Source organism: Mastigoproctus giganteus, chromosome 8, assembly GCF_048544385.1.
Source record: "Mastigoproctus giganteus isolate SK-2022 chromosome 8, ASM4854438v1, whole genome shotgun sequence".
In the NCBI taxonomy this organism is placed as follows: domain Eukaryota; kingdom Metazoa; phylum Arthropoda; class Arachnida; order Uropygi; family Thelyphonidae; genus Mastigoproctus; species Mastigoproctus giganteus.
The window spans coordinates 205,694,636-205,838,814 of record NC_143582.1 but is presented as its reverse complement, the minus strand read 5'-3'; the positions used below and the strand labels follow the sequence as shown (position 1 = coordinate 205,838,814).

The window sequence follows — 144,179 nt, the reverse complement described above, 5'->3', positions numbered from 1 at the left end:
TAGACGACCTCAAGATATTTATCCCTTCACATCACACTGATTCACCTGGTGTCACCTGGGATGAGCAACTCACTTTCTCGAGGCACTTCTTAAACACCAAGAAAAAGACCTTTGTAACCCTCTGGAGAGCAAGAAAGAACTTACTTACTGGTATCCATCATGCGAGCTTCATAACGCAATATGTCCTGAAGTGTGTCTCCCCCGTGGCACTCTCACAGAGGCGGACTGGCCATTAGATTTACCGGAGAAACCACGGGGGACCGGAGGCCGGTGTGATTTTCAGTATTACACTCGACCTCCGATACATTCTATTTGTTTTCCTCGGTAAGAATTTTTGATCCTCCATTGGTTTTCTGCATCGTCTGCTCGACTCAAGAGCTTCCTTAGTATAGAATACTGGATCCTGTATTATGGATCCTTAGTATAGAAAATAATGGATACTGGATGCAACATCCTCCATACCACTTTAGCTGGTCCCCTTGGAAATTAATCATAATCAGGACTAATATCATTATCCTCCATACCACTTTAGCTGGTCCCCTTGGAAATTAATCATAATCAGGAGTAATATCATTATCCTCCATACCACTTTAGCTGGTCCCCTTGGAAATTAATCATAATCAGGACTAATATCATTATCCTGGAAAAATTACTCACATCAAGAACAGACGCTCCAGATCTTTCTAAAATTATTTCTCTTCCTCGCAGTCAAAGGATAGCACAGGGAACCGAAGCGAGGCCGCTACGCTCCAATTTTGACCAGCTCACATTCCTACAACAGATGTTCATGTCTAATACGATCAAATTTGTGAACCGGCTCGGCATACACGTGCCTTGAGTGACCGGGATTCAAGCCCGTGACTGCTGAATACGGTGCTGTTTCTTGTATTCTGTCTATCTTGTGAACTCCTCTGACTGTTTGGTCGTCCCGGAGTATAAACAGAAAATTTATTTATTTATATCGAACAACTTTGTGCCAATAGGGCCTATAGAGTTGCCATTTTTCAGCAAGCCTACCAGCTGATGAGCTCTTGCCTGCAGCTCTAGAGAGCCTAGTGATATCTCGGGTGCTGTTCGTTCCCGAAAATGTTAATTTATATTGTATATACACAATATAAATTAACATTTTCGGTTATAAATTAACTTTGTACGTATTTCACGCTTTCATTTACATTTAATTATCATGTTATTTCTTGTTTTAGTTACCCCACTAGCATATACTGCCGTACAGGGATGAAATTGTACACTTCAAATTGAATAAATAAATGAATAAAATAAATAGTTTGTCTTCTCAGTCTTTAACCAGTGCACGTTACTAAATACTCTAGGTTCTAATACTTTTCATGTTTCGGATTTTCATTTAAAAAATGGTAGCGTTAGTCTTTGGTTGCAATTTTTCACATCATATAATCGGCCTAAATATTTTTGAGCCAGCATTGCCTGGTTCCTTCTTTTAACCTCTAAATCTTCAGCAAACTTTGACATCTCTCTCTCTCTCTCTCTCTCTCTCTCTCTCTCTCTCTCTCTCTGATAAAGTTCTATCGTATATAAAGATTGTAACTAAAAGCAACAATAATATCGGATAGTTTAACACAGCGCATGATATAGCAGTTGTAGTTTTATTATGATATATATAGTTAGGGAAGGGCGTTATGTGGTTGTTTTCCATTACTGTTATTAATGTATTTAATACCACTCTTATACCACATGAAATTAATAATATAATTTATTAAGCTATTCGCCTAAACTACTGTACATTAAGGTAACGTTTCAAGTATCTTACCGATACCCAATCAGACCGTGCTGTTGGGGAACAAAAATATATGTTCCAAAAGTATATGATGTATCAAAAGTATCAAAAGTATATGATGTATACTTTTTACCACAGTGAAAACTATAGTGAACCACGGTGCTGTTGGTGCTTAACAGTAAACTGGTACTAATATATAATGTATGCCGTGTGTTAAGCTTCTAACACAAGTTTACTGAGGACACAAAATGCACCTGTCATTTATGTAGACTGTAGAGGATATACTGTATGTGACGCGTAATTACTTTTTTTAACGCAAGTAAGCGTAACGTTTAGCGTCAAGTTTTTACGTAAGTAACTTTTCATAATTCAACCATATTGGCATTTTAGACTAGTCGACTGAAAAGGAAGGTTTTTTTCCTCTTAATTAATTTCAGCATATAATCTAATTACTAATTCACTCAGCTATTGTTATTATATAATAAACTTTATTACTGTTCTTTATTTATTAAATTATTCATACAGAACAGGATGCATCCAGTTACATCTTACGGAATAAAGTATGTACAATTATATAGATTTTTATTTTATATATTATTATACAAATTGATCATTATGATTTTTGTTTAATAATTAAATATTTTAACAAGTGAAAGCTTAAAACATATATGCTATCCTATAAAAAATAACATTTACAGAAAGTAATAGTTGAACGGGCTAATAACTGAATAATAGTTTAAAAAAAAAAAACAATTAGTTACTAAAGGAGTATTTGTAATACTGCATTATACCCCTTGAATCGTTGGCATAGGCTCTAAAGAGGTTCTAAAGACTAATAAGGAATTCAAATTGGCATTTATAAGATTGTATCGAGATAAAGTGCATATATATGCAGTTTGTTTAAAAGTGAACAGACAACATGAAAACGGCTTGAAGAGGATTTATAGATTTTTATATAGATTATATGCTTAATTATCTTTATAATGGGTTAATTATCTTTGCGTTCTCTGTCACTCATTTGGAGAAGGCTGGGTTCGATTCCCGTCGATGATTAGAGGAATTTTTTTAGTCCTCTTCAATGGTGACTGTTATTAGCATAAGGCAGGGGGAGTAGGGTTTCACCGACAGTTACCCTGGTTTTTCAGCCCACACAACGTGAAAATTGACTCATCAACACATATTTGTACAAAGAAACATATACAGTTATAAGTTTAAAAACAACATGAAAACGGCTTGAAGAGGATTTATAGATTTTTATATAGATTATATGCTTAATTATCTTTATAATGCGTTAATTATCTTTGCGTTCTCTGTCACTCATTTGGAGAAGGCTGGGTTCGATTCCCGTCGATGATTAGAGGAATTTTTTTAGTCCTCTTCAATGGTGACTGTTATTAGCATAAGGCAGGGGGAGTAGGGTTTCACCGACAGTTACCCTGGTTTTTCAGCCCACACAACGTGAAAATTGACTCATCAACATATATTTGTACAAAGAAACATATACAGTTATAAGTTTACACTTTGAGGCCGTTAAACTAATCATTTATTATTATTTTTTTAATGCTAACACAAACGTGCTATGTTTGCAATTGATATTAGTATCACTTGCAAAATGGCCAAATGATGCAAGGAAGGACAAAAAAAAAAAAAAAAAAAAACTGTGCAGTTCCGCTTTGAACTTTACCATGATATACAGCTCTATATCATTACATTATTTTGCTCTAGCACAATAATAAAGCATAAAAATTTGCTTTCTGCCTTTTATTCACTAAGGCGGTTTAGATTTGCCCTGCGGTCTTCTAGGAGGCAGAATATTAGTCCTTACACTTCGATCGACTTTTACTTTCCCCGGTAATCTGATGGACATGACGAGCACACGAAAAGTACTATCGTTCCCGGAACTCATGCCTGCGGGCTTAAATAGCGCCAAACTTTATCCACCTGAAGACACGCACGCTATTTCTATATAGTTACTCGCATTGTATTTAAACTATTTACTTATACTTGACTTGACTTACTACACTGTTGCTATGCTGTCTGTTAACAGAGTTTACGTAGACACGCACATCATAACATAATAATGGAATGCATTAATATAGCTTTCACTTATACAAAGTGAAAATCGTCAACTTCACAAAGTAGGACAAATTATTTAACATTTTCTATTAAAGAGCAAAAAGCCATATTGCCAAATACTGATAAACATTTACTTATGCAAAGCAGAAAAACTTAATTAACATGCAGCAGTACCAATAGTGTGACGCAAAAGACAGAAATACAGTGACGTAGCAAATTTCGATAGGAATGGGAGTACAAAAATCATTCTATTATCTCTTATTGAAGTAGCAGATAAAGTGAATACTTACGACCACAATCCGCTGACCTGACACATGTGGATAACGTACAATGCAACAAGTAGAAGGCGTATATCCATAGTACGGAAACCCCCGTCAGGAACGTCGGCACTGTCGCTATCCCCTCCCCCCCACTACCAAGACAGCATGGCGACCTCGACGTTTGGCTTCTTGACCTCCTTGCTGTAGTGCGTACCGATCGTCCGCTGCCGAGGAGCGAACACCACTTACAGTCTGTACGTACGAACCGCGGTGCGTTCTATGTCTCGCGACTACGGAGTTCGCGAGTTTTCAGGTGCGGATGCTGTTCTGTAGTCCCGTCAATCCTGAAGTCCTTGGAGCAGAGGTGGGCTTTCCTTGCTAGCTTTCTGTCGACACAATTCTCGTGAGCACCAAATTCACGGTGGAGCGAAATTTCGTGTTAATATTTGTGTTTTCCTCTTGAGTGATGCCATTCCTAACTAATATTCATGGCGCTCTTGTTGTTCTAGTAGGTGGGCGTGATTAGGGTGTTCCTTGCCACATACTTGATTTTGTCATGCCCGGAAACAGTCCCAAAAACAGCCTTTGACCTTCTTACTGTCAGCCAATAAATTATAACAACTGCCTTCCAACTTTCTAGTTTTCTGCTTTATTCTTCTGTCAAAGCTATAAACACGTGACAAGGAGGTTGCACAAAACCTTCTAAAAGGAGGATCGTGTTGTTTCACTTCCTTTCCCATACCCCATCTATCTGTGGTCGTTTTCAAATGAGTAGGCATGACAACGAGCGGTCTCTGACATTGTCATGTCGCACAGCAGTCTGCCATCTCTCCATGTTACATCTGTTCCGATCCCTTTTTGCGCGAGGGTCACAACAAACCTCCTACATAGGTACCGCTGTGATGCACGCGGGTCTGCCGACAGGCACCCTGCAGGGGTCGCGGCAGGCACTGAGAACCGGCACTTGGAGTTATGTCGGCAAAAAGGAGGGCGGGAACTGGCTGCAACAGTGACGGTTGCGGATGACCCAGTAGTAAGCGGGAAAGAGTGCTTGATCGGTGACTAGCTTCGGGGCCAGTCATGCATGTGTGTTATCCTGAAAAACAGCGTGATTATGAAAATCCAACAACAAGGTACTCCTTGATGCTCCCAAACATACTGAAATTCTCCCGCAAACACAATTCAGAATTATGGCTACTCCGATGACATATCTCGAACTACGGTGAACACTTGAGTACCTTCGCTAGTTATCCATTCAAGAATGGGATGGGGGGGGAGGAGATAAGAGACGGTGATCTCAAGAATAATGAAAGGTCAAGAGGAAGTCTCTCCTCTACTGTATAGAGCAGATATGTAGGACAACGTCTTAATGACACTTGGAAGACTTTTCACTGTGCACATGACATCTTTATGCCTACCCCCAACCCACCCGCCTTCATCCCTCTTGGAATTGTATTGACAAACAGCAACAGTTGAACGACTTTGTTCAGAGCCACTGGAGTGAGTTAATGATTACAGAACGTAACAGAGTAGGAATTCTAAAAGTAATGAAATCTGGTTAAAGTAACCTAACATATAATTTTGCAATTAATAAATCACAACTGCAGTGTTTATACATGTTTCGTAATTGAATACATATTATTTATTTATTCATGTATTTTTATTTATTATTTTTTTTTCAGCTATAATTGCTGATACTAACAAGTTATAATAATGTTTATCCACTCCCGGAATGTACGAGAATTATATTCCGAATTCTTTTCTGCGATGCAACAGCGATACATCTCTAGTTTCGGATTGAATATCCAGTAAATTTCGTTAATTAAAATCGTTAGTAGTAGAGTTATTTAACGCTAAGTATGTATAATGTAAGCTACGCGGAATAGTCGTCACCGTGTAAGCACCTCTGATCCTATGCTGCCGTACCGGCATATAAACAAAAAATTATTTACTATTCTGTAGATTTTTATTGTGCAACCAAGCGGCAGACAAAAATCAGTTTGGAAACTTTTATGAAGTACAGCACTTCCGTTATATGTGAATGGTTGGAGGAAGATTATGAAGATTATGTTCATACAAGTTCCATCGTGGTAGCACGGTAGTTATAATACCGTCCTCTTCACACTCGGTGGAAACAACACACATGCGCATCCCGTCAATGACGCGAGGAACTGTTATAGGCTTTTTTCGCTTAATGGCCGAGTTAGTGGGTCTCAGGCGAGGACAGCAAGGTTTTTTCCTCCGGGAAACTTGGATTTTTCGTTCAGACAAACGAACCAGAGAACATACGTTTATGGAGATAATGCACATGGGTGACTGAGGTTGTTCTCAGGTAATTCTAATGTGACAATTAAAAAAAAATATACACTGCTCGACAGAACAAATGTTTTTCATGAATATTTTATTGCGAACGGTGTCGCCGAAGGCGAATATTTGATATTAGAGGCATCCTGGCATGCAAATTCCGAGTATCCAATAGAAATCGATCTGCCACCGTACAGAGCCGCACATTATGCAAATTATTCATACCTATAAAAACACGGGTCGCAACCACATTTCATTTTCGGTTTTTGGCTTGCTCAGTGGGACTTCCACATCTCCAACACTCAGGATGGTAGGTCATCGTCGTTTAGATGATTCTTTGAGCTGGTGGGCCGTTGGACGACTTGAAGCTTTGGAGTTTCAGGGCGGATGTGGCACGTTGGCTTAATGTGTCATGCTGCAGTCTCAGCATTATGGAAGCAGTTTCAGTAGACAGGAACCATTACAAGAAGAGCTGACCAAGGTCTCAACCAGAATAGACAGCTATCTCATTCCAAGAGCAAAGCCCTGTCATCAACTGTCTTTTGAGGTTGCTACGGCCACAGGTTAAAACATTTTAATTGGACTGTGTTTATAAGCAATTCAAGTGGACTCTATGCAAGTAAGCCAATGGTTCCTATCCTATTAACCCCAAACCACCGCAGAGCTCCTCGAAACTGAAATCATGAACATGTGACTTGGAGACATGACAAATGGGGTACAGTTCTGCGTTTTTTGATGAATCCCTTTTAGCCAACAAACAGATTCTAGATGTTATTTCATCTGGAGAGAACGGTGTGTGCGGTACCATCACTCCAACATCAGAGAAAGGGACTGTTACGGTGGATGTGGTATTCTCGTGTGGGGCGGAATAATGATCAACTGCCGCATCCTTCTTCATGTTTTTGATAGGAGTGTCGTAACTGCGCAGAGGTACCGAGAACAGTTCCTCGAACCCTTTGTGCGACTTTGTAGTGGTGCGGTTGGCCCAAATTTTTTTTTCATGCAACGTCATTGCACATAGTGATCACTTGGTGAGCTAAGGTCTATGGTGGTAGAAAAATGGGATTTGTTGCCACAGAATCTTATTGACACCCTTATATCGAACATGATTCACCGCTGCCAGGCCGGTTTAGCCGTTGGAAGGGATCATAAGCTGTATTGATGTCATGTGACCATGTTTTCGAGCGCCTTGTATCGACTTCGCTAATGTAACCTTTTTGATAATTCTTATACAACCCCTATAAATGTACCTTATACCTGTTCAAAGTTTCTTGCTGTCTCCCCATTTCGTTGTCATTCTATGGCACACCACCATACCAAATTTTGTCCTCATGTTCTATTAGTTTTGTCGAGAAATATATATATATTTATATACACACTAAAATGAAAATTATATGTATATACTATATACAAGTGGCATCGAAGTAGCTAGTACTCATGATATGATGGTTTTAAGATTTGATAGGCTGAAAAATCTCTAGATATACAGTAGGATATAGATATGTTGAAGATACAAAGTACAATATATCCATGCTGATCGCCTAAGGCAGCGGTCCTCAAAGTGTGGTCCGCGGACCACAATCGGAGTCCCCGACTGTGGGGGTTCCCTAGACCCTTTCAGGGTGTCCGCGAGGTCAAAACTATTTTCATAATAATACTAAGACTAAGACTTTGGGGTCCTCAATAATTTTTAGAGTATAATGGGGTCCCGAGACCAAAAGGTTTGAGAACCGCTGGTCTAAGGCATAGTCTGTGACAGCTTGTTACGCCTACCGCTGGTAATACTCCTAATTATACTAGATTTCACTTGAATTCCTAAGAATTAAAAATTGAAAATTAATTACAAATACATAAAAAGCTGACATAATTTCTGATATATTTCTGTGGTGATACAATAACTTTCCCAAAACGTTTTAGTGGTACATTAACCAGAAAAGATTGAGAACTCCTGGTTGAAGCGTTTATTTTCGTACACTTCGTGACCCTGTTATTTTCTTAGTCAAAAGAGCGCGATAAAAATCTCTTTCGAGTTTGCTTATTATATTCTTAGATAACCTTCACGTTTTCAGAGCTGTAAAGAAACACTAATTTTACATTACTATTAAATAGCTTAATTTTAATTTTGAACTTAATTGCCTTGAATCTCCATACTGTTTTCGGCATGCTAAAGGCCATCTGTGCGTTTGAATTACATAGTGATTATATCCACTATGTAACCTGTGAGGATTCATAATTGTTGAAACATTCCCAAGCACCACTTACCCACCACTAGCTTGTACGACATCTTGTACACTTTCTGAGTGAAATGCTTCATTGTTTCTTCTGTGAACTTGGTACCTGATATCATTAAAATATAGGTTAAATTTAGATTCGTCAGACTACATCATAGTTTTCCAATCATCTACGGTCCAGTTTTTATGTCTTAACCCTATTATCTTATCTATTATAAGATAATAGGTTAAGATAAACCTATTATCTTAACCCTAAAACCCGATTGTTTTATGCGCAACTGTTAAAATTGGTTTCTTTCGGGGGCCATACTCTAGATATCCATGTTATGCAATTCTCTTTGCAATATTTTCTCAGAAATCGGTTGATGAGATTCTTGGGTAACTGCATCAGTTCTTGTCCTTATTGAAAGCCCTTATTATTGTTCTCTCTGAAACACCGGCAAATTTAGTTGTTTCTTTTACACGATGTTTACACCTGCCAAATGCTATCGCCCCTTTTTGCTACTCACTGGCATCTTTTCTGAGCTCCATCTTTCATGGTGGAAACATTTGCTTCTTCAGTCACGGCTGGTATACGTGGGGATAGAGAGACCGGGTTAGCCTTGTATTCTAATTTCAGTTTCATTTAAATGCAAAGGTTGGACAAAATAATATCGGTAGAGAAACCATCGTAGGCACAGAAGGAGTAGGGCAGAGTAATGGTAATAGTGAACTATTCAAAGTCTTTTTATTAGCTTAGTTTATTCGATATCATAATGTTCCAGCATAAGACATCCGTTGGTGGAAGTACTAAACACCAAACAACATATTGAAAAAAAATTATTGAGATCATCTCTGATGGATGTAAGAGCATAGAGAGGTGCCGATACATATTCAGGTCGCACATTGGTCATTAGTCGTAAGAATAAAATTTACTAAAGTGTCAAAAAATAAATAGCAGCACAAGATATGTTAATAAATTAAAAGAAAAGTTAATTAATGAACAGTATGTCGAAATACTTCATAATGGATACGAGATCCTCTGATAAATGATATATGTAAACAAAGAAGGTAGTTGATGAATTGGAACATGGGCTAAGAAAGAAGATACTATACTAGGCTTGGTAATAAAGTTCCATACTGGTGCTGTCATGTTCAATGCGTTTGAAAATAAGCGGAAGTGTTATGCTGTAGTTCAAACTTCCTCCAACAGATGATGGTGCAGAGATTGTTCAGGCGCCTCCGTAGCCAGGTGGGCAGGAGCAGCAGTGCGTAGCACACGCTTCTTGATTAGACCGGGGTTCGAGCCCGTGACCACCAAATACGGAGGATGCGGAAAGGTCAGGAAATGACCACCGCATATCCCCGGAGTAATATGGCCTTAGTTGCTAATGCTCCTAAAAACCAAATAACAAAAAAACAAGAGATTGTTCAGAAGGCTAAAAGGTTGCAAATAACAACCAGTTTCATTAATAACGTAACATTCCGGGTAACATTGTGCCCCTCGTGGGTAGAACAGTTGGTAGGGTCATCGTCTTCCCCACACCGGGTGGAAACGTTCGAGTCCCGTCGATGACGAGAGGAATTTTTATGGTCCTTATTCGCAACGTGGCTAAGTTACTCGGTCTCAGGCAAGGGTAGCATGGTTTTTTTCCCCCTCGGAAAGTCTGCTTTTTCGTCCAGCAAACAGAAAATGGACCTCAGAACACGCGCAATTTACGGACTATACACGGAGCAATATGGCCTTAGTCGCTGATGAGCCTAAAACCCTACAACAACAACAACCGTGTAACGATTTTGCATTGAAGCAACGAACGAATATTAGATTGTGGTTTAAATTAGGAAAATTTGCAACAGAAGCATATGAAATGTTAAAAACTGTTTATGGCGATGAAATGTTCAATGGTATCAATGGGTATGAATGGATTAAGCGGTTCAAAATCGGACGTGCGTATGATCGCGATGACACAAGAAGTGGGCGTCCGTCAGCCTCTCGAAATTAGGAGAGAGTTGCAAAACTTCTCCAAACGAGTGGGAGACAATGACGGATCGTGCCGACGAGGCTGCAACGTAGGCTAGTAGATAAGATATAATCAAAATATAATAATATATGGGCCGACTTCTCCGCCCGTCAACTTCCCATCCAGGGCTTCCACTGATACGTATTGTGCTATCAGTCAGATCCACTCCACTCCACTGCTCACATTTGTCCGACTTTCGTCGATATTTGAAGTTTCGGTAGTAATGTGTGTTTTACGTATTATGGTCACTAACTATAAGTATAATCTTCCCCCTTTCTCATCCGTGCTTCTAAATATGGGGAAACGATAGAGTTTTTTCTTATAGAACTCAGGCATTGGCGAAGTTGCATAAGAAAACATTTAACGGTAATTCATGGTATAAAAATAACAATAAGGCAAAAATATGAAATTAACTGATAGTTTAAAGAGAAATTAAAAGAACTAAAGAAGGTACATGTATTTGTTTTAATTTTCGCTTATATCTTTGAGCGTCAGTAAAAACAAGATTTTCTAAACAAATGGAGAGGCAGGAAGAATTGAAATATGCACGTAACGGCAGAAACGTTACATGGACATAGGAAATTAGAGACAGTGAGAAGCAGTCCGCTTCCCGCATGTGGGAGCGGGGTGGGGGTGTTTTCTAGGACTTGGTAATATATGGATCTAGGTCAGTGATTATCAACGGGGGTGTCGTGGCACTTCAGAGTGACGCAAACATTAAAAGGATGTCAGGAAATTAAGAAAAATTGCATTCACGTTAATGGCAGCTACCCTTTGTAGCGGAGTCGGATACACATTTTTAACTTCAAGAATATTTCAAATGACAACAGTTTAAAACTAGTTTATGTAATTAGTTGTAGATCAAGTCAAGAGCACATAGATCAAGTGTAAAGAAAATTTGCCTAGGCTTTATCATAATAAAAGTTAATGTTGCAAAATCAAAGTTAAGTCAAACAGCAATTAATTGCAGTGACTTTTTTAATGAAAATCCCAAACACGAAAGTTATTAGAACCAATAGTATTTAGACTGTTTGTGTGTGTGTAGGGGGGGGGTAAGGTTGGGAAGATAGAAAGATAACTTGTTGACATTAAACTTAAATTTCTTGAGATTGTAATTTTCAGGAAATCCATATGAAGCAAGGTTTTCCAAAAAGCTGAAGTTGAAGAGATAAATGAGCAAGATGAAAAGTTGGTTCTGGAAGTTTGAAGTTGGACAGTAAATGAAGGTTTACTGGTTGTGGACGTGTTCGGACTGGTTTGGAAGAGAGGGAGAAGGGGAATTATATGAGCCAATTCAGAAGAACAGTGTCCGTGGAAATGTCTCTAGAAGAGACATGCGGAAAAAATAGAACGTCTATGAGAGTTGAGAGATTTTGTTAGAGACTAATCATTAATTAACCCGACAATCCTCTTTTGAATGTAGTCTAGAAGCCTGAGAGAGGTTTTAGGAGCACAACCCCAGATGTGGGAACAATATTACATGATAGAAGGAAGTTGAGATTTGTACAGAGTGAGTAGTTATTAACAAGACAGTAACGTCGAAAGCGAAAGAGAAAACCCAGTGTTTTAGATGCAGAGGAAGCAATATCTGTAATGTGCTTAATCCAACAGAGATTAGAAGTCAGGGTAATCCCTAATAGAGAAGTGTGATCTTGTCTAGAAACTGAGCATCATCGAAGATAAGCATGGGAGCCAGAGACTCCTTTAGGCACTGGCATAAGACAGGACTGTGTGTTATTAGAAGAGTTTAAATCAGCGTTACCCAACCTTTTTCGACCCAACACTACCCCCCTCCTTACGAAATCTTTTTCTGCCCAACGCCCCCCTCAGATTAAGTATATGCCAGTGCTTCCTATTCTTCCCTTAAAATATGAATAATGCATAAAAGGTATTTTCAATTATTATTATTACTGATTTTTTTTATCATGCCTTTTTATTGCACTTAGATTACACATTGAATTCTTAATATGGTTTTTTAATAAAGATACATAGTTATAGAAAAGAAATAAAATAAGATTTATTTTAAAATACTAGTGTGATCCTTGAGCTTGATGAGTTTTGGCTAACTTCACAATATCTGGAGTATACTTGGATAGTAATAGTCTTAAGTCACCACGACTAACAATATCCAAACTGTTTCGATTCTTCACTGGTTTGCGATTCACTGCACTAAATCGTCGTTCGACGAGATAAGAAGATGGAAAGGCAATACAGTAAAAAAAATTTTTGCTTTTCTCCATAGAGCAGGAAATTTCACATGATGTTTTAATCACATGACTTTATGTCCGCTGCTGTTGAAGTTTTGCTGCGATTCTTCATCATTTTGAAGCTCAACAATTTCTTCTTGCAAACTACGGTAAGTTCGTTCTTGGTTTTCTGCTTTGCAAATGAATGGATTTGTTACCCAGACAGGTACTGTATTTCCAAATCAATCAAATCTTTAAAGCGATTCTGAAAGTCACTTTTCAGTGAATGCAGATGTAAGCAATATTCTTCCAACTCACAGTCTAAATAGGATGTTTTTATGCTGTTCGTGGTAAGAAACTGCAAAAAACCGCTTCTGCCAATGTTATGTTTAAACAACTCAAACTTCATTATGAAAGCAGACATCGCAGTTTTTTGCCTTAACTAAATTGAAATTATCGCCCTGAAGCTGTATATTCAGCATGTTCAGATGCAATCAAGACAGCATCGGAACATTACTAGTGCCGGGCCGTGGCTAATATTCCCCATTCCTTGATATGATACTGGCTGCTATCAGAATTTCTTTACTAAAGAGCACACACTATTTATAGTGTTATTTCCATGAATTGAGACTATTAAATACATTCTAACTGGGGATAAAACAATTTAAAAATTAATGATTTGTGTATTAAATAAAATTAAACTTAAATGCTTCAACTTTCGCATCAGACCGCCAAATGTCAACGCCCCCCCCCCCCTAAAGTTTGCAGTCACTCCAACTGAAAGGCTGTAATGCCACCCGGGGGGAGCGCTACCGCCCACTTTGGGAATCCCTGATTTAAATGAATCTAAGTTATCTTTGTCCCATTGGAGAATTCCCTGAAAATTAGCATTTAAGGAAATAGCAATGGATATTCGAGAAGTTGAAGCTGATTGAGCAGGGCAAGGTTTCTCAAAATGGAAAGTAGAATGCAATGTGCTATCATCAGCAAAACTATGGATAGAATTTGCAGTAACTGGAGAGGGTCATTATTATAGCAGAGGAAGGAGTGGGAAAAAGAACTGAACCTTGGGGAACACCAGCATTACTGGAGAAGTTAGAAGAGAAAGAGCCATCTACCATCACTCTCAGTGAGCGTTCAAAGATAAAACTGTATATCCAATTACAAAAAACAGTCAGCAGTTCGTAAGATAGAAGCTTGTTAAGATCTTTATGCCAAACATGGTTGAAAGCCTTCGAGATATCAGTAGCCACTTGAAAGACTTAGAGATATCAATAGCAACTTGAAAGCCTTCGAGATATCAATAGCAACTTCTTGAATTTAACCAAAGTTTTCCATTGAATTTCTCTTCAGATGGGTACCATAAGCCAGTATATCACCAGTGGATCGACACTGATGGAATCCATACTGGCGGTTATTGATCAGATGGAAAGTTTCTAGATAGTTTGATTTGACGGTTAATAGATTTTTCCACTCCTTTAGAAAGAGTAAAAGAAAGTACAATGGGACGATAATTGGATGGGAGGGATTTGTCATCCTTTTTAGGAACTGGCTAGATATGAGCAAATTTCCAAGCAGAAAGAAAAACACAAGTGGAACAGAGTGTAAAAAGGCGACACAGAACAAGGAGCACCGTTTTTTTGAGAATAAGTGAAAAAATACCATCAGAATGTGGAGCTCTCTTGTCATCAAGATTGTTCAAAATTCTTCTGACATTCTGACATCCTTTTAATGGAAAACCACAGGAGACATTGAGTGGAGTATACTGGGAATGGTAGAAGGTGGCTTACCAAGATTTTCAATACAAGAGTTAGAAGGAAAATAGGATGCTAGTAAGTAAGCTTTATGTTTAGCTGAAGAGGCAATAAAATCATTAGGTTTTAACAGAGGTGGGCGTTTAGATGGGTAAAAGTTAGGACTAATATCTTTTCTACTCTTAGCTTATTCGAAACCTAATTCGGGCTGATTAATAATTGCAAGCTTTAGTGTATCCAGAATACAGCATTCAAATCTCCACCTGCAGGATGCAAGCCAATTGTGACATGTATGATTCTTACCTTGAACAGCCTTAACACCTTTACTGGAAACACAAGGTTTAAATAAAGGACGTGATTTGAAGGTGGAGATTGGAATAAAGGTTTTCTTCCCTAAAAGAATAATTGACATTGGCATCAGAAGATTAGTAATCCAACCAAGTAAAAAGAATCCAGTCAATAAAAAGAGAATAGAAACTTGCCATATCATCCCATTTTGCATTCTTATAATGTCATTCAACAGGAAGCTGGAAACAGTCACGAGAGAAAGCCGCCATTGGAGAAGAGACCACACCAAGTTGGTTTGGTGAAGACAAGTTGGCTTTCTCATAGTGCTGCAATATTCTTCCATGCAGCAGTCCTTTAACGAGCTTGCTTAGGACTGGCATGAAGACGACCGGTTGGTAGGAATCTGGTAGGTTCGATGGTTTTTTGGGATTTTTTAAGATGAGTTTAAGATTCGCAGCTTTCCTATCAGTGGGGAAGGTTCCTGCCTGAAGGCAGCTGTTTAATAAGTTTAGAATCAGATCAGGGGTGTACTCCACGGTTTTCTTAATTACTTCCGGCTCCAGCAGGTCCGGTCCTGGGCATGTGTTGTTTCTGATCTGGGTTGCCGCCGCAAGGAGTTGCTCTCTGCAGAACTGGAGCTCCCAAGTTTAGCATTTTATAGTTGTCGTTGTCTCAGCAGGTTTGGAACTGGTCAGTAGTGGTCGGAGTAACTGGGTTTTGGAATGCCACATCTAGCATATTGATGATGGATTGGTGCCAGGATATAGTCATTTTCACCTTATGGGTTATGTTCGAAACGGGAAGTTTATTAGTGATAATCTTGTATACCACTCCCCAGGGGTCCTCATTTCCAGCAGTAGACACAAGAGCCTCCCAAGTGCATGTCTTGCATTCCCTGATTTCGGCCGTGTATCTGTTTCTGGCCTCCCTATACAGTTGTCAAAGAGCTTCAACCTCAAGTGCCGGCCAGGACCTCCTCGCCCGCTGGAGCGATTTTCGTTTTGCGATTACCTCTCTGTGGAATAGTTGGAGCTGCCGGCACCACCAGGGAACCGCGCCAGGGGTGGGATTTTTTTCTCCTTATAGCCTGGTCGCATGCATTAGTGATGATCTTTGTAACTTTCCATTGGAAGTCGTTTGGTTCAGGCATTTGTTAAAAATTTGTTAAAAGTTTAAAGGTGTTATTGCTTACTGATGCAATACCTCTTTAAGTCTGGATATTTGAATCAATGAAGAACTATTTGAATAGATACTATGATGTGGAATTAAGAATTTGATTGGATACTATGATGTGGAGTGAAGAATTTGATTGGATACTATGATGTGGAATGAAGAATTTGATTGGATACTACGATGTGGAATGAAGAATTTGATTGGATACTATGATGTGGTCACAAAGGAACTGGATGCAGGGAATAACTTTGATATCATATATTTGGATCTTAGAAAGGCTTTCGATACTGTTGCACATGGAAGACTGCTGCACAAATTGGAGCAGTGTGGCATTGGAGGCAAATTGCTGCTATGGATAAAAGGATGGTTGAGTGGGAGAAGACAGAGAGTGGTAATCAATAGACACTGCTCATCGTGGACTAATGTTATTAGTGGAGTCCCTCAGGGTTCAGTGTTAGGTCCATTGTTGTTTTCTGTATTCATAAATGATATTGATGATGGTATATCAAGCTTAATGTCCAAGTTTGCAGACGATAAGAAGGTTGATAGGTTTGTTAAGGACACTAATGACAGTACGCTGCTGCAACAGGGTCTAGAAAAGTTGAGCAGATGGGCTGAGAGGTGGCAAATGAAGTTTAACATTGACAAATGTAAAGTACTACATATGGGAAGCAGCAACCCCAGAGTGACGTGTCAACTCTGTGGGTAACAACTCTGTGTGTCGAAAAGGACCTGGGGGTAATTGTGCAAGGAGATATGAAGTTTTCTGAGCAGTGCAGACGGTCTGCAAGAGTAGCTCATAGTGTCTTGTCAATGATATACAGGAATGTTTCTAGCAGGGATAAGGAGGTGATTATCCCCTTGTATAAGGCAATGGTCAGGCCACACCTTGAGTACTGTATACAGGTCTGGAGGCCTCATTTTAAGAACGATGTAGAGCTGTTGGAACGAGTACAGAGAGAAGGGCAACAAGATTAGTGAATGGAACAAAGGGTTGCTCTTACGAAGAAAGGCTTAAATTTTGCAAATTATAGTGTCTGGAGACTAGGCACCTGCGAGGTGATATAATTGAGGTGTATAAAGCCTTGAATGTTTTGAGCATGCTCAATGCTGATGGAATTCTTCTTCTTGCTCAGAATAATAATCTGAGAGGGCATAAATTCGAATTGAGGAAAGACAGATGTGCGGAAATTTGCCTTTAGCCAGCGTGTAGTTGGTTGGTGGAACAGACTTCCATCCTTTGTTGTCGAAGTTGATAGCCTAAATAAATTTAAGGCTGAGCTGGATAGGTATTTGGAACGAACGGAGGGGCGAAATGGGAGCGGTTTTTTTTGGCTGATGCTGCATAAGCTTGCTTTCTTGCATGATATGTCTCTACTAATGCTAACTATGTATTATTATGAATCTGTGTAGAATAATGAAATTGTTTCGCTCTCTTTTACTGTTGTAAGTTGTTTTCTTCAGAAAATCCGCTTAAGGCATTGCAGATCAACTGATCCCCTGGAATATACTGCCGTGAAGGGAATTTGTCTCTCACCAATGCAACACTTAAGTATCTTGGTAGAACAAAAAAGGATTTATTTATTTTATATTTTCAACCTATAATTAAGCTATTTTTTAAAATTTTTCAAGGAATGAAATTAATAAAATTTCAACAGACTGCAGAATTGTTACCATGAGAGATTCTAAGAACCTTCTGAGAAACATTTTTACGATAATACTAAACGGGCGATGAAACCTATAATGGGGACCATTTTATGACAGAAGCGACCTCATCCATGCACCAGTCTCAAGGACGGCAAATGAATATATCAATGGTACACTTTCATCGAGCGGGATTGGTACGTGTTTCTTTGCATCACGACACTACCGGCCTACCTCCAGTACTCTTCACGTGGGATGAATTGGGAATTGAAACGACAGAAAAAACTTGCTAACATTACATTTTAATTCCCTTAGGCTATAATCTCAGGGATAACATATATCGAGTGGTGTTATTCCAGAGGCAAGAAGAAGAGAGGGAATAAATTAATAAAAAGTCTCTTAGTGTAGAAGTGTTCTGAAGGTTGAATTCTACTCTCGTGGGTTGCTTGATTGGTATAACCTTCCTCCCCACACTTGGTAGAAAAGACCTTAGTTCGAATTCGTCAATGACGCGAGGAATTTTTATGGTCCTCTTTAACATGTATGAGTATTCCGTCTCAGGCGAGGGTTGCCTGGTCGTTCTCAAGGAAACTGGTTTTTCGTCAAGCAAACAGCAAACAGACCAGAACACATGAAATTTACAGACATATTATATACGGCACAATATGGCCTAAGTTGCTAATGCGCCTAAACATCCTAAAACAACCAACCAATTTTTTGTGCTTTCCACTAAATATGGACTCAGTTGTTCATGACTTTGGGATCTATGACGGCCTCCGTAGCCGAGTGGGCAGGAGCGGGAGTGCAGTAGCACACGCTCTTTGAGTAGACCGGGGTTCAAGCCCCTGACTGCTGAATACGGTCGATCTGCCAACCCGCACTGGACCAGCGTGGCAGATTATGGTCCATTTCCCTCAACATGAATTGTTGAGGAGGCTTCCATCCTGCAGTGGGTTGATAATGGCTGCACTTTACTTTTACTTTTACCCACTGCAGTTTATCATTCGTTGGTTGAAAGCCAACTAAGAAGAGTACAGTGTGCCAATAGCGACCGAGCAGCACTGACACGCTATTGATGCGAGTGGCAGTGACGTCGATGTGAAACTGTCGTGTGTTGGGATACAATTTAGAGGGTAATATGTATATATGTATGCCACTTTGTTGCTAATTTTAAGTAAATACTTTTCTCGTTTTACGGCGTATATTGTAAATAGCAATATTTGTAGACTGAAATAATTAAATATACAGTAACTTCTTGCTTGGTCCACAGTGGCGGACAAAAAATTGCATCACCTTAAAAAAATTAACATTTGTAGTGCAACGTAAAAGATATTGTTTGATTACAGTCATTTTGTTTGTCGAAGAGCAAAGGTATTGCATCAGATAACGCTTCTATTGCATCAGACAGTAATTTCAAGATATTGCATCAGCCGTTTCTATAAATACGGCGTTGGAAGGTTATACACGCTCGTTAGTATCCTGTTTTGCGGAGGTGTAAGCATGTTCAGTTGACACCAAGAAAAAAAAAGTCTAGCTGTTGTTCTGTCCCAGGAAGGGCTTTCTACGTGAGCTATTGCTGATAGAATAGGCTGCCACCAGTCAACAGTATCTCGGGTGCTGAAATTAAAGCGTGAAACCTGTGATGTGAAGAGAAGACCTGGATCAGGCCGTAAGAGAGTGACTACTCCTTCTCAAGATCGATATTTGATACGGCTATGCCTTCGTAATCGCCATGCTAGTGCTCCTGATCTAAAAGTGGACTTTGAGATGGCCTCTGGTGTTGAAACAAGTGCACGAACTGTTCAAAGACGGCTTTCGGAATGTGTGTCTGCATGCCTATCGGGCCCAAGGAGAAGCCTTTGTTGACCCAACAAATGAGAAAGAAGCGACTTGCTTGGCCTAAAACACGTTTCATGGACAAAAAAGCAATGGGACACCGTTATCTTTTCTGACGAATCAAAATTCAACCTACATGTGGGAACATGTGTTTTTTGTAAAGGGCGGCTCCTTAAACGTCAGTTCATCTCTGTCTCGTATCTCTGTGAAGAACAGTACCACTGTAAGAGGGCTAGAATTGTGGGTGGTGTAGGTTTGTGTGTGTGTTCTGTCTGGCCATTTGGCTACCTAGAAGCATCAGTCACCTGGAGAGATGATTCTGGGTAGTCGTCCACACCACGGGAAGGTGGGCCAGTCCCAATAGTGCTCGCGCTGTCTCAATTCGAGACTCTGACCCACCTAATATTGCTAAAAGGCGAGCCTGATTCCTCCAGGGGGCACACTCCAGAGGAAAATTCAACTTGCATGGCTCGGATGGGAAGTGATATGTCAGAAGACGAAAATCGGTGGCATACCATCCTGACTGCATAACACTGACTGTAAAGTCCCCCGCCGGTCATAAAATGTCTGGGGATGCATAACAAGCAAAGGGGTGGGGCGAATTAAGTTTAATAACGGAACGGTGAATGCAGAAACCTACACTGCTATCTTGGAGGAGTGCCTGAAACCCATTATTAGGGATCACCACACAGACGTCCAAAACTGCATTTTTCAACAGGATTCAGCATCTTGCCACGCATCAAAATTGGTAAGTTTTATGCTATTTAATTATGAATTTGTCTTCTTATCTCACAAGGCTTAAAACATACTCACACCAATGTTTTTCCTCGTTTTTCCTCCCTTAAAGTGCAGTCATTCCTGAGAAATGCTGGCATTACAGTGTTCGACTGGCCCGGCAACAGTTCACATTTGAACCCTATTGAAAATTTCTGGTACATAATGTCGTCTAAAATTGCTTAGAAGAAGCCTACAAATAAGATTCAGCTTCAGGAAAGCATTTTAAGAGTGTGGTACCAAGAAATTGGACAACAGTATATCCAGAAGTTGAATAACCCTATGCCAGATCGTTGCAAGGTTGTAACTGCAGCTCAAGGAGGAACAACAAAATACTGAGGACTTATTTTGCTTATTTCCAGTACACAATAATATTACATTAACTTGTTATTTCAGTTTATACACGTAAATACAATAAATGTATGTTTGGTTGTCATGATTTCTCGTATTTCCATTAATTACGCATATTACCTTTGGGAAGATATTTATGGCAATTAGGTATATCAGGTGGAGTCTTTTTTATTGGATTTCATTCACAGAGATATATAGTGTGTTTCAAAAGTGATGGTCATAATTTAAAGGTGAACTGTACAGACTACAATATGCAAAAAAGCCTAGTAAACATGGGTCCTTAAGTGAATCGTTTTCGAGATATTGCACATTTCTAGTTGGGATCCACCACTGACAAGGTGAACTGTACAGAGTTGGGATCCACCACTGATTTGTTTGTTTAAGTTAGGTTATGCTCATTTTCTCCCTTTCCCCTCTCTCAATGCTCTGAGATGTAGCAGGCATACTAGTACTACTTGTCAAAGGATAGTCAACATGGAAAGGTTACAGCAACGAAGAGTATGGGGACGTGCACTTCATTTTTGGTACAGCCAACGGCAGTGCACTCGAGCTGCACGTTTGTACTAAGAAGCATTTCCCCGCTGAAGGCAGCCCAACAGGCGCACATTCATCAGAGTATATCAACGCCTTAGAGAACATGGGCGCTTTGCTCAAGGAATGCGAGCAGGTAGGCCCAGAAGCATAACACCTGATGTTGAGGAAAAGGTGTTAGAAAGAATAGAACAAAATCCAGGAATTTCGACAAGGAGGGTTGCTCTGCAAGAACGTGTACTGAGCCATAGCGGTGTGTGGCGAATTAATTTTACAAGGTCTCAGCAATATAGACTACCCTCCCAGAGTGAACTTCTTCTGCCAGTGGATGCAACAACAGTGTGTCCTGAACCCCCAATTTTTAAAAAAACATTTTGTTCACTGACGAAGCTGGGTTTACTCATGATGGTATTTTTAATTTCCATGACTATCACGTTTGGTCCGACGAAAATTCTAATACAATTCACGAGTCACAACATCAGCAACGTTTCTCGTTGAATGTCTGTGCAGGACTACTAGGAGACCACCTATTTGGACTACACTTTCTGCCAAACAAGCTAACAGGAGAGCTGTACCTTCAGTTCGTGCAGAATGTTCTTCCAGACCTCCTTGATGATGATAATGTTTCACTTCAGCAACCCCAGAACATGTGGTTTATGCATGATGGTGCACCGGCACATTTTGCTCGAGTTGGAACTCGGTATCTAACTAGAAGGTATAGTCAACGATAGATAGGTAGGGGTGGGCCTGTAATGTGGCCTCCCAGATCACCAAACTTAAATCCTATGGATTTTTGTATCTGGGATCATGTAAAAAGCTTGATGTACACCTCTGACATTAACACAGTTTAGGAATTGCAGCGTCGGGTTGAAGGAGCCTTTCAGCAAATCATAAATGATCCAGGAATGTCTGAGAGGATTCGCAACTCAATGCAGAGAAGACTACAAAGCTGCGTACGGATGCAAGGACAGCATTTTGAACACTTTTTGTAACATCCTGTAACATGTAATATTTGTAAAATCCTGTGGTGTTGAAACTAAAAATTAAAAATGTATTATATTATGTTTAATAAAACCACTCTTAGCAAAGGATTCACAGCTTTTTGCTAAACTAGTGCTTCCATAGTCAGTGGCTGATCTTAACAGAAAATGTGCATCATCTCGAAAACGGTTCATTTGCGGCCCGGAGTTCACTGAGACTTTTTTGCTTATTTTAGTTTGTACTTTTCACCCTTAAATTATTGACCATCGTTTTTGAAACACCCTGTATATCCCATCTAACAAATGCATTTCGAACATTTCTGCAACCCACAATGCAGCGCAAAACACATTACAGTATTTGCAAAATTCAAGTAATGCAGTTTTTTTTATCCGCCACTGTATGTAAGGCGGTGGGCAATTCAATACAATTAGTTTAGTATTAACTGGATGTAGTTTACTTCTCCATGCTCATAGCACAGTAGTTATGATCATTGATCCCAACACGGGGTAGAAAAGGCCTGAATTCGAAGCCCATCAATAACACAACAAATTTTATGGGGGGGTTTTCCGCAACGCTGCTTAGTCACACGTGAGGGTTACGTGATGTGTGTGTGTGTGTGTGTGTGTCCTGGAAAATTGTGTTTTTCGTGCAGAAAACAATTCAAATTATTATATTAGGGCCACCGGTAATTACTTACATATACCCGTATATATATATATATATTGTTAAAGATGTTAGTAATAGTGGTATAGGCTAATGGTGTAATTTACACAAAACGTTTTGCAAGTTATATTTCTGTAAACCGATAAAAACCAGTACGGCGTAACGGCCCAAGAAACATAAAATCTTATATACGCGCCAATGGTATCCTGGAAAATTTATTTACTTTGGATATATATATATATATAATGTCTGTAAACTGTGTGTGTTCTCTGGTCGATTTGCCTGTTTTGCTGGACAAAAAAAAAAAGCCCAGTTTCTGGGGGTGGGAACCTTGCTATCTACTCCTGAGACCGACTAACTCAGCCACGGAGTGAAAAAAGCCCATTAAAGTTCCTCGCGTCATCGACGGTATTTGAACCCGAGCCTTTTCCACGCGGTGTTGGGAGGACGGTGGCGATACCACTGTGCTACCCTTCAGACTCGTGCAGCAAACAAGCTCAGACTCACATTATTATATTAGAGCCACCCATTATTTCTTCCATTCGTGCAAAAAACTGACCGAATAATACACGCAGTTATAGACTCAGTATACTGTACTGTCTCATAGCCTTAGTTGCTTTAGTGTTTAAAACACGCCTAACCTAAAGTTGTTTATTATTGTAGTAATTATACTGCTAGGCATGTAATTTTCTAACGTGACAGTGAGTAGAGTATTTATGTACACGTCCTAGCCAATGAGTTTTTCAAGAGTTAATCCAAATATGATAATAGCCTAGAGTAATTTTCAAATAATAATAATAATAATCATAGTCGTTTCTCTTCTTTCCAAAACTGTTGCTGAACCACTCACATTTGAACGTGTTGTTTAAAGGCCCTCTTTATGATTATTTTTAACCAATAGTTTCTTCTTAACTAACTATTTATGCTTAAATTAGGTTTCTAATTTTAAGCATAAATAGTTAGTATGTTTGTTCGCAACTGAAATTCTTAGATTCTGTGTGTTTCATATAGACCCATCAGGCCTGTGAGTCCTTCGAAGTCTTTTTCAGTTTTTCGTTTCCAAGTCTTTTTCGGTTTTTTAGTCTTTCTTTTCCAAGTCTTATCCATTCTTTCTTACTTTTGACTAATTCGTAAAGTATTATTTATTATTTTGATAAATAAACTAATTATTATTATACTTTAATTTATTATTATTATAAGTTAAAGAATAATAATTAGTAGAGTGATAAAAAAAATTAGGAGAACCAAACTTCTGTTTATTGCATATAACTGGAAAGATATACGAGTAGAGCCTTTTGCAAAATTAGAAACGTAGTGTAATATTTAAGTAATAGGTGGTACAGTGTGTCTAGTTTATAAATATTTATTTATTTATTTATTTATCTATTTTAATTTATTGGCTGTATTTACTCGCTTCCATCATTTTTCCGATACTAATGCTAATAACATTACCAACAGGATCATCGTCAGAACGACCACTTCTTGTTTTCAGCAGCATTATTTTCTTACTGAAAGTTGTATTTCAGTCAGATCAGTAAAAGTAATAACATCATATCGCTCACTGGCTGCAATAGCGGCATAACTCAAAAATCGTAATTCTGAGATAATCAATGAGTTTAATGATTAATGTAGTTTAATGATTTTCATTAAACTGCATAGAAGTGCATCAGGCGAAATCTTTCAGGTCGTAAAAATTGCAATGACTCATCTCTGTCACCTTGAAAGGGTTTCCTGTCTTTCTGGCAGTTCTAGCTAATGTAACATATTGTGATGGGACGAATACAGGACCCGACTTTTGCAATCTTTTCATATTTTTCTATAATAATGAGTTGCACAGTCACCCTCGTTTTGTGTATGACCTACAACAAGAAAGTTGCATTCCATTACACTCCAATACTGGCACAACTCAAAAAGTATCACTGTTGTATACAGACCGAGCTCCATTCAGTCCCAAGGTTGGGGCACACTGAAGAAGTGCCACTGTTGATACTTCTCGATGCAGTAAAAACTCAGATGGCATAACGACACTAGTGTCACCTAGCGTGATAATATTGATCTCACTTTGTATTGTTATTGCATAAATGCAGAATCCACTGTCCCAATCTCGTCAGTTGTATTAACTCAAAAATTAAGAATTTTGAGTTGTGCCACTATTTCAGCCAGTGAGCGATATGAACATAAATTTAAAATTTGACATCTCCAAAAGTTGTTGGAAAATTACGAAATGTTTAATGAAACAGGAACTATCTGTATTAAACTCGACTTCGAATGACGCAAGATTATTATTAGTATTAGAATGGCCTAATGATACAAGGAAGTGGATTTATTTTAAAAATGCCAAAGGAAGAAAATCAAACTTTCTTAATTACTCATGTTTTTTTTTTCATCACCATAAATCAACCACCTATCATCATCATCATCAGCCATTTTCAATCCACTGCAGAATGAAGGCCTCTGCAGCAACTTTCCAGTTCCTTCTGTTTCCAGGTTTTCTTTTAGTTCCTCTTGGGTACCATTCCATTATTTTCTTAGTCTATCTGTCATGTCTTTGAGCTATGTGTCCTGCCTAAGTCCATTTCAGTTCTTTATTTTTGATAAGAATGTCCTTTAATTGTGTTTGCTGCCTAATCCATGTGTTTCTCTTATCCAACAGTCTGATTCCTGATGTAATTCGTTCCATTCTTCGCTGTGCAGTTTTCACCTTCTCTTTCATTCTTTTGGTGAGTACCCAAGTTTCACTTCCATAAGTCGTGGTGGGGCGTATACATTATTATACTGCTTCTCAGTACGTGACTGTATTTCCTGAATGCTACCATCCGAAATTTGTTCTTCTCTTCACTTCCAGCTATTTATCATTGTTACAGCTAATGATTTGTCCAAGATAAGTATATGAATCCACCTTTTCAATTTCTACTCCTTCAACGATTATGTCCCTTTCTGTGGCATACTTGTCCGTCTTTACTTTTGTTTTAGCTGTATTCGTCTTTAGTCCGAAATCCTTAACTCTGCATAACTGATTAAGATTTTTCTCTAATTTTTCGGGATCGTGGCTTATGATCACAATGTTATCTGCAAATCGTAAATGGTTTGGGTACTCTCTATTCACATTGACTCCTTTCAGCGAACCCCCGGAACAGCCTGGTTCGTCTGGAGGAGTGTACATAATAAATATTCAAGGCGATTACAGGTTACATTGAGTTTAAAAAATAGGAAAACACATTGTATTTACAAGTAAGCTGACATAAAATAACACTGAAGTTTCAAAACGGTGAAAGTGGTACAATCTATAGTTCTACTTTGTACAGTTCTTTCTGGGTGTCCTGTCTGTAGCGCTCAGAGCTGCAGAAAACTGAGGCATCGATTCCGAGGAAGTTATATACTTCGACCGTATTTACGGAAACAATGATCCTAGGTATTGTAGGTTTTGTAGAGAAGATCGTGGACAAGGTGTTGCACTGCACCGGGTTCGTTGGATGGTCCAAGAGTTTGTCGTCACTTCCCAGATGTCGGGTGAATCCACAAAGATGTCGGGTGTCGGCCACAAAGGAGATGAGCCAATGTGTGCAGGTTCCACTCCTTAATGATGGTTTCAGGCCGAGGTTTGCATAGAGAACGCTACGAGAGATGGTAAAATGGTGGCCTATCACTCTGTTTAATCTTCTCAGGAGCCAGTACTCAGCCCCAAGGAATCTCTTGAGTTGAGCAGGGGAGGCCCCTGACCAGAGTATGGATGCATAAAGCGGTACGGGGATCAAATTTCTTTGGACGTAATCGTAATCCAAAAGGAACACTCGAGGCCTAAGACCGACCAGCTTCCATCGGATTGCCCAGAGAGCAGCAAGCGTTTTCTGCCTGACCATATTGAGGTGGTCTTTGAAGGTTATTCTGTCATCTCACTTAAACCCCAAATCGGTGTGAGAGTTAACTTTTTCGCTGACGGTCCCGTTGATTTTTAGTGTAAGTTCATTCTTTGTCTTCCTTTTTGTGAAGGTCATCTGGCTGCTTTCTGAGGATTTAACTTTAGCCTGAGACATTAGATAATCCTGAAGTTCAACCAGGACGTTCTGTTTTTCAAAGGCGACTGCATCTACTTTTGCTCGATCATCTAATGTGACGAGCATCTTGAGAACGTCAGCATATGTGAAGAAGTTTGGGTGCTTCGTAAGGAAGGGCTCTAAAGCAGTGGCAAAGAACCACGAAGAAAGAACTCTCCCTTGTGCGATGCCGACAAAGGTCGTGATGGTGCTCTCCAATCTATGGTTATATTTGATAATAATTTTCCTGTTGTTAAGAAGTTCGTTTAGAATAGCAAGTAGATTTCCTTCGATTCTGAAGTAATATTTCAAAATTTTCACCAGCTCCCTTGTTCGAAGTGTGTCAAAGCTGCTTGTATATCCGATTTCGAGTTGTTTCTTATCGTTTAGGGGTTGCCTTTTTGGATTGCCCAGCTGGTCATTAAGAGATTAGACAGTGTGGACCTTCTAGGAATAACAGTATGGAGTTGCTGTGGTCGTCCGTTGAAACTGTGAGTTGTCTATTTGAATTATGCCTTCTCTACTATTTATAAGTACACCATCACTATTCTTCAGATTCAGTATCATTTGTCTTTCTGTATTACTGCTCATGACTGCTGATTTAAGCCCTTTGTTTCCCTTAATGTTTATTCTACTTTTCTTGTGTTAACTCTTCTTATGTCCTCTCTGAGTCTGTTTCTAATGGCTTTGCATAACTCAGTATACGAGATTTTGTCCTTGTCAGTGTTTATCTTGCTCTTCATTTGTCACCTTCTGTTCATCATGACAAGTGTTTCTTGACTATTTTTTTTCTTCTTGTTATTTCTTTTTACCTATAATTTTCTCGGGCTTTATCACTTTCAGAAAGTTTTATTCCTCGTCACTATCTTGGCCCTGAAAGGTCTGCAGGAGCTCAAACTTGTTCTTAATTTCCAGTACGTACTGCTTTTCCTTTTCTTCTGTTATCTCAGAGACCTTCGTATTATTTACTCGAGTCAATTTTTTCCTTTCTTTTCTTACATCTATATCAAATGTGCATCTTACCATTCTGTGATCATTTCGAACATTTACCTTGTTCAGGACGGTAACATTGTTCACAATATAATACATCTTCTGTTAGTGAGGATTAATTATTAATCCATTTGGGCTTTTCTATGTCCACTTTCTGTTTGCCCTTTTCTTTAAAAAAGTGTTCATTACTGACATTCCTCGAGATTCTGCAAATTCCACAAGTCTTTCGCCTCTTTCATTTCTTCACCAATTCCAAAATTTCCTATAATTTCCCTTTCTGTGATAATTTGCTCTTTCCAAACTTGACATTGAAGTCACCCATAATGATGGTATAGTTAGTTTTCTGTTCATCTAAATGTCTCTCAATTTCGGTGTGCATTTCCTGAACCTCTTCATCATCATCATGGCTCGATGTTGGTGCATATATCATTATAACCTTTAGTGCGCCTCCGTAGCCAGGTGGGAAGGAGCAGTAGTGCGTAGCACACGCTTCTTGATTAGACCGGGGTTCGAGCCCGTCACCACCAAATACGGAGGATGCGGAAAGGTCAGGGAATGACCACCGCATATCCCGGAGCAATATGGCCTTAGTTGCTAATGCTCCTAAAAACCAAATAACAAAATAACAAAAACAAAATAACCTTTAGTTTGTACCTCTTAGAAATCCTTAGTAGTAATCTTGACACCCTTACCCTTCCCTTGGTGATGTACTTTTGAATTCCAAAATTTTGTTTTTTATATCTTTATAGACCAAGACAGCCAACTCCATTTGCATTGTTTTCCCTGTTTCCATTGGTGTACAGCTGATTTCCACTTGATAAACTTATAAGTGATTCATTCCTTCTTGTTTCAGCCAAACCGATGGTATTCCAATTTACATTTTATAATTACTCTTCCAGCTGTAATATACTCTCTTTCCCGATGAATGATCTTACATTGTAACAGGTCAAGTTCAGTTTCCGTACATGGCAGCTTGGTCGTACTCAGAGATTCTTAGCACTCTTTGCTTCCACTCTGATCCTATCGCTGCCGAAAGAGGGAGAGTGAAAGCCATTGTGGACTGAGGGCCACTTGATTCGTCGTGTTGTCGTAAAGTGCTGGAGAGTTTGGTCTTTTCCTCTTCACGCTGACCAGGTGTCTTTAAGAGATCCACTCTACACGTTCGTTGCCACCAAAGTGATGTAATACCAACGAAGTGTGCATGAGTGGATTTTAGGGAGGCAGGCCAACCAGAATTCTCCTAAATCTTCTAAAATAGAAAGATATTGGATCCGTCAGCGTTTTAGACTGAGTGTTTGCCTCAGTCTAAAACACTGATGGATCCAATATCTTTAAGCCCCAGCTAATTCAGCAACTACCTAACCAAGCAACCACCTAACTCACCAACCACCAAATTCAGCTTCAACTTTGCCAAACTTTCTGCTCGGTCATATTGAGAGATAATTTATTCCAGTGATTTTCAACAGGCTAACTGAAGGTAAACTTCATAAGGTGAAGTCTTTTGTTACTACGTAAGATTTTATATTTACGTCTCCTGGTCCTTGTTTCACCTACCAGCAAGAATATACATTCTTCATTCATTTTTACTCATTGCCCACAGCTCTTGTACACCTCAATCGGTTACCCCTTAAGGTAACTAGTTGCAAGCTTTTTCAATCGATATCCTCTAAGCCGTTTCTGATAGGGACAACTCTGGGCTTCATTTATCGTATATTAAGGAGAGTAGATATTCTGAATAGCTTTTTTTTTTTTTTAGGAATATTACATTTGAGCGATATTCATACCAATGAAATGATTCGCGCATCTCAGAGAAGTTCATTGTAATGGTATTTTAGTGGATACTGGGTTGAATGGGTTATCAATCAAACCCGTTTCTTTTTGCGGTCCGCTGATGAGGAGCAGCAAGATAGTAAGTAACTTGGTCATTTCAGTATAAAAGGTTGTGCATCACTGGTCTAGGGTTATTGTTTTTACAGTTTAGCTCATGATTAGCGGATAGTGTGCATTAAATAGTGAATAAATACAATTAGAGTAAAAGAAATAAAACCAACTTTTAACTATGCTTACATTATTCAAAATATTTTGAATAATGAAAAAGTAAAATTTTTGAGCAATATCATTACTTAGCGAACCTGAATTTCTTCTCCCTACAACCTAGAGACCAAAAGACAGGAAATAGTGGCAGGCTGAATTGCACTTCACAAAATATTTGGCTGAGTAAGTCAGAAGGAGAAGTGCGGTGCGTCTTTATTTGAGTTCACGAGGTGCACTCAGATAAAGTCAAATCCTAGTGCACGTGTTCCTAAAAGTGACACAATTGCTGAACAGTACGGTCGAAACCTCATTATTAACGAACTCCTTGCAGTTCAGAAGAGAGGATCAAGTCTTACACAATATTAGACATGCATCTTGCTTGATCCGACTGTAGGCTCTGTGAAATATTGAGAAGTTATTATTTATTTATTCAGTTGGAGATCATAATCTCACACCTGGACAGCAGAGTGCTAGTGGAGTTTACATTAGTGACAAGTCAGTAATTACAATAATGATCATAAAACTCAAGAGATAGATGATTGGTATATAACAATAATAAAATAGGAGATTTATGGGAATAAACAAAATAAAAATAAATGTATAACAACAAGATCAAATTAATACCATAGAAATTAACAGAAATTGATCAATGCGATTAGTAGGAGAAAGTCTGAAGTCCGAAATTTTTGAACTCCATCATAAAAAGTGACCATTGGCGCATTCCAGGAAGAAATCATCATTACGAATTGGCCCTTCAGCCGACGACGTGAGTTTTTCGGTTTGTAGTGCTAATCAACCATGGAATCGTCAGAATTGAACCACGGAGAAGGTTTTAGCCAGGATTTGTTTCTGTATTTCTTTTCAAAACATATTTTACTTAAGTCTGTTTTAAGGATGTTGCAGAAATTGGTGGTATTGGAGGGGAACATGTATTTCATACATGTTCCCCTCCAATGAAATGCGTTTCTGTAGATAGTAAAGTTGTAATTTTGTCTCTTCTTACTCTTCCTGCTGCATAGGATGTTGTCAATGTCGGGGGCGTCCAAAGTGTGTTTAGGGTCTAACGGCACCAGGGGTTTCCCCCATCTCCACCTGGTATACATTGTCGTGTATTACAGTACACTGTAAAGGCCAGAGATTTAAAAATGTATGGATATTGTGGAGTGTAGTGTTGTTCCTCTGGCCATTTAGCCGCTGGACTCCTGCCGAGGCCCAACGTTGCCCACACTCGGCCCCATGGAGGCAGACCAGGTACACCAGTATTTTAAATACGTACTCTAGCAGGTCCTGCCACCTAATTTCCTGAGATTTCAGTGGCTAGGACCTATGTGGGGGGGGAGAAAAATTGCAATTTTCGGGGGGTAGGACGTTAATGAGGTTAGGAGTCTGAAAGGGTGATGCACGGATAAGCAGTTAAATTTTAAATTAAATTTTGATTGTGTGGGGCGTACGCTATGGTCTTTAGAAGGAGTGGGGGGGTGAGACTGAAGACTGGGGGGAAAAGATAGAAATATGGGGTCAATAGAGAAGACGACTCCAGGTATGTCAATGGGACATGCCATATAGAATAGAATAGAATCTTTAATTGCAGCAATGATAGACATACAATTAGTCCCGTCACGGCATGGTGGTGCCAGGGGTTAACAAAACATATCCCACCAGAAGGAAAATATGGGAGGCAGCCGGGAGGGGAAGAGACGGGTAGGCCGTCCCCTACTCTCCCCAGGATAGGGAAAGAAAGTGGGCCAGGCAAGGTGCCCAATCCAGACCGCCTGTCGGCTATGTGGCAGCAGAGTGCAGTCATGATCAAAGAAATGTCCAGTCCAGGTAGGTCACAATATGATTTGTGGTTTCCTCTCAGTGGATTAGGTCCCGTCCGGTGTTGTCTAATGTGGTGGTTTTCGCTCCTAAGGCGATCAGTCATTTCAGGTGATTTTTCTGTCTTTTGTATCTGTCGTTCTTGGGATCAGGTCCCGTCCGGTGATTTGTTTCAGTTGAGCGGGGTCAGGTAGTTGTTGGCACATGGCGTTGTGGTCACAGTTTGAGCGATCCATTCCTGTTGGTTGTGCAAGGTTGAGTCTGTCATTTAGTCTGCATCTCGTCAGGGTTTTATTTCTTTTGTTCCTTCAGGTGCAGGTAGGTGGTATGTGCTCGGTGTGGCTTTGTCGTTTAGTTTTGTCACTGTCAAAAGCCTAGGTGTTATCTCAGAAGGTTCTAGTTAGTGTTCCCTATGGATTGCGTTTAGGGTTCTGCGTCTGGTGAACATTTCTTGCGCTTATTTGGTCAGGGCCTTATATTCCTCCAGTGAGTCCAATAGATGCATCTCTTGGTTCCTTGGGAGGTAAGTGATTTCCGTTATTAGCCTGCAACGGAGGTCTTCATAGTGTGTACAGTCATGCATGATGTGAGTCCATGTTTCAGCCTCTCCACAAACGCAGCGTGATCCTAAAAGAGTTCAGTTTCGCATTGAATGCTTCATGACCCGTTAGCAGGTAGGTCGTGTAGAGGTCGGTTTGAACCAGGTTGGGGACTCAGGGTACACCCTGTCAATGTTGGGTAGGAACGTTTTTGTGATTTCTCCCTTAGTCGTTGCCATGCCTGCTGCAGATGTCTTTGGCGTCTGGTTTTTTTCCACTTTGGGGTTAGCTGTTAAGTCCACTGTAAAGTTCATGAAGGTCTAGGATAGTCCTTTGGTAATGTGATAGGAAATGCCAGAGCTGGTGATTTCCAGATCCAGGGGGAGGGCTCCTGCCAGGACCTGGAGGGCGTTTGTACTGGTGGTATTGCAGGCACGGGTGATGGTGAGTAATATTGTCCTTTTGGTGGCGTCCAAGGTTCGCCGTTTGATGGCCATTGTAGTTTTACGAAACCAAATCGGAGAGGCATAGACTATTGCTGGTAGGAATGTCGTTTTGTAATATAGAGACAGGGTGCGCTTGCTAAGCCCCCAATTCCGTCTCATTATTCTAGGCACCAGTGCTGAGTACTTCCTAACTTTGGCTCTAATATAGTTCAAATGGTGTTTGAAGGAAAGGTTTGAATCCAGATTAACTCCCAGGTATTTCATTTGGCTCCTCAACCTGACAGTTTTGATTTCTATTTTTATTTGTGGGGGCCGCTTGAGGTCCAGGAATCCCCGAAGCAGGATTGAGGAAGTTTTGTCCGATGATATTTTCAGATGATGGGTTTGGGCCCAAGCTTTTAGGGTCGTTAGGGCCTGGTTTGCCTGGCCTTCTAACTGGGCTCTGCTGTCTATGGCAACCGTCAAAATAAGGTAGTCAGCAAAGGCCTGGGAGCAGACGTCCCCAAGATCAAGAGCGAGGAATTCGTCAAGGACCATATGCCACAGAAGCGGCCCCAGAACTGAACCCTGGGGGCAGCCCCTGAAGACAGGCCTGGTTAGTCTTCCAAAGGGTGCAGCAACACTGATCTTCCTTTGTGAGAGGTATGATTTTATTGTTTTGAAGAGGTTCACCGGAATGGAGACACTCCTGAGTCTGTCCAGGACGCTTGGCCACCAGATGGTGTCGAATGCCCCGGCAAAGTCAATAGAAATGACCAAAAAATACTTCCTCAGACAAATGGCCACAGCATCCATGACGTTTCTGAGAGCGTCAGCGGTTGATGACTGGGGTTTGAAGCCATATTGTGTGGGCATACCAAGGTTCGCTACTTCGTAGTGCCTGCAGATTCCTCCGTGCAGGAGTTTCTCGAACAGCTTACTGACTACAGGCAGCAGTGCAATTGGTCGATAAGACCCTGGCAGGTCAAAAGTTTTGGAAGGTTTTTTTTTTTTTTTTTTTGATCAATTTCACGTTTGCAGCCTTCCACTGTGTTGGGAAGGTACCAGCCCGGAGGCAGCAGTTGAAAAGAGAGAGAAGCAAGTCGGGTGTGAATTCTGTAACTTTCCTTACGATCTCAGGTTCCAGGTTATCTGGGCCAGGGCATTTCCTGTTTTTGATGACAGCTGTATCCAAAATATGTGTAAACAGTTGACTAAGAGTTGAAATATTCTGTTTAGCGATGAGATGTTTCCGCGGTGGGATGTTCAGGTTTGAGAACAGTACCGCCTTGGAGATTGTGAAGGGCTTCCTCGTGGTCCAGTTCAACGCAGAAATTCAGGTTCATTAAGTAATGATATTGCTCAAAAATTTTACTTTTTCATTATTCAAAATATTTTGAATAATGTAAGCATAGTTAAAAGTTGGTTTTATTCTTTTACTCTAATTGTATTTATTCACTATTTAATGCACACTATCCGCTAATCATGAGCTAAACTGTAAAAACAATAACCCTAGACCAGTGATGCACAACCTTTTATGCTGAAATGACCAAGTTACGTACTATCTTGCTGCTCCTCATCAGCGGACCGCAAAAAGAAATGGGTTTGATTGATAACCCATTTAACCCAGTATCCAGTAAAATTCCATTACAGTGAACTTCTCTGAGATGCGCAAATCATTTCATTGGTATGAATATCGCTCAAATACAAGTACAGTATTCTAATCCAAGATGGCGTTTCAGGTAGGAGGGCAGGGCAGATGACCAAATCACTGATGCGTACATAATGACTAGGACGATACATCTGTGGGCATACTGAACGGTTAGATTTGCATTAAAAAACCGGCGAGCTCTTGCCGAATGGCCCACATGGCAAAGAAGTACTTGCTCTGGAGTCCACGAAATGAGGGAGGAAAGTTAGGTTTTGGTCCTATGTTAACCACAGATCTTTGTGATGAGAAACCTTCCTGATTTCAGAACCATTTACGATGGCAGGAATGTGGTTGTTTATTTTATTTTCTGTGAAAATAAAATAAACAACCTTTCTTTTCTGTGAAAATAAAACAACCAACTTTTCTGTGAAAATAAAATAAACAACCACACAAAATTGTGAAAATGACTTTTTTTTTTTTTTAGATGATTTTTTTTTCATTTATTTGTAAACCAGTGGCATGTAGGTACTCTTCAAGGAGCGCGAGTTTCCGTGTTACTTCATCAGAGATTAAATGGGCCGAGTATGGGTCTCTTGAAGTCATGAATAGTTTCAAATCATCGCCATAGGACAGGAAGTCTTGGTTAACCGACAGAAAGGGTTCCGGTGCAGCCACAAATAGCGTTGAGGAGAGGACGCCTCTTGTGGGATACCCCTCGAGATGACGAAACTTCTGCTGAAGTACTGATGTGCGACTAGCAGATGTCTAGGATTGATATCAGGACTTTCAAGAGATTTCCGGTGATATTGAAATAGGATTCTAGAATGTGCAGGAGGGTGGGGATAGATATCTGATCATATGCTGCCTTTATACCAAGAAACAAAATATCAGGGTGTCTAGGAGGTTGTTGATCTTCCACTAATCACTGAATGTAGATAGGGAGGTCGATGGTTAAAGCAGTGATCAATTATTGTTGTATGAATGACTTTTTCAAATATTTTAAATATAAATTTTTTGTTTATACTCCGGCACGACAACCAAGTCAGTAGAGTTTACAATAAATCGTCAATACAAATATTTATCGTATTTAGTAGTCACGGACTTGAACCCCGGTCCACTCAAGGAACGCGTGCTATGCACTGTTGCTCCTGACCACTGGGCTACGTCAGGCCTGATTAAGTAGTGAGCATTCTATTGAGATGGGCCGAAAATCTTTTACTATATTTTCTTTGAGTATAGATTTCGCTTCTCATTTTTACACTACGATAATCATATAGGAGAAGCATTGTGACTATAAATAGGTAAATATATTTGATTTGATCTGGTTATAAAGTAAAAAAAAAAAAAAAACAAGAAAAAAAAACTGGAAACTAAAATTGCAGGTTTTTATTTTTTTTAATATACTGAGTAGCACGAAACATACAGTTGGTAAATATATATATGTATAATTTTTTAATTATGAGAATATTATAATTTTAACGACTTACTAGTTTATTTTTAATTAGTGCGCTAATATATGTTACGAATTTACGACTTTTCTATATAACAATATTTTTTAAAAAATGTATATATTTTTATTTAAGTTGGACGTAATATTCTGTTTCGTTTAAACACGATGCGAGTCTCTTCAAATGTAGCTATCATCGAATTACTATTTAAATGTAACTTGTGGTAATTAACTCTCAACCTACATACTCTGGAGTCAAAAATAACTGCGCAGGAAATTGCATTCATTGCCATTAAAACGTTATGGCGGTGTTCTTGTGTATGAATTAGAACCCTTGCATTCGGTGCTTTGTCAGATGATTTTTATCTGTCCCAGTATTTGTCTCGTCATTTTGTACTTGACCTACGACGTCAGAAATTTTCATAGACTGCTTCCTGTTTTGTCATCAGCCCTCTGAAGTGGTTGAGGGTCCTCAGGAGAGAAATGTAGTAAATAGTAGAAAAGATTAAAACAAATTTCTGACATACTAAAAGATATGAAGAAAATCATGGCTTTAAATGTCAAAAGAATTGAAATTAATATCAAGTTCTATGAGGAAATAATTTTCAGTAATTAATTGTTCCATACCATTTTCCTTTCCATAAATAAAATCCCCCAAAAGCTATGTTTTTTTTTTTTTTGTTGTTTTGTTTTTTTTTTAAGTAAATGAAATTCTGTTACTGGGAGTGAAAATCTTGGGTAAATTAAGTAAGAAAAAAATATTCGAAGCTTGATTAAGAAATTGGCAGTCAATGTTTACGATTTCCTCATTAAGAAATAGTATGCTTTTGTTCAAACGCATTTTGACTATGCAGGCTTCCTTACCCACATAATATAAAAGTTACCCACAAGCTAGAAATAAATCAGACAGCAAAAGGGGGAGTTGGCTGCTTTATCTTAATTTAGCCTTAGGCATTTGCAGATAGAGAACAAAGAGCTGGGGAGTGATGCGGGAAAATGTTCACTTTCTCCTAGGCTCATCACGTAAAGGATCAGATGGAGAAAACTAAACCCTACGCAGTCTTTTGTCATTAGGCTAAACCATATCCTTCACATGTGGCCTTAAGACAGTAATCCCACACAGTTTAGATCATTCCCCAACTCTAATAGCCTATTTAAAAATAAAGACCCTTTTGTTTTAAAGGGCGTCTCGAGAATTAATAATACGACATTTAAGTCCTCTGTAGGAAGCCGCTTTTTATCTGCTTGTTATAATAGTTTCTAGCCTGCATTGCAGGAAGCCTAAACCCTGACGGCTGTTTATTTTTTGATTTCGTAGGCTGTGTTAGTAGTTCATGCTTTATCACTTGTGTTTATTACGCTGATGAAAATTAAGCACTTCCTTTCTTCTGTTTAAAAAAAACAAATATATATATATATGTTTTACTTGCTGGCGTGTTATGAAAAACGAACATAAAACTGTGTGCCACATTCGTTATATGATAGTTTTTATCTAAAAAATAAAATTATAAAAATAAACAACTGACTACAAACAGTTCTGTAATTAAGTTTGTTTTATCACTGTGTAGCATCTATTAAATCCGATTATTCGAAGCCAAGATATATGTACATTAATAATAATTAAAAAAAAAAAAAGCATTAGTTGGGAATCTGCTAAAAGATAGCATCATATATTTTACTATTCTGTTTTATTATTATTTTTTTTTTGTTTTGTTTTTTTCTCCTATTGTGGAAGTTTTAGAATTCATCATCATCATGAACTTTGTCCGGCTTAGGTCTTTTAAGACCTGTTCCGTTGTAACTCTTGGAGGTGGTCTTGATCTCGCCATCGTTGTCTTGGTCGACCAACAACATCTCTTGCCTGTAGGTTTGTAGTTCAAGGCTAATTTTGGGATCCGATCTGGGTTCATTCTTTCTATGTGGCTGATCCATTTTTTGCTGATACCGTTTTATGTCATTTACTATGTTATTTACTTTTAATTTCTCGCGGATATCTAAATTTCTTTGGTGGTTTAGTCTTGTAAAGCCTAATAATGGTCTTAAAAATCTCATTTGTGCTGCTTCTAGTTTGTATGCATATTTCTTATTTACGACCCAAGTCTCACAGCTGTAGAAGAGGGCTGATTTTGAAGTGATGTTGTGCAGTCGTAATTTTGTTTCAGTTGTCATTTGTTTTCCGAAGTTTTAGAATTAATATTTTTATTGTTGTGTTTTTGTTGAAAATGATTTTTTTTTGTCATTTTTTTGCGTCACGCAGAAGCAAAAATATGTAATGACCCTCTTTGTGTAGTTTTGGGAGCTGTTAGATGCGTAGTTTGGTATTCATCGAGCTGAAACAGTTCGAAATGTTTCAGTCAGCTCCATTTCCCGATAATCAAAGTTGATCAGCTGATTCCCTTGCGCGAGCCGAATAGGTTTGGCTAGGTCCCATTCTGTGACTGTAAACACGGCTAACGATGGCTAATGATGTCTTCTTTATTCTCCAACTAGTGGCCTCAGCGAGTTAATAATAGGCAACTCCACGGGGTAGGGGGAAGGGATATTTGCGACAGAAGGAAGCCAGTTAATGATGGCAAGATTATTTTCGGGATTACACTCTCCCACTTGTCGTGACCCTTCTTCAGTCGCTAAGATCAATGGGTCGAGGGTCAGCCGGACATGGACCACCTAGCATGGCGGAATGCCTGCAATGCCAACCATGTGGCGGGACCGACCTCACACCTCGAGCGTAGTGGGCACCGTCCTTTTCACACGGCGGCTCGGGCCATGGCGACTGTAATTACACTGTTTCGCCGATGGAAAGAATATTTATGACAGGCATTTGAACGCTCTCATCCCGCCGTGGGGAGCGAACAAGGCCAAATGAAGACGTATGGGGACAGCGTTCCGTACAGCGGTGCTGCCTTCCGAACTAGCGGTCCATAAGTTTGGAGAAATAAGGAGACTTACAGATGTGGCTGTGTTACTTTGTGCCTTTTCTTTCCTCTACCCTAACCTGTAATCATGCTGTCAATGGGGTCGCTGAGCTCCAATAGTGGCCATTGGCTCCAAGGACACCCTACGGGGACTTCCAGACTAGTGGACCAAATAAGAGCTCTCACGACCAGTTTTTAAGGATGAAACCGTAGAGACAGAGCCATTGTCCAAACAGCACCTTGTGTGGTCCAGAAATGGACGGGAAAATGGAATTAACAGGCAGTTAATCAAGGCTGGCAGTAATCACAGCCTTTTTTAGTAAGACGTGAGAGAATTAAATGCACCTTCCTGTTCGTTAATCTCTACAGATTGTATTGAAGAGCATTCGTGGTTATTCGGTTACGCACTGGATACGAACTTCAGTTCTGCGGGGATCCGTTCTAGACCTCCTAACATCGGCGGATATCGTAAGACACGCGATAATTTATCGAAACATCCTTTACTAGAATTCCTGTGGCAACTCCAAAACATATTTTATATATTATAGTTACTTCTTTTGTTCTAATTAACTGTCATCGGTCATATCATCTATAATTTAAATTATCTGAATTTGTTAAATATGCAATACGGAAATTGCTCGGAATATGAATTTACATTTTTAGGTCTTTCTTTTTAATTTCCTTTATAAAAGTAGAAATTCTTAAAATTTACTTAAAAATAAAAAGGAAAAGAACCTAAATAATATTCTGACTTCTTTAATAATTCATTTTAGGAGGACATCTCTTTCGTTCATTTTTAACCCCATAGAGTTAGTTTAGGTATTACGAAAAAGAAAATTATATACGAGTAGTCAAGTGGTCTTTTTTAAAATAAAGTGGGATTTCGTTTAATAATAATGACTGCGCGTGTGCGAACACATTCTTAAATTTATGCTTAAATCGACTGACGCTGATAGTGGTTTTAGGAATAAGTTGGTTGTAGGATTGGAAAATCTAAATTTCTTAAGTATCTGTATAAGAAATACCGTATACATGTTGGACCATATGTCAGTTTACTGAGAAATTTTTTTGCAAAATTTAAATCTTTTAGTCAATATCCTTATTATTTTATTAATATTAATATTATATTTACATGGCATTTAAATGAATTGTTCAAACTATTTTCGGTAATTTACTTCTCGGTAAATTGCATATCTTCTTAGTAAACTACACACCGCCCATCCTGTACATATTTTTAACGCGAAGGGCGCGACCTAATCTTATCTTGACGTCCGCAGATATTTGGTGCATGACTAAGGGTTTGTTTAATGGCAGTGGCACACTATGACTTAAGTGTGTACTGTATAGCAGTTTTCTATATTTTAAATTTCGATTAACCTAAAGTAAATAATAATAATTAATTTTTTATTATTAAACGGATTTTAAATATGCTTCTTAAAATATATATTTGTGAAAGAAAATGAAACTGTTCGGTCCAGCTTTCATTTATCTCCCGAGATATTTTACAATCATAAAAGGTGCAGCCGCTGTCATCGTTAAATACTATCGAAGTGAAGATTATCAACTAAATTACAATCTTTGTAAGCAATAATTTTCAATTATTCCCTTCCTGAATATTGCAGAGGTAAAAAGCAACTACCGATTTTGGCTGGGATAACTCGTTAAAAAAATTCACTTTGAATATCAGTTCTCTCATTGAATTGAAAAAATAATAATAATAAAAAAAAAATAAAAAATAAAAAAAATTCAACAAATGAAACGTATTGAGTATTGCTGGAGAGGCCTTCATCCTGCAGTGGATGGAAAATGGCTGATGATGATTAGCCACATAGTGCAAGGAAGCTTTTGCTGCACCAGCTAAAAAAAAAAAGTCGATAAGATAATACAAATTACAAATTATGCACTTCCTTCCTCACGTACAGGTAACTGTCCGGTTGACCTTTGAACTGTCAGCCTCAACTACTTGCAGAGGCTACTTGTTCCAATAATCAACAACTCACTGGCAAAAAGAAAACGTGAACATGACTTATTAATTAACGGTAGTGATGTAAAAATACTGTAAAACCATGAATGTAACAAAGTTTTCGGAAATAATCGTCTTTTTTCAGTAAATTAATTAAATACTGTCTTGAGTTTATTGTCTCATTGCTTAAATAAGATTAACGATCAGTGAAAGACCAAGTTTAAATGCATGCTCATTCTTCGCTGTATTCTTTGTACCGTATTTACAATGCATCCAAGCAAATTACGGGAATTTGTTATCTCTCCCCACTGAACATCTCATCCATTTTTAACATAATAAACTAACGATAACTATATAAGTGATAAAATAGCTTAATATTTTGTGCTTTTTCTTTAAATATTGTCCACAGATTTCTACTCGCGAAGCTATTAGATAAAAATAAAAAAATATATTCTGTTAAGAGGAATTTTACAGATTGCTTTATCCTGTCGTCAGGTTTTACCTTATACTTGTAGAACTAAATAACTAACGCATTGCCACTGGCATTAATGCTTCTTAATTTGATATAATCTCTTAATATAAATTTAATGTCTGTATTGTAAGTCTGGTAATTTTTCTTCTGTATGTTACTTTATTATTAACCCTGCCTAGTAATACAAGTAATACGAATTCTGTTCTTCCACACCGTGTGAAAAAGGCCTGGGACGTGATTTATCTCTAGACCGGGATAATTGTATAGCCATTTTCTCACTCTGGCCAAATTAGTCTATCTTGAACAAGGATTGAATGATTTTTCCTCGCCGGGACTGGGTTTTTCATCCCGCAAAACAACAAACTGAACGTTGCATTGTCTTAGCTACCTCGACTCTTATTTCAAACAACCAGACACTTTATATTTATAAATAATTAAATGTTTCTTGGCAATCAGGCAGACGCAAGTGTAGGGTTTTCCCTTCCACGTGGTTGGCATAATACACACACAGTTTACAGTCACAATACGTTGACGCCTCTTGGTTTTAGCAACCGGTACACACGTTTTCTTTATTTTTAACTTTACATTCAGATCCATAGGTAATCGGTTTTTACTTTGACTGAAGATCAATTACACTCACCGAAACGTACCCGGACACACGTGCTTTCATACTAACGTCACTACCACCCTAATAATGTTTAGGACCCCCTTTTGGCTGCTATGACACACACACAATATGACTCTTTTCGCCGCTATGCCACATTCCACAAACCACATTAGACTGCAGCAAGTATAGTGGTCCATTTCTCCTGCAGAACAGCGACCAGTTGAACTACTCATGTGGGACGTGTTGGTCTGGCCTTCACCTGACATTCCAGCTCATCTCGTGGTGTTCTATAGAGTTCAGACTGAACTCTTTGCTGGCCGTTCCAACTTTTGTATATTCATGTTCATGAGCCATTCTCTAACAGCACAGGCCTGTATGATATTTTATTATTATCTTTATTTTCTCTTAAGAGACACCCGCTTACGGCTATTAACCAGGGGGTGCACATTCATATATACAAATATAAGTTATACACATAATTATCCATTTATAATTTATACATATCATTGTAATAAATTATACAAATTATACATTGTCTAATTAATTATATTATACATATCGTTGCCTTATTTTTACATTACAGGCAGATAGAAAGAGAGCACAAGCATAATTTGCAATTTTACAAGGAATTAGAGAATGTTCACATCTACAACACTATTTACAACGAGATAACAGAAAGACAAGACGTATAATGTAAACATAACAGGAGCACCAGTGAGGAACAAAAATAGTTCCGACAAGTTCATTCTTCATTTCCTGCATTCTCTCTTCATTTCCTGCATATGGCATAATATCCGGTTGAAACAAACAAGAATCTGTGCTACTGAAACATCGTCATTGTAGGGAGCATTGAATTGTCCCAAATGTTAAGGTAGGCATCAGTGCTCATGGTTCCTCTTATAACTACTAAAGGTCCTAGGCCATACCATGAGAAGCAGCGCCGCATCCTCCGAACTTCGTTGTTGCCACAGTTCACTCCGGCAGCCGACGTTCTCCAACCATAACCCCCCCCCCCCGCTTACACCCATAGATCTGATCGGAATACGGTGTAATGGGATTCATCACTCCATAGAACCGATTTCTATGGAAGATTTCCAACCGTGCAAAGTTAGACTAATAATTGCGGTGGTGATATTTGGCTCATGCGCTAACATGCGCTCGCTCTTCTATGAAAGCCAAAGCTGTAGAGTTCAGTACGCAGTGTTCTCAACTCCTGTTGACCATTTAAACTCCTGGTTGATGTTTTGCAGGGATGTCTGACGAGATTGCTGTATTACCATTCCAAATACCTTCTAATCAATGGCATGAGCTTCCGTTCTCTCCCTGTTGCGTTGATGGATGGTAGTGGTACTATCATGCTTCCATTTCATGATAATATCACTGACGGTTGACTTTAAATAGTGTAGGCTGTCACTAATTTCACGAACAAATCGACAAGCCAGAATTGTGACATCCGACAGTAACATTCCTCTCGAATTTACTTAGCTCGGCTATATGTGCTACGACAAGAACGTCTTGTGTGGATATTTTTTGGAGGTTAATGGGCAGTATTTCATCACCACCATCCCTATTTCAGAGAAAATTGACAACTCTATTTTCGCCGTGTGACTAAATATTGGTCTCACGTCCTAGCTATGGCTCTTTTTAGAGCGTTTAAGTTTAATTATATTAAAACGATTATATCCCATAGGCTTAATTCTTCCAGATGTCTCCGGTTAGGTGTGCTAAACACAAAAGCAACTGAGGCTATGAAGCGTCATTATATATATTTGGCTGTAACTGCGTGTATCCTTCGGTCGGCTTGATGTTCGCAGGACTAAAAACCCAAGTTTCCGCAAGAATGAAACCATGTAACCCTCGCCTGAGACCGACTAACCCAGCCTCGTTATGAAAAAAAGCCCATAAAAATTCCTCGTGTCAGTGATGTAATTCGAATTCAGGCCTTTTCCACCTGGGGCCCTCACTAGTGGCAGTTATTCTCCCACTTAGTGTGGGAGAATAATTGCTATTCGCGAGGGTAGGTATAGTCTGATGACGTGACCTAATTGTATGGTAATTTAGTCAATAGGCTGAATAAACTAACTTAAAAAAACTTAGGTGGTATAATAGTGGTTATTTAGAGAGAGAAAATTTTTTAAGTAATGTGAAAACATCCGATAATCTACGTCCATTACAAGTTAGGTAATTTACGCAGTGCGTTACATTTCTGGCGCATTCTTTTTATTTATTTTTATTTTTTTTAATTACCTTTTTCCTCCATTTTTCTGTGATTAACTGAAGTTAAAGTAAATATAGTTATCTTCTTATTAATTAATTACTAAGATTATAACTTTTTAAGAACACTTAAAAAAACTCTATAGTTTTATGTTCTCGAAATTTAGCCATTGGATTTATCTACAACTGTATAATATGTTTATTACTCTTCTCCCATATCTTAAGTCTCTTTGCATATCCCTTCACAAACGACGTCACATTCACGATATCTTCATTAATAATATACCCGAAGAGTGTACAGACTGTCTGAAGCGAACAATGCTGCATTAAAACTACATTTATTATATGAATTTCTTTTTTACGTACAGTTTGTATGGAAAAAGAAATCTATGACTTTCTTTTTTCTATACAAATTGTATGGAAAAAAGAAATAATAATTGGCGAGTTTCTATTTGTACGAAATGAAATTTGGGATGGCTGGACAAATCTTTTTATATGAACTGAATATAAAATTTCAAGAAAATCCATCCTTGGAATCAAAAGTTACATATAGACCGACAGACAAATGGACGCAACCAAAACACTTGATCATTATTGTGAAACAAAAATGAATTAAAATACACTGGCCACTGAGCCGTTCCCCCCTCCCCCATCTCGTCGGAAAGCCACAAGGAAACAGTGGCCATGGAATCATTGTATTTCAAACTTTAAGCAAATCGATGTATTATATTTACCTGACAGATAAACCAATCTGGCCAGGTCAACAAATCGAGTAACGGCGTTCTTTATGAAACGAGAGGTGGTCTTCCGTGACAGTATAGTGGTTTCGCCACTTATCACTGGTTTGGAGAGTTCTTGGTTCAAGTTCCGTCATTGACTGCAAAAATTTCTAAAGCCTTCTTTATTCGGCGCTGTGTTAGTCCATCTCAGGCGGAGCGAGTAGAGTTTTTTAGTCTACATGACATTCAAACTAGTCCCTAAACAAACTGTGCACAAACGTAATACACAATGGCGCAAATTTTCAAAAGAATATACGTTGGCTCTTAACGCTCATTTTTTTTGCTCTTTTCATTTTGTTAGTCTTATTCATATCGCTTATAAACACAAGAGATGATTAAATAATGCTTCTGGTTAGGTGTTATTCACAAAGCTTTTGAAAATATACAAAATGTTCATGACTAACCAAGTTATTGTAGGGTTTTAGGCACATCATTGACTTAGATCAGCTGTTTTCTCAAACGTTTTCGTCAGCGGGCCACTATTGATGACAATACGATGATAGAAATTGTGGATGAGCCGTATATCGGGTTAATGCTGTGATATCACTACCATTCTCGCATGAAAGAATGTTTAGAAAGTGAAGGGTTTGCAGACGCATCTTGTTATCGCGACTGTGATATTTGGGATTAGTTGGGATGGAGGATCACCGTTCTCCCCACACCGGGCGGAAAAGGCCCCTATTCGAATCCCATCGATGACGCGAGGAATGGGCTTTGTTCACTTAAAGGTTTTTCCCATCAAAACTGACAAATCAACTATAGAATATAAGACATACAGCACTGCAGATGAATTTAAATATTAGGGTGGCCTAATATAATAGTTTGCTTTTCTTCTTCCTTTTTTTTTTTTTTTTTTTTGCATGTTGTGTGGGCTGAAAAACCCGGAATAACTCACGTGCAGGAACCGTACTTTGTCTACCATTGGATAACTATAGTCTTGACTGAAAAGGACTTCAATAGTTCCTACCGGCATCGAATACAGACCTCTCCAAACGAGTGGCAAGTGGCGACACCACCATACTATCTCAAAGGACACCTAAACAAGACATATGCGGAGGTGTGCCTTCAGCCAGCGGGTTGTTGGAACAACTTCCGTCTGGCGTTGTGAAGTGGGTTTAAATAAATTTAAGGAAGAACTAGACAAATTATTAGAGGAGATATATAGGTGATGTGGAGAGTTTTTTTTTTGACTGATGCTGCATAAGCTTGCTTCCTTGCATCGCACGATGGTGAAAAAGTGCAAGGATTTTTCGAGTGACCATGGTTCAAGTCGCGTGACAACTAAATACGGTAGAATATTCTTATATTCTCTCTATCATGTGAACTCCTCTGATTTTATGTGGTCGTCCTGGAATATAAACAGAAAATTTATTTATTTAGTTATTTTTCGTACTAATATGGTCTAAGTCGCTGATGTGTATAAAACCCAACAGCAACCAACCAAGCGGTGAGAAATTATATCAGATCAGAGTACCTCCAAGGCAATACCAAACCACTGTCAGGATGACGATGCATTGATTTGTTTAACGATTGAAATGCAGTGATTCCATGGCTTTGTTGGCTTATGGACTTCCAACGAGTTTTCTGTTTCCAATTTATAGTGATATTTTACGCCGTTTGGCTTTAGTTCTATCAAAGGGACGCCGCTAAATTTATGTTAATTGATACTTATTATAGGAGTGAATTCCTTCGACACCACCCTTATTGTCAATTTAGTTTACCCCTCTTCCCCTTCCTTCTTCTTTTGTTGTTGTAATTAAATACCAGTTTTCTTTTTATTCACTTTTTACATGGCTTACTGTTCTGCTAAATATTCTCCACCTACTTATTCTACTTGAAGAGCAAGCACTTCGCTTTGTACAAAGATCACCTTCAGAAGTATAAGGAAGTTTGCCAGGTCGCTTAAATGTTTTTTTTTTTTTTTTTTATCTGCAAGCATTTGGAAGACACTACACGGACAATTGTATTCATTTCGCAGTAAGCTTGTACAATATTTGTTGCCACAAGATATGAATAAACGCAGGAACTTTTATCAGTGGCTCATTTTACAATGTACACATGATCCTCAATTTCTCACCCATGTTATGGTTACAGATGAATCATGTTTTGCAAGAAATGGTATTCTGAGCTCTCGAAACACCTGGGCAGAAGAAAATTCCTATACGATCATCAATGCTGATTATCATCATTCCTTTTCCTATAATGTTTGGTGTGGGGTTCTTCGGGATAATCTTACTGGTCCTGATTTATTTACCTAATAGGCTTTCAGGAATTGCGTACCTGTGTTTCCTGTAGAACAACTTATGGGAACTGTTAGAAAGACATATCTTTTGAAAATGGGTAAGAGGATGTGGTTTATGCATAACGGTACACCAGTTCACTTTTCCCTTGATGTTTCTGACATTTTAAATAGGGAGTAGAATAACCAATGCATTCAAATCGCCTGTTTGAATGTCTGGAAGCGGTTGAAACCATTAAGAATAATCCCGAAACGATATGGCATGCAGGGAATTGTGAACTCGTCGCGATGAATGCTGCATTAAATTAAATGGAGGCAACTTTGAACACCTGCTTTAGCTATTACTACTTTAGCTACTACTATTTTGAAGTGAAACTTCTTTAGGCGCGCCCTAGGCAGTTTTCAGATGGGAGTAAATTGCGTTCGTGGATTGACAAAAAACGCAACGAAAATGCGACCATTACCATAAGTAAAACAGGCACTCTGAGCAACCAACCATCGTATTAGGTTGAATACCCCAGTTGTTGTGCGATCACCAAAGTTAAGCAACGTTAGGCTTCGGTAGTAATTGGGAAAATTCATCTGGGAATACCTGGTGTAATTGACTTTTCGCTTTCCTTTTTTTTTTCTCTCTTTTGTTAACCTGTGGAAAATATTCTTCCGATTTTCGCGTATCATTTAATTTTGTTAATTGGGAAGATAATAAAGTATAAATCTATAAAAATAAAGATAGCCTGTTCATAATATTCCTCCTATTTTCGCTAATTAGAATCGCCTAACATATAATTAAAATTCAATTCGTAAACGTCAGAGCTATTTCGACAGAGGAAGAAATTACAGCGTGCGCTGGAGTTGAACAAAGAAGCCGGAGAAGGTCCATCTACTTCTTCAAAGCCTTACATCTATCTCCCCAGTAATGTTAGAAGTGAATTTGGAAGGAGTCACGGAAGTTAAAACGGCAAATGAAAACGATGAAGAGGCCTCGAAGCCCAGTCCTAAACGAAGAGCGAAGAAGCCAAAACCAACTGCCAGAGGCGCCTCCGTAGCCAGGTGGGCAGGAGCAGCAGTGCTTAGCGCACGCTTCTTGATTAGACCGGGGTTCGAGCCCGTGACCACCAAGCACGGAGGATGCGGAAAGGTCAGGGAATGACCACCGCATATCCCCGGAGCAATATGGCCTTAGTTGCTAATGCTCCTAAAAAATCCAAATAACAAACAAACCAACTGCCAGAAGTACCCATCAAATCGTTCCAGGGCCGGCTTAAGGCACGATCGAGCAGTTCCCCCAAACAGGGCGTTGAAATTTAGGGGGCGCAAAATTCCCAGAAAATTCACTGATTTTTTGTAAATTTCAAGTCGGAGAGGGCGCACCAAAAAATCTCGCACAGGGCGCTGATAGACCTGGGGCCGCCTTTGAATCGTTCAACACGTAATACACAGCCAGAGCAGCAACAGGATTTTAAGAAACACCGAAACATCCACGCACTGTTTAAAACGTACAGTCCTGGATAATGATTTCGGTTCAGTCTGTTCCGTGTGTGATCAGCTTTGTTCCAAGAACAATGTGAAATTTGTAGCAGCTCGAGATCTTCTTCAAACAGCATTTCCAAATGAGGATGTAAGTCAAATGTCTGCCTGTAACAGCTGTCGTGGCTATCTAAAGAACAAAGTGATTCCGGCTCTATCGAAGTCAAATGGTTTTAAATATCATCCGATGCCACAGCACTTGCCGAAACTAGATTTGGTAACGGAACGTCTCATATCTCCGAGGCTCCCATTAATGCAGATTCGTCGCCTGCAGCATTCATACGGTCAATACGGGATCCCGTTCAAGTGATAAAATGTTCGCCTAAAGAAGTTTCACTTAACTCCGCTATGGGCGCTCAGCACACACAATTTTTCATTATTTTTTTTCTTTTAGAGATTTATTTGTTTCTTTTTATGTTTTGCAAGTTATGATTAATGTTTAATATTTTGAAATTTAAGACTTTTGAGTCACATTTTTATATGAACTTATTTCTTATTTTTAGGTGTACAATATTCTACATTTGTTCCGTGCAGTTTGGAAACATCCTGTAATGCTTGAACATGTAAGACAGTGTTTCACTGTGTGTGTGTGTGTGTGTGTGTGTGTGTGTGTGTGTGTGTGTGTGTGTGTGTGTGTGTGTGTGTGTGTGTGTGTGTGTGTTCACGGGCCTATTTGAATATCATACTGTGTAATTAGCTGGGATTGTCTTTTATTATAGAAATTGGATTTTAAGTTTGCTTTTTAATTGAATTTAAAGTCATTTGTTAAGACCAGAATCTAAACTTCTGCACAACGAGTTGGCGAGACTCCTCAGACTTCCTGGTCAGTATGCATCTGCTTATAAGCATCGAACATGCGAACCAAGCTCCATAAGACATACATTATAATGCTGTATATTATATATACTAATACATGTCCATATAGTGTAATGCTGCTTCTTAGTATGGCCAGAATGGCTATTAGAATGACCAGAAGAAAACTGTGCAGCACAACACCACATACACTGTACAAACAGCACTACACTAATTCCTGGCCTTATACAGAGTTCTGTATTATCAGAGTGCAGTACCACGGCCCTACCGTGGTACTCTGATAAAACAGAACTAACGTTCCGGTGCCGCTCTACTTAAGATACATCTGCCCACATGTCATACAGCATAACGTTGTCATGATCGCTATTATTTTTCCTCTTGATCAGATAACAGATGGTTAAAGGTTATGTCGATACTGTTCACAAACGGTACAATTGAAATGCATTATATCAACCCAGTGCTTTATGTGAGGGGGTATATATGAATTCGGCACCAAATAATCTTATAATCGAGGTAACGCTTAGCCCACTTGAAAAGAGGTACATGACTGCACTGCTTTTGATCTGATTACATTTTCAGCGCCGACGGTAAACAACTTAACGGGCAAAACGCTTCTCCAATCTTGACTAACACTGATTCTTTAGCCGACCGGGCTAGCCGAGTGGGTAAAGTACCTGCCCGGCAACCCAAGGTCGCGGGTTCGATTCCCGCCTCGGGCTTGGATCAAAGTACTGCAAAAACCTTGGGAGGTGCAATATGGCCATAGAAGCCGATGCGCCAACAACTACCAAATCAAAAAAAAAAAAAAAAAAAAAACTGATTCTTTAAACGTAGGAGATTCCACGACACAAAGTTCTTTACCACGTTCGCTAATAATTTTAGACGATTCTATGATTTCTTTTGACTTGCACTAGTTATGTAATTTGTTTCAAAAATGATGAAAAATAGACTGTATTGTATATGGGACAATAGTTTTAGTCCATGCATCATCAAAAGACAAATACTTGTAACTATAGCCGTTATAGTTATTAGGAGGCACCGCTTTTACCTGAGATTATCGGTAATCTAATACTAATCTTCAAAACGGTGTCCAATTCGTGAGAAGGATTACAGTTAAAAATAATTTAGTGCCGAATTCGTGGACCACCCTGATGCGAACCGCGGAACTGAGATACCATTTGATTTCTTGGTCGCTAATCATCACACTAATTTTGCTCAGAACTAGCAACAGACAGTCCTATAACCTAAAAAAACTTTCCCCATATCATATTTATTACATAACACAAACTTTCCGTAATTGTGAAAAAAAACTGTATGCATTGTACATCTACTCTATTAAAAATTCCAGCGGGGTAACGGTTTTTATTCTATACAATGAAACCTTCAAGCATTCAAGGAAAAAAATAATAATAAAATAAAATATAATTAAATAAAATTGTGTAACGTGCTGGCCAGCCCACTAAGACGTCTGTTTATTGAATTTCCATGCTGAATTATTGGACTTTTACTGCAGTTTTGAGATAACTAAAATTTCTAGAACTTGAAAAACTAAACTATTTTATTAGTGTCACCTGGAAATTTAATTTAAAGTAAGGAAGTGTATTGTGTCTGTAAATTGCGTGGATTGTCTGGGTTTGCATTCTTTGCTGGACGAAAAACCCAGTTTTAACGGAGGGAAAAAACCTTGCTATTTACGCCTGAGACCTACTATCTCAGCCACCGAGTGAAAAAGCCCATAAAACTTCCTTGCGTGATTGACGGGATTCGAACCCGGGCCTTTTTCGCCCGATGTGAGGAAGACGGTGACGATACCACTGCGCTACCGCTCAGACTCTAGAAATTGACGTACCTTAAACTTTCTTACATGAAATTTGCTTCCAAAGGGGTTCTGCTAATCTTCCTGGCCTCCGGATTTGCTATACCGCCACTGTTCATTACTCATTATAATAAAAGTTCCTTATGCATAACCTCGATAATTCATTACAGGAGTCGTCCGAGTTTTTGGTTTCAATCTGTACAATCTCAGCTTGCTGTACCAAGCCTGAGGGTGGAGGTTGGAGTACGTCGTTTTTTTGTTTTTTTTTCTTGCTCTCTTTTCTTTTTATTTTGTTACCATCATAGTAACAAAGGACGGGGAAAAAGCTTTCGCGGTGTTCGCTCTTCTGGTATCCTTGACCTCAAATCAATAAACTTGTGTATGTTTCCATTACTTTCAGGTTTCTGTATGTTTTTTTCTAGATGAATGGCCAGGTTATTAATGAAATCCAGCGTGTTTTCAGGGAACATAATATCGAAGGCCCTTTATGGTCTTAAACCAACCTGTTTAGGAGCGAAAGCCTAGGGTCGAATTGGCTTCTTCCAGAATACTTTTTTATTCCCCTTCCTTTAAAAAAATCCTGGGACTGCCTCTGATATCAGGGTTGTCGCAGCGTCTGGTGTTGAACTTGACCAGTGCAAGTAGGTTAGTTTCGACAATACTTTGCTTTCAAGGGAGTGACTTCAACCTCAATGTACGGTTGGAGAAAATAGTGTATTGGCTGCCAGCCAGCCATTTCAGAATCCAATATTCAAAAGCCAGAAACTTGAAATATGTTGTAATAATTGGTGAGAGAGGTGGGGGATGGTATTGCATATTGAATCTCCAGTCGTTCCTGGCATATTTCCCACATTGTAGAGTATGTCTTTGGTTTTGGCGTTGAGTAGGCACGCCTGGAATATCAGCTCCTTATCTCATACTAACACCAGATTTTTATATGATTTAACTCTTTTGAATGGGTGATCCATTAATGTTGCTATTGAATTCATTCCATAACTTCTTCGAGGTGAGAAATTTGAGCCGTCTTATCTTTGTTTTTTCCTACTTTCTATTTTCTCTCCATTCTGTTTCTACTCCGTCATAGGCCACTTTGATATCAAACAGACAAAAGAAACGGAAAACGAATGGAAATACGACAGTTAAATCACGAAGCGACCGACAGCGTATTTCAACAGAAAGAAACACCTCGAAACGGTAAAACAGGTTGCCAAACAAAATCACAATTACTGCTGAATAATTGGTGCCACGCTCACGGGGCAACGTTGTACATGGCTATTGGAAGAATGGAAATGTGTTCTCTGGTGTGACGATTCATGGCATACGCTGTTTCAGTGTTGTGGAACAAAATGGGTCTGACAACGTCCAAGGGAACACTGCCAATAAGGACTGCAACGGTCCGTCTGTGTAATACAGTGGAGGAAGTGTGATAGTGTGGGGGATGCTTTTCATGGTGCGTTGTTGGACTGCTGATTTTTTGTAGCGTACAATGAATGGATTGTCCTACTGTGATTTTGGAGAATGCTGCACTTCTTGTACTGGTTGAATTTTACGGTTAAGGGTCATACATGTTTAAGCAGGACAGTGCTCCCTTTTGGTCCCTTGATTTCAAGAAAAAAAAATGTCTTACCACTGGTTTTTTTGGCCAGCTTAGAATTTCAATCTTAACCCCAATTGACCATTGTTGGATGAATTGTAAAATGCATTGTGGAGAATCAACCATAGAGACCAACTTCACAAACTGTGTGATGTCCTGCTTGAGGACTGGAAAAATATTTTCAGTTAAAATTTTTTTCGAAATATTTGAAACTTGTCAAAAACTTGTGTAAAATGTTCTGCATAGGGATATCGATTCCATTGAAGGATAAAGATTCCCGTCCACACTATATTAAAATGGCGCATTTTAACCACTTCTACGAGTATGAGTGTCTCTTGGCGTACCGATCTTTTGATAACATAGTGTATCTTGTGCTTAAACTTCAGAAAATTTGTGTAAACGTGAGTGATTAGATATGAACTCGAAAACTGGGGGAGAGAGGGATCTATTTTCATTTTGCATGCTGCACTTTCTATTGTGACTTGATAAGTTATAGCTTTCAAATGTCGAGTTTCCCAGCCCATCAAACTCTTTTTATTAATGAACAATATACTTGATATTACTTATTAATTTGGCTGCTATCTTTTATATTGTTCTACAGCAATTATTTTAATAACAGGTTTCTGCAACTCAGAATGCTCTTAGAAGGTTATATGAGTACACTCTACGCACTTATACAAAAACAGTTCGGTGTATAATTTTCCATGATTGTTCGTTCTCATAGTCTTTTGACTGTCGGGTATTCGGTGTTCTTCGTTGGTCGAACTCGTCAAAACTGGATGCGAAAATAGCGTGATCGAATTCCTTTTAGGAAGGGCTATTCACCCTGAAATGTCATGTGCATATAAAGCAATAAATATATCTTTAAAACCAATTTTATTACCTCTTCTTTTTTTTCCCACAGAGCTTTATTATTAGTTATGTGTCACAAAGGTTTATTATCATTGCGCTATGCTGTATAGCTTAATTTCTAGCAAATGATTTCTCGGACGGAACGCACTACATTTGAGAAGCTGCCTAACAGTTTCTTTTTAGCCATAAGAGAAAATTAAATTATTCTTTTTAACCCTTTCCTTCTAGTTTAATAACCTTAAAAGTTAATTTATATTGTAAAAAAGAGGCCAGTATTTAAATCATTTCAAAATTGAATGATTAAAATTCAGATAGTTAAGAATAGAGAAATTAATACATGGTTTTAAGTTATTTATCAGTTTAAATATATAATAATTTAATAAAGTGTATCCTTATTTTTATGACTGTGAATTCACTTGGCAAACAAATAGCATGTATCGTATATCATATATATATAAACAAATAGCATGTATACCACATTGTGGAAAGCTTTCTTTTGTTTTGTAATTTGATGATAGATCGCATATTTGGATTCTCTCTCTTTTTGGTAGCAATCATACTGTGGAACAAATAATTGAATTTCAAATCTTAAATCTTCACCACTTGTCTTGATTATTTCATGGCATTCTTGCATCTTTTTGTTTTAATCTTAACCAGTTTTCCTCTTTTAATATAATTTTGTATTTGCTGTCCGTTACTTTTTTTCTTATTTTAATGTATAAGAATTCTTAGTGTTTATAAGTACTGTGATCAATAGCAACATAATGCCACATAATTGAAGTAGAGTATTTTATGCTGAAAAATCCCCTTCGAATTAATAAACTGAGGATAACCGTCTTACATGCAATGGGTATCGCACTAATGGCAAAACTACCTTACCACCAGGCTTGCTAGTGCGCGGGGAGGGCGATGATTGGTTCCATATCTTTGTTACAGAATACGTGGGGGATGAAGAATTTGTAGTTTCGCTTCTGAATCATGCACAACTTCATTTGAACCAATGCCATTTTATCCCATCGATCTAATATAAAATAATGTTATTTTGCCAACAACCGAACTGAGAAATCCAGAAACTTTGATAAGAAAACTAGTTTAAATCATCTTTTGGAATTAAAAAACTCAAACTCAGCAGACCTGTGTATTCCTTCATGATATTTAGCAAATGCTATGTAGACCAGTTAATAATGTAGTGGTTAACACACATGCATACGTCATTAAATATTATTAAACTTCTATGTTTCTTTTCAGCCTTCCAAAAAAAAAAAAAAAAAAAAAAAAAGAAAGAAAAAAAAAAGAAAGTAATAAAGAAATAAAAGGAAAAATTACTAAACTTGTTTCAGTTATGAAAGACAGTCAGAATAGTTACAATCTTACAGAGTTGTTATATATATTAGATGAATACAGTACTAGATATTTCTGATAGGGAACAGCTGTAGTTTTGGGTCACATTTTAGCTGGCAATGTCTTAACAGAGTAAAATACTTGAATGGTTCTTTTGTTTTATTTGGAATAAAGAAAGGACCTTTGTTTTTTCTGAATGTTATAAAAGTTTTTAGTTCGGGGAAGAAACATAATAAAAACAAAACAAAAAAAGCATTTTTTATTACAAAAACAAACCAAACTTTATACAGACAAACTTGCATGCAATGTTCACTCGTATAGATGACTACTATACATCATTTAAGATTTGTAAGCAGGCAAGTGGCAATAAATAAACATGCGCAGTGGAATGAAACTGTACATTCTTGAATAGCAAAGGAATTGATGTGGTTCGGGACTTCTATTTACATTTTTGGGATCCAAAAAAAAAATAAAAAAAAATAAATAAATAAAATAAAAAATATATATATATCAGGTTTATGTATATATACAGAGGCGTAACAAGAAATATTCTTTTCTCTTAAAAAAAAAATAAAAATAATAAAATAATGATGGGCTCTCCTGCACCGCAGGGGTAATTGCTACTCCCCTGCATATACACATAAAATTCCAAACACACACACACACACACACACCAGCTACAGTACTATGGCGGTTGACTGAAATTGTCAAGTTCTTATAATTCACAAATTTCTGGGATTATCTATCTTCCCCGTTCTTATAAGAGCAGCATCGCTTTTCCGGACACTAAAAATTGCTCTATACTTCCTGTTTCCTGTGCTCATTTTTTGCCCCTAAAAACTGAACCGAATAGGGATGTTTATGAAAATGCAAGGGGATGCTGATAAATTCTCGACCCCTAGCCACTTACATTTTTTTTTTTTTTGGCAAATAGGTGTCAAATTTTGAAAGCATATCTTTTTATGTTAAACAGCCCATTTGTCTCAAAAAAAAAAAAAAAAAACCTTATCCTTTTTTTAACAAGTTGAAAAAAGGATATCAGCCTAAAACGTCACTTTCAGCAAAACTCAAGATAGAGCTGTTATGAATACCTGTTTCTATATGGGAAACATCAAAGGAAATTCACGCTCATTGTTGGCGACATTGGGAGAACAATGGACATGCTATTCAACCATCAAAAGTTGAGTTGCAAAATTTAAAATGGGATTTTTGATGTAGAGGATGCAAAGAGGACATGAAGACCAGTTTATACGACAGTGTCTGAAAACGTTGGTGCCACCCACACCTTGATACTGTCTGATAGATGAATTTCTGCTAAACGGATCGCTGAGACTCTAGGTATGTCCAGAGAACGTGTTTGAAAGCTTCCGCATGACATTTTAGACATGCGGAAGCTTTATATAAGCCAAATGGGGCCCGATATAAATAAATAAAAAAATTTTCTGCTTATATTCTGGGACGACCACACGGTCAGAAGAGTTTACAAAACTGGGAGAATACAAGAAATAGCACCGTATTTAGCAGTCACGGACGTGAACCCTGGTCACTCAAGGTACATGTATTTATGCGCCCTCAAGCCTGACCACTCAGCTACGGAGGCTTGTCTCAATGCTAATCAAAAACGACAGCGTGTCCTGCCTTCAACTGCCGTTATTCACCATTTCGAACATAGTACCAAATTTTTTTTTTTTTTGGCTAGGATTGTGACCATAGATAAAATGTGGTTGTTTCATTAATATCCGACACCAAAGAACAGTCAGAGGAGTGGAGGCACAGTCTCATGGGAAGGTCATGGACTGTCTTCTGGAAAACGGATTTTTATTTTTTTTTGACTACCTGGGAAAGGGTAAAACGATAACTGCTGAGCACATGTATTTATGCGCCCTCGCGCCTGTCTGAATGCTGATAAAAAACGACAGCTCGTCCTCCCTTCAACTGCCTTTATTCACCATTTCGAACATGGTACTAAAGATTTTTTGGCGGGAATTGTGATCATAAATGAAACGTGGTTGTTTCATTTTGATCCGACACCAAAGAACAGACAAAGGAGTGGAGACACAGTGCCCACCCCGGGACCACAGCCAGAGGAGTGGAGGCACAGTCTCCTGGGAAGGTCATGGACTGTCTTTTGGAAAAGGGATTTTTTTTTTTTTTTTAATTGTCTACCTGGGAAAGGGTAAAACGATAACTACTGAGCATTATTCATCACTTTTAAACAAATTGAAGGAGGAATGTAAAGCCAAACGTAGGGGAAAAGCTCACCCGATGAGTGCTGTTTTTGCAGGACAATATCCCGGCACACCCAGCCTATCAAACACATGCCAAATTAGCTGAATGAGGTTTCCAGCTTCTTCGTAATCCCTCATATTCACCAGATCTTGCACCCTTGGACTGCTTCTTCCCAAATCTCAAAAAACATTTAAAGGGCATCAAAGCTGCATCAAATAAATGATGTCACACGTGCAACAAAAGCTTGGTTTAGGAGCAGTCTTTCGATTTCTGTTTGAGATGTTTAGAAATGCTGGAAAATCGTTGTAGAAAGTGTGTGGAGTTGAAAGGCGAATAAACTATGTATATAATTGGATTATATTTCAGCAAAATGAAGATATAGCGATAATGAAATACGTTTCTATAGAGTAAAACACCAACAGAATTTCTTTTTATTAAAGGCCAAGAATTTATCAGCACCCACTCGTATGATTAGCAAAGTTAAAGGTAGATATCAAATAATTAATCAGTCGTAACTGATTAAGAGCAGGGGAACAGGGCGCACGAACGGCTTTCCTGTTCGTCACACGAATCGGTGATGTCATGTACATAGTTGATTATTGATTGATGAAAATGCTTTAATAATTTCCTTTTTTTTTTCGTAAAATTTTCCATTTCGATCACGGATTAAGAGTATATGAAAACAATGCCTGACATCTCTTATCATTCATAAAGAACAAGTGCCGCTTGCAATTTACAGATCCCATTTGATTTCCAGTGGTCAGATAATTGCACATTAAATATAGATATATTTAACGAATTGGTATTTTCATTGTATAACTACAGATTAGATTTCTTATTTTGAATGCATGCAAAAATCAAATTTTTGTATGGAGTTTGTTTTCTAAACAGGAAAATTTAACTCTTAACATCTGCGAGAAATTTAATTTTTCATATGAAAGCTGTAGGTAAGAAATAAAGTTGGAAAAGGGATTATTTTTTTTTTAATTGGCGAAAAAATAATGCACGTTAAAATATTGATTAATTTAATTTGGTGTACGTCTAGCGGCCTGCGACATCTAGTGGTTGCTGTTGTGACTAAAAGTTGAAATTACATATTCATTGTTCACTTTAGTTACACTTTAAATTTGCTGGTTTAGTCTTCTTGTTATATAAATATTCTCATATTTCATTAATTCTTATTAATTATAAAGGTTAATCCGTTTTGATTGGAAGAATTTAATCCTGAAAGGGAACAAATTCGTTTCTTTGAATAATATATTCATTTTGAATGTTCCCAGCAAATATGCTATGCATACGATTCTGTGTCAGTAGCGCTGAAGATTTTAGGAAACATCATAAAAGTTGAGATAAATTTGATCAACAAAAAATGGTTTAAATTCAACCATCTATGAAGTCACTGTAGATCATTTGTACAGGGGCAGACGGTTATTTTGAAAATTTTGTAAGTTCACAGAATTGGATATTGTTTCAGAGTTCTTCCCTAACGATTAATTTCTTGAGAGTATTTAATAAATTTGTTGATATGATTTTTCATAAATGAAGCAATTTGCATTAAAAGTCTACAACACGCTTAAATTAACTGGAATGTAAGTCGATTATTTGCAATTGGCGTTGCCAAACTGGATGAGAGTACAAGTTCAGATAGTCACTTGGAGTGTGGATTTATAACTTATAGCTCACGAGCAATAAACTTGTCTTTAGGTCTTCAGATTGATACCCTGGACTCTCCCTTAAAATTTCCTACAAGTAGAAAAGTACTTGACTCCGTGTAGTGTGTCCATGGCAAGGTCCCATCCTTTCAAATCATAAGCACATATGTACAGTCCGCCTGATTTTGCAGATTTTGCACTTTACCTGACAACACCAGTGAAAAGTACAGTTGCATCGTTCGAGCTCCTCCCTCACCTCGGTCTTGAAACCCCGCCCACAACACATAAGCTCACAACCGTCCACTCCGATTGACGTATCGTTACACAGCCTCCCTTGCGTTCCTTTCACACCGAGTTTCGGGTTGGACACGCAGAAGTCCGGAGAATTCTCGAAGTATACGAGATCCTTCTTTGACGGAGGCTTATGATCCGGGTTGTAAGGTTTCAGCGGGAAGCGGGACTTCCGACGAACGCGACGTACGTTACCTTGGTTGCTGACCAACACGCGCGAAGCTCCGTCGAAGCGGTCCTTTAGGTTGTTGCCGACGTCTCTGAAGGACGGTAGTCTCATCCAGCAAGTCTGGACTGTGCAGCTGCCGGACATTCCGTGACATTTGCATTCCCGCCTCATGTCGCTAGATACATGCTGGAAAAAAAAAAAAAAAAAAAAGTAAAAAATTATATATATATTATTAGGATTTGACTAAAAACAATGAACACATATTTTGCAGCCAATTTTTTTGCCATTTAACACATACTTAAAAAAAAAAAAAAAAACACTGACATCAAATTATGAAAGTTAAATTTCGTATGAGTATTTTATCCAGTCACAATGACAATGTTTACCCAATCAAAAAATTCGCTTTGCTTTCTTCAACATGCTGAATGCTTCAGGTGTTCCACTAAAATCGCATATAGTAATTACATAAATATAAAAGCAAGAAAACATTTATGATAATAATTTTTTTCATTATAGATAGGGTACTTATTCAATAATAAGAGCATATAATGCTATGCCTTCTTTATGTATAGATTGTTACGCTTAGTAGTTTTGTCTTCAAGAGTTGACATTGGTCAGGCGCGCGGGTGCATAAGTACACGTGCCTTGAGTGACCGGGGTTCTAGCCAGTGACTGCTGAATGCGGTGCTGTTTCTTGTATTCTGTGTATCTTGTAAACTCCTCTGACCGTTTGGTATAAACTCCTCTGACCCGGAGTATAAACAGAAAATTTATTTTTATTATATTATGATTTCAGTTGGTATTATCTAATATGCCAACTCTTGAAGACAAAATTTTTATTATATAATTTCAATTGGAAATTATATTAAAAAAATCAAATCAAATATTGCCCTGTTTCATATTTATGATAGAACAGACTTTGGACTCTGCTGAGAGGTATACAGTATTTCTGTATTATAACTGGTAATAATGCGGAAAATGAAACTTTGACAAATAATTAACAAAGAAACATTATTTGGAGAGGTATTACGACTCCCTCCAAAATCAACGATCCTCTGTGAGTGAGTCTGTAAATGAATTTTGTAGGAAGTTTTTTTTTTTTTTTTTTTTCCACAGAGAGAGAGAGAGAGAGAGAATAAGAAAAAAATGGAAGTGGAGTGGTAAGAAGAACGTCCAAAGCTACTGAAAAATATCTCTAGGGCCAGCAATTCACCGAGGGAAATTTGTAAAGAGGTCCCAAATAAGGCACATTACAGGATTAAGGGATCAGCTTTAACAGGCAAATGTAAAAGAAAATGACAGATCTTCCCCTCTTTACTATATCCTGTCTGCAGCTGGCCTCACTGCCACCCAGCTCGAGCCTAGACATACCCCCAGCTGTGTCCAGGTAGCGGTGAATAACCAGACTCTACACGCAACACTGCATAGAAATTAACCCTAACGAGACCACACGGCGTGCAGGACTTGTAGCTTCGTGACGAAGGAACCCCTTTTCCTGCGGCTATAACAATGTATTACCGTCACGAAACACCTTCAATCTCTAACCCAGGTCACCATCTTAACGAAGAGAAGCGAATTTACCTACGGTGCCCACTAGGGGTCGTCTATAAAATGCAAACACGAAAAAATAAAACTCCATAAAGCTAATTTCCATCTAGTAGGCGCTGAAGTTTGATTAGTACATATTGCCACATCTCTAATGTATTCGATACAATTTTGTTGCTCTCTTTTTTGGTTTCACTGCTTTCTTTTTCAACTTTCTCGTCCTGTGCTCTCAACGCCCAGACAAATGAGAGACAAAGAAAGAGACTACATCAAGTTTTGTTAATTAACATTTTTCAAAAGATAATTTGCGACATTTTTCAGATAAAATAGATATGCGAAAGTGAAGTACCATATGCCAAATATGAATTTTCTCTGACCTTTCAGAAAATGTACTTAAAACTTTCATAAAAAAGGCCGCAACTTGCAAATTTTATAATCATCTAGATGGATGAGAGAGAGCGTGTCTGATAGATTTTTCTTTTACGAGACTGTGTAAGAAGGTACTGTCTAGATGGAGTGCCGTGGAGAGGATTGAGATTGACCAAACACATTTGGACGTCTCCAGGTTCTTCAGTATTTCCGAAAGTGTCATCTCAAGACTACGGAAGCAATTCCAGGAGGCAGGAAATGTGTAATCGCATGAAAGGTAAAGGCCGTCCACGCCAACAATGCCGAAGGAATACCAATATCTGGTGCCAAATGCAGTTATAAAAATGTCTGCACGTCAACTTGCATTAGAACTCTCATTAGTCGCAGGGCGCAATGAATCAAGAGATACAGTATCGTGCAGGCTTAAACAAAGAGGACTCTCAACTAGAAAACCCGTGGTTTGCATTCCTCTATTCCGATCCCACAAGAGAGCATGTGCATTGCACCATAATTGGACATTATTTATTGTATTAGGCGGTCCCTGCCAAAGTTACCTTTAATAATGAAGCCAAGTGTGTGCTCTCTCATCACTCAAGATTCAGTCTTGAATAGTGATTCCTGGTGGTGTTAAGAACTGATATCGCGTACCACGTTCTCCCCAGAGAATGTTACGCGATATCAGCCTATGAATTCTATTCATAGGCATTATAGACATTGTATTTATTTATTTATTCATTTTTTTTTTTTTTTTTTGTAACTGCTTACGAGTGCCTAGTTTCGAAGGGACAAAATTCCGCATTTTGTTTAAATGCTCTCAGGAAATCATAAATCGTTCCATTTCTAATTTTCATAATCGTGCATGTGTATACTCTCCTTCAAATGCATTAGGAAATCAAATAAAAAAAAATCTGGTTAGAAAAAAGAACATTTTAATATCGCATATATCCCATGGCCTTTAATGACATCAGTCAGCTTTGAGGGGCACTCTTTAGAAGTTTTATATGTGAAGAGTAGAATCGTACTCCACTTCACCAGCTTCGTGAGTAATACAGTTGGTATAGTAACCCTTCTTCCCCACCGGGTGGAAAACACTTGAGTTCGAATCCCGTCAATGAACCGAGAAATTTTATGAGCCTTTTCACAACGTGGCTGAGTTAGTTTGTCTCAGGCGAGGGTAGCAAGATTTTATCTTCCGGAAACTATTTTTTCGTCCGGCAACAAATCGTCTACAGAACACACGCAATTTACAGACATATTATAGACTGCTCAATATGACCTAACTGAGTATGTTCTTTGGCCGATTTCTCTATTTTAACAGAGGAAAAATCATAGCCCTCACCAAGACCCGACTAAATCGGTCACGATGTGGGGTGGGGGGACCGTAAAATTCTTCAGATGTTTGACGCAATTCGGACTCGTGCTTTTTCTCATGCGGTGCGGAGTGGGAGGACAACATTTATAGTCACTGTGCTACGCATCGGGGCTGCTGCAATAAACTATCATATTAGGGCCACCCGAGAATTACCTCATCTACCGGTATGTATTGTCTGTAAATTGCGTGCGGCTTGTGGTCGGTTTGCCTATTTTGCTGGGTGAAAAACCCGAGTGCCACGGACTGAAAAAAATCCATAAAAGTTCCGCGTCATTGACGCGATTCAAACCCGGACCTTTTCCACCCAGTGTGGAGAAGCCGCTGATTATAAACATTGTGCTACTTGCGAATGAGCTATTACAGTAGACAGCTGCACTCATGGTTTGAATGATAACATTCAGTAGTTCATTGCCAAACAACGTAAAACAGGCACGTGCCATCGCAACTATCGCTGAAATTCATTGTCGGTTCATTACAGTCAGAGTGAAATCGTTGTTTGGGCATACGCCACACCCAGTTATAGGTGAGTTCATCTGATGCCTGGACTGTGGCATTATTCACTCTGCATTATGTTTCGCCACCGCTGTAATGTCCGATTCTTCCGAACTCGCAAAAAAGATAGGCAGTGTTATGCATTGCTAGCAAAGAGCCACGGCTTATGTGCAGTTGCGCGATTATGATAAACCATTCTGCGAAGGGCTTTTTGAAGTTTTTCCTGCACTTATTCCAGTTCTGCCAACTGTCTGTCGCCCTCAAGTGACAGGGATGTGGCAAGAGAGAGATGGGACCTGTTCTGCTATGGGCCGAATCATTCATTCCTTTCTGTCTGAAGTTTATATGATGGATAAAATTCGAAAGTGGCCGAAATTATAGTTTTTGGCACATTTATGATAAATTAAATTAATCTTTATTCGTAAATATACAATACAATACAATGTACCCATCACGGCATGGTGCCAGGGCTTTCGCATGGATAACTGGACGTGGGCTTAAAAGCAGGCTTTCTGATTTGGGAATTGCTGAAGTTTCCAGATGTACTTGTGGACTGACTAAGGATCTGGAATATGCATTGTGGCATTGCCCACTGTATCATAATATTAGGAGATGTAGTGCTGCAGAAAATAGGCACTGATGCATTTGAAGTTCAATGAGTTCTTTAAAAAATGGATAAAAAAGGAGTTATATATTCCTTGACTTCGCAAAGGAAGAGATTTTTAAGGCCTGTAAATAGTGTAAATAATTTATAAATATGTATATAGTTAAACAAGATTTAATGTTCTATAATTGAGAGTTTATTTTCAGAAAGTTATACTAATATTTTTATGAATAAGGCTGCAGTCATTAGTTGTAAATCTAGATAGTGTAGGCGCGCCTCCCCGGGAGAGGGGCGGTTCGCGCTCCACTATGCTTGACTTGTGAAGTGGTGGGTAAATGGTCAATTTCAGTTTACGTTTAGAGTAGTGCCCTAAAGTGCGGATGAGCGAAAGCTCTAGTAACACTTCGTTCTAAGAGTAGTGTTGATATGACGGTCTTTCGAAAATGTCCACCGTGTCAACTTAGTCACACAATGCTCGTTTGGATAGGTCTGGGTTCGATTCCTGTCTATGACTGGAGGAATTTCTAAAGTCCTCAGTGGAGGCTGTAGTTAGCTGATATCAAGTGGAGGAAGTTGCTTTCCCCCTGGGAGTTATGCCGAGTTTTTCAGTTCGCGAAACATGTAAACCCCTGAACACACACTTGTACAGCCAAAATATACTAGTATATGAGCGAAAAGCTCCAGTACTGTTAAAATAATAAATGGAATGTTTTATTATTATTATTATTATTATTATTATTATCCGTTTATTAACCACAAGAAACTGTGGGTCACTCCGAGACGGCAGTGTGCCAGGAGGGTGAGAGATTTACATACTGAGGTGCGAGGAACCACATGTACAATGTACAAGAGTACATGCGTGCTCGACCCGAGATATTTACATAATTGAACTTACATACGTTTCGAATAAAACAAAGTTTATAGTAATAGACATCAGAATTAAAAAAAATAATAATAATAATAAAATAAAATATGAAAAAAAAATACAGCAGGCAAAAAGTCTAGGATAGGCGATCGTCACAGGTTCAATAGTTCTTGAGGCATTCCTTTCTGTAGAGCTTGCCCTCACAGAACTTATCAGGGTTGATGCCCAGTTTATTGTAGATTTGGAGGCAGTTGGCCGGAAACATGCCCCTAAAGGAATCAATGTTTGTGAGTGTAAACCGCAGAGGGTGCCAGGAATCGCGGCGTTCACCTCTTGTGTTCTTTGGGCCAGTGATTAACGAGGATACAGATGGAGCATCTATTCGGCTTGTGATAAGCCGAGCTAGCATTACATTTCTTGTCGTGATGAGAAGTCTCCAGTGCGTGGTCCCTAGATTAGCTTGGAGGATGGATCTGGAAATAGTAAAAGGGTGACCCACCAGCTTGTTCATCCATCTGAGCAACCAATATTCTAGACTGAGGTACTTTTTTAGGTGGGAGGCAGGAGCAGATGCCAAAATTTCAGATGCATAAAGAGGGATAAGGGTAATGCACCTCAGAATGTACCGACGAAGCAGCGCTGGCTGATGCACACCAACGAGCTCCTGACGCACTGCCCAAAGTGCCGCGTAAGTCTTCTGTCTCATCCCGACAAAGTGAGGCCGGGAGGTGAATCGAACATCCCAAGTGAGGCCTAGGTCTGTGTGGGAAGTTACCCTTTGCACCCTTTCCCCGCCTTTTTTCCCGGCTGCCATCTACCTGTCACGTGATTTCTGAAATTTGCTATTACTTCTCCGGCTAAGATATCCCGATACATGTTGGATGGCAGTGTGCATAACATGACGTATCGGTATGGTGTGTCTTTAATCTCTCTCCAAATGTTAGAATGCTTCTGTGTGAATATTAAAAATAATAAATAAATATGATCTTTATTGTAAGGTTCACAGGTACATGCAGGTACCGCGACTTTATAAAACCCTTCACGGCACCATGCTAGGGCCATCTAAAAGCTATCTTATCTGCTCATCAGTATTATATCCATAAATTGCGCATTCTCTGGTCGATTTGTCTGTTTTGCTAGAAGAAAAACCAAGTTTCCAAGGCGGCGGGGGGGGGGGAACTTGCTATTACTCCTGAAACCTAAGTAAATAAAAAGCTCATAAAAATTTTTTGACATCTTTGACTGGATTCGAACCTGGGCCGTTTTCAGCTGATGGGTGAGGTGAGGTGATTATAACCACCATGCTAACCGCGTAGACTGTGTATATACTATAAAATGTAGCAAACAATGTTTAAATGGATTTAGAAAACAATTTAGAAAATGTAAGACATAAATTTTAGCTGTCTGAGGAAAAAAATGGGACAGGTGGTAAGGAAAATTCAGTGAAAGTTCATTATTAAGACTGTAGCCAATAACTATAGGCCTGCTATGACAGGCGTTATTTAACGTATCAATTTAATAACATGAAATATAGAAAATTCTATAGCAGCATCAAAGGAAACTGTGTGTGGTTATGTGAACCTTTTTATTGTAATGAGTGCTTTAAAAATCGCTGTGTTAATGTAAATTTTAATTTTTCTTTTCATTTCATTTCATTTTCAGAATCTTTCCTTAAATGTTGCTCCTTGCCAACATTTAAGGAACGATTTGATATACTACACTTGATATACAACATTGATGGTCATGTCTTTATTTTTTTCGTACTGCGATATAACACTTATCGCTTTACCTGCTAATCGTGTGCATTCATGTCTTTGACGGATGCATCCGTGGAATTAAAAAACATTAACTATCTCCGAAGCTTGCCTTAATTCTGAACAGAATAGGGGGTAACTTCTTCCTCCTCTTCTTCAACAGAACTGACCTCATTAACCTCACTACTGTTGTTTTATATACAGCTCAATCAGTTCCCTAAACTGCTAAACAATAATTAATCAGTGTTGCGGGAGTTTTCCCAGAAATGACATTTGTAACATTAGTACCTTTGAGAAGTTGGAAGTTACTTTTAATGTACAGTATAGTTAAAGAATAAGTAATGAGGGTACACGATGTTGTTTTGGGCTGTTTAGAAGCGCCGAGGCAGCTAAAGCCCATGACACGTCGGTATGCTGTCTGTAAATTGTGTGGTTACTCTAGTCGGTTTGCATATTTTTCTGGATTAAAAACTCAAGTTTTCAGAATAAAAACCATGCTAGACTCTTGCCAGAACTTGCCCGCTATGTGAAAAAAGCACATAAAAAAGAACCCCTTTTTTCACATGGGATTCGAACCTAGGTCTTTTCTACACGGTGGGGAAGATAGTTATCGGAGTCACTGTCGCAAGGGAGCTTATTATTTGCGATTCAGGATGTTTCCGGATCAGAAGTACAATTAAATCCTACTGTATGAAGGAGTTTGGTTTAGATGTATGATGCACATATTAAATTTATTTTCATTTAAATTCATAAATCCACTTACCCAACCTTCACTTCTGTTACTTAGATGAACCAGAAGTAGACAAATAAATGTACTCGTATTTTCTGTGAAAAGAATTAAACCTCAACAATATCTCAGTTCTATTCTCGAAGAAATCTTCTGAATCTTGCACTTTTTACGTAAATATAGAATGCCAACTCCCGGTTTCGTCAAACACTACTCATCTCATTTGTTCTCAATTTGTTATATGATTCCTTCCATTTTGAAGGCAATGTTTATGCATATGTGCACTCTGATGTTCGTTATTAGAGGCTTCCTTATCTGGAACTTTTGTCATTGACTCAAAATCTCTTTACCACATTAAGGCAAATTCATTTACTGTCTCTATTGCTCTCCGAATTTTATAAATCATCCGGAATTTTTTTTTTTTTTTTTTGTTTTATTTCCTTAAAAGTTGACTTTCTCTAATATAAGCAAGTTTCTAGGAAGGCACACACTGTTGTATCAATAATATACAGTACCTTTGCATCTAGGGAAAAGGAAATATATATAGTTTCGTTATACAAGTAAATGGCCAGACTATTTAAAATGCATTTGAAATATTGTATTCAGGTCTGTAGGCCGTATCTACATAAAGTCATTTTGATTCATGAAAGGTCTAATGGCAAATGAACTGGTCTTGTGAGAATACAGAGAGAAGTTCGTATGATGAGAGATCACAAACGTCCGGGTTATATAGCTTGGAAACCAGAAATCTTGGAGGCGTATATGGCACTGAATGGGGAGAAAACATTAGACGACGGAGTTTCACATTTAAATGGCTGTTGCCGATTCAATAGCCTGGCTTCCTTTTGGCTTCTATTAATATTAATATTACTTTCCTAACAATACAGGGTGATTTGAAAGCCACTAATTTTTAAAAAAGGTATTACAATATTGAAGTACTAGTGTATAGGGTGATGCGGCACTAGGGGTTTTCCCAACTCCACCGTTTGTTATAAAATTTATTTTATAAATATTCGAAGCTCAAAATAGGCACCAGATTGTGGTCAGCGGCTTTTCTCAATCTGGCCGCTACGTTTTCCAGAACGGTTAACGGCTTTTCTCAATCTGACCGCTACGTTTTCTACTGAACATGAAGGAAAGTCATCATCTGTCATCGTTCCGCTATTCCACGGGTCGACGTATGAAGCCTCGTCACCATGCCCTGTCCGTGTACTTCTCTCCATCGTTGATTTCACTCCAGTTTCCTCCTCTCTTAATGACATCGGTCTTTATCATGTCTTGCCATGTCATTCTTGGTCTCCCCCTTGGTCTTTTGTCCCTGAATTGAAAATCAAACATTCTTCTTGGCAAACGCCTCTCGTTCATCCTCTTGACATGTCCAAACCATTTCAGATGGGACCTTTCAATCCTATTCTAGAGTTTTTCAACCTGAATTCTCTCCCTAATCACATCATTCCTGATTTTGTCGCGTCTTGTCTTTCCGGCTATGCTCCTCACAAATCTCATTTCTGCCCCCCTGAATTCTGCTTTCATCCTTTTTCCTCATAGTCCAAGTTTCAGATGCATACGTCATAATTGGTACAAAATAGGCCTGATGAAGGAAAGTACACAGGAATAAACAACTTAGTCAATGTATGCAGTGCGTTACATTTCAGGCGCGTTAGCAACTCTAATAATTCATGATTTATAACAAAATAAGTCAATCCATCGACATGAAATGAAATGAATCAGCGCTCCTGTCCAAATTCACTTGAATATTTTTGTAGCGAAAATGGAGAGGGAATGCTATGAAATCTGAACCGAACTTAGAACCAACCCAGGGGCAAACAATGTATACGTTGAAAATTTGGTAGCGATCTGCATTTTTCTTGTTAATGCGAAAACATACTTTCATTTGTGCTGATTTTTGTAGCGGTAGGGAACGAGAGTTATGAAATCATAACTGAACCGGAAATTTTCCCAAGGATCAACAGAACATATGTTGAAATTTTGGCCTTGATCTGACTTTTCTTTCTAAACAATACGCGAAAGAAATATATTTCCATTTATATGAATAGATTTCTGTGGTCGGTGGTAGGGTGGGACAGGGGAGGATATGATTGATCTTAAAAGCTTTCCAGGAATCAGCGAAACATACATTGAAAATATTATATCGATTGAACATTTTCTTTTGTATTTTCTAAACATGCGATAACATACACGTTATCGCATGCTTATTACCATTGTAAGTTAGGTATTGCATGCAGTGCGTTACGTTTAAGGTGCATTCCATTTTTTTCCCTTAAATTAATTGATTTTTTTTCTTTTTCTGTGATTAATAAAAGCGAAAAGATTAGTTATCTTCTAATCAGTTAATTACTAAGATTATAACTTTATAGAACACTTGATAAAACTCCATAGTTTTATGTTCTTGAAATAGAGCTGTTCAGTTTAATTACAACAAAGAAAGGGGGGGGGGACTAGATTAAGAGAATAAGTTTTGTGAAAGGAATACGTACCTTACCTGAGATTTTGAGTATCTTAAATAAAGCCAGTATGGCATAATTTACAAATCAATTATGAACAAATTTAGACCGGCATCCCCTGAAAACTTCGAAGCTAAATTATGTGGATATCATGACATTGATACTATAAACCCGTGACCAATAATGAATCTACAACACCGTGACCAATAATGAAACAACTAAAATTCAAAAACAGTACGACCATTGAGTCCCATCTCGTCAGAAGGCCACAGAACAACGATAGTCATGTAATTGCATTTCGAATGTCACACAACTCAATGCATCGGTCAGCAACTGACGGAACACTGTCAGCCCGCCAATACAGTAGATCTGCTCAACGGTGGCCCTTATTCAGTGAAAAATAAAACTAAGGTAGCTAAGCAGTTTCACAGTGCAAAGCCAAACTGCTAACTGAAAAACGGAGTATAAAAAAGGACAAAGTATAAAATCGACCAGTCTATAGATGGCAATATGAGCAGAAACCCATGTTTAGTCTCTAGAGCAAAGTTTCCGGCATCCCCCTTCCCCCATACTTCTCCTTCAACCCATGCACGGTACTAAGTACTATAGGTTTTGATATCTTTCGTGTTTGGGGTTTTCATAAAAAAAAATAATAAATAAATAAATTAAAATAAAAGAAAGAAAAATATAATAAAGAAAGAATGGCAAACATTAGTGGCCTTATAGCATAACCGAAAACATGTTGCCTAAAACATAATGTAAATTAAGTTACTTATGTAAATTAAAATATGTCAGCAGATTGGATAAGCCTGCGAACAGCGAATACAAGAAAAACCAGTACTCAAATAAAGAAACATCGAAGAGAATAAAAATCAGCCAAAAAGTTAAGCCTTTCTTGGTAAAAAGACCCCTTCATTCCCCCTCACAAATCTTGTTGCCCTTCTCTGTACACGCTCAAGCAACTCTACCTCCTTCCTAAAATGTGGCCTCCAGACCTGAAAGTAGTACTTAACGCGTGGCCTGACCACTGCCTTATACAAAGGGATAATCACCTCCTTTTCCCTACTAGCAAAATTCCTGTATATCATTAACAATACCCCATGACCTGCTTTGGCAGCCTGTCTGCACTGTTCAGAAAATTTCATATCTGACTGCACAATTACTCCCAGGTGTTTTTCATTTTCTACCACCCTAAGTGTAGTACCACACAGTTGGTGCTTTTCTCTGGGGTTATTTCCACCCATATGCAGTGCTTTGCATTTGTCAATGATAAACTTCAGTTGCCACTTGTCAGCCGATCTCCAAAACTTTTCTAGATCCTGTTGCAGTAGCACACAGCCATAACTGTCATTAACAACCCTGCTAACCTTTGTATAATCTGCAAACTTGGACATTAGTCCTGATATACCTTCATCAATATCATTGATAAATATACAAAACAACAGTGGGCCCAACACCGAACCTTGGGGAATTCCACTAATAACATTTGCCCACGAAGACCAGCGTCCATTGATTACCACTCTCTGTCTTCTCCTACTTAACCACCCTTTTATCCATTGTAGCAACTTACCCTTAATACCATACTGCTCCAATTTGTACAGTAGTCTTCTATGCGCAATAGTGTCGAAAGTTTCCTGAAATTTTCTGATATAAAAATTATTTTTTGCATTCAGTTCCTTTGTAACCACATCGTAGTATCCATTCAAATTTGTCAGACAAGATTTCCCCTTAACAAACCCATGCTGTGTCTGAATTATTACTGCAGTCTTGTCTAGATGATCCTCCACTGCATCTTTAACCAGTTACTCCATTATTTTCCCCGGAACAGAAGTTAAACTAACTTGTCTGTAATTACTCGTGTCATCCTTAGATCCCCTTTGTGAATTGGGGATACATTTGCGCATCTCCAGTCCATGAGGAATTCCTCTGAGTCCAAGAATGCTCTCATAATTATGGCTAAGGGTTTGCTTACTGCCTTTGCCGCCTCCTTTAATATAACTGGATAGATCCCATCCACCCCTTATATCCGCTTTGTGAATTGGGGATACATTTGCGCATCTCCAGTCCATGGGGAATTCCTCTGAGTCCAAGAATGCTCTCATAATTATGGCTAAGGGTTTGCTTACTGCCTTTGCCGCCTCCTTTAATATAACTGGATAGATCCCATCCACCCCAGGTGCCCTTCTTGTATTTAACTTAAACAATTTCTCCTCCACCTTTCTCTCAGTTATTACAAAATCATTAAGCACCCTGTTACAGTTTGATAAACTTCTGGCATTTCGCCCCTTAACAACTTCTTATGTGTGAATGTAGATGCAAAATACTCATTCAGATTATCAGCTATCTGAGCAGAATCATCAACAGTCGAACCATGGTTATCAAGTGGACCAATCTGATTCATCCCCTTCCTTCTAGAGTAAACAAATCCTTGCTGTTTTTCTTAGCATCCTTTGCCAAAGATTTCTTGTAATCTGCCTTCGTTGCCTAACTTCCTTTGTGACTTGATTACAGACTAGCTTATTTCTATCATAGGCTTCTGTGTCGCATGATATTTTATATGCGTCCCATGCATTTTACTTCTCTGCCACGAGTCTCATTAATTCATCTGACATCCATTTTGGCCTAAACCTTGAACAATATTTCTTAATCGGTATGAAAAGCCTAGTAGCTCCCACGATTACTTCCTTAAATGCTTCCCATTTAGAATTTGCTGCTGATAACATCATCAGTTGGTCCCACTGTATACAATTTAAAAACTGTCTGAGACCACTGTAGTCACCTTTACGGAAGCAAAAACCCTTCCCTTTACCCCTGCTGGTAGTAATATCTTTAATAAATCCCACATCAGTACACTGTGGTCACTTCCACCCAGTGGTTCATTTATTTGCGAATTCTTAATGCACGAATGATCACTGCTGATAATCAGATCAAGAGTATTACTCTCTCTGATTGTCTCTCTAATGTGTTGCTGTAGATAACGATCATCCAATAAATCCACAAAAATCTTGCTAGTGTGCGAGTGATCAATCTATACGTTCCAGTCAATACCTGGGAAGTTGAAATTCCCCATTATAAGACAATCTGATTTACTGGCCCACTCTATTTATCTGTCCAGTTATTCATGGTACTCATCAGAGTCATTAGGCCTATAACACGCACCTATTCTCATTTTTGCTTTCCCAGTGCTTACATCACACCAAACTGACTCAACATTGCACTGACCATCTATGTCAACTGGATGAACTTCCTTAGATTTTATGTGTTTCTTAACTAACACCATAACTATTTTAAGGGCACAAAAGGTGATGTTGATACACGTTGGCGTTAATGACATTAATTAAGAATAGATCTGTTGAATTACTTAACAAGTACCGGTCAATATTGAAAACACGTTGCGAGTTCGGGATAAATTTGGGTGTCTGCGATTCTGCCCGGCATGTTAGGAGGAAGTATATGATAAGAGCTTTGCCAATTGATTCGACCCTGAAGTGATTGTGCAAGACTCATGGGGTAGAATTTTTCTCAGCGTGGTCTGTGCTTGTTAACAGGAGAGACTGTTCTACAGGGATTGGATACACTTAAATTCCAAACTGGGGTCCGTAGACTAGTCCCATGGGGTCCGCGAAACGGACCCTCTGGAACTGATCAAATTATTCCTTCTGTGTATAGCAAATTGATGATAAATAAATTTATTATTATATATTTATATCCCCTCCTCCCTTCTTATCCTGTCTATCCTTTCTTTACACATTGTAGTCCCCAAATTCCAATTCTGCACTGCTTATATCAGTGTGACACCAATTCTCTGATATCCAAACAATATTCGCCTTTGATGTCTTGACCAGCACTTCAAATTCGTATTAATGAAATGGAAAAGCAGGAAATATTCTGTAGCAAAAGAACGTTTTACTAAAATGATTATAATCACTACTCTGGAATAAAGAAACTTTAATATTCATTAAGAACTGAAGAACATTAAAATTTAATTATTTAGGAAAGATTTAGTTTATGAATATTTAGAAATAAAATATAAATAAATTAATAAATAAATTTGGGAAATATTTTATTCCTTTATACTACGATATAAAAGAACAATAAAGGTAAAATAAATAAATGAAATTAGGAAAAATTCGTTAAATTAAATTTACGTAGTAAATAAGACTGTCATTACCATGCGCCCAGCTTCGTTATTGTGGAGATTCATAATGAAACGTAGGTCACGCCCTCTCTCGGCAGCATCAACAAACATTCTAGCAAATTTGTATCCAAACTCTATGTTGTCGCTGCATCCTCCCCACTCCCAGTCCAAACCGCTTGGACCGCGGTGGCGATAATCGCACGTGCAGGATTCTATCAGCCCTTCGCTGCAAGCTCGCGAAACGGCATAAGCAACTCCAGCGCTTGTGATGGCATATACAAATGCTGTTTCCCGGCAACCTGTGGCAAAAAAAGTAAATAAATAAATAAAATAATAATAATAAAGAATATAATTATGGATTTATTTTATTTAATTTAATAAACAATATTTAAATAAAAATGATATTTATATTTAAATATTGTTTTGATATTTGTATTTAAAATTACAATACATAGAACTTACCATTATATACAAGTACGTTGACATTACATATATAACAAATTAAGAATTTCGTTTTCATCTGTGTGTAAAATTATTCTGCTGCCTTTTTTCATAATATTATCTTTTAAAAATCAATAACTGGTTTTTCTTTCCAAAAAAAATCGACAATAGTCAATTTTTACAGACACCATATACTGGTATCTGATGTACTGCCTTAGTATCCTCGGCATAAAATCTGAACAAGAACAACTCAAAAAATCTAATCTTTAAAAAATAAAAATATTTTTATATCATTCACTGTTCTTTTGAGCAACTGCACAAAGATTCTGGGAACTGCAAATTAACCATTTCGTTATGACTGCAGGCGGTAATGCTTAGTTGATAGAAAATTTAAAGGAACAGTAGTTTTAGCAACAACACAGTTCACGTGTAATTACCAAAGGTACATCAAGTGGGGGGTTTTTTTGGATACGAAACGTTATTTTCGTAACAAAAAAAAAATAAAATAAAATACACGTTAGATGAGTCATTCCTGAACTATTTCCAACTTGTTAATTGTAGAGTAATCGTATAACTATAGTTCAGAAGGCAAACCAAGAATGTAGTGAATGTATGGTGGATACAAGCTGCAGAGATGCACTTCGGGCGTTAGGGAACGTAATTCTCAGTTCTTAGTAGAAAGCTGCTACGAATTTCTTTGTATTCTTGTTTTGAAGCTTGCAAGTATGAAGTGGATGCAAAATTTCATTAACTTTTATGGTTAGTCTATATTTTATTTAAGATAACTGCAGTGATCCGATTATTTATATTTGGGAAATTTTTCTTTGAAGTAAAGCCGGGGGAAAAAAAAACGAAATTACGCTGATGAATTTCTATTTCTGTGTAACTGTTTTAATATTTGAAGAAATATTTGCAAAATCACTGTTTCTCAAGTAATATTAGTGTTTAGTAGCAGCAAAATGATTCAACGAAGCAAGCCTATATAGAGCCACAAAAAAGTTACCCACTTCCCGCTCCCCGATCTGTTCTAATATCAGATCTTTTAAATCTATTTAAACTACCCACTTGCACAACACCAGGTGGGAGTTTATTCGCATAATCTCACTTGCACTCTTTGGGGAAGGCAAATTTCCACACATCTGTCCTGTAGCCATCCTTTTCCAATTTAAATGCCCTCGAGTGTATGCGTGTGTTATCTTAAACACTTCAATCAGGTCTCCTCGCAAATGTCTAATTTCCATTCCAGACGCTGCAATTTACAGAACTGAAGTCTTCCTTGGTAAGAGTATCGTTTTGTGTTCCCCGCTAATCTAAGCTAACCGTGTTGCTCTTCTGTGTACCCGATCTTTTTGAACGGATGCTAATCAAAGGTTGGCCCACACACAGTGGTTATAGATCAAGGGTTTCAAAGTCATAAGGGCTTATAGACTGCATCAGCATCTCATGAGTGACTTCTAACCGCACCCATCTCTTTCGTGGCCACATTAATGTGCTGGAAATAATTGCAGCAATAAGTCTGCAGTCCAACAAAGCCCTAAAACTCCCTTAAGAAAGTGAAAGTTTATCAGTAGTGGGAAATATTAGAAGGACGCGTTTCGGGAGAATCTTTCACCAGGATTTCTAGTTTCTGTTTGAATTTCTTTTACAGACTTGAAACCTATTAATTGTGGGAACAGATTATTAGCCACATAGTGCAAGGAAGCCACAGGCTATTACTGCGTCGGTCAGAAAAAAAATGTAAAAAAGTAAATAAGAAAGCAGACATATTGCGCTTCCCTCACGCATATAACTGTCTAGTTAACCTTTGAATTTCTTCAAATTGTAAGCTTCAACTACCTGCGGAGGCAGCTTGTTCCAGTAATTAACAACTTACTGGCTAAAAGAAAACTTCGTGCAATCCAGCGTAAACCTTTTACCCTGTAATTTGAATTTATGGCCTCCAGTTCAGGAATTCTGTAAAACAGTGAAAATTCCGCCTTCATTCATTTTACTAGCCCTTCTCGGAGCCTCATAAACCTCAATCAGGTCCCCTATAAGTTGCCTGGTTGTTAAGCTCTGTATTCCGCATAATCGAAGTGTTTCCTCGTATGGTCGTCCTTTTGCCTATCTCAATGTCTTTTTATAGATGAGGTTTCCATACTTGGACACAGTATTGAAAGTTCGATCTTACAATTGCCCTATACACTAGGATTATGATCGATCTTCCTATCTCTAATGGCTATTTTTAGATAAATCATCGACAGGACACCATCTGAGCACAACAGGCCTGTTTACACTGCTCAGAGAACTTCATATCCGCCCGTTGATTTCTTTCTCCCTCTACTGTTTTTAATTCAGCCTCAACCAAGTGTATATGTAATTTTGGGATTGCTGTTCCCCAAGTGTATTCCCCAACCTTGCATTTCGTTGCCTTAAAACATAACTGCCGCTTTTCTGACCATTCTTGAAGCCTGTTCAAGTCATCCTGAAGGAGCGCTGCTTAGCACTGATCATTAACGACTCTCCCAATATCTTTACACCATTTGCAAAACATTTGTAGATGATGTACAGATTGAGAGAGTCGTTAATGATCACTACAAATGTTTTGCATTTAGAAATCTTTATTGCAATAATAATAATGCAAATGAATACATTGCAATGTTCCCCTTCATTGCCACCAGGCCAGGGGTTAACAGTAATAGTACAATATGTAAGAAAAAGAAATTAATAAATTAAACATAAGAAAATACATATGTGGACGAATAAAAGTAAATATAGCTCAACACTCAGAGTATAATACAATTATATACATCACAATGCACAAAGAATATATGTATAGGTGGAAAACTGAAAGGTTAGTAAGCCATCTTCGTCTCATATTGCTGGCTTCAGGCATTAAGACGAGCTTCGAGGAGAAGGATCAGGGACAGGAAAGTACAATTTAAGGATGCGGCGTCTGTATTCCGTCACAAGAAAACTTAAGGTCAGCATCCAAAGACTGGGCACATGAAAGTAGCTGAAATGGTAGAAACCTTTCGGATAGTTGGTGACGGCTGAGATGTGGGCACAGAGTTGGAGTCGCTCTGAGGGAAGGCTGAGGAACTCTCCAAGAGCACAGGTCCCAGGATGATGGTGCCGAAATCTTGCCATTGATCATTTCTACAGTTGTGGTAAGGTGTTTCATCATAATCAGCGTGGGAAGTCTGTGAATTTTTATCAAACTGGCTATTTAAGTTGTCCTTAACTGTGGAGGAAGTTTATGTTTGTTTATGGCCCACTTTAAGAGTACAGCAGATGCCCATACCTCTGCAGCATATAGAAGCGGAGAGTATACTGTGGTTGTTATATATCTTCTGGTAGTCGTTACTTCATTAATATAACGCAAATGCTCTTTGGCCATCCATCAGAGTCGAGCTGCCTGGGTGAGCAGCTTTTCCATGTGGCTACCAAAGCAGAGCTTAGGATAAAAAACAACCCCAGATCAGTATGTTTATTGACGATGGTAATAGGAGAATTACATAGTGTTGGCTGAATATAAGAAGTCGTTTTCTTTAATGAAAATATCATAAATTCTGACTTCTGGATTTATTTTTAGTCTGAACTGGTTGAGGTAATTAGCAAATTCCAGGAGTATATTGTTAATTGATGTTATCACGAGAAGATAATCATGTGGAGAAATCAGTGTGAGGAGTTTCATATCATCAGCATAACATAAAGTATCATGCCTGGACTCAACAAGCGCTGTAAACAAGAGCTCGGATAAGGCACCACCCTGTGGCGCGCCTGAAGAGACACATCGCTCGTATGTTTGGCCGTGGACAGTAAGCCAGATTATTCTATTTTGAAGGAGTGAATTGAGGAACTGTAGAGTGTCTCCCTTGATTTGATAATGTCTGAAAGTAGCTTCAGCATTACAGGAACGTTTATTGAGTCGAAAGCTACTTCGAGATCCACACAAGTGACTGCAAGCTCTGCATGAGATTCAAACGCAGAGAGGATATCGCTGGCGGTGGCTAAGAGATTAGTCACAGTGGATCTATGAGGGAGTAAGGGATTTGATGAGGCTGAGGTGGAAGAAGTTGTTTAGTTAGAACCGGGAGAAGTACCTTCTCTAGGAGTTTTCGAAGACTTGAGGCCTTGGAGATTGGCCGGTAATGCTTAAGAAGAGTAGGAGATTGAATTTTGGGTATAGGCTTCACAATGTAGATGTTCCACTGCTGGGGAAAGAAATGACTTGACAAAATAGCATTAAAAATAGTTAGAAGGGGACCCAAAATGTATGGGCTAAGACATTTAATAATGAATTGGGGTATTCCATCTGCACCTGCCTTAGCAGAAGCCCGTGAAGAATTAATGGCAACAATAAACTGTTCCGTGGAGATTGATACTGTAAAGGCAATTAAAATGTCATTAGACTCTTTATGTCCGATGAGGCTCATTTCGATTTTAATGACAGATTAGTAAACACATTTGACGTATATGAACTGAAGATTTTTTAAATATTTGTTCACTTCTCAACAGTAAAACGGATGGAGCCTTTATATTGGCTAACTTGTATAATGCTATTGCATAATGTATTTTCTAATGACAGTTCATGTACAGTAACATTCTGTTACAACGAATGTCGTTTTAACGAAAATTTCGCGGAATAACTTATGAGGGGCTGTACATCGGCTAAGTACAGCCCCGATTGATGAGACCTTTAGAAATTCCTCCGGTAATCAATGAGACTCGAACCCAGATCTCTCCAAACGAGTGACAAGTGACGAAACCATTAGTCCTTTGTAGGTCTCATTTGAACGTAATAGTTTTTGGCGAATTCAACACAGCGGATTATTTTCAGAATCAACATGTAACTAAAATGTACTGATTTACAATGAAAGAAAAACTTTATTGTAAATTTATGAATGCCATCGTGTAGTTCATAAAAATATGAATGGCATCATGTGGTCCATAAAATTATGAATGCCATCGTATATGCTCAGATTTAGTTATGGGAGTATTCGCTTGGGAAAAAAAAGTAAGTTTTAAAATATGTGGCAAAAGAATTGATTATCATATCCTATACTACAATTTCTATCTTTTACGAATGATTATGCTTTTTTGTTGTATTTTTAACTTAAATTTTCACATTAATACGGAATAAAAAAAATATATTACAAACAAAATTGACAAATTATTGTGCGAAAAGTGAAAATCAGTTGTGTTTGGTATTTTTTGTATGGGTGGTATTTATATAGTATGAATCAGAGCTGTAATACTCAATATGTTCTACGTTGATAATAATATTAGTAAATTAATAAGAGGAGTTTACCTCAATATAGTACGTGGAACACTTCCGTATGATACCCTCCAGAAATTAAAACGGAAAAAACGAAAAAATCGACAACTTACCGGTACATTAAAGTAAATTATAAATATAATTAAAGTAAAATATAAATAATTAAATAATCAATTTAACACAATTCAAAATCAATTCAAAACAATTAAAATTCAAATTAACGCAATTAAAAGAATCTAACGAAAATATTCAAAACGATTTTCCTTCCTTAATATTAGTAAATTAATAAGATGAGTTTACCTCAATATAGTACGTGGAACTCTTCCGTATGATACCCTCCAGAAATTAAAACGGAAAAAACGAAAAAATCGACAACTTACCGGTAATAATATTAGTAAATTAATAAGAGGAGTTTACCTCAATATAGTACGTGGAACACTTCCGTATGATACCCTCCAGAAATTAAAACGGAAAAAACGAAAAAATCGACAACTTACCGGACTAATAATATTAGTAAATTAATAAGAGGAGTTTACCTCAATATAGTACGTGGAACACTTCCGTATGATACCCTCCAGAAATTAAAACGGAAAAAACGAAAAAACCGACAACTTACCGGTAATAATATTAGTAAATTAATAAGAGGAGTTTACCTCAATATAGTACGTGGAACACTTCCGTATGATACCCTCCAGAAATTAAAACGGAAAAAACGAAAAAATCGACAACTTACCGGACTAATAATATTAGTAAATTAATAAGAGGAGTTTACCTCAATATAGTACGTGGAACACTTCCGTATGATACCCTCCAGAAATTAAAACGGAAAAAACGAAAAAACCGACAACTTACCGGTAAATTAGTGAAAATCGTTTTGAATATTTTCGTTAGATTCTTTTAATTGCGTTAATTTGAATTTTAATTGTTTTGAATTGATTTTGAATTGTGTTAAATTGATTATTTAATTATTTATATTTTACTTTAATTATATTTATAATTTACTTTAATGTACCGGTAAGTTGTCGATTTTTTCGTTTTTTCCGTTTTAATTTCTGGAGGGTGGTATTTATATAAAATACGATTTCAACATGTCACTCTGGCCATTTTGGACAAATATTTTTACTTTTGTAATGCACGTATTTCGTCATTTTATTTGTTTATTTTTAATTTAAAAATCTTTTAAGTGAAACGGAAATTACTACTTATATATATGAAAAAAGCGCAGCAGAATTTATTTATACAAATAATGATTCATTTGAAATAATTTTCAACGATATTCATTATAATGAAATTTTCGAATGATTCGTCCACCCACGAGCAATTCATCATAGTACGATTTTACCGTATTTCAATTTAAAAATTATCGGATAACAAAGCTGGATCACATTTTAAAATAATAAATTTTTTTGTTTATATTCTGAGACAAACACATAGCATTATAGTGATTTATAAATATTTCGCCGCATCACGGGCAGCAAATGATGCTTGCAACTCTGTCCTTTGACACTGACCACTTGGATAATTGAAAGGACCACAGGAAGTGTACCACGTGCGGAACCAGTACAGAGGTATAAAACATGATCGCGGAAAGCGTGTTTCAGAGTCACGTTTTAGATTTTGCATTATAGGTTGATTTGAAAACAGACTTTATGATAAGGATGCATCGTAAACTGATTACTTTACTTTAGTGACTGTAGGATCTCAATCAGTCGCTGGATGTTACTTTTTATAGCTTCTGTTTTCCTAAAGTTTCACGTCTCATTTAAGCTATTTTGATCTTATTTTCCGCCTATCAGTCTTCTGTTTTTTTTCGCGAAAATTTTCTTTTTAATTTTACGAAAAAGTTTTTTTTTTTTTTTTAGAAATCTCATGAACATTTGAAATGCTTATAGGGTATGCGATCTTGTGAAGTTTCGGGGGAAAAATTGAGGAATGACAAACATAATATTTCTGTCGGTAAGGCCGCGTATGGTTAGAGGATGTTACAAAACAATACCATATTTAGCGGTCACGTGAGGTATAACGCGGTCAACTCAAACGTGTGTACTGCTGCACCCAACGCGCTAATCACTCATCTACATAGTCTGATATAATAGCACTTCGTCACAATTAAAGTCCTTAACATGCCTCTTAACGATCCCAACATCCTAGAAATTTTTGAAGATTATATGGCCACTGTGCACAGGAGAATACACCTCCGTTATTTATTTTATGAAAATCCCAAACACAAAAGGTATTAGAACCTATATTTCATTTAAAAAATTACAATTAAAGTATTAAGTTATCTTTCACATATAGGCATAATATTCTATCCAGTTCAAAGATTTCAATTTGTAAGTTTCCTTTCTCATAAAAAAGGGAAAAAAAAGAAAAAAAAAAACGGAAATTAAAATTGTAACTCAGACTAAACATTAATTATATCTTAAATTCAGTAAAAGTCGAACTTTTAACTCTGCATTTGTTCTTTCTTGTTCCACTTATTTATTGGGTATTGATAAACGTCCCTGAACTCTGTTGTATATGTTAGATAAACCACAAGGATATAATCATTCCTTATTTCCTTACCCAGCTGTAAATCACATCCGCACATTCTCACTTACGATTCCTGGTGAGAATCTTTAATAAATGACTCTTGACCAACATAATTTGGTATTTGAGAAGATGAGCGACTTCAACAACCCCGAGTTCCCTTCTCTGTCAGTGCGTTCGCGTTCTTCTCATTAAGACAGTGGCAAAAGTTATGAGAAGGGAGGTTTTAGAGTCGTTCAGTAGCCGGAATCCTACGGTGTTCTACTTGAATAGTAACCTCCTGCTTCTTCATGAATTAAAGATCACACTTCGTGATGTCCGGACCTCTGCTGTGTTGCTGACTTAATTGGGTGGGGAGTGGGGGGAAGGATCTTGGAGTCAGATTTCCTTACCGTGAGTTTTAGGAATGCCTTTAACCTTAATACGTAGCTTATCTAGCAACTCTATTGTCCCAGTCAATATATTTATCTATTGCAAGAAGAATATTATTTAAAAAATTAGTTTTCCATACTTCAGCCGTAATTCAGATTACTACTGTTAAGTAGATCTTATCTATCCTTTTAGAAGACTGAACTTGTGTGCTTTAGTACTACAATCAAAATTCCACAATTTAAAAATATACCCAACGCAATTACAAAATATTCGCTTAGCTCTCGTGGATCTCTTTTGATTGCGACTATCGTTAGAAGTATAATAGACAGTAAACCACCTAATGTTGCATAAATAAGAGTAAATACTTATATAGATTAAATGCTTCTCCTTAAAATCTTTGTAAGTTCATCAGTGGATAAAAGAATAATAAACAGAAAACAAAGTGTGGTCGTAAAAAGCCGTTGCTCAAGACACTGATTCGAAATATACGATTCCAACTAAAGCGAGTGGGGTATCTTTCTTCATATGTTTTTTTGCGTTGACTCTCTTGCGCTTTATTTCCTTGCTTTATTTTACCAGTACTAATATTATAGTAAATGTAGGATGCATTTATAGTAATTAAATAATTCCGCACTTTTTAAAGAAATTTAAAAAGTGAGGCGTGTTGTGTTTTATCTCGATGTCAACATGTACATATACTGTCTGTCTTGTAAACTACTATGACCCAGTGTGGCCGTCCAAGAGTATAAACAAAAAAATATATCGATTAACTGCTTCCTTTTCTTTTTGGAAGAAATGGGAATCTTTGTAATAGGGAAATAAAATTTTAAGAGGAACGAATTGAATTCTTCGTTGGAGAAACTGGCAATGGTAAAAACCTAGCTGAGGTTGATGGTGTAGGAGAATTCGAAGCATCAGTAGAAGTGGATGTTAATGGATTTTAATTAGAATTGATAGTCTCTGGTTAAGAGTAGTAGCAACTGATTATGCATTTGTAGAAGGCCCGCAGGATGATTCTGCAATTGGAAAAGTGGTCAGCGATGGCTAGGGTGAAATGAATAGATTTCATATCGCCTTAAATCCAACCCCTGCCGATGAGGCCTTTTTCCAAGCTTTCCGTAAAAGATATCTCACCTGGCATCTTTATTTTCTTAATTTTATGATTTCGTAGTCATGCATTTTTTCTTGATTAGAATAAAGTTTAAAATGTCAGAAAAAAATATATATAATGAGAATTATTATATCTCTTTATCTGATATTTCAAGCATTTCGAATACACTACACAACGATCGCTATGGACATCTAAAATTAGTAATGTTTTACCAGCAGCTGATTTAAGTTTAAATTCAATTGTATTTTTTAAAATTTCATTAAAGAAATAATTCATATATGCGGCATCTCTCTTAAAACTGTGGAAAATCCCTCACCCTACCAAGTGGCCTGAAACATCTGTTATAAATTTAAACCTTATTTATGAACATCTAATAACGGGTTAAAGCTAAAAAACTGAAGTAGGAAACATTAGAAATTAATCCATAATAAATACAAATTGAAAGAACAATATCGACATTAAAACTGGATTGCGTTTCGAAAAATTGGTGGTCTGAAATGCATCCCTTCTTGAAAACGTAAACAAAAATGTATATACTACATTTTTCAAAGTCTAACCGAAATAATGAAGCAACTAATTACCTATTAACAAATATTACTCCTAAGTGAGAAGTATAATTCTTGTATGTTTCTTCCGCATTTACGTTACCTTAACCAATTTAAGTGTAAATAATTAAAAATTATATAATCTGAATTATAAAAAAGTTCTCAACCCTCTACCTTCTCTACTGTTGAAATTTCTTAAAAGATTAGTAGTATATATGTACACTAATGCTAGGCGCATAGTAAATAAATTTGATGATTTTGAAGTACTGATTGAATCGTCAAATGCAGACAATGTGAGTATATCAGAGAGGTGGTGTCACTCAGATATAAGGGATTCAGAATTTTAATATGGGGAGTACAATATGTACAAAAAGTACAAAAAAAAACAAAAAAAAACTGTCCTATTAGGGCCAACTGAGAACTAACTCATCTTCCTGCGTGTAACATGTCCATAAATCGCGTGTGTTCTGTGGTTGAGTTGTTTGTTTTGCTTTACAAAAAACCCGAGTTTCGTGGTGGTGGGGGGGGGGGACCTTGTTATCTACGCCTGACACTGACTAACTCAGCCACAGAGTGAAAAATGCCCATAAAAGTTCCTCGCGTCTTTAATGGGATTCGAACCGAGGCCTTTTTACCCGGTATGGGGAGAATAATGATTATAACCACTGTGCTACCATGCAGACATGTACAGAAAGGACAAACAGGACAGGAGGGGGAGATGTTATGCTCTTAGTTAAGAAGCACATCTAAGGCTAATCTAAGGCAGTGTATCAGGCGAACATGAGTGGCCAGTGCAACTTTGAGTCAGTTCGGTGCGACATAAGCACTGGAAAAACAAAAATTAGGGTAGGAGTATGTTATAGACTTAACGACTGTGATGAGTATAATGAACAACCGTACATACATGTAGAGTAGGCCAGTAAATCAGAATGTCTTATACTGGGGACTCTCCGTCTTTCTAAATATTGATTGGACCTTATGGGTTTGTCACTCGCAACAGACTTTTGTGGATTTGCTGGATGATTGTTTCGTACACCAGCATGTTTAGAGAAGCGACAACAATATTCTTGATCTGATTATCAGCAGTGACTCTTCATGCATTATGAATGGGCAGATAAAAGGCCTACTAGGTGGCAGTGATCACAGTGTATTGATTTGGGATTTACTTAAATATGTAACTACTATCAAAGGCAAGGGAAATGACTTTTGATTTCTTAAAGGTGACTACAGAGGTATGAAGGCAGTTTTTAAGTTCTATGCAGCGGGAATGAAGTTACCAACAGCAAATTCAAAATGGAAAGCATTTACGTATGTTATCGTAGAAGCTACTAGGTTTTTTTATACCAAATAAGAGATGCAGTTCAATGCATAGACCTAAATGGATGTCAGATGAAGTGATGAGACTCGTGGCAGCGAAATAAAGTGGATGGGATGCATATAAGTTATCAAGTGATACAGATGCCTACACTAGATGTGAACTAGTCTGCAATCAAGTCACAAAGGAAGTTAAGCAGCTGAGGCAGAATACGAGAGTCTCTGCAAATATTGAAAATAAAAGCAGAAAAGGCGTTTTACATATGTCAATGATTTTGTGATAACTGAGAGGAAAGCAGAGGAGAATTTTTTAAATTTAAAATGAAAAAGGCACCTGGGGTGGATGAGATCAGTCTAGTCGTAGTAAAAGAGATAACCAAACTTTAGCTATGGTTATGAGAGCATCCTTGGATTCAGGGGGGGGGAGGTTTTATGGACTGGAGATGTATCCCCAATTCACAAGAGGGATCAAATGGAGCTATGAGCAATTACAGACCTCTTGATTAACTTCTTCGTAGTACTGATTAACTTCTTCAGGAGTTATTCATGATGTGTATTTATGGCACATCCTCTTCATCTAAAGATTTGTCAGATTTTTGCATACTAAAGTACAGAAGAAATCCACATACACCATCTAGTCGAGGGGGAAATGTGAATCCAGGTGTAATATCCTTGGACACATGAATACGTGTTGGAACTTTCACGAACATCTTGGAGACCAAAAGGTCTGCATCGGGAAATAAACTACGCATTTACTCTAAACTCTATAGAGTGCATGCACTAAAGAAGTCACGTGAAACTGCATTGGTGAAAGGACAGTATGCCGTTATCGTGTTTAATTCTATCCAGTAGACGCAAGAAAAACCATTTCTAAAACGTTGAGCAATAGTTCTTAGTTATTTGCCTTTTAAAGTATTTCAGATGTAAGTATTACGTATAATATTTATCATTTTACCTTGTGATAACTTTAAGCTGGTAAAAGAGACAAACCATCTCAATGTTTGTTATTTGGTTTTTAGGAGCATTAGCAACTAAGGCCATATTGCTCCGGGGATATGCGGTGGTCATTTCCTGACCTTTCTGCATCCTCCGTATTCTGGTGGTCGCGGGCTCGAATCCCGGTCTAATCAAGAAGCGTGTGTTACGCACTGTTGCTCCTGGCTACGGAGCGCCATCCGTCTCAATGTGCATTTGTGGGATTTTTCACTTCTGACATTTCTTTCAATCATTCTTTATACTTTAATACTTTATAAAAAGGTAGACTATTTTATTTCTTTAAAATTTGGATTATTGTTGTCAAACGCTTCTGAGCTGAAAAACGGAGATATAGTTATGAACATTTTTTGTTTCATAGTTACGAATATTTATTAAAGTTTCATTTCCCAAACGTTGAACGTTTGATCAGCGTCGGCAAGAATTTTACATATATCATATTCCCAAACTCAGTATATAGGCTTTTGTGTTACATAAATACTGTTTGGAGGTAAGCAGACGTCCATGATATAAGTATATTTTTCCTTAGCATCGGTTGTCTTCTCAAGTGGAAATTTAAATATGGATCCCGCTAGCATTTTGCTGTCCAGGGATGAAACGATGATCTGAAATTGAATAAATAAATATTTCTGTTCCAGAAATTCCATTCCAAATTATCCTTAAAACATGAGCGTAACGATTGTCTGGGTATTTTTTTTTCTTAATATACATTCATTTAAAACTTTTTACTGTGTGTACGTTACTCTTTCCCCGTTAAAAAAAAAAAAAAGATGCCTTTAAGAGTAGTACTTTCCACAGAGGAATTCTGGCATGGACGAATGATTGGCAAGAATCAAACGAAAACAGAAATTGCAATAGCTAATTCGTCCAAATGAGTGACATAATATTTTATTGTATAAACCAGAACTTGAGGCAAATTTCTCTTATTCTTCTACAAATAATATTTTATATAAGATGGCCATTTCTGTTCGAGGGTCCAGTGCGAGAACTGGTATATGTATACTGTAGTTCCTTCTCTAGTTCATCGAGATATACATGCTGTTTAACAAATATAATTCAATTTCTTTCTGCTTATTACCTGTGTGTTCACTTGCTGCTAAAATTGTCCCCGCCTTGATTTTTTTAATTTTTTTTTTTTTTTTTTTGTACCAAGAAAACGAAAACATTTATATCAGCTAAAGAATCCACTTCCGAAATTTCCGTCTACTGGACTCCGTCACCAATCTGACATAGTATGACAGAGCACCAGAATGATGTGACGCATGCCAGAGCGGAAGTACTGTCACTCACTGGCGTCCACTTAATATTTGCTGCATCCTGAACTTGTCTTTTAAGTGAGGCGTCCCCACCAAAGACAAACAGGGAGACAATTGAGAAACGGAAGTCTCGCTGAACCATTACTTCCGGTAGACAGACACTTAGAGAAATAATGGTAAGTGTGCTTGAAAGGTTAGTGTTATGCACAGTTTCTCACCTTACAGGTGGATGTAAAATAGCCAGGGGCATTTTACAACATTCCATGATGGTGAAGAAGTGTCGACCCACACCCATATGTTCACATGACTTAATGGCCCGTCAGAAAGTCATCATAAACAATTAGTGATGCCATCTATAAAAATAGACTAAACATTTCAAGTGGTCGACTTAGCGTTTCTTAATGATACAGTGTAGAAAGGTGTTTCTTGACATTCACCCCATTTCACTTTTATAAATACAGAATTACGATTACTTTAGCAAAAGCGAAATAAGTTAATGGTAATATTAGGGAAACCACATCACCAAAGCTATGAAATTCTAATAAAAAATTGTTATTAAAATATAATTTTTACTTAGCATTTAAAAAATGCTACTTTATTTTTAAAAGCACTTTTTAAAATGCTAATTAAAAAAATAAAAACCATTTAAAAATAATTTTAATAAAAAATCACGTTGCGTGTGTTGTATGTAAAATAATTGAATATACTTTGCGAAAATCAACAAAACTGAAATAATTATAATAGTTAAACTTAACTGCCTAAGCCAAGCCATACTAATTATATTTAGCACGGTTGTTGGATGGATTAGATGTTTGAAAGAATTTTAAAACTTTTTACACATGTCCCAAAAGCGAAGTTTGCTTAACAAAATATTCGTGGAACAGAATATTACAATGTTAACAAAAGTTTTGACTCAGTGGATTCACTGGGATAGTTTTAACCTAGTTTCTGCATAATAACTGCCGCCTGATAAGAGTTTCATGGCTTTTCCTCTCGTAAACTCGGGTTATTCATTCTGTAAAACCCGTTCACATGACTAATATCAGTCTTAGGTGTGTTGTTAGGATTGACGTTGTGGTTGGTTATGTATGAGATTAGGATTGTGGTCACGATTGTGTATTACAGCCAGTGTAACAAAATGTTCCTCACTTTCACCTAGGAAAAGTTGAAAGGCTATATTTGGATTCGAAATTTTATCATGTCTATATATTGTGTGTATCCTTATCTGAGAGCTTATTCTAGTCTGGACTGATCAGATTTCCAAAAACAAGTTAGTTAATATACGCAGTGCGTTACATTTCAGGCGCTTTCGATTTTTTCCTTAAATTAATTGCTTTTTTTTTCTGTGATTAATAGAAGCGAAGAATAAATATTTATAGTTATCTCCTTATCAGTTAATTACTAAGATGATAACTTTATAAGACACTATATATAAAATAACTGCCGGATTTCTATTTGTCCGATTTTAATGAAAATTTGGGAGGGTTCGACAAATCTTTCTAAAAGAACTAAATGTAAAATTTCATGAAAATCTGACCACTAAGTGTCGAGTTGTTACGTATAGACAAACGGAAAGGCAGATTCAGCAAACAGCTGGACAAAAAATTACTGGACTACTGAACACGCGAAATTTACTGGCATATTATATACGACGCGATATGGCCTAAGTTGTGGATGTTCCTAAAAGCCTGCATAAACGCCTAAAAAAAACGGGGCACACCTGCTGAATAGGCAGTGCTACACGTGAGACTGCATGGTGCTTATGCATATCGCGAACACTTAAAAAAGTTAATTTATACAAGTTCAATGTCTATCACACATGACGCTATGCTTTGACTTACATTGTGCGTCGTAAATTCATGTTTGTTTCTTTAAATATATTTATTAAAACTGAAACACTTCTAATAAGATTTTAAAAAAGTACCGCTTACGAAGTGCGTGTATAACATAACATTTTCATGTAATTTCTAAATAAAATGCCATTATTGGGGGTGGGGTAGAAAGGACTATTGAACGGCCCGTTTTATCTTTGTCCGGAAAACGGGACACCTCACTGAAAAGCGGAGCTTCTGGTTACTCTCATTCTAGTCGTATGTATATCGGAAGGAAAATCTGTGTTTTCTGTAAGGGGAGAAACTGTACTACAACCCCGTATTCCTCAAAAAATTATTACCTGAAAAAACTTCATTCCTCAAAATCTATAACGAGAATCGACAGAACGAAATAATTAAACACTCTACAACTTTCAATAACCTGAAATATAAAAAATACGAAACCTCTTAATCATATTATTGATAAATTCGAGAAAGCAGCAAATAAAGGAGCATATTTTTCTCTCCTACTGTTCTTTTCTTTGTAGCAGCACACTGAGAAAACAGGTTGCTCAATCTAGGCACTTGAAGTTAAATATCAGTTGATATTACAAAGAGATAATATAATAGAGCGCTAACACCGCCACCGCCGTAGGTGTCGCTTTCTCTGATGTTGGAGGGATAGTACGGCAATCTTCGTTTTCTCTAGATGAAATAACATATAGAATCTGTTTGTAGGCTAAAACAGGACTCATCAGAGAACAGAACTCTCCCTATTTGTCCAGGCTCCAAGTCACACGTTCACGGCACCAGTTTTTGACAAGCTCTGTGTTGGTTTGGGATACAAACCACTGGCATCCTTGCGTACAGTCCACTTGAATTGAGCATTCTTAACACAGTCCGGTTGTAAATATGTTCACCTGTGGCCGCAACAACCTCAAGAGATAATTGGTGATAGAACATCGTATAGTTCCATCTTGCTGTTAGAGCGAGATAGCGGTCTATTCTGGTTGACGTAGCCCTAGGGCGACCTTAGCCAGCTCTTCTTGTAATTGTTCCTGTCTCCTGAAACCGCTACCATAGAGATGAGACGACACTGCATTAAGCCAATGTGACACCTTCTCCCGCAATGCCCGGCTTCAAGTCGTCCCGGCCCGCCATCTCAAAGGGTAATCTAAACGAGAGTACTGGAGATGTGGTCACAACCCGTGTTTTTATAGGTATGAATAATTTGAATAATGTGCAGCTCTGTAAGGTGGTAAATCGATTTCTGTTGGATACTCGGAATTTGTATGCTAGGATGCCTGTTATATCAAATATTCGCTTTCGACGACACTTTTGTCGAACAGTGTATTAGTAATAGGGGCAATGACAAGAAATCAAGAATATATGGCACTACCCAAAAAAAAAAAAAAAAAAAAAAAAAAACACTACACACTTCTCCCATCCATACCTTCCAAGAATTTACCTAGTTCTTCCTTGAATTTATTCAAACCATCCACTTCCAACAGATGAAAGCCTGTTCCAACAATCAACCACCTGCTGGAAAACGTCCTCACATCTATCAGTCAAATCATCCCGCAGGTGCCTAGTCTTCAGAAGCTGCAATCTGCAGAACTTGAAGCCTTTCTTGGTAAGAGCAGCCTAGTTGCCCTTCTCTACATCCGTTCCAGCAGATCTACATCCTTCCTAAAGTGAGACTTCCAGGCCTGTATACAATACTCAAGATGCGGCCTAACCATGGCCTTGCACAAAGGGATAATCACCTCCTTATCCCTGCTAGCAAAGTTTCTGTATATCATTGACAAAAACCCCATGAGCTATTCTGACAGCATGTCTGCAGTGCTCAGCGAATTTGATATCTAACTGCACAATTATCCTTAGGTCTTTTTCATTTTCCACTACTCTGAGTGTGGTACCACAGTTGATAAGTTACTCTGAAATCACTACTACCCATATGCATCCATGTGGAAAAATGTATTTGCATTTTTCAACGTTAAACTTCGACCGCCATTTCTCAGTCCATTAACCCAATTTTCCTAGCTGTTGTTGCAGGCTCACCCTGATTACTGTCGTTAACCGCCCTGGCAACCTTTGTATCATCTGAAAACTTTGAAATTAAACCTGATATACCTTCATCAATATCATTAATAAATATTGAAAACAACAATGGGCCCAGCACTGAATCCTGGGGAACTCTACTGATAACATTAATCCAGAGTGTCCGCTGATAACATTAGTATTTGCTAACGTGCCTGAAATGTAACGCACTGTGTACATTAACTAATTTGTTTACACTTATTTATACAGTTCACTAACTAAAGTACCTGACACTGTACGAAAAATTCTTTTCAGTATAAAACTTTGGTAGTGGCCATCGGAATTTTTAAGTATCGATTGTTTTGTCCATAGTATGCCTATTCATTATTATCGTTTTTATACAGCATTTCTGAACAAGTGTATATTCGCTGATCAATTTGTATGTTGTAAGGGTTAAAAAAGTCAAATAAATTCATTGTCAAAATCCTTATGAATACCTTAGATCGTTACTTGATTGGTGTTATCGCCAGTTAAATCTCAAACGATATAATTGGTGAATGTAAATACTTAAATATCAAGTTTTTACATTTAAAAGAAATTAAGGAATTTTTTAAAAAAAGTTCTTTCTTAATTATGGTCTTTCTTAAATTTTTTTCACTTTTGGTTACATTATATTCAGTAATAGCAGTATTAATTAAGAATACTACAAGTTATTGAAGTGCACTTCGAGGAGGCTGTGTTTCTTAATGTTTTCAGTACCTTTTTTTCCTTCCTCCTGCTCTTTTTCCCTCTACCCTGGAAGTGTAATCAGCCGATCTATAGTGGTGAGTTTTGTTTTTTAAAAAGTCTTTCACATGTAATCAATTTATTGTTTATTTTAGTTAGTAATCCCGCTGTATCAAGTTAATGTAACCCTTTATGTGCCTTACGTTACCTCTTGACTTTGTGGGCCGATTTTAGGTTGGGGTTTATACTTCAGATTGATTTAAATTAAAAATAAGAATAAACAATATCGAGTTATCTGTACTGTATATATATACAAATGTCTTCCAGAAGTTTGGTTAGTACTCGGTAAGGAAATATGCGATTGACACCAAATTTTTAAGCGTATGTTCTGTTAAATCATCCTGGAAGGTTAGGGGATCAACTCCAATTCCATAGCCTTCCAATTCCCCCACTTCCTCAAAAATATATTTTAGTTGGCATTACTCGAGAAGGAAAATCGGATCGACACGAAATTTTCAGATCACGTTTGGTTATCCCTGGGGAGGTTTTAGGTCAAGTTCCCATTTCATAGATCCTTCTCCCAATAGAAACATTGTTATAAATCTGAAACAGCAGCCTTTTATAAACTTTCAGGATTTATTTAGAGTAGTCTTCGGTGCCTTGCCTTTGTCTCAAATTTCATGATGATAGGTTAATCTCTTCCCTTATGCATCCCCTTATAAAGAACTGTCACTCAAATTCCACCTCGCGGCTATCCGTCTCATGAAAATCATATGGTGAAGAAATACTTCTTTAATACAGCATAGAAGTTTTTAATTCCTTATAAGTTGTTTCATAATCGAACACACCTGATATGTAACACAATGCATATTGCCTAACTTGTTGACAAACCTACAGAAAGTGTGAACTTTTTTGATAATTTAAATTTTAATTTATCTTTCGTTTTTCATTACACTATCAACTTCACTTTCAAAGAGGTGGATTACTTATAATTAAATCTTTTTTTTTTTTCCAATTTTTGATGTGATTCCTTAGTAAAATATTTTATTATTTTGATTATAAAAATATTTTGATCAAACCTTGAAAAGAATTATCCTGAGCTAAAGTACCCCGGGAATCAAATGACTCTTAGGGTAGTTAATGAAAACTGTTTCAAAAGTTTCTGCCTCACGACCTTGCAGTACAGTACCTAGGTGGGGAGTCGAAATTTTGGATTCAAACATCCTTGTCCTCTTTAACTGCACTATCGCTGTAGTGCTCCACTACCTGGCGATCAAAGTACTTCGAGGGATGAGATCAGAATGTTACATATAAACACACCCCTCACGTCCTCTGCCCAGTCTTCGTGGATAGCATCGTTTCTCAATCACGCTGTGGAAAAGGCACTTTGATTTCCGTCACGGGCCGAAGTTGAGAAATACTTCCCATCTTAGAAAATTTATTATGATAATCAAAATTCAAAAGAAAGCGTGGAAAACTATGTTGGCAGTTTCATCATTATGGAGTATTTCATTCAAAATGTTCTTCCTGTTGCAACCTGCCAAAGTGGACCGTAGAGATTTAATTAAAGTCATGAAATTGCGTAATGATCGGAGGGGCTCTTACGTTACTGACTTTTAGATTTATTGTCTCGTCAGAGAAAGAAATTTAGCTAGTATTTTGATCCTTGTAGGTATGTTAACATATAGTCTCATGTTAAAACAATTCATGGTATTGCAAAAGGCATGAGTAATTTTCTTTACATATCCTTGCCACTTTTTTTAATTTGTACAGCGGAGGAAATCTGATAGGCTATAATTTATTATTTCTTACAAGTCGTTGTAGCTTTTCTCCTACTCTGGATCTATTACTTCAAGTACTGCTGTTATAGCTCAATGCTTTTATCTCCGGATTTTTAGCGTATTTTAATGCCATCGATATACACAAGGTCTCAAGTGGCGTCTTCAACTGCGTATCTCGCTGTAAAATAAGTAAATAAATAATAAAATGAAAAATAGAGATAACTCAAGACTTGAAAGTGCTGGAAAAATAACGATAGCTGAAGTGTGGGGTTTCGCAGCGTTTTTTTTTTTTTTTTTTCCTTTCCCTTCTCCAATCTTACCAAAACGTAATAATTAATAACAAAAATGCTAAAAATTTATATGATCGTTGTCAAAAGAATCATTGATAAAGCTAGAGGAATCGGATTCTTTCCCAATACGTTAAACAGCGTTTCGAAGAATCATATGTACGATTAACTATGGCTTAAGCATGCAAGCTAGATTTATTCTGTACTTACGTCTGAAACGGAGATTTCTGTGAGGAGGATCTTCACTAGGGAGAGACATTAATTGTTATTTTCTCGTATTTCAAACTTCACGCCTCTTTAGCTAGCATTCACTGACACTTTTATGCCATTAAACGGAATGCTCTGAAGTGAAACAGCTTTAACCCTTGGGGGAAACGTGAAGCTGGATTGTCTCTGACATTTCCTTTGCGAATAGCAGTGACCTCCGGATTCGACATCTTCGGTTTTCCTACACAAATAAGTGTCCAGGAAACGCCAACGAACCATGACGGAATGTTGGCGGTCTGCACCGTAATTGACGATTGTCTTCCACTGGCTGCTTTGTCTAAATAAATATAATGTGTCCGGTTTGGGTGCCGAGCTCTTCCGACACGCTCCGGATAAAGTGAATAAGTAAAGCTGACCTCTCCTCCCTCCCACTGTAATTGATAAATACTAATAATGTTAAATGTACGTATTTTGTTCCACTGTAACACACACACACATATACAAACGTGTTTTTTTTCAGCTGTGAATTAAAATTCGGCAACATTTGGGCAATGAAGATGTAGGAGCAACAGTTACGGGAAGTTTAAATTTAGAATGTGGGATGTTATTGTAATTAAATCTTTAAATCCCTTGGTATGTACAAAGAATTATATGACGAAGAATGCTAAAATGCAACTTTCGTAGGATAGAGGTTAGACACTGACAGCATAAGATAATCATGATTGTCTTATGCTGCCTGCTAACCATCATCATCATCAACAGCCATTTTCAATCCACTGCAGGACGAATGCCTCTCCATGTTAGTTCAATCATTCTGATATAGCAGGGCCAGTGATCTATACGAAGTCAATTCATACAAGTAAAGTGGACGTAGAAAGTTAATTGCAAACTAAATGTGGTAGATAAATCACATCAAACGGTGCAATACCACCACTTTGTTTATTGGAGTCTTGAAGTGATGAAATCCATTTTTAGTCTCTAGTGCAAAGTTTCCGGCATCTCTTTCTCCCCATCTTCTTCAACCGATGCACGGTACTAAGTACTATAGGTTTCGATACCTTTCGTGTTTGGGGTTTTCATAATAAAAAAATATATAAGAAAAAGAATGTGTTAAAATAATAAATAAACTTCTAACTGTCCTACAGAAACATGTTACATTCTTTTGAAGTGGAAGAAAGGTTGTTCAAATTTACAGAGGAATTGGATAAATACTCTGAATACTACCCCTTTTTAATGCGAGAAATATTGTTTTTATTCCACTCCATATACGTAGGATTTACACGATATCTGCTTTACTAGTTAACATGGTTTATTTCCCTAATGATATTTCTCCCGCCTAAAGTACACATACAGACACAGAATAGTTTACATATTTGCATATTCGCACTGTAAATTGCAGTGCGGATCTTTTTTTTTTTTTTTTTTTTGGTAGTTGTTGGCGCATCGGCTTCTGTGGCCATAGTGCACCTCCCAAGGTTTTTGCAGTACTTTGATCCAAGCCCGAGGCGGGATTCGAACCCGCGACCTTTGGGTTGCCAGGCAGGGCACCTTACCCATCTGGCTAGCCCGGTCGGCACAGTGCGGATCTGCAAGCTAACTAAGGCCATGAGGCGTCAGTACATTGGGTACATAAGCTGTATGTAGAATAAGTACATACCCGTTGACCAACAGTATGCCTGTTTTGCAGGATGAAAATCCGTATTTCCTGAACAAAAATCAGGTTTTTTTTTTTTTTTTTTTTAGGAGCATTAACAGCTAAGGCCATATTGCTCCGGGAATATGGGATGGTCATTCCCTGACCTTTCCGCATCCTCCGTATTTGGTGGTGACGGGCTCGAACCCCGGTCTAATCAAGAAGCGTGTGCTACGCACTGCTGCTCCTTCCCACCTGGCTACGGAGGCGCCACAAAAATCAGGTGGCATCGCTCGAAACCGAATAAGTTGGCGAGGATATGAAGTAAACACGTTAGGTTATGTATGCAGTTCTACATTTCAGGCTGTTTCGTTTAAAAAATTTAAATTATTATTTTAATTTAAAATGTTTAAATGTAACACAGCGTAATTTTTCTATTGTAATTTTCGTTTTCTGCGATTAATAGAAGTGAAACGTAAACAACTAACCAAAAACGATTTATATATTTAATAAACTGATAACAAAAAAGTAAATATTTCATATGTGCAAACCGATTAGCATTTATAATAACATACACGTATAAGTTATAAATCCAGTTTAATGTAAGAATACAAATATATACTAGCAGTAGCTTTCGAGACGCGTGTCTCTTCGTCAACTGACAAATTAAATACAAAAATACTTTGTCAGTTGGCGAAGAGACACGCGTCTCGAAAGCTACTGATAGTATATATTTGTATTCTTACATTAAACTGGATTTATAACTTATACGTGTATGTTATTATAAACCATGGACCCCAGTACTCCAGGCCCATTCGTTACTATCCGATAGCATATCTTTTCTACGCATGGGCCATATTGTTGGTGCATTCCTCCAATCAGCTCACGGCATCAAACAGTATCCACCTCTTCAGCTACAATACACGGTATATAGTTAGCCTATGTGATATTTATGGAAAAAGGATAGACTATATGATACGTATGATAAAAATAAATAATAATTTACCGGATTTCTATTCGATTTTAATGAGCTTGCATTAGCATTAGTAGATAGACTGCCTGGTCACTTTATTAGGACCAAGAACATGTTCGACTGCCGTTGTCCCGAGTAACTGCACAGTAAGACTTGTCATGTAGTTAGCAAAGTGTTGAAAAATGACAAGGAGAATATTGGTCAAGTGATGTAAGAAAAAGAAAACTTTTCCGCAGTTCCTAGAGTGACATGGACAGAGGGTTGTATTGACGAACACGTCTTTCCAGTTAATCACACGGATGCTCAGTGCAACTGAGATCCGAGGATTGGGCTGAGAGGCTTGAAGTCTTTCTTGTGTTTCTCAAACTGCTGTTTCGCATATGTGTCATGGTAGAAGGTTGCACTTTCATCTTGAAAGTTCCCCCTGCTCGAGGCACCTCCGGCAGAAGACATCGTAAGACGCAGAACTGATTATGGAGATTAGACGTTACTTCATAATACAGTTGATCATGGATACGTAGGCTCGCAGTTGGCACCATGGCTGAGAAGGTTTTCTTGGCCATGATCAGACTCATACCCCGATTCTGAATCTCTGTAAAGGCCTATGTGAGGCAGTGTCTGTAGACCGGTCGCCTGCAGTCTAAATAAAACTGCTAATTTGAAATGGCATTAAAATTAATTAGCTGAGGATGGGGTGGGGTTCCTCATCCTCTGGAGGCTTCAACACAATGTAATCTTGATGTCCTGTCTGTGACGGTGGCTCCATTAGTTATAGCAGTAATTAAAACCAAGAATGTTATAGAAATTGTGGCAATAGAATAGTGAGGGATTGTATGATAGCAATGGCGGAATAATGTTAGATAGTAGAGAACTACCTCCCCGTGGTGGGGACGGTAACTTGTGGTGGGATGTGATTGTCCATTCCCACCATAAGGCTAAAAGGTCAATAATAAACTAATGTACTAATCATTAATTTTGTTTTATTTGGGTTGACCTGCCGGGGTCGTTTGTGTTTTATTTTAGTGAACTAAAACCTACCGGTTTGGTAGAAAAAACACGATTGAGAACATGTCGCATATGGGCGAAAGCCCGGGTGGCGACGTGGGATGAAAGCTCACTCAAATGAAATGAAATGAAAATGCTCGAGGCATCTCCTTAGCCAGGTGGGCAGGAGTAGCAGTGCGTAGCACACGCTTTTTGATTAGACTGGAGTTCGAGCCCTTGACCACCAAATACGGAGGATGCAGAAAGGTCAGGGAATGACCACCGCATATCCCTGGAGCAATATGGCCTTAGTTGCTGCTGCTCCTAAAAACCAAATAACAAACTAACAATAATAAGGAAACCCCCTTATCGTAGAGATAAACATGGAACGTTGCCGGGTTACCCTGAGAGAAGCATGGCAAAACTATGTAAAAGAGGAAATGAATAAGAATGTTTGGGGATTACCATATAAATTATTATTTGATAGAATGAAAGTTGATCAAGTTTATAGTACTATTAAAATAGAAAATCAGAGTACGAGGGACTGGGAGTCCCCCATGTGTGGTTTGCTCTCCTCATTGCTTCCTATAGATCAAATAAGTTTGTATAGTAAAGAACAAAGACAAATCAGGAAATTAAATGATGAATACGTGGGGGAATAGGAAATTGAAAAAGTTTAATTACTGAGGAAGAATTGAAGATAGTATTGGAGAAAGTTAAGAGACGAAAGCACCAGGCAGAGATGGATTGCTACCCGAAGTGATAAAGAAGTTTGGTTTGAAATTTGGAAAGGAATTGGCAGAGTTATATAATGCGTGCTTAAATGATAAAATCTTTCCTAGTTGTTGGAAGGAGGCATACATTAGAATATTATTAAAAAATAGAGAAAAAGAGAGGACGGATCCTGGATCATATAGACCAGTGGCATTATTGCCAGTTATCGCAAAGGTTTTTGAAAGAGTGTTGATGAATAGATTGGAGGGATATTACGAGAGAGTAGTGGAATGAGCAGCCCTAGGCAGTTTGGCTTTCAGAGGGGAAAATCTACTGAAGATGCTGTGATTAAAATGGTGTCATATGTACAAGAGACTTCAGAAAATTATGTCCTGGGTATAGGACTTTAAGGGGACATTTGATCGTATGTGGTGGCTGAGCTTTCTAGCAAGAATGAGAAAAATGAAGTGTACTGGGCAGTTCTATGGAATTTTGAAAGATTATTTTAAAGATAGGAAAGTTACAATTGTAATGAAATATGGGAAGGTTACTCAGGAAGTAATAAGAGGTGCTCCACAAGGTTCAATCATAGGTCGCTATAGTTGGAATATTGTATTGGAAGAGCTAATGGTTCAGGAGTGGGTAGGATGTGAACTGGTAGCATATGCTGATGATTTGTTAATAATGGTGGTGGGAAAGTCTAGAAAAGAATTGGAGGAGAGAATTAAGAGGGCTATGGGACAAGTGGAGAAATGAGATGAGGTCCATAAAATGGAGATATCAATGAAAAAAACTCACATGGTTCTGCTCAAAGGGAAGCTCAGTGAAAGAAGAAGGCCAACTGCAAAAATATTTGGTACGACGATAGCATATGCCCCCTTGGTCAAGTACCTAGGAGTTTATTTGGATGAAAGGATGTCCTTTTTGCCTCACGTGCAGAAATTAAGAGATAAACTGAGGATGATTTATTTAAAAATTACGAAAGTCACAAGGGAAGAATGGGGAGTGAAAGGTAAGTCCTTAGACCTTCTCTATAAATGTATATTTCTACCGATTGTGACATATGCATGTGGGGCTTGGGGTCATAGAGTTACTAATAGCCACGTTAAAAGAAGTCTTATTTCAGCACAGAGATTTGCCCTTCTGGCGGTGAAGCGGTCCTGCAGAACCGTTTCAAATGATGCTCTGCAAGTTATTGCAGGAAAGGAACCAGTGGATCTGATTATACTTAAAAGGACAATGGAATATGCGATTAAGAATAATAAGAGAATAGAAGTTATGGGAATAAAATCTTGTAGAGAAGAGGGAAGAGAGTATGGAAGACACGATTTGAAAGTAGAAAAGAAAAGGTTGCAGCAAGATATGGATTGTATATGGCAGGAAAGATGGAACGGTTCTGTTGAGGGGCGTGTTACCTTTGCCTTTCTGCCTGGGGTGAAAACTATGAAAGAGATTTCATCTTGGTCTGTTCTAGGAATATTCCAAACAATGTTAATAACTGGACATGAGTTAAAGAAAAGACTGGTAGAGCTTTGTGTAGAAGAAAATCCAATGTGTATTTGTGGGATGGTAGAGGATACAGAGCATATTTTGTATGCTCGTAGCCAATCTGCCTAATTAACATATTCCTTGGTATATCATATCTTACACACTGCCGAAATTTGAAAAAAAAATGTATTACATAAAGTTATTGAACTCAAGTTTTATTCATCATAAAATTCATACAACTCGTCATCACTGTCAAAACTCCCATCTATTAGCTTGTCCTCATCTGTGTCTGATGACGAATCACTGTCTTCATATATTGCCTCGTCCTCAGTTCAATCTATGGCATTTGATATGCCATAGATGGAACTGAGGCCGATCTCAAACTTGACAACGATCTCAAACTTGATATTATCCCAGGATCTTTTCACCCAGGTACAAACTTCTCCTATAGTTGGTTTCTTCACTCTTCCTGCTGGTGTCAAATTGTTCCCAGAAGACCTCATCCATTGGTTCCATTCGTCTCTCATGGCAGCTTTGAAGGGTTTGTTAATGCTGACATCAAGTGGTTGGAGCTGGGATGTCAAGCCTCCAGGTATGACGGCAAGTTTTTTTTTTTTTTTTGCTCTGCAGCAATCTGATCAAGTACCAAGAACTGATCAAGTACCAATAGGGCAGATTTACGTAAGAGCCCACCTGGTCTCCTGCTCCAAACGTTTTCAAACCAGATCTTCATCCCATCCTGATTCATCCAACCCTTGTCATGAACGTGGACAATCACTCATCGAGGAATGTCTTCTTTTGGCATTGTTTTGCGTTTTAAAATCAGCATAGGAGGCAGCTTGGTTCCGTCGGCACAGCAAGCTATAACAACTGTATAATAGCTCTTTTCATGTCCACTTGTCTTCACAGTTACAGTTTTCACCCCTTCTTATCAACAGTTCTGTTACTTGGGACATCAAATTGAAGGGGGACTTCGTCCATATTTGCAATCTGTCCCAACTCAAACTGATATGTCTTCCGACATTGAATGACAAAACGATGAAATTCAAGGACCTTCTGCTCATAGCTTTCAGGCATCTTTTGAGCACGTCTGGTGCGTGTACGCATGCTTAGTCCATTCCGTTTCATGAACCTGAAGCACCAATTGTGTCCTCCTTTGAAATCAGTAACTTCTTTTTCATCAGCAATTCTTCTTGCCTCATGCTGAACCATCTTTTTGGACACAGGAATTCCAATTGCCCTTTGCTCTTCGATCCATATCTTCAATTGTCTCTCTAAATCAGGCCATTTTGCTGACTTGCCTCTCATGGCCTTCTTCTGCCGTGGTGTTTTCTGTAGGGTTTCTTCTTCCCGTAGCCAGTCTCAGATTGTTTTCTCAGTTGGAGGAGGACCAAACTGATTGTTAGTGCGCGTTTAGCAGGTCATACGATGGAAATGACAGCTGTAACTTGTTAAATGTTCAGCAGCACGATTTCCATTCACTTTTGCAAACTGGATCACTTTTAACTTGAATTCAGCACTGTACGAAAATATTTTCCGAGCAGAACGTGGCAAAACGTAACCTAATATACCGGTAACAAGTGCGAAACAATGATTGCAAAGACAACAAGCGCGAAAAACCGGGAACTGCAAGTAAAAAAAATCTACAACTACTGTATAAGACGCACCCAGTTTTTAGACCCCAAATTTTTCGAAAAAGGGTGCGTCTTATACATGGTGAAATACGGGTAGTTGTATAAAAAGGAAATGTTGAAGAAGAAAAAAAAAGTATAAAATACAAAAATATATTGATGAATTTTATTGTTTAGAGTTTTAATTTGGCTGGAACAAGAATCCAATTTATAGAAGTTTGCCTTTGAAGTTTAAAGTTTAATTGAGCTCTAGATAGTCGATATCCGCCTCTTCGGGGCAGGGGCGGTAACATATCCTCAATGTTTGATTTATCGTATGGAGGATATGATTAAGGATCAAAAGACTAAAATTGATAGGATAGAGGAATAAAGCGCGGATGAGCTTATTGCTCAGGAAGTGCAGGTACAAGTAGGTGTTAGGATAGTGATGATGATGCCGGATTACCCTTAGCTGTGGCTAAGTTTATGGTGCCCTCCCGTGAAATCAGTGGACTAAGATATGCCACGAAAACGTGCTCGACACCATTACACCTCCTACAGCAACCTCTACTGCTAGTACACAGCAGGATGGTTCCAATATCATGTGTGGCTTCCTCCATACGCACACTCTTCCATCAGTACTGAAAAGCATAAATCAGAATTCATCACATATATGACTTGGTTCCAGCCCTTATGGCTGCGTTCCTAGCACTAACCCAGCCATATTTTCCAGTTGATGTCCGATATCAATGACTTCCATAAAGGCTATCGTACCGCTATAGTGGATTCTTTATAGGATTTTTCGCATTTACAGACGTCGGGTACCTCACACTTTCGGCAACAGTTCTGTTCACAAATGTTTTTCCTTGTATTTTTCGATTCATTAAAGAGTCAAATAATATCAGTTTCTGAACATTTAACAAGTTACAGCTGTCATTTCTATCGTATGACCTGCTAAACGCGCACTAACAATCATACCTCTTTGGAAATTCATTAGATCCTGTCCATTTTGTCGCCTTCCTATCCAGATCTTTTCCATGTACCATGACCGTGAATTATTTGGGTACTGTCTTGGGTCACATGGCTTTGCGCTTTCCTACACACGTCACACACCGTACGACCTCTTCGATTTATATATTTTTTACATAGACTGCTGCATATATTTCAATGAACCTAATAATTTTGGCAAGCAGTGTATCTCTACACTAAATTCATTTAACTGTAAATTTCTTAAATAAATTATGACGATAATGAAATAGATAAATGAATTATTTAATACCTGGATTATTCACACACTGTGGGGTAAAAAAAACGAACCTTTGTATTAAGACAGTCACAGACAGAAAAAATACAAATAAATGTGAATAAATGCAAATAAATGCAAAAACAACTGTAACGTCGGGTGGTGACATGTTGCCTCGTTGAGTATAAAGACTGCACAGTCTGCACTACAGTAATCTGAAGCCAGAATGGGTTAAACGCGTGATCAATAAGATTTAGAAAAAGGCCTCGTGTGTGCATGTTTAGCAAGAGCCACGACTCAAGAAACGAAAGCCATAACTGGTTTCTCAAAAAGCATTCATCTCAAAGGTTTTTAATGACTGAAAGCAAGCTGAAGTTCTTCCACATCTCAAAGATGTAAATGTGACAGAAAAATAATAATTCAAGAGCGAAGCCGTCTTATACTCTAAAGAAGACTGTACGGAAAAATAGGACATCCATTTTACAGAAAATATCACTTGAATTCAACCAAGCCCAGAACTACCCTATTTCAACCCGTACGATATGCAGGGAATTGAAGAAACTGGATATTGGCAGTCGCCTGCGTATTTGAAAGCCACTGGTTTTAGAGAAAAACCGAAAAATCCGCTTGGTGGTGTCGAGAACGTCTTGATTGGGCAGTGGAACAATGAAAGAAAGTCATGTGATCATACGAATCGATACACTTTGTTTTGCAGTGATAATGGGAGGTAGAGTGTGGCGAGAACCTCTCCAAGCGATGCACGTTGCTTGCCTTGTTAAGACAACCCAGGCATCTCGAAATTATTAAACAACTTGTTAAGACAACCCAGGCATCTGTTATGTTGGCACGTACTGGATCCGTTGACACCGGTGGAAGGTCGAATGTAATCTAGGGAGCACTTTAATTTTGTACAAGATCTACTGCACTCTGCAGTATTACACTTTTATCCCGAAGGGAAAAAACAACAGCAACAATGCAACAGCGCATCGTGCCAGAATCGTGTAAGAATGGTTCTGAGAACATGACACCGATTTCCACCATCTTCTCTGGTCGGTTCCACATTCTTCCGATCTCAACCCTATTAAGATCAGGTGAATTTCCAGACGCGCGATATTTTGCTGGAAGAATGGTTATTATTAGACCGAAACGCATTAAAACACCTTATAGAATCCATGCCGCGCCATACACTTGCTGGTGTTCCAAACAAAGGTCGCCTGATTCGATACTGAATAAAGGTACGGTTTTTTTTTTTTTTTTTTTTTTTTTTTGACCAGTGTGGGTAGTTGCACCATATATAGCACGTATTTTTAGGCTGACGGATTCAGTGTTATGCAAGGCAGTGTTAGCCTTGCATAACACTGAACAACAAATTTTGTGTCATATCTTGTTACGGGCATGAAAGTATGTTTGCTTTGTAGATTTGGTGGGGCTAAACATGGAAATAGTGCTTAAAATGGCAGATCGACTCCTGTTTTCGAAAAAGTAGTTTTTTATATTTATACAATGGAGAGGAGTGACGCTGGTGTCTCATTGTACACTTGTGGTTTTTAACTGCTCTAATATTTTCTTAAAATAAACAGTAATATTAAGAAGTTTAGGTTAAGGAAATACGTGGATTTTATAGAGAAAGCTTTTGGCTTTCTGGTTTGAATATTTTTTGTCAAGAATTAGTAAATATTGAGAATATTGATACAAATTTAGACCGCGGCAGTTGAACGTCCTCATAATAACTGCCTTTAATAGCTTCCTATGCTTTATGCAGGTGTTTGAAAATTTAAAATGAGAACTATGATTCAAAATTCTGGGACTGTTTCTTACTGACAGTCTTATCTTAGGTCAAGGCATTCAAATCTCTAGCTGGGGATTACATTTCTAGAGGTAAAGGTGTCCCCGGTGGGTAGTATTTCATTTTTAATGGTATTTTAGGCCCAACGATTTTCAGTCAGGTAGCCATTAACAATAGTTACGTTCGTCGAGGAAGAGGAAACTGTTGCGCCATCTCTTAAATTGGTCATAAATGTAAACTAAACCACCTACCTAATATGATGTTGGTCCTCCACGTGCAGCCAAAACAGCTCGTACCCGGCGAGGTATGGACGCTACAAGATTTCTAAATGTCTTGTGGTATCTGATAAGAACATGTAACCAGCAGATCCTTTAACTCCTGTAAGGTCCGTGGTTGAGACGCCGCAGAACAGAGTTGCTGTTCCAACATAAACCAAAGATGCTCGATGGGATTTATGTCTGGGGAATTTGGAGGCCAGGGCAATACCTGGAAGTCTTCCTCATGTTCCGCGAACCAGTCTCGAACAATCCGGGCGGTGTGGTATGGCGCATTATCCTGCTGAAAGACGGCACCTCCAGAGAAGAAGACCGTTGTCATGAAAGGGTGTACCTGGTCAGCAATGATGTTTAGGTAGGTGGTAGACGTCAGAGTGCCCAGTACATGGATGACTGGACCCAGAGTATCCCAGCAGAACATCGCCCAAAGCATGACACCGCCTCCACCGGCTTGTTTTCGTCGCACGGTGCATCCAGGTGCATCACTTCCCCAGGTAAACGACGCACACGTACCCGGCCGTCCACATGATGCAACAGGAAACGTGATTCATCGGACTAGACGACCTTCTTCCAGTCACTCAAGGTCCAGTTTCGATGCTCGCGTGCCCATTGTAGGTGCTGTCGCCGGTGAACCGTGGTTAGCATGGACACTCGGAGCGACCTGCGGCTACACAGCCCCATTTTCAGGAGGGTTCGATGTACTGTGTGGTTGTGACACATTACTCCCGTCACCAGATTCGAATTACCAGCGAGTTGCGCCACAGTCGCCCTTCTGTTGCCATGTACCATCCGGAAGAGCCTTCGCCTCACCTCGAGCTTCGATGAGCCAAGGTCGTCCAACACCTCGCCGGCGGTTCGTGGGTTTTCCCTCCTCGAACCACTCTGACCCAGTCGTCTGGCCATTACAATTTGGTTCGAGCCCGTGACCAACAAATACGGAGGATGCGGCAAGGTCAGGAAATGACCACCGCACATCCCCGGAGCAATATGGCCTTAGTTGCTAATGCTCCTAAAAACCAAATAACAAACAAACAAACAATTACAATTTGGCCTTTGTCAAACTCGCTTAAGTCCACTGCCTTTCCCATCTGAAGAACAAGAGTAACACTGATTAACAGAACTCAGTATCAGGTGTTTTTTATATCGTGTCCCGACCGACCCGCGCACGCGTCGTAGTTCACCTGCAGTTGCTTCGATATGCATAACGACTCGCTGGTCATAATGTTTTGGCTCATCGGTGTATATACATTTGCAGTCATTGCTGCTGCTTTGCGTGCTTTGGTGCATTTGCCATATCAAGTTTATTTTTGTCGTTCCTTTATTTCATCTGGTTCTAACTCTTTGGTATAATATTTTATATATATATATATATATATATATATATATATATAAAGGGTGAACACTAGATTTTGGAAAGGCCGAAAGAGGTTTACGAGGAAGCGGTTGGATTTAGACGTTGATTAGAATTTGGCTTGGCGGCATTGTTAGGGGCGTATTCTGTCGGTTTAGTTAGAATGTGGGGGGGGAGGCTGAAGGCTAGGAGGAAACAGGTAGAAGGATGGGGACGATAGAGTAGGCATCCCCAAAGAGATCAGTGGGGACGGGCCCCACCAGACGAGGCATGTGTGTGTGTGTGTGTGTGTGTGTGTGTGTGTGTGTGTGTGTGTGTGTGTGTGTGTTGTATCGCTGGTGGCTCCTAGGCATTTGCCCATATCCACCTTGTTCATCTGTGTTGGTGTAGAACCTCTGAAGAGCGGGCCCGAAAAGGTGTTAGCGCTCGTGTGTCAGTCTAATGTGCTGGTTTGGGTCCATTATCACCTGCAGTGGTGAAACGAACAAAATCTCGTACCAACTGGAGATAGTGCAATACCGGTGGGTGTGCCTGACTGTGTGAACCTCAGCTTTGCAGGTGGTGACTGGAAAATTTCCTATTGATCTGCATCTGGTGTATTGTGCGTTGGCTTACTCAATCCGCCGTGGCATTTCAAGCTCTTTTCTGAATATAGAGGTGAACATCTTGGCAGATCCCAAGAAGGAAAAGGCAAGAATCTGGGACTCTCTGGTAAATGTCTGGCAGGACCGTTGGAGTGTTTGTGATAAAGGACTGATTACACAAAAATTTTTCCCAGATATAAGAAATGCAGCCTCGATAAAGTTTAAATGGTTTGCACCAAGCTATACTCCAATTGACTGGTCATGGTCCGATTAACGCAAAGTTGCCCGATTTAGGAATGACTGAAAGATCTAGCTGCCGTTGTGACGAAAGGGAATTAGGGAACATATTATGTACAACTGTGAGGAATATAGCGATCTACGAGCTGAATTGGTATCTCATGTTGAGGCCAATTCCTCTTCTCGCAGTGCATATCTTTGGCACGACTATTCCACTCGCAGAGAACGCAACAACACTTAGTGTAATCCTTTTGTAGTCCTAATAAAAAATGTCGATTACCTTTAAATCACTACATATCTGCCACTTATACTTCTGATAGTGTACACCTAAGAGGATGCTTTACATGCTTGTATATGTTTCTTTTTTGTGGACAGCATTCGCAAGAGGTATTGAAGGCAGCATATTTCCATTGCGTAATAACACAGCCTTAAGGCTAACATTAATAGCGTCTATAAATAGTCACCATTCTTCGGGAAAGTGCCTCATGTTCATTGCTACCATTAGACCGTCAGTGTCCTTACAAACAATGAGTTCACCTTCTATTTGATAGAATTTATCATGGTATTTATTTCGAGCACGAAATATTGTCACTTTCACAGAATGATCTAGATGATTCCACCGTTGTAGCCCCGAGGCCAAAAGCTCTGCCTTATTCTTCGCAAGTTTGAGATCCCTGAATAGGTCATTAAGCTCACTTCCGTGATCTTATGTGGTTCAGAAGGATAAAGGTGTGGACAAAATTGTGGATCCCTTATGTAGATGGCTGCTGTACTTCTTCGTGTATATCGAGTTAATGTTCATCAGTGTCTTTTATCTTCATCAGAGTGTACGGAAAAAAATTGTCGAGTGGTTCAGGAATAGATAGTACTTCACCGTGAGGCACGGGACGAATTGCAGATGGTATATTTAGGTACGTCATTGTGCACATTTTCTTCGTTGTTATCCCTTTTCTAATAGGAGGCACTATACAGAAGTAACAGTCTGTGACGTGATTTGTTGGCTCCCTCCATATCATGGGCACTGCGAAAGGCATAAAAGGCTCTGTTGATTTAACCACGCTTTGAGTTTTGATGACAAGTAGTGCAGCATATGTGTGGCGCCCAGTTCTTGTCCTGGTCGCCTACTTTACACCCAAAAGTACAAGAAGAAGGCCTTTTTTTTTTATAGCTCGAGAGACGCTTTCTTGAAGCTAACGTGACTTCTCCACATACGTAACAGAAGTCATCCCGACTATTCACACAATTACGGGGCATATTACTCTTATACGACACAAATACTGTGCAAAAAGTTGGAATCTCACAGAGAACAACCGTTAACTGAGCACAAATCACCTAATACCTAGCCGTATTCGGATTACTGCAACAGAGTTGAAGACGCATTTCAGGCGACAACTTAATACCTAGCCGTATTCGGATTACTGCAACAGAGTTGAAGACGCATTTCAGGCGACAACTTATCACATGATATGCAGAGCGAGGCGACAGTTACTGATCATGTGATAAGAGCGTGGTGGTACTGAAACTATGGTGTTGTCATGCGTTTTGCCGAGAGCCGTAGTTGATAATGTAGAGTAACTCGCTAATAAGGTAAAGGTAAACTGCAGCCATTATCAATCCACTGCAGGATGGAAGCCTCCTCAACAATTGATGTTGAGGGAAATGGGCCATAATCTACCACACTGGTCCAGTGCGGGTTGGCAATCAGGGGCTTGAACCCCGTTCTACTCAAAGAGCGTGTGCTACAGCACTCCTGCCCTTGACCACTCGGTAATATGAAACCCCAACTGTAATTCGAAAACAAGAGCCAATCGACAAATTTTAATGTGATTTTCATGTTCAGCAGCATAAATTTAGTCAAGATTGGGTGCTTTCGTAACATTTTACGTGTTGACCAGTTAGTATTATTATTTGTTAAAATTTAACAAATAATAATACTAACTTATATTACGAAATTCAGAGAATAAAAGTTTGTCTTTTATTAAGAAGCAAAAGATGTATTTATTTCTCTAAGTACTCTTACAGAATATAAAGGATAATGAGCCGGTTCACATCTATTCTATTTTGTGACATTACTCAACGTGACTCTTTTAGTGTACGAGTTAAATTAAATTCTCTCCTCCGGTCATAAGCTTGCTGAAATTCTTCACCTCTTTCTTCATTTGGATTCTATGAAGTTGAATTAAAGTCAAGGTTTTGCAAAACCTGTCTGTAGACATTCCGAGAAAACCTTTTAGAAAACAGATTTGTGTCGTGGACGATGCTGAACTGTAGACAACTTCAAAGCCTTTGGGTTGTAAGTTGGGTAAAAATGCGTTTCTATTGCTTTAAAGGTGTTAAAATTATGTTTTTTGTCTCCGTATTTAGAGACAATTAACTTACAAAAGTGCTATATATTTTAAGAACTTCCGTATCATCTAAGACAGCCTTCTCTAACCTCCACAGAACGTCTTCATTGCCTTCGTCACCGATAGCTACGTATGTATACCTGTTCTTTTTATTTTCCTGTTTCGCTCATTCATCCATCCATTCATTCTTTATTTTATTTTATTTATTTTTTTTTTTTGCACTCGCCTCTTATATATATTTTTAAATTGCCTTCTTTAGTTATGGTTACTTGAGTATTATTAGAAGCAGCTGGAAATTCTGAGATTATTACTGTCGATGTGATGAGGCGATCATCTTAATTGAAAGCATTTCTGTTCTGGAAATTGCTCCCCCCTCTCTGTGACTTTTCTAATTCTCATTAGATGAAGATGATGCGAAATTCCCATCTTATCCCTCTCTTTTATCTTGACATGACTGTTTTGAAGACAAAGCACCCAAAGACTTACCGGGGTTCTCAGCTATTAATTCTGTGTATGAATTATGTGCTTGAGATAGTTTAACAAGCTGAGATTCTCAGATGACATTATTTTCCACCCAAACAAGTTATCTTGACAACTGCATTGCTTTATTGAAAACCTTGAATGCATTCCTGACATGGTTAGATAATCAGGGACTGTCAGTCAGCCCTTTAGCATACATGCATGACAGACGAAACATAGTAGCCAAAATTTATGAGAATATTCACTTCAGAAACAGTGGTCAAGATTCATTTATCAAATACTTTTATTTTTCTGTAACTGTGTCTTATACATGGTCTTATAATTCAGTAAAAGTTGTTAATGCATGTAATGGCTGAAGACAACCTAATTAATCTTTTTGTTAATATTCGATAGAGAATCCTGTAATTTTTAGCCTACTTTCCGAAAATGAAAAGCAAGACTTAGTAGATTATCATATCTGTATTACTGTGTCTGTTCTCTTATAATATATTTTGTATTTACAGTACACGTGAAGTGGAGAGATCCCTTATAATATATTTTTATTTCGTTCTGTCATTTTGTAAGGGACAGATCGAATAAAAGTCGATTTGCATGTTGGGCGGGCTGAAAAACGGAATAACTCAATAGGAAAAATAACTCCTACTCCCTCGTACTGAGATCGGATAGCTGCAGCCTGGATTTAAAACAAAAAAAAAAAAAAAAGTCTTTTAAGAATTCCTCCATTTTTCGACAATATTTGAAACCAGATCTCTCCAAACGAGTGTCAAGTGGCGAACCTGTTCACCATCTCCAGGTCTATATAAACGACTGGCTCTGACATGACTTCTTCTAGACATATTAAGGTGACAAAAAACCTACGACTATTTTCAGTAATTCTTTCGACTTTGACCAAGGGCACACTCAATCTACACACTAAATCAGCCCAGTCTCGACAGATATTAAAGCACAAATTTTTTAACACAATAACACTGTGTCTCATTATGCGTAGAAACTTCATCATCAGGCATTTTCAATCCACTGCAGGATGAATTATCGAACATATCGCGACATAATTTTTCTTGACGTTAAATCTGCATATGTTAGGATTTCCATCACATCTTTACTTAACATCCTGAAGAACTACTTCAGGATCTCCGATAACCTCCTCACTATACTCAAAAAAATTCTGCAGGAAAGATGGCTCCTTGTTGAGCACAACGGTCTCTCACGATCCTTTTCTGTCTTCAGATGGGTTCCATACGGTGGCTGTCAGCAGCGCTGTTTGCAGCGGCTTTGGAATCTCTGCTATCAAATTTCCAAAACATGATATCATACACCGACGATCTGCAGCTCTTCATTCATTCGGATCAGCCGGAGAAGCGCTCTCTGTTCAAAGAGTTGCAACAAAACAAATCTCTTTCAGATAAGCACCTTTCTCCAATACATTGGTCTTGAGCTAAATGCTGAAAAATCTGCCCAGATGACGTTTACAAAGAGGAGAAGAATAAATCCAATGCACGTCTATATAAATGGACATCAAGTTAAACTAATCAACCCTCACAAGGACGTAGGTTTGGTCTGGGATTCGAACCTGTCTTTTCTAGAGCACTTCAAGAAAGCAAGAAACAAATTCTTTGCAGCCCTTTGGTCGGCTCGACAGGAAGTTGTGGGTTACGGTAATAGCAAACTGATAACTAGTTTTGTCCGAACTTGTGTGGTATTGGTGGCACTCTAGGCATCTGAAATCTGGTCCTCTGCCTCTCCAACCTACTTGCGGCAGTTCTTAAGGATCGAGTATTGGCTCCTTTGATCCCTCAATAGGACTTTAGGACATCCCCTTACTATCTCTAGGGTTATACTACATTCGCTGCATGGAATGACCCCTTGGAAGCAAATCATCACCACTCGTAACATAATTCCCCCTTCAAGTTCATTTCATTTCATCCTCTTCAAGTTCATTTCAGGTAGACTGGATTCCCTAACATCGATAGCCTTATCATGCTGCCCACGAAGAACAGCAGAATAACTAACCGGCAAGCATCTGCCCTCAGATAGATGCTTGCCGGTTAGTTATGTCAGATCTGCCCTCAACCAAATCAGCTACCTAAATATCAACCCTGAGACGATTTGCGTGGACAAAGCCTACAGATCAAAATTTTTTGCTGATACCTACACAATCTTGCAATTTTAGATCTTTCATTTCACCATCGCTTTACGCGGCTTCTGTGTTAGACGATGATATGCGCTCCTTCCCCTGTTGCGGACAGCCTGCAGCATCTTGCCGGCATCCCCGCACTCTTCTTGGACAAACGCCAAATGTATTTTAGAGTACAGTATTATGTTGAACATAATCTGTCTTAACTTTTGTAATTAATTATTGACTTGATCTCTTGATCTCTGTATATTTTATTTCACCAAATATTGATATTGTATTAATTTTTATAGTTGTGTTTACCCTCCTAGCATTTCATTGATATCTAGGGGTGGATGTAACTTTTCTTTACCTGGTTAAATAAATAAATAATGATAAATGAAAGCCTGTCCAGCAACTTTCCAGTTCCTTCTGTTTTGTGCAATGGCCATCCATATACTATCCACGAACTCTTGAATTTCATCTGTCCATCTCCGTTGTCGTCTTCCAGGTTTTCTTTTAGCTCCTCTTGGATACCATTCTGTTATTTTCTTTGTCCATCTGTCATCATGTCTTCGAGCTATGTGTCCTGCCCAAGTCCATTTCAGTTCTTTAGTTTCGATAAGAATATCCTTGACTTGTGTTTGTTGGCTAATCTATGTGTTTCTCTTCTTATTCAACAGTCTGATTCCTAATATAATTCGTTCCATTCTTCGCTCTGTGGTTTTCAGCGTCTCTTCCATTCTTTTGGTAAGTGCCCAAGTTTCACTTCCATAAGTCATGGTGGGGAGTATACATTGGTTCATTATTTTACGTTTCACACAAATTAAGATATTGCTCCTCAGTAAGTGACTACATTTCCTGAATGCTATTCATCCGAAATTTATTCATCTCTTGACTTCCAGCCATTTATCATTGTTACAGCTAATGGCTTGTCCAAGATTTTGATCCATCCTCCTCACTGCTGATATGATTTCCTGTATATGAATCCACCTTTTTAATTTCTTCTCCTTCTACGATTATATCCCTTTCCGCGGCATACTTGTTCATCATTACTTTTGTTTTAGCTATATTCATCCTTAGTCCGAAATCCTTACTAACTCTGCATAACTGATTAAGGTTTTCCTCTAATTCTTCGGGTTCGTGGCTTATGATCACGACGTTAACTGCAAATCGTAAATGGTTTAGGTACTCTACATTCACATTGACTCCTTTCAGCAACCAGTCCAATCTTCTGAAAGCTTCCTCAAGGGCAGCAGTAAACAACTTCGGAGATGTGTCTTGTCGAAATCCTTTCTCAATTTTAAATATGCTACTGTCTTTGTCTAGTCTAATAAAGGAGGTAACAATCTCATATGTTTTCTTAAAAATCATAATGTACGGAGTATATATGCCTTTTCTTTCAAGTGCCCGAAACATTGCCTCATGCTTTATGGAGTCAAATGCCTTTTCATAATCTACAAACTCCAGGCATAATGGTGTTTTATATTCATTTGCTTTCTCCATTAGCTGTGATATTACGTGAAGGTGATCCATAGTTGAGAATCCTGTCCTAAAACCAGCTTGCTCTTTCGGTTGATTCTTATCAAGTATTCTTTCTAATCTGTTAGTGATGACCCTTGTGAATAACTTGTAGATGTGGGACAACAAGTTAATTGGTCTCTAATTTCCAATTTCTGATTTGTCTTTTTTCTTATTCAGCAAAATTATGATTGCATTATTCCACTCCTTAGGGATCATGCCTTTCCTAATGTATTTTGTGAAGAGTCTTGCCAGTTTCTGTGTCATGTCTCTTCCTCCCAATTTTAACAACTCTACAGTAACTTCATCTTCTCCCGGGGCTTTTTGATTCTTCATTTTCTTCAACGCATATTCTATCTCATCAGGAAGGATATCGGGTATATCGTATGTGTTGCAAATTTTTGATCCATCCTCCTCACTGCTGGCATGATTTCCTTGCCCTTATATAACACGTTATAGTAGTCTTCTACTATTTCAATTATGCCTTCTCTACTATTTATAAGCACACCATTACTATTCTTCAGATTCAGTATCATTTGTCTTTCTGTATTGCTGCTCATGACTACTGATTTAAGTCCTATGTTTTCCCTTAATGCCTGTTCTACTTTTCTTGTGTTAAATCTTCTTATGTTCTGTCTGAGTCTCTTTCTAATGACTTTTCATAAATCAGTATACCCAATTTTGTCATTGTTAGTGTTTATCTTGCTCTTCATTTGTCGTCTTCGGTTCATCATGACAAGTGTTGCTTGACTAATTTTTTCTTCTTTGGATTTCTTTTTACGGTTTCTCGGGCTTTATCACTTTCAGAAAAATTGTATTCCTCGTCGATATCTTGGTCCTGAAAGGTCTGCAGAAGCTCAAACTTGTTCTTAAGTTCCAGTACATACTGCTTTTTCTCCTCTTCTGTTATCTCAAAGACCTTCGTATTATTTACTCGAGTCAATTTTTTTTCTTTCTTTTCTTACATCTATATCAAGTGTGCATCTTACCATTCTGTGATTACTTCCAACAATTACCTTGTTCAGGACGGTAACATCGTTCACATTATATCTTCTGTTAGTGAGGATGAAGTCAATTTCATTAGTTGTTAATCCATTTGGGCTTTTCCATGTCCACTTTCTGTTCACTCTTTTCTTGAAAAAGTGTTGATTATTCTGAAGAAAAGTGTTCTTCAGACTCTTCATCATCATGGCTCGATGTTGGTGCATATATCGTTATAACCTTTAGTTTGTACCTTTTAGAAATCGTGAGTAATAATCTTGACACCCTTGGTGATGTACTTCTGCATTCCAAACATTTAATAACATAACCATTTGATAACATATAATTAACAATAATGGTGATATTTGCAACCTGTAAAAAAAAAAAAAACAACACAACAAGCGACTGCTACATAGTTGCTGAATAATTTGTTCAAAGGACCGCTAAAGATAATAGCGCTGATGCTTAGTATTAACACGCCAGTAATATGAAAGAGATTTAAGTAAAAAGTAATTGAGAATCTTAATAACTTAGCAATAATTAAATTGATGATAATTATGTCAACATTTTTATGTATTTAATTAATTTTCATTTTATTCCTATGTCTGTATTCACGTACCATCTGGGACAAACAGGTGAACCTCCCGTGGAACGCTCACCACTGGTTTAGAATCTCTGAGCTATTAGAATAAATTGCCACCTTGGCTTGTGAACTGAGAACTTTGCTAAATTTAACCGTATTAACCGTATATAGGGCGGGGCGGGGAGGAGGTTTATAAATTCAAGCAACTCTCGGTTTAAGAACGAGTTCGGTTCCAAGACGTTGTTAGTTATACGTTTTGTTCAGTATGTGTATCTTGCATTCTTGAGCTTCACCATGTACTAAACATCGAATGGTCTATACAGTACGTTTTATTATAATGTATGTTTGCGTTATGGTTTATCGTATACGATACGTAACGTAAAATAAAATAAAAAAGAATAAAAAAACAAGATGTCGTACTTGTTAATTTTAATTAAAAACATAGAGTTACAAAATAGAAATAAAGAAAACGAATACTAACATAATATATGTACTGTACATACTTATGTATTCAACTTTTATTCGTCAATATCTTCATCAGAGTTCAATATTTTCCACATGTGACACTTAGGTGGAGATGAGGTAGATGGAAGAGTGTCTGGTAATGAAGAAACACTGGGTTTTCCACTATTTTAAAATATGTTTTTATAGAAGATTGCACAGTTAGATTCTTTTTTTTTTTCTCCTTAAAATCTCAGTGTAGCATGCTAGACAGTCATAAACGCCTCTTTTCACTCTTGCAATTCTTTCCATATTTGCATCTTCTTCTTCAATGATTGCCACCCCTCAAGCCGCAGCCATTTTCTGCCTTGTAATTGTTCTGGGAAGCTGTGGAATATCAGATTCTTCTGTTACTTCAGAATTTAGATGTGTCTTTATTTCAATTATTTCATCGGTTGTTAATTCCTGAAAATACGAGTCCAAAAGCGCTCTCACGTCAGTCCCCTCAAGGTCGAGGTCCAGTTTATTGATCACTTCAACAATTTCCTGATAATTATTGTAATAAATACATTTTTAAACAGTTTATTTATTTAAATCTTAGAATGATGTTCACTATACGTTTGACATTTCGTTTTATGAGGAACTCTTTTTATCTATTGGCGACTTTGAGAAATTTTGAATAATTGTGACGTTCGTTATAGCGAATTTTCGTAAACCGAGAGTTGCCTGTACTTAACCTATTTTTTTTTTTTTTTTTTTTTTTTTATGAAAACCCCAACCACACGAGAGGTATTAGAACCTATAATACTTAGTACCCTGCTTGGATTGGAGGTTGAGAAGACGAAAGAAGATATTTGTTGCCATTAGACTTCAACTTCTGTAGACTGTGATTTTCAGGAAATACGTATGAAGGAAGGTTGTTCCAGAAAACGGCAGTTGAATGAATAAACGAGGAGGATGAAAAGTTGGTTCTGTGAGTTTGAAGTTGGACAGCAAATGGATGTTGGCTGGTGGCGGCGCGTGTTCGGACTGTTTTGAAAGAGAGTGGGAATTATAGAAGCCAGTTCATAACAACAGTGCCCAATGAAGTATCTGTAGAAAAGGCATGCAGCAGAAACAATACGTCTATGAGACAGCGAGTGGAGAGACTCTGTTAGAGAGGAGTCATTAATTAACCTAACTTCCCTCTTCTGAATGGAATCTAGAAGCCTGAGAGAGGTTTTTGGGGGCACCACCCCAGATGTGGGAACAATATTCTATGGTAGGACGGATTTGCGATTGGTACAGAGTGGACAGCTGTTTGGAAGAAAAGTAACGCCGAAAGCGAAAGAGAAAATCAAACAAATTTTTTAGATGCAGAGGAAGCAATATTTGTAATGTGCTTGTGCCAAGGGAGATTAGAAGTCAGGGTAATCCCCAAAAGAGATATATATCATTTTGCCTAGAAATCGGAGTGTCACTAAAGATAAGCATAGGAGCAGAAGAATACTTTTTGCGAGATATAAGACAAGACTGAGTTTTAGAAGGGTTGAAATCAACTAAGTTGTCTTTGCCCCACTGGAGAATTATTTGAAGATCGGCATTTAAGGAATTGGTAGCAGATTTTCGAGAAGACGAAGCTTATTGAGCAGGACAAGGTTTCTCAAAATGGAAAGTGGAATGCAATGTGCTATCATCGGCAAAACTATGGATAGGATTTCCAGTCAATGGAAGAATGTCATTAATATACAAGAGGAAAAGGGTGGGGGAAAGAACTGAACCTTGGGGGACACCGGCATTAGTAGAGAAGTTAGAAGACAGAGAGCCATCTATCATCACCCTCAGTGAGCGATCAGAGAGAAAACTGGATAACCAATTACTAAAAACAGTTGGCAAACCATAAGATGGAAGCCGAACACGATCGAAAGCGTTTGAGATGTCAAGAGCAACTACTTGTGTTTCACCGAACCTTTCCATTGAGGTAGTCCATAAATGGGTAACATAAGTCAGAATATCACCAGTGGATCGATACTGACGGAATCCATACTGGCGATCGTTGATCAGACGGAAGGTTTCAAGGTAGTTTAAGAGGTGGCGATTAATTGATTTCTCCATTACTTTAGAAAGAGTAGAAGTAACTGCAATGGGACGATAATTGGATGGGAGGGATTTGTCACCCTTTTTAGGAACTGGCTGGATATGGGAAAATATCGAAGCAGAAGGAAAAACACCTTTGGAATAAGAAAGCGAAAAAAGGCGGCAAAGAATAGGAGTAAGTTCAGGAGCACAGGTTTTGAGAACAAGTGGAGAAATACCATTGTGGAGCTTTCTTAGCATCAAGATTTGTCAAAATCCTTCTGACATCCTTTTGACGGAAGATCACAGAAGGCATTGAATGGATCGTGTTGGGAATGGTGGGAGGTGTTTTACCAAGATCATTAATACATGAGCTGGAAGAAAAATGGGATTATAGCAGGTCAGTTTTATCCTTGGCTGAAGTGACAACAGAACCATCTGGTTTGGACAGAGGTGGGAGCAGAGATGGGCAAAAGTTGCGGCCAATAGCTTTGGCAAGAGACCAGAATGCTCGGCTACCATTAGGGCAAGAAGCAAGTTTTCTACTCTTATCCTGTTCAAACTCTACTGTGGACTGATTAATAACTGCTTTACAATTATTGCGAGTTTTGGTGTAGGCAGAAAATGAAACTGAACAATTAGAAACAAGCCAATTACGATATGCAACGTTCTTCTCTTGAACAGCCTTAGCACATTTATTGTAAAACCAAGGTTTAGATAAAGGACGAGATTTTAAAGTAGTGTGTGGGATAAAGGATTCCATTCCGGCAAGAATAATTTCACTGACACGATCTGAGCAAACGTTGACATCAAAAGTTTTGAAACAGTAATCCGACCAAGGAAAAGAAGAAAGAAATCTCGCAGGCCATCCCATTTTGCATTCTTGTAATGCCAAACAACACGACGTTGGGAATAGCCATGAGATAAAGGCTCCATTGGAGTAGAGACAATCACCAAGTTGTGATCTGAAGTGCCTAATGGACCTTTCACTTCGACCATGTACTTAGAAGGGTTGTTTGTGCGAAAAATATCAAGGAAAATTACCTCACTGTTAGGAAAGTTGGACTAGAGAAAGTCAAGTTGCAAAGAGAGGAAGTCAAAGAGCTCCAGGTGATTAGGGGAATTGGAGATTAATACCTGTTCTACAATTGTTGCGAGCTTTGGTGTAGACAGAAAATGAAACTAAAGATTTGATTTGGAAACAAGCCAATTACGATATGCAACATATCGTAATTGGCTTGTCTTCTGTTCACAGCCTTAGCACATTTATTGGAAAACCAAGGTTTATACAAAGGACGAGATTTTAAAATGGAGTATGGAATAAAGGATTCCATTCCTACAAGAACAATTTCACTGATACGATCTACCCAAACGTTGAAGTCAGAAGTTTTGAAACAGTAATCCGACCAAGGAAAAGAAGAAAAGAAATCTCGCAGGTCATTCTATTTTGCATTCTTGTAATGCCAACCATTACAAGGTTGGGAACAGACATGAGATAAAGGCTCCATTGGAGAAGAGACTATCACCAAGTTGTGATCTGAGGTGCCTAAAAGACCACTCACTTCGACCGTGTACTTAGAAGGGTTGTTTGTGAGAAAAGGATCAAGCGTGTTGGTTGCATGGTTAGGATTGTCCGGTATTCTTGTAGGTAAAAGAACAATCTGTGCAAGATCATTAGTAATTGCAAAAGCCTCAGCATCTTGACCAGCTGGGTCGGTGTGACTAGCAAACGGAAGCCAGCTGGAGTTGTCAATATTAAAATCACCAAGGAAAATTACCTCACTGTTAGGAAAGTTGGACTGGAGAAAGTCAATTTGCAAAGAGAGGAAATCAAAGAGCTCCAAGTGATTAGTGGAGTTGGGAGAACGGTAGCGACAACAGATGAATTTGACACAATGAGGTAGAGAGATTTTAAGCCAGAGAAGTTCGAAAAGAGGAGATTCCAAATTACCAAGTCTCTGACAGGGAATATCGAAACGGACATATGCACAAATACTACCTTTGAGGCGAAAGGAATCATACAGCGAATAATTTGGGCAACTGAGATGAGCAGTAGTTGAATCAGCGGATAACTAAGAGTCTGTCAGAAAAAGTACATGGGGTTTGGCAGACTGCAAGTGGAAATGGACATCGTTGAGATTAGAATTGAGACCACGTATATTTTTGAAATGAACTAGGAAGTGTTTGGGAGGTTTAGATCTTTTTTGCATATAAGCTTACTCTATTAGTTTGACAATTCATGGTGTATTCAATAGTAAGAAAAAGTTGGGGGCATACTGTATGAAGTAATGAAATTTTTGGATATGACGTACACATGGTAAGAATATACCCAGATCCTTGACATAATGTGGCCTCGACAATGCTCCCCGCATACACACTACTCGGACTCCCTCCAGTCACTATCTGGCAGAGTAGAGGTAGCGAGATTATACACTTGCTGATCCGGAAGCCTCCTAAAGAGTTACCAAGAGGTTCGGACCGGTGTACTAACTAGCGGCCGGCCTGCGAATACCGTTTTAGAGCTGTACCCTTGAAATGTAAGGAAGATTGGATCTCACCATGATGTTCATCATAACCTTAAAAATCATCAGTCATACTGCATGACGGAAGATTTGGGGAAGGGTTGACCGGAACTTAGCTCTGGAGACTAAACATGGGTTCCACCACTTCAAGCTTCCAATAAGCATAGTGGGGGTATTTCACTGGGTGATGAGAGTCATCTACTACCTAGTAATGCCTGGTAACACAGAGGGGTAGCATTCTTCCATGTGATGTGGGCCCCACACCTCGACCCCTACTTACGTTGGTTCACACTTGGGTGGTCACGCACAGTGTGCATGTGCATACATATATATATATATATATATATATTTTTTTTTTTTTTTTAGAAAACAACAAGCGGCCCCTAACTAGAAACTGGCAAATCCGCTATGTACATTCATACATTTTATATACATAGAATCATGTTGATTACAATGCCATAAGTGCAATGAACATGTAACATGTTTACACTGCGAATCAAATTACGCAGCTAATCAGAAGTATCACAGGAACCACAAGACAGCAGTCTTTTTCTGTTCTAGCAAGAACGTGCGTGGAGGTTATACCCTGGGTTACTACCAGTCCCACCATCGTGAAGGTGTAAGCAGAGGATTTGGCTATCACAGGCCGTCCGGACTTCGCCGAAATTGGGTCCCCTTGACTTGAATGTCACCCGAATATCAGTTCTATCAGCGATTGTTTAAATGAAGCTCTATGACAGTCATAATGAGTCAAAATACAGTATAATGACAAAATTTACATTTTTGTCAACAAATGCAATATATACTATTAATAAAATAAAATTTATACATAGTTATCAAGTTTGAAATGCTGTTATTTAGGTCTGTTTTAGTTTTTTTAAAGAATATGTGAAGTGACATTGTAATCTGATAACGATAAGCTACAACTCCAATTATTTATGTATTACTGTATATGTTTATAAAATTATTTTCGCCTTAAATATCCTACTCATTACACCTTAAGATTCTCTTCCATATACTGTATTGTAAGTTGATTTGGATCACACTATAAACACAAGCCTTCTAAATTAATTAATTGATTTATTGACTTACGTATAAATTTCACACACCCTACAGCGTACGCACGATCTAATACTTAGGTGTAGAAACATGGTGGTGATAACATATAATTAACAATAATGATGATATTTGCAACCTGTGAAAAAAAAAAAAGCAGAACAAGCGACTGCTACATAGTTGCTGAATAATCTGTGCAAAGAACCGGTAAAGAGAATAGCACTGATGCTTGGTATTAGCACGCCAGTAATATGAAAGAGATTTAAGCAAAAAGTAATTGAGAATCTATGTTGGAATCGAAAATATTGTAAACAAAAATAGTAGTGCGAAGAGAAAATAATCTGAAATGATGGCAGGGAGATTCGCAAACACGTCGACAGAAGTGAGACGATTGCAGAAACATAAAAATCTAACAAATTTGATTTGAATATGCTTAAGGCTACGAGAGAGAGACGTCATTATAATGTCAACCAAATCACACATCGCAGTAGTCAGAAATGGGAAATAATAGTTGCTTGTTAAGGATGAAAATTGGTGGTGCCTATAAATCGAGTGACAGCGGCCATCTCATTTATATACGGAGGATTGAAATAAAAACATCTCCGTCAGAATATTACAGAACATCCTCCTCCATCAATGAATGTACGTACCATAAAATTTTGATCATACTGCAATTACAAGAGTTCTTCATGGGTGGTGTTTGCAATCTGAATAGTTGCCATATTGCACGGGACAATAAAAAGGCTTCTCCGATGTATCCTACTTCTCTCAAAAATGCTCACGTCAGTATACTCCAGAAGCTACTCATAAATATTATAAATTTCGTTTGGAAAGATCTATAATCACAGGAGTTTTAAACAGATGGCGCTTATAATTAACAGTGCCACAACTTTGTTTTAAGATGACACATCGAAATAAAAATGTCTTTGGATGTATTGTAATATTTAGTGTGCTTCGGAGAGTAAACTCAAGTTGTTAGAGGGACACACCTCGCACGCATGCACACATCGGGATCTCATGAGCTTGCTTTCCATTTTTAGAAATTAAGCTTATGAGAGTAAGAATATAAGAAGATTCTATTAGAGGAATGGTCGATCATCTGTATCACCAAGCATGTAGACATGTATCGACCAGGCAATACTAGGTGGTAAATGGCCCTCATCACCCAATAAACAAAGTGCAAATATCACTTTGTTTATTGGAAGTTTGAAGTAGCGAAAACTTTGTTGAGCGCCAGAGCGAAGCTCTGCCATCTCTCCATTTGTTTTATCATGAAGTAATGATCTCTCCTCGTAATTATAAAAATGTTAAGCAATATAATTAATAATGTTTTATTGAAATTCCGCTCGAGATCGACTTTTAGATGGTTAGTGATGTTCAAAGAAACTCTCCGTTCCTGATTTTGACAGTTGAATGTTGAATAACTTCTCATTTTTGAATTTCAAAGGCTTGTTTTACGGATTTTCACCTTATTTCCTCATTCAGTTTTGTCATCTGATTTCCATTTCTTTTATGTATAAACATGGGTGTTGTCACTACAATGGAAAACTCTTGTCTTTTCATTTCACAGATGAATGATGCCTCTATACAACAGTACATTTTCTGAGAATTTGAAATTTTTAGTAGAACAACTTCTGTGAAATACGGGTTAGAGGTTACCGGTAATTTGTGTTGAAAACTTTTCCGAATTTATTACTATTGTCCGTTTATATGATTTTCAATGCCATATTATAAATAACATAAGGCAGAATAAGGGTTGAAATGAAATGAGAGAAAAATAATTGTTTGAGAATTTATCTTACATTAAATACGAGTATAATACTGTTGTGTCAATTTAGCGAAAGCTGGCAGTTTGGTGTGGAGTCCTTTTGGTTTTACTTCATTTAAGTAATCATTAACAGTTTACTATTATTAAAGAAAGAGTCTGAACGTTAATTTGATAATAACATCGCAAAAAGTTGACAACAGTTTATGAATAACATAATTAATGATACAGATTTCTATACAAGAATGCCGATATTTCAAATTTAAATATTTATTGAATACTATAAAACAGATAACTGGTAATGATTCTGTTTTATAAGTGACTAGCAAATAACTGGTAATTTTATTTAATTTCCGTTTTTAGCTCCGCAGATATTCACTCTGCAGTTCAGTTGCAAATATCCACCCTGGAGTTCTTGGTAGCTGCAGCTTCCCAAGCTTGTTCCCAAGTAGCTTCGTCTTTATTTTAATTATTGTACCATCGTCGTTTTTGATAAGCACACTTTTTATTAATATGACATACCGAAAAGAAATGTGACTGATTTGGGGTAAACGGGGTAGCCCAGAAATCGAACCTCCTCTTCGACCGTCCACTGTTTTCGGAAACTTGGAATTTAATGAATTCCGCACAATGTTAACGAAATGTGGGATTGCACAAACTTGCTGGAAGGTGATGTTAGTATTTCTTCATGCTATGGAAAAGCGAAATTTCATAGTAAGTTCAAATACACGTTACTCTTTATTTTATTCTTCAAAGATAAACGTTCTTATAATTTCTGTGCTTGTTAGTGTACATCATACATTCACCTTAGGACTATATTTCGTGTGCCAGGTATTCGTTTGTTGCGTGGACTAGACCTCAAAGTCGATGGTTATGTCTGTTTATAGTTCTTGCCATGTGAAATTTTTCTTTGTCGAAAACAAGGTGCAGTTATATTCTATCTTCATGAATATCAACGTAACAAATTCAGTGAAATTTTCTGTCATTGTCAGTGATATATTGAACCACTTGCAGCGTATAGAACTTGTGTCGCTATTATTTTGTTCAGGAGCACTTTATGAAAAACAGACCTTTCCAGGCTTTAAAATGATCATCATACTACCGCTTGATGCATTTATTATTAGGTACACTGATAGGTACACTTAATTTCGTGCTGAACTTGGATCAATGACTCAAATTTAGCATACCATAATATACACTGTGCTTTCTCTTGAATTGTTGCCATCGTTGAAACTGCCACAGAGCGGCTACGAGCACGGTATTTATATACGTCTACGTGCACTTGAAACTGTTTTAATTTTTTTTTTTTTTTTTTTTGGTAGTTGTTGGCGCATCGGCTTCTGTGGCCATAATGCACCTCCCAAGGTTTTTGCAGTACTTTGATCCAAGCCCGAGGCGGGATTCGAACCCGCGACCTTTGGGTTGCCAGGCAGGCACTTTACCCACCCGGCTAGCCCGGTCGGCACTGTTTTAATGAGAAGTCAGCATTTCTTATGTAACTAAATGTCATAGGGCGGGATAAATATTTAAATTTTCAACACCTGCATTCCTTGTATTGAAAACCTTGTATTATACTACACACTAATTCCCACAGACTTTTCTGTGACAAGGCACAACTTGATGACTTACCTCTATTCACAATTTTTCCGAACACGGACCTCCCCCTCATGTAGTCAGTCGTTGGACAGTTCCACTTACGGTCGCGGAATTGAAATTTACACTCGGTAATGGCAGACTTCATTCCTTTGGCTATTGCTAAGAGTGATCCCGGATTGTCTCTCACTAAACGTCTCTGTTTTCTTCGGAGTGGAACGTTTATATGAGGAAAGCCTCCCCCTGTGATAGCGTTGTTATGATGGGAGTCTAAGACAAGGTTTGTTGGTTCTTCAGAATGTGCGATACCCCTTTTGAAAAACAAGAACATGGGTTAGCATCATTCCGCAAGGACACACACATACAGTTTAGTAAATTTATATGACAAACGAAAGAACTGATATCGAATGGTTTCAAGATTATCAACATGTTTAATTTTGATCATCCAGATACTTACTTGATCAACTGAAGAAAAATTAAATAATCTGGTTGTTTCTTTTGAGCTAAGGAAAAACCACCTCATAGATTAACTAGGTACGTACGAGGGGTGGTCAATAAGTATTTACTCTCACCTAGAAATATTTGAATTAGCAGTTTGAAACTTCGCTGCCAATTTCATCCTTCTCTATGTAACTACCTTCTAGAGGATAAGTTCTTCTTGTAGATAAGTTCTTTTAGGCTTCATGAATAGAATTCACTTTGTACAGAAAACTAGGCTTCACGTCATTACCTCCTCATCAGTCTGAGATCTGCGGCTGCGTAATAGTTTCTTCATTTTTGGGGAAGAGGACGCAGTCTGAAAGTGAGAGTTTGATAGAATAAGGTGTATGCTGCAGATTTTCAAATCTACACCTGATTGCAAAGTTCACTGTAAGATTACCGTTGTGAACATGAGTATTGTCGGCTAGGGGGCGGACACCTTTGGATAGTTTCTCGAGTTTGTTCAACTTGATAGTCTCTCTTAACTTTCCAAAAAAGTTTCTGTGGTGCTTCCCAGTGATGCTATTACATTTTAGGGATAATCTGTAAGGATGATACCTTTAGAGTCCCAGAAGACTGATAACGTGACCCTGTTGGCAGACAACTGAACCTTTGGGTTTTTTGAGGTTGGTGAAGATGAATGTTTCCATTATTTGCTCATCTGTTTTACTTATGGGTCATAGAGATGTACCCAGCATTCATCTATCGTCACCATTTAGTCAAAAAAAAAAAAAAAAAATCAGCAGCTCCAAAAACTGCGCAGAACGCTCTTTCCTATGGAGATTTTGAGGTGTCAACATTCTCGGAACCGATCCATCTGTCTTCAAGGACTAGCTGTTTCACTTTAGCCGTAATGGCAGGGTCTATGACTGAGATGAGTCATATTTTTCATGGATTATCGTGCAACTTCTTCGTCCATGCCAGAACTGCCTTTTCCAGTTTTTCACAGTCTCATATGATAGACCATTCTTCCCATAAGCAGCTTTCATATCCTCATGAATTTGTTTTGCTTCTTTGTCTTACAAGTAAAAAATAACTCTAATTCAGCGAACAGGAGAAAAAGTTAAGATAGTATACAGGAATATATTTAGGAATGTCTGCAAGAGAAGAAATCTAGAAGGAGAACGTATCTAAGATAGAAGAGATGCGCCAAAACAATGTACAGAACCCTGCATAAGAAAAAATACAATGAAATCAATAAATAATGTACATATAAATTATATACACAAAAGGCTGATTATATTGGTATTAGGATTACTGTTAGCATCTTTAACAAGTAACAGGGTAGTTAGCAAGTAACAGATGTCATCTTTTTTTTCTTTTTTCGGTTATTAATATACTGGCATAGACTAATGATCAAATAGACCGCGGAACACTTTATTTTGGCGTGCTTTTGCATAAAAAAGTATGCGTAGAGGTAATGACACCTACGAAAAGTAGCAATGTGGTGATCGATCTAGTATGCCATTTGTATGCGATTTAGCCTGGAGTACACGGGTTGAAGGAGGGGAGGAAGCGAAACCGATATCATAACTAAACTCACTTCCTTGTATAATTTTTTTGATAATTATTAGTATTTCTAAATATTATTATTAGAATATATGACCATAGATTTGTGGTTGAAAAAAGGAACTTTAAAACAAGAAGCAAAGTACTTCTAGTAGTGCAACTGTGGTCGATGAAAACGAACACAATATGTCAAAGTGAGGATGAACTGACTTTGACATATTGTGAGGATGAACAATCGCAGCCTTTTGTTACCCAGAAATCCTAAGTTAAAAAACAGGAACCAACTAATAAAAGACCAAAACGAAAGTATAATGACAGTTATTTCAATTTCGGCTTTATATGTGTTGGAAATAAAGATACTCTTGATGCACAGTGCACCATATGTAATAAAATATTAGCAATAGTTCTTTGGCTCCCTCCAAACTTGTGTTTCGTAAGTGTTCCGTGAATATGTTGTGAGATGAAAAGTGTTCCGTGACTAAAAAGTTTGAGAAACGCTGGTTTAGACAAACTGGTGCTAGCCCTTAATAACCTACCGTTCACTGTATTCTATTTATAGTTAGCCTTTCGTGTATTTGTGTATATATAATTTATTGATTTAATTGTATTTTTTCTTATAAAAAGTTCTCTCTCTCTCTCTCAGCTAATTATATATATATATATAATTAGCATTAGTATTTAACATATTATTTAACATAATTTAATATTAGCATTTAACATATAATTAGCATATATAATTAGTCAGTTTCATCTATTATTTCTCTACAGTGTATTAGCTACACGCATATATGCGGTTGTCCAGAACTAACCCGGGCTCCCCGGTAAAAAGTGCATGAACCCCACTTTGTATTTGCATGTATAACGCAGTCCTAGGTGTAAAGTGTGTGATAGGCGCCCTCTTGTGTTTGTATATGTTTTTGTTTTGTGCGTGCGTGTTTGTCCAGATGTAAATGTGAGGTTGAAAAGAAACGATTCATTTCAAACATATAATATATAAATCATTAAGATAAAAAATTAACAAAATAGGAACGATTTTTTATTATCTTCAGGTTGTAGAATTTTTTTATTCAGATTATTAAACATGATTTTAATTAATTAAACGTTACATTAACCCTATTTTTACAGGTAGATGTATAATGTTCAATCGTTAGTTCTATGGCATTGATCTGTTAAAAATTACACTACTCTATTACTTTCCATATGCATCTTGTGTCTATTATAATTGGTTTAACATATATATGAAAATTGGTAATAGAAATCAGTATAATACTGGTGATTTATACACGAAATTACCTGTTAATAATTTATTTATTTGGCATCCAAGCAAGTCATACGTTTGTAGGTAAATCCTACAATAAATGTGAGGGGAAACAACAGTCAATTATAAGGAACCAAGAAACAATATCCAAGTCTGACAAGATGAAGAGGATCATAATGCATCATATTTGTGAAGAATATATAAAAGCTGTATCCATATATATCGTATAGCACAGAAAATATAGAATTACATTTCATAACAAAAACTACAATGTACAGCGTAAAAAAAAACTTAAGCAACGTTGTCTGAATAATACAGTTTGCGTTACTAGTTTTCGAAGAAAACTATATCATAATCATTGATGGCGTTGGAAAATTAGAGGATGTTAGCTAGTGTGCTGATGCTATAAGTAGGAAAACAATTATGGTGAATTGAATAAGTGAAGGATGAAAGTTCAATTGAGTTAATGGCATGCGAATAATAAGATAGTAAACAATTATAAAAATGAAAATAATACTGTAAAAAGTCACACGAGTACTTAGAGGAATACCCGGGTAGCATCTGCATAAGGAATTACAGTTAACATGATGATAAGTAGTAATGTAAAGTATATACGAGTATTAATGAAAACTAATAAACTACGTCAAATATTACTATAGCTACCTTCAGTATGACATTATTTCTTGTCAGTAAGATAGAGAGAATTTCATCAGGTGGAAATCCAACGAGAAGACGATACGCCAAGGGAGGTGTAAAGGCTAATAAAGATATGACTTAGCCGCGTAGTCGCAACCTTTTCGATCCTTGTTCCATTCCCACGTCAAACGTAGGAGTAGTAAAACGTGGCAGCAGGCCATGTTAAAGAATCCCTTCTTATCTTAGACCGGGCATTATAGTGTATCTGGCGAAAAAAGTGAGGTCGTGGGGACCGTGTTTCTTCCAGATTATGAGAACCGGACCCCACAGCGTTCATTGGTAAAATGGTGCATCAGTGAATTCCTTCCCCCCTTTCACCCCTTCAAGATATTGAGTCGTTACGAGTGAGAATGACACGTGAGTATCTCTCCGTCTGTTGCTTCTGTTCCTGTCTGAACATTCTCCAGCCCATTTACTTGACAAGGCTTTTTTTCATAGCGTGACCCACACATAACTAAGAGCACAGCTATCTCTGTGTTTTCCTGCTCTTCGATAATTTGTGAACTTCGATGTGTAAGAACCCACCCTGAGTTCTGAGCCCACTTTCTGCTGTGATTGTAGTTCGAAATTAGTCAGCATTCTTATTCTTGCTTTCTACAGGATTTTTTTTTTTTTTTTTTGAATGAAATTCTAAGCTGGTCATAAAATTGTTGGAATGACCCATAAATCACGCACTTGTATGCTAATTATCCAGTTTCTGCTCGTGTGGCTTCTTTTCAGTTCCTATAGAGATACGTTAGCCTGAGTTGCTGAGGTCTAATGTACGAAGTCTGCGAGAGAAATTCACTCTTATTTATCATTTTTGGCAGGTGTAAAAGTTATTCAATTATTTTAAACAGACCTTAAATCACGAAATTACTACATTAGTTGAAGGTATTTGGCTTTATGACAGGAAACCTGATTGTAATTATAAGTTAATTTTCACTTCTAACTAGCATGACTTGAAAATATTTAAATAAATTCCACAGCTGATGTACGACACACTAAAATTATTTGGGATTACACTCTGAAGCAATAACTCGTTTATTCGTCAGTCGTACTACAGAACTGCAGGGACATATTTCAACGGAACGAAAAAAAAAAAAAGTCTGAGAGAAGAAAAGCTTGGGAAAAATAGTTAAATATAGTGAATTGAAAATAGCGAGAAAGCAATTTTAAATAATAATAGCCAAGGGAAAAACCACTATAAAATATGTTCCAGCACCGGGCGGGCTTCTGCCAAAAAGAGGCACCCTGTACTGAAACACATTAAATGCAAATTAAGTTATGTAATAAAAATGATGTCAGCTCGAAGTGTCCACCCAATCAAATTGATTTCAAAAACATACACCAATGAGCCAAAACATTATGACCACCTACCTAATATGATGTTGGTCATCCACGTGCAGCCAAAACAGCTCGTACCCGGCGAGGCATGGACGCTACAAGATTTCTAAATGTGTCTTGCGGTATCTGGTACCAACACGTAACCAGCAGATCCTTTAACTATTGTAAGGTGCGTGGTTGAGACGCCGCAGATCGGAGTTGCTGTTTCAACACAAACCACAGATGCTCTGTGGTATTTATGTCAGGGGAATTTGGAGGACAGGGCAATACCTGTAAGTCTTCCTCATGTTCCGCGAACTAGTCTCGAACAATCCGGGCGGTGTGGCATAGTGCATTATCCTGCTGAAAGACGGCACCGCCAGAGGGAAACACCGTTGCCATGAAAGGGTGTACCTGGTCAGCAATGATGTTTAGGTAAAGTAAAGTGTAAAGTGTGTTTAGGGTCTAACGGCACCAGGGGTTTCCCACATCTCCACTTAGTATACATAGTCGTGCGTTACAGTACACTGTAAAGGCCAGAGATTTAAAAATGTATGGATATTGTGGAGTGTAGTGTTGTGTACCGTTGTTCATCTGGCCATTTAGCCGCTGGACACCTGCTGAGGCCCAACGTTGCCACACTCGGCCCTGTGGAGGCAGACCAGGTACACCAGTATTTTAAATAAGTACTCTGTCTGGCAGGTCCTGCCACCTAATTTCTTGAGATTTCAGTGGCTAGGTATGTGGTAGACGTCAGAGTTCCCTGCACATGGATGACTGGACCCAGGGTATCCCAGATAAACATTGCCCAAAGCATGACACCGCCTCCACCGGCTTGTTTTTGTCCCATAGTGCATCCAGTCGCCATCACTTTTACAAGTAAACGATGCAGACGTACCTGGTCGTCCACATGGTGCAACAGGAAACGTGATTCATCGGAGCAGACGACCTTCTTCCAATCACTCAAGGTCCAGTTTCGATGCTCGCTTGCCCATTTTAGGCGCTGTCGCAAATGAACCGTGATTAGAATGGACACTCGGAGAGGCCTGCTGCTACACAGTCCCATTTTCAGCAGGGTTCGATGTACTGTGTGTGTTGTGACACTACTCCCGTCACCAGCATTCGATTTACCAACGAGTTGCGCCGCATTCGCCCTTCTGGCAGGCATCGATGAGCCGTGGTCGTCCAACACCACGCCGGCGGCTCGTGGGTTTTTCTCCTCGGAACACTTTCGGTTGGTGCTAACCACGGCTGACCGTGAGCATCTCACCAGCCGTGCCGTTTCGGATATGCTCTGACCAGTCAGTCTGCGAGTGTAGTACAGTGGTAGCGTCACCGTCCTCCCGACAGCGGGTGGAAAAGGCCCGGGTTCGAATCCCGTCGATGACGCGAGGAACTTTAATGGGCTTTTTTCACTCCGTTGCTGAGTTAGTCGATCTCAGGTATAGATAGCAAGGTTTTCCCCCCAGAAACTGAGGTTTTTCGTCCAGCAAAACAGACAAATAGACCATAGAACACACGCAATTAACAGACATAAGAGACAGCACGGCAGATGAATTTAATTATTCGGTGGCCTAAAAATAATAGTTTGGTTTTAGATATGCTCTGACCCAGTCGTCTGGCCATTACAATTTTGCCTTTGTCAAACTCGGTTAAGTCCACTGCCTTTCCCATTTGAAGAACAAGAGTAATACTGATTAACGGAGCTCAGTATCCGGTGTTTTTTATATCGTGTCCCTACCCACGCATGCGCCGTAGTTCACCTGCAGTTGCTTCGATTTGCATAACGACTCGCTGGTCATAATGTTTTGGCTCATCGATGAATAACCAGCGCGCACACAGACACACATTTTAATTCACAATATAATATATCTATATTCAAAATCTAAACTAAGAAATGCTGTTTTTTTTAACTATCAATTTAACGTTATATTAATATCCTTTATAAAAGCATATTATACTTTTCCATGCAACTAATTCATTTTAGCAACTCGTCGGTACTACATACTAGTAGTACCAACGAGTACTGCTCGAAGTACCGACGAATACTAGAAAAAAGGTCCGACGGGAAAATATCTTGAACATTTTGGAAATACATAACTAGCACATATTTTTTATGAAAACCCCAAACACGAAAGGTATTAGAACTTAGTATCGTCCGTGGGTTGAAGGTTGAGATGAAAAAAGATACTTGTTGATATTAGACTTGTATTTCTATAGACTAATTTTCAGGAAATACGTGTGAAGGGAGGTTGTTCCAGAAAACGGAAGTTGAAGGAATAAATGAGAAAGAAGAAAAGTCTGTTCTGTGAGTTTGAAGTTGGATAGTAAAAGAATGCTGACTGATTCCGACACGCGTTCAGACTGGTTTCAAAGAGAGAGGAGGAATTATAGAAGCTGATTCAGAAGAACAGCGCGCATGAAAGTATCTATAAAAACAGAACTATCATGTAGCAGAAAGCAGAACGTCTATGAGAAAGAGAGTGGGGAGACTTTTAAGAGATGGGTTTATTAATTAACCTATTTGCCCTCTTTTGAATGAAGTCTAGAACTCTGAGAGATAAGAGGTTATGGGGGTACCCCACCAGATGTGGGAACAGTATTCCATGATAGGGGCGGATTTCAAATTTGTAGAGTAAGTAGCTGTTTAGAAGAAAAGTTACGCCGAGAGCTAAAAGGAAAACCCAGTTTTTTAGATGCAGAGGAAGCAATGTTTGTGATGTGCTTATGCCAAGAGAGTTTAGAAGTCAAGGTAATCCCAAAATAGAGATATGTGATCTTGTCTAGAAATCGGAGTGGTCATCGAAGATATGAATGGGAGCAGAAGAATCTTTTTTGCTAGATATCAGCCAACTACGGTCACTCTCAGTGAGCGGTCACAGAGAAAACTGGATATCCAATTAGAAAATACAGTTTAAATTCACAAGATGGAAGTTCGTGTTTAGAAGATCTGTATGCCAAACATGAACAAAAGCATTGAAATGTCAAGAGCACCTGCTTGAGTTTCACCAAATTTTTCCATTGAATTTGTCCATATATGGGTAACATAAGCCAGTATATCACCAGTGCATCGACACTGACTGAATCCATATTGGCGAGCATTGGTCAAATGAAAGGTTTCACGATAGTTGAGGAGTTGGCGGTTAACGAATTTTTCCATTATTTTAGAAAGAAAGTGGTTGGTTGTTGTATGGTTTTAGGCGCATCACAAACTTAGGCGATATTTCGCCGTGTATAACATGTCCGTAAATTGCGATTGCTTGTATTCTGTGGTCGGTTTGCTGGAGGGAAACCCCCCCCCAAGTTTACTTGCCGGGATAAAAATCCATTCTACCCTCTCATGAGACCGACCAACGCAGCCACGTTGTGAAAAAAGACCTATAAACATTCCTCGCGTGATCTATCAGACTTTGAAAAAAGCTGTTATTGCGGGTGCAAGTTTAGCGGGAACCATGATTCAAGAAACGAAAGACATAACTGTTTTTTCAAAACTATTCTTCTCAAAAGTTTTTAATGACTGGAAATCAAGTGGTTCATCCACGTTTCAAAGGCGTAAATGTGGCAGATAAACAATACTTCAAGAGAAGCTGTCGTACTCTAAAGAGGAATTGCAAATAGGACATCCAATGTGCAGTAAATATCATCTAAATTCAATCAAGCCAAAAAAACTTTGCTTAATTGAATTTCATTCCGTACTATGCGAAGTGAATTGAAGAAACGAGTATTGGTAGTCGCTTGCCTATTCGGAAGTCACTTATTTCAGAGAAAAACAAAAAAAATTCGCTTGCACTGGCCGAGAACGTCCTGATTAGACAGTGAAATAATGGAAGAAACTCATGTGGTAGGAGAATCAAGATACACTTTGTTTTGCACTGATAGTAGGCAGAGAGTGTGGCGAGAACTTCACGAAGCGATGGTCACTGCGTGCCTCGTTAAGACAACCAAGCATTTTGAGGTGGTAACTTGGGATGGGGAACGTTTTTTCGGCACGGACTGGATTCGTTATTACTGATGGAAGGTTGAATATTATCCGGGGAGTACCTGGATCTTGCACCCTGCAATGTTACGCTTTTATTCCGAAGGTGATGGATGACAATGCAACAGCGCATCGTGCCAGAGAATCTGGTAAGAATGTTTCTGAGAACATGGCACGGATTTCCGCCATCCTAGTGGACTTGGCTCATTATGGCCTTAGCTACCAATGCGCCATTAAAAACCAAATCAAATCCGCCATCCTACTTGGCCCTCACATTAACCTGATCTCAATCCTATTGAGAATGTGTGGGATATGCTGGAGAGAGAGCTATTCGGCAACGAAGTCGTTTTCCTTCATAGTGGCATAGTGTTTTGTGGAAGGCGCCGCCGGTGGTTCCCTCATCTACGTGGTATTTTGTGAAGAAGTACAGAATCTCTGTAAAAGCCAGAAAAAGTGTAATGTCTGGTTTCTGTCAGAGTAGTGTTATGTTTTGTTGTTGTGTCTCTGGCTGCTTGGCCGCAGAGCCCCTAGTGGGACCCTACGTTGCCCGCCACTACCACTGGGAGACTGGGAGGTGGACCAGGCTGCCCATCATACTCTGGTTGGTCTCTGCAAGGGCCGCTGAGCTTCCTGACAGAGGCCAAGTTTAGAGGGAAAAAAGAATAAAACATAGAGCGGAGGTACAGGTAAGAAGGGACAGAAAGAGGGGAAAGGAGGGCGGACTGAAAGTTGAGGAGGAGTCCGCCCTTTGTAAGGCGAAAATAGGAGTCTGGGAGTGAGAGTTAAAGTTTCAGAGGACAGGTGCCCCTACATGATCACCAGAGGCCAGTGGACTCTGTATGGCACACTCAGGGAGTGCCAGCAATCCAGCACTTGTACAATGCCAGCAGTATCCAGCACTCAGAAGTTCTCCAGAGTGCCAGCAATCCCGCACCAGAACGCTGCCGACTGATCCTATCCTACAAGAGGTTTGCAGCAGTATCCCGCACCAGAACGGTCCCAGCAGTGTTTCTACCCTTAAAGGGTTAACAAGTTGTCAGAGCAGATTTCTCTAGCAGAGAAGGAGCTAACTCATGCGTTTCTGATTCAGGCCTTGGGTGGCAAAATCCAACATTGTTCTCATTTCATCAACCTTGACTCGCCTCAGTGCGAAAATTTCCTGCGCATACACGGTTAGTGCCTTGTACGTGTTTTCATCAAACAGCAGCGAGGAGTCCTGATTACGTAGATTCCTTTGAATTGCGGTAAAGAATTTGAGTCTACTGTTATCATAGGCAGGGCACTCATACATGAGATGCCCCAGGACTCTTCTTCTCTACAATGGCACCGCAAATCTCTTTCAATCCCCATAGCCGTAGTCGTTTTCTTCAACTTTGTCGCAGCTGTGCGATATTTTATTGGAAGAATGGTTAAAAGATGAAAACGTACTAAAACACCTTATAGAATCCATGCTGTGCCGCACACTTGCTGTTAGTAGAAACAAAGACGGTCCTATTCGATACTCAATAAAGGTTCGTATTTTTTTTTTTTTTTTTTTGGCTGGCGTGTGTATTTACTGTCCCTTAGCATTAGTGTGCATGCAAATATACATGCATCTGCACTTACTCTTATTTATTCTAAGACAGCTCATCTACGTATTTGCTTGTTCCATGATAACTACAGCAGTGCTTGAAATGCCCGATACCTTGCTTACCAGGCTGCTGCATGCTCCAGTAAAAGCGGTACAAGAATCTCTTTCACCTCTGCTTGTGGCTACTGTTAATCTATTTGTCTGTGTATTTCCCAAAGCTAGCAGTTTTCCGATCCACCTAACACTGCCTCGATAGCATCAGGAAATATTCTTGCACCCCCTTCTATTTAAATGTATCCCACATCTAAAAACAGTCTCTTCTGTTAACAAGCACAGACCACGCTGTGACAAATTCTATCCCGTGAGCTTTACACATCTCTCCAGAATCAAATTCATTGCCAAGATCCTCAACATATTCCCTCTTATCGTGTCTGGGAAAAATTCTAGATGCTTTCAAATTTAATTGTAACTCGCGACTTTTTCCCAACATTGTCCTGTACTTGTTAAGTCCTCAGTTCGCCTACCCTTAATGTCATTAGTGCCAACGTGTACAACGTATCACCTTAAAAGATGATATCTCCTGTACAAAGCCATCTTGATTCAGGGCAGACATAATCTGGTTCTATTCCACTTATCCCTTTTGCACAATATTCCCATTTCCCTGACAATAAGTACCTTCTGTGGCAGCGAATTTTGTCATGGGGATTGCTACTATGTGACTGATGCACCAAGTGTAAGCTTTGGCGTTGAGTTTGGCAGTGAGAGCTTGACGGGTTTCCCCATTTTAATTCCTTCGAGGTCATCCACCTTACTTTTCCAGCTCTCATAAACACGAACCCCTCAGAACACTGAGTTCGCGTCTAATTTCTCCATACTCTTTGCCCCGAACATACACACACTGACATCCCCTTGCCTGTATCTTGTCCCGTTCCAGAAATGTACATAACATTGCACAAGTAACGCATTTTGTAAGGTCGTGATTCGTAGCAGAACCGCTGCCTTCCTGCCACAGCACGCTCCAATTTAATCCCTTCTTTTATGCTCTAATCGGAGGCATACAGGAAATATATTTCCTACTCTCCTAAGTTTGCTTTAACAATAGGCAAAGGGAAATATTTAACATTTAAATAGTATACAGTGATATTCAACATTAACGATTCATTCAGTTTTCTGATTTCTTAAACAAGAAAATATGGGGGATTAACCCCCTACCCCAAAAGATGTGATGTTTTTCAGCTTGAGCAGTACGGATATACTATTTTCAGTTCCAGATTTTTCCTCCACCTTTCTCGTCTATTTTTTTTTTACCAGTTCAAACATCAACGCAGTAGTTGAACTCAAATAAAATTCATGCACTTTTACTGCATTTTGATCACGGGAAGACCTTAGCTCCCACTGAAAACCGACGCTCAGTGTTTCAATCTTAAAGCCTAGTCTTGTATTCAGTTTAGAGTAAAATACCGTTATACACGGTTCTGTTCTGCTGAAGTTGCTAATATCTTTTTAATTTGTCTAGCATCGCCAGAAAAGGAGAATACAAAAACTGAGACACCGCCAGGACAGCTGTTTTGAAGTTTACTGGCTGCTCATTAGTTGGCAGGTGGTATCTATTAGCAAAACATATTTCTAATTGCGAATAATGCGAATGTATTTTGTCTAAGTGCACAGGAGGTGATGTACGGAAGTAAAACTTCCGTTTATATGCATAACCTCTGCTACATGTGCCGTTAACCTCTGGATTGGATCGCGTTTGTTCAGGGGACGATCAATACAGTACACTACTATATGATTGCGGTGGTATATTTCAGTACAGTCAATCAAATAAAATTCGTACACTTTATTGCGCTCGTTTTCAATTCTGAGGCTACCATTGCCCTCATTGAAAGTCGTGTGTTCGACCTTAAAAGTAACGCACTAAAGCGTACTAATTCTATTAGTCGTATAAATATTAGTGTCCTTAACAACCCTACCAACCAAGTTTGCACACGATACAAAGGGTGCCAGGGTTGTTAAGGACACTGCTGACAGTATGCTGCTGCAACAGGATCTGGAAAGGTTGAGCAGATGGGCTGAGAGGTGGCAAATGAAGTTTAACATTGACAAATGTAAAGTACTACATATGGGAAACAGCAACCCCAGAGCAACGTATCAACTCAGTAGTACTACACTGACAATGGTAGAGAATGAAAAGGATCTGGGGGTAATTGTGCAGGCAGATATGAAGTTTTCTGAGCAGTGCAGACAGGCTGCAAGAGTAGCTCATGGAGTATTGTCAATGATATACAGGAATTTTTCTAGTAGGGATGAGGAGCAGATTATTCCCTTGTATAAGGCAATGGTCAGGCCACACCGTGAGTACTGTACAGAGAAGGGTAACAAGATTAGTGAATGGAACAAAGGGTTGCTCTTGCGAAGAAAGGCTTAAGTTTTGCTAATTACTGTTGTGGAAACTAGGCACCGGCGAGGTGATTTGATAAAGGCGTATAAAGCCTTGAATGGTTTGAGCACGCTCAATGCTGATAGGATTCTTCCTCTTGCTCAGAATAATCACCTGAGAGGGCATAAATTCAAATTGAGGAAAGACAGATGTAGGATAGATGTGCGGAAATTTGCCTTTAGCCAGCGGGTGGTTGGTTGGTGGAACAGACTTCCATCCCTTGTTGTGGAACTTGATAGCCTAAATAAATTTAAGGCTCAGCTGGACAGGTATTTCGAACAAACGGAGGGGTGAAATGGGAGTGTTTTTTTTTTTTTTTTTGGCTGGTGCTGCATAAGCTTGCTTTCTTGCATCATATGCCTCTACTAATGCTAATGCTAATGCTAATATTATTGCATTTAATAAAAGTGATGTATATTTTGGCTATATCGGTTCCATTTTCTTAGATTTATTCCGTAATCCTATCCCAATATAGTAAAAGAGGTAAATATGGAATAGAGATGCAAATATGGAATTCACGTGTATTTCTCCACAGAATTTGTATCACCAGGCAGAAAACATTACAGTCTCTTCTGAAAGCTGTGAACCCTGCTTCTGCTGATATATTAATGATGCACACTGAGCTGACACCAAACGTGGCACGCAGAGTGTGCAAGTTACGAAATTGGAGCAAATTTTTCTGATTATTGCGTTGAAAAGTAATTCTCTGATTGGTATTTTGTTGAAGTAAATTTATCCTGCATTCCAATTTGACACTCTTTGCTATTGATATTATCATACGCCATGTCTGGGAAAATAATTATGGTAATTTTTCTCATCAGAATTTTCGTTCCTTGTAAGTCGAATTATCAAAGTTAACTTATCTTAACAATAATGTATAATGGGAAACGAAAAAAAAAAAAAAACGTAAGCAGCAGTTGTTATCAGTCCATTGCAGGATTGAAGCCTCTTCAACAATCCATGGTGAGGGAAATAGGCCATAATCTGCCACGCTGGTTGACAGATCGTCCGTATTTAGCAGTTAAGGGCTTGAACCCGGTCTAGTCAAAGAGCGTGTGCTACTGCACTTCCGCTCCTCACCACTCGGCTACTGAGGCCCTGATTATATCATTTCAAATTAAGTTGAATTTAAGAAACACTTAAACCACGAAATAAATATAGCAAAATAATTAATGCTGTTGCTAGGGTTATAGGTAAGGCAAGGTGCTCTTCTGATCGTACGAACGTAACAACCTCTATACGAAAACAAAAAATAAACAAGTAAAAACCGCAGGGAAACAAAGAGCCCCCCTAATAACAGAATTATTTTCCTATATTTATTTCGTGGTTTAAGTGTTTCTTAAGTGAAATTTAATTTAATTCGCCTTAGTTTTCATGTTTTGAACCAATGTAAGGCAAATTCAATAAAAATAAGATTAAAATGAGTTTTCTATATTTGTCTCCTTTCCTCTAATCTTGAGATATCTCGTTTTGGATCTACTTATTAGTTGGAATGACTCAATTATTTTCTTTGTCCATCTGTTCGTCCCTACGCATATAACAACGTCGCTCTTGGCTGAAAGGATTTTAAAGACGGATGCTGTTAATAAAATGTTCGAAAAAATTCAAATTTGTTCCGTATTGGATAGTTCTGGGTAACCTGCTTTGCATGTAGTATACAAGTTGTACTTATACGAAAGCTGTTTTTTTGATAAGCAGTTCACTTGTTCATTCTTATTATCATTGGACAGGTTTTGTGGCTTTTTTTCTAACTTGATATTACTGATAGCGATGTTCTAACTACATACATTACTTAATATCCTATTTTGCAGTGCATACCAATATTTATATGATAATATTTCATTTCATCAGTTTTTATTAACTTCTGTTTCATTCATCTTTGCTGATTGCCATTATAGTTCTTATTATCTATGAAAATAAGAGCAACCTTTTGCCCTCTGCTGATGTTATCTCTGTTGCTGTGAGAGAATACAATAAATAATCAGTCATGCAGAATGATCTCTGCAATTTAATACTACGAAAGTGGTTATTAAGCTTTGGCCTAACAAATTCTGACTGCTAGCAAAGGCTGTTTAGAAAAAAGTATTTTTGTTCTCTAGACGAGTGGTCGTCAACTGGTAGTTATTGGACTTTCCTCCACCCCTCCAAAGATTCACATGCATTCCAGGGATCCACATGGACTTTTATTATGTTCTTTTTTAAGCCAATTTCGGAGAATGTGTACCTCAATGTATGACAAAATTTATTATTGACTATTTATGTTTATTTTTTTGTTTTATTTGCGAGTTAAAAACACAAACAGGTGGAATAAGTTAATGAAATTGCTTATATCAGTATAATATTATATCGAAATCAAATTAATGACAATTACAGAAAATCACCCCGATTTTAAAAATGTATTATGAAAATAACTAACAAAGAAAAACTCTACCTTGTTTCAGTTATGGATAGTTGCCGCTTTCCTTTATGCTCTCCAAATCTTGAAAAATGGCGCCCGTCTGAATAGTATAAATGTTTTGTTTTTGCATAAAATCTTGGGATTACTTTTTAACTGCAGTTTCGTACTCTTGTATGAAATTGTACAGAAGCAGAAACAAAACGTAAAGCTCAGAGCTGAAAAAATAATTAAATTCTGTACCAGGTACATAATGTGTCCTGCCGCTACCATATTTAACGTGTTTTATATTTAAGTGTCATCAGCAGTGTTAAAAACGTTTTAATTTTCAGATATTAATAAAATTCATGGATAATAATTACACGAGGGTGCTTCGCCCCCTGCTCGCTTCTTTTGATAAAATAAAATAAAATGCAGGAGCTTTCGACACTGTGTGTGTGTCTCTTACCAGGTATAAATACATTATATATGGAAATCAAGAATGGTACCGCGTGGCCATGCTAGATAAACAAAGCGCGAGCATGATGTTCATCTAGCATGATCAGGCTAAAACAGAAGCTTGTTTTACCACAGTAAAACAAGCTTCTGATACGTATTTTAGTGTTTGTTTACGTATTACCACGTAACCCGCATCCTTCTTCTTCCATTGGCTGAATAAATATCACTAGGAGGAAAATTATTTTAATGTATAGAAAGATATCGGTTACTGAAAGTATTGGTCTGTGATGATTAAAGTAGAATATATAATTTTTACATTGAAGAGATTTTAGTTCACGACTAAATACACCATCTGTAGTTGTTCCATTACGTGTAGTATTTATCGAAAGATCTGATTACATGTGCAAGTTGAAGAATGTTTTCATAAATGTGCAGAACTCTTTTCCAGCTTCAGAGTTTAATTGTAAAGGGAAAAAATTACATTCAATCCGAAAACACCAGGTGACTTGAAACCAGATGTGCTTTCGAATTAACGCATTTCCCATTTTCCGAAAGTTTTTTTTTTTTTTTTTGTATCTTAAAACCTTAATATTTCTGTTTCTAAATTCCTTAGCTTTCCAACGAGTGCTATACGTCCACATTATCCCGTTTATTACGTGAGAGAGTTTCCTTGATCACATGTTCATATTTTCCACTATACTGGAAAAACTACTGCAATTTTCAGAGGTTTGAAAGTTTTTCCTCTAGTATAGAGCTAAGATGAAGCTCCGTGCAAAATTTCATTAAATTTGGTCCAGTAGAAGATAAAGTAAACTGGAATAAATTTTCCTAACGCTTTTCGCATGACGGTTTTTCGTTACAAAATTTTTGGAATAACGCTAGTAAACACGTTTTTAACGTCAAAAATTGCATGTACAAAAGCACCAAATTCTTGACTGATAAAAAATTGCTCATATCAATTGAACAATTATATGATTGCTGGATACGGCGCGATGTACCCATTCCTTGGCTGAATCGTTTGTCCGGTCTAACCCTTCACCCACACACACACGCGCGCACACGCTTTCTCCTCCGAGGCTATATTAAACAAGTTAGCTAATGTACGCAATGCGCTATATTTCATGCACGTTAGATTTTTATTTCTCAAATTAACTGAATTTTTTCTCTTACGGCAATTAATAGAAGTGAAAAAGTGAATAACTAATTATCTTGTTACCAACTAATTAATAACCGTTAACTAATAATATATAACACTAATTGTTTTTTCTTCACTGCACATATCTCCTAATACTCCACGTTTTATATTTTATATAATCAGCGCATGAAACGCAACACATATTTCAGGCACTGTGATTTAATAAATTAAATGATCGTCGTATACTGCCAATGCTTTCGTAATGCCGTTTACGTATTTCTTTCTTTTTCGTAATGCCGTTTACGTCTTGACATTAATTATAGCCCAATAGCTTCTAGTTACTAATCTAATCTAGTCTTACTAATCTAATATTAAAAATTTGCAAGAACCTTTTTTTTAATATTACATATAGTACGTATTCAATATTTCTCCTGGTTTTGTCGTGATTAATAAGCAAATAGAAATAACCGTATTTCCATTCATTCTGCCAATCAGCGCACGGCAACAAACATAACTACTGCTTCTGCTACAATACACAGTATATGGATAGCTAATGTGATATGTGTGGAAAAAAAAAAAGAAATAATAATTTCCAGATTTATATTGGCCCGATTTTAATGAAATTCAGAAAGGACATTTCATGAAGATTTATCAGTGGGAGGCGAACTATTACATGCGGACGGAAGAACAAACGGACGCATGTGTGATAATAATAGGTGATTTACGCATACAGTATTTTTATATTCTACTGATGCTAATAACTGAATAATTTTTAAAGCAAATTATATGTTGAGATAGATGAAAAAATGCACCATGGTATAAATAAATAACTTTTCTATTTATACTACGGTATGACCATACGTTCAGATGAGTTCACAAGAGAGAGCACAAAACCCAACACCGTATTTAGCACTCACACGAGTTTGAACTGCTGTCATCAAAGCAGGTGTACTAAACACCTTCGTGCCTAACCACTCGGCTGCTAGGAGATGGGTTACATTGTAGAAAACACAATGCCACTTTTACCTCTGCAAAAGGAACACATCAACTTGAATGGGAAAAAAGTAATTTTTTTATTAATATAGGTCACTTTTCACAATATATGTTTTTTTTTTATAATGATAGACTATTTATGAGGATAGTGTAATTTATAAAACAAAAATTTTTGTATAGCTCTAGCTAATTTTTTTTTTTTTTTTTTTTTTTGTATACGGATAAGTAAAATAAAAATTCCCATCCGATTTATGATAAGGATGTATTCTAACAGAATACAATATAAAAAATAAAAAATGGAGAAATTCAGCTTCACATCGATGGTACTTACTGTTTGAGTGATTTTTTTTAAAATTCGGTTAGAGATAAGGAAAAATCAGTGCTTGTATACTTTGTAAATTTAGTCATTAAAAAAAAAGTTAAAATGTGAGTGGTTTGTTCTAGAAAAATATTTTGTAAATTGGAAATAAAATCCGTAGGACTTCCTAAATTGGAAGATAAGGATAGCGGAGCATTAACCAGCAAGGAACTTGTGAAGAAATCCGAGATCTGCAAGCTTCCTTGTCCTTTCTAATATTAGTAGGCCAAAAAATGCACACCAGTTTTTAAGATTCTGGGCAATTCTTAATTAATCCTCTTAATTTCAGGAGGAACACAGGGCTCTCTCTCTCTCTCTCTCTCTCTCTCTCTCTCTCTCTCTCTCTCTCTCTCTCTCTCTCCATGGCATGTTCACTTTCACCATATTCTCAGCTATTCTTTTCATTTTGGGTCCACCTCTTTTTATTTTTTCCTTGAGAATTCTACTGTGTGCTGCCCTGACGCAGTTGTGGGGAACCACTGGTGGCGCCTCACCACAAACACTATATGTGCTGCCCGAGCACTTTCTTCATCAGGATTTCTCTTTTTATCTTAAAATAGCCTAATATTAGTTTTTAACTTAATTTGTTTAGATCTGAAAACTGTTTTTCAGCATTTTAAAGCCATCTGCGCCTTTTGGATTCTGCTTTGAACCTCAACCTCTGTTCCACTTATGTCTAATTGATCCTAGAAACACAAAACTTTTCACCTCAACAAATGACCTCAATGTTTTGCATTGTTTTGAATATCTCTCTATACATTAAAAAAGTTTTCCTCCTAGTGATATTTGTTCGAACCAATGGTAGAAGAGGGCGAAGCAATTACGTCACTACAAATTCAATTATTGACAACTGCCTCCATAACGTTCACCAACCTATTGCACGTGCTTCACTGCTTTTGATGTAATTTTGATGTAACGTTGTATTGTTTGTAAATATCTCAGTTAAATATTTTAGTCTTCTTTCGGACGCAACGATATTCCTCATGCATTATGGAACCCAAAGCAAAAGGCCTTTGGCTAAAATCTATTATTTGGTTACCACTTGTCCCCACGCAGTGGGTGTGGTCGTAGAAAGGAATGAT

General features: G+C 38.2%; 2 protein-coding genes across 2 annotated transcripts in view; both read right to left on the bottom strand.

Moving 5' to 3' along the window:
* The window catches only part of Wnt6 (Wnt oncogene analog 6), a 104,292-nt gene extending 99,945 nt beyond the window's left edge, over positions 1–4,347 (bottom strand). The window contains exon 1 of the mRNA XM_090380061.1: positions 4,117–4,347. Within this exon, the coding sequence (XP_090236187.1) occupies positions 4,117–4,184 (68 nt within the window). The 5' untranslated portion in view covers positions 4,185–4,347. The remainder of the gene's footprint in view (positions 1–4,116) is intronic.
* Positions 4,348–58,907: 54,560 nt separating this feature from the next.
* Positions 58,908–124,878, bottom strand: LOC150082222 (protein Wnt-1-like). Its single transcript, XM_090380453.1, has 3 exons — positions 124,584–124,878; positions 73,578–73,843; positions 58,908–59,399 (listed from the first exon to the last, which is right to left on the bottom strand). The coding sequence occupies exons 1-3, from the start codon at positions 124,876–124,878 to the stop codon at positions 58,908–58,910; spliced, it is 1,053 nt and encodes a 350-aa protein (XP_090236579.1).
* Between the last annotated feature and the right edge of the window lie 19,301 nt (positions 124,879–144,179).

Excerpts from the sequence above, each read along its gene's own strand:
- LOC150082222 (XM_090380453.1), bottom strand. The coding sequence starts at position 124,878 with ATGTTCTTGTTTTTCAAAAGGGGTATCGCACATTCTGAAGAACCAACA. Across the intron at positions 73,844-124,583 it reads CGGAAAAATTGTGAATAGAG|GTTGCCGGGAAACAGCATTT; the intron begins GTAAGTCATCAA and ends TTTTTGCCACAG. Across the intron at positions 59,400-73,577 it reads ATAACGAAGCTGGGCGCATG|CATGTATCTAGCGACATGAG; the intron begins GTAATGACAGTC and ends TTTTTTTTCCAG.